Source organism: Sus scrofa, chromosome 1, assembly GCF_054392235.1.
Source record: "Sus scrofa isolate SSC_HxYL_T2T_F1_AM1 chromosome 1, Sscrofa_HxYL_maternal_Yorkshire_Landrace_v2.0, whole genome shotgun sequence".
In the NCBI taxonomy this organism is placed as follows: Eukaryota; Metazoa; Chordata; class Mammalia; order Artiodactyla; family Suidae; genus Sus; species Sus scrofa.
In genome coordinates this window covers 273,643,423-273,752,331 of record NC_139383.1, presented here as the reverse complement: position 1 = coordinate 273,752,331, position 108,909 = coordinate 273,643,423, and the positions used below count along the sequence as shown (strand labels likewise).

Here is a 108,909-nt window from a genome sequence, read left to right as displayed (position 1 = left end):
CCCTTAAGAAAGACACATGAATCGGCATGTTCATTACAGTAGTATTCACAATAGCCAAGAAATGGAAACAACCCAAATGTCCATAGACAGATGCTTTGATTAGGAAGATGTGGTATATATACACAATGGGATACTACACAGCCATAAAAAAGAAGAAGATAATGCCATTTACAACAACATGGGTGGAACTAGAGACTCTTATACTGAGTGAAGTGAGTCAGAAAGAAAAACACAAATACCATATGATATCACATATCTGGAATCTAATATATGGCACAAATGAAGAACTTTTCCACAGAAAAGAAAATCAAGGACTGTCATAGGCCATTGAGGTGAGAAGGAAATATTCTAGATCAGTAAAAATATGAAAAAATATATCTGTGCTATGCACATGGCATAGCAGATGGATTTGTACCCAGTGTCCATGTCCATCAGCATCTTCGAGACACTGACTTATGAAAAGGAGACATCTGTGAAGGCCAGGTGGCTGAGGAAGAAGTACATGGGGGTGTGGAGGTGAGGGTTCAGCATGATGAGCAGGATGATGAACAGGTTCCCCAGAACCGTGGTCAGGTGTATGCCCAGGAACAGGGCAAATAAGATGTCCTGCTGCTCTAGATGGATGGGGAGCCCCAGAAGGAGGAATTCAGACATGCAGCTCTGGTTCTCCCTCCTGATGCTGTTCTTGCCTCAGATGGGAATTGGGCAAAGTGGGAAATGTCAATGAACCTGCCATAAGATTATAGGCATGTCCTTTTCACTATGAACAGTCTTAATTTTGGGTACATTGCCCTTTATTTTTCTTAATTGTTGGTGAATGAATCAGTCTTTCCAATTGTGGCCTCAATAATATATAAAACCCTCACATTAGCCAAGTTTTTTCCCAATGAAACCAATGGGATTTAATTCTTCATTCACTAAAAATTGTTGAACAACAGCTTTCTCCCATATTGAGTACAGAGGAGTCAACAAGAACTGAGAAGTCTCTGTGTTTGAATTTACATCTTTACATCAAGAGAGGTTTAAACTTCTGTAATTTACTAAGATGAAAATGCAAAAATGGTACCAGATAGGAGCTATCAACAATTCATTGTACAACTATAAATGTAATAAATTCATTGAGTAGTTAAAAATAAATTCATTTCTTGTTAAAAAGCATATGAAACCCCTCACATATGAAAAGAATTACTAAGCTGTGTCATAGGCTTTCAGGGTACTTTGCACCATCCTACCTATTTTGAGTCACTTAAAATCCCCTGTTATAAAAATGTCCAATCCAGGCTTCCAAGCCAATGTCAGGAGTTCAAGGCACTGTTCCAATTGTTTCACAAGCACTTTCAAATTAAATCTTTGTGGCAGCCCTAATAAATATTCTTACACACATTTTAACCTGAAGAAAACAAAAGTATACATAATTTAAATGTGCAAGGAAGACACAATTAAGTGCATCAGCTGGTATCACAACACAGGTCTGTCTGACCAAGATCCATGCTCTTAACAAATCAGCAAGGATAATACACCATCCGTAGTTAAAATGTCCAGAGAAGCTGTATTGTGTCAGCTACCTTTCTCCAAAGTCTTCCTAATTCCCTCTAAGAAAAATTTATGACTCCTATTTATATATCATACAAAGGATTTTCATATGCTTTAACCACTCAAAACAATAATCATATTTTAGGACTGCTTGGTACACAAGGCAAATCTTCTTTTTTTTTCTTCTAGGTCCACATTCATAGCATATGGGGGTTCCCAGGTTAGGGGTTTAATCAGAGCTGAAGGCACTGGCCTATGCCAGAACCATAGCACCATGGGATCCAAGCCACATCTGCAACCTCCACCACACTTCATGGCAATGCCAGATCCTTAACCCATTGAGCAAGGCCAGGTATTGAACCTGCAACCTCATGATTCCTAGTCATATTCATTAACCACTGAGCCATGATAGGAACTCCAAACAAGGCAAATCTCATGTCTCATTTTATAAATGTAGAAGGTGTAGCTAAGAGATAAATTATTTACCTCAGGTGACTTGGCTTTTTTTTTTTTGTCTTTTTGTCATTTTTTGTACAGCAGGAACACCTTGCTTACCCATTCTAAATGTAAGAGTTTCCATCTACTAACACTAAACTCCCTGTCCATTCCTCTCCCTTCTTGGCAACCACAAGTCTCTACTCTGTGTCTAAGAGTCAGCTTCTATTTTGTAGATAGGTTCATTTTTGCCTTGTTGTAGATTCCACATATAAGTGAATCATATGATGTTTGTCTTTGTCTTTCTGACTTACTTCACATAGTAAAGAATACGCACTTCCATCATGTTGCTACAAATGGCATATTTTATTCTTCTTTAGGCCAGACTAGTAGTCCCTTACACACACACACACACACACACACACACACCACATCTTCTGTAACCATTCATCTGTGGATGGCCATTTAGGTTATTTCCATGTCTTGCCTATTGTGAAAAGTGCTGCTATGAACATAGTGGTGCATATATCTTTTTCAATTGTTGTTTTATCTGGATATATGCCCAGGAGTGTGATGGCTGGATCATATAGTAGTTCTATATGCAGTTTTCTGAGTGAAATGATATATTTTAGCAGTATGGAGTTTATTGAATATCATTTTTAACTCCAAAACTCTGGGTGTTTTTAAAGAAACAGTAACAAAATCAAGTATGGCCATATTATTCATCTATGAAATCCCTTCTAGTGGGTTCCCAAATTGGAATGAGAACCAATGACTCAACTATAATGGTTCATTTTATATGTCAAATTGGCAAGGCTAGAGCACCCAGATATTTGTTCAAACACAATTCCAGATTTTCCATGAAGTTATCTTTGTGGATGAGATTAACAGTATAATCTGAAAATTCTGAATAAAGCAGAATTTCCGCCATAATGAGGGTGGACCTCATCCAATCAGTTAAGGACCTTAAGAAAAGAATGATCTCCTGTGAAATCAGATTGTTATGATCATTATACAACTACAGATGGGATAAATTCATTTGAGTAATAAAAAAAATTTAAAAAAAGAAAAAAATGATCTCCGACAGAGAAGAAACACTTCTGTCAGCAGCCTGCCTTCAGATTCAAACTGGTTTTCCAGCCTGCTAAACTACACTTCAGACTTTACAATTGCTAGCCTCCAGAATTATATTAGTCATTTCTATGAAATACATCTCTCTCTAATTTTTTTCTTCTCTTTTCGATACCCCATGGCATATGGAGATTCCAAGGCCAGGGATCAGATCTGAGCTGATGTTGCAGCCTATGCCACTGCTGTGGCAACTCTATCCTTTAACCCACTGCAGAGAGATGCAGCCAATCCTTGGGCAACAGCAAGAACTCCATAAATCACTCTTTCTTACACACACACACACACACACACACACACACACACACCATATCTGTTCTACTTCTCTGGAGAATCTTGATGAATATGATTACCATGACCTTAAGTGTTCAAAACTCTGGACCTCTGGTATCACTGAAGTAATCACCCATCATCCCTCCCCCACTTAGTCCCTTCCAGCTACAGAGGCCCCATTAACGTCCCTGGAATTGGCCAGGCACCATCTCACCTAAATTTTTTAAGTACTGATCTCCATGCTTTTGTCCATGTATCACCATGGCTCGTTCACCTGTCCTCACTAACATCTTTGGATATTACCATCCCAATGAGCTCTACCTAGACCACACAGTGTGAAATTATGAACTACAGCCCAGCTCTCTTGTTAATAACTCCCCTTTATCTTTGGGAGTTTTTGGCCACACCTATGGCATATAGAAGTTCCCAGGCTAGGGCTCAAATTGGAGCTGCAGTAGCCAGCCTACACCACAGCCACAGCAACACAGGTTCTGAGCCAGCTCTGCAACCTACACCACAGTTCACAGCAATACTATATCCTTAACTCACTAAGTAAAGCCTAGGATTGAACCTGTGTCCTCATGAATAATAGGTTCATTACTACTGAGCCAAGATTGGAACTCCTTCCTCCCCCCCTTTTTATGGCTCCTTTATTCATAGACTATCTTAGCTTCAAAAATTCAGAATTTATTTCAGGCATAGAAACCCATCTTCCATAGAACTTTCATCTCAGTAAAGAAATAAAGACAATTTTAAAAATAAGTAAAGTTTCCAGTGATTCAGAAGGTTAAAACCTGATATGAAAAAAAGCAGCATGATGAGCTGGATCAGGAGTGCTGGAATGTAAACTATATGAGGTGATACAGCTTTTTTACTGTGCATTTCCTGAAGGTAGAAAACTGCCTGGCATATAGTGGTCATGCAGGAGATATTTTTGGGTGCATAAATTATCAATTGGAGTTCACATTGTGGCACAGCAGAAACAAATCTGACTAGGAACCATGAGTTTTTGCATTTGATCCCTGGCCTTGCTCAGTGGGTTAAGGATCTGGCATTGCCATGAGCTGTGGTGTAGGCCACAGCTCAGAAGTGGCATTGCTGCAGCTCAGGCATAGGCAGGTGGTTAGACCCCTAGCCTGAGAACCTCCATATACCTTGGGTGCAGCCCTAAAAAGGACAAGAGACAAAAAAAAAACAGTAGTAAATTTTTGCATTTAATTGTTTCATATTAAAAGTGAGATCTCTGGAGAAAAGACAACACCCATTTCTAAGATGAAAATTAATCCAAGAGCCATAGACTGTTCTCAACACAAACATCCAATTTAGGGGAAAAATTAGTCTTCCTGGAAAGGGGAAATTTGCTAATTGAATTGACTACTGTGTCCTCCTCTATTGTCAAATCACAACAAAATGAAGGTTTCTTTAGGTTTAGCAAATGATCTAAAGTACTTTATTAACTTGATAATGCATTGAAAACATAAGAGTTTTGGACTTTACTAAAACTGAACATTAGAAACTCAACTGAATATTTATAGCTTTGGAAGGCAAGAAGCTAAGACATGGAAGCAACCTCAATGTCCATCAACAGATGAATGATAAAGAAAATGTGGTACACAATGTAAAAGAATATTACTCAGCCATATAAAGAATAAAATAATGCCCATTTGTGGCAACATGGATGAGCCTAGAGATTATCATACTAAATGTAGTAAGCCAAGCAGAAAAAAATCATATAACATAGGATACTCTTTATATGTGGTATCAGAAAAAAATATTAAAAATAAGTGTATACACAAAATGGAAATAGATCCACAGGTATAGAAAATGGTCACCAAAGGGGAATGGGGGGAGGGACAAATTATAAGTTTGGGTTTAACATATACACACCACAATAGATAAAGTAGATAATAAACAAGGACCAAACGTTTAGCACATAGAACTACACTAAATATTGTGTAATAACAGAGAAGGGAAAAATATGAAAAAATATATACTATGTAATATACTTAAAAGTGAATCACTTTGCTCTACACCTGAAATTCACACAACATTTTAGTCAACTATATATCAAAATAATTAATGAATTAAAAATTTAAAAAACAATGGTCAAGAGATGACCATAATATCACACACACACACACACACAAACACCTTAAAAGACTGTAAAAACCCAAATGTAATAATAATATAACACATGGAAAAAATAAAATTGAAAAACACATACATATACAAACAAAGGAGTTGGATGCATTGAAAAGCAAAATATTAAACGTGTTTTATTGCTAATGATATATTTAGAGTTATGGAGGAATAAACTGACAAGGGATATTTATAAAGGGAAAATGATTGATCCAATAACAATGAGAATTTAAAGGACAGTGATGAAAGTGCTAGAGACATGGGTGATCAACACACAACTTTTTAAGGCATTTCTGACAAGGTCAACGAGTAAATAAGAACATGGTTAGGTGATTCTCATGTGGTGAAAAGGTTCTTGTTTCTGAAAATAATCCCCAGAGCCAATGTCATGTCTCTGTTCCTCAGGCTGTAGATGAAAGGGTTCAGCATGGGAGTGACCACTGTGTACATCACAGAAGCAATGATGCCTTTGTAATGAGACTGGCCAAATGAGGGGGAAAAGTACAGGGCCATAATTGTCCCATAGAATAGAGACACCACAGAGAGGTGGGAGCCACAGGTGGACAAGGCTTTGAAGATCCCTTTAGTAGAGGGGACCCTCAGGATGGAGATCCCAATGCGGCCATAAGAGACCAAGATGCCACTCAGTGGAAAAATGAAAACTGCAGCCCCTGAAGTGTATATGACCAGCTCATTGAGAGAGGTGTCTGAGCAGGACAGCTTAAACAGAGCAGCAAGGTCACAGAAGAAGTGGGGGATGATGTTGTCAGCACAGAAGGAGAGTTGAGCCAGGAGGAGGGTGTGGGTGAGGGCATAGGCACAGGAAAGGAGCCAGCATCCAGCCAGCAGACATAAGCACAGCTCCTCCCTCATGATGATGGTATAGCGTAGAGGGTGACAAATGGCCACATACCTGTCATAGGCCATCACAGCAAGAAGAAGGTTATCAATGCAAGCAAAAAATATGAAAAAATACACCTGTGTTACACACCCTGCATAGGAGATGGATTGATCCTGAGTCTGCATGTTCATCAGCATTTTAGGGACAATGACAGAGGAAAAGGAGACATCCGTGAGGGCCAAGTGGCTGAGGAAGAAGTACATGGGGGTGTGGAGGTGAGGGTCCAGCCTGATGAGCAGGATGATGAGCAGGTTCCCCAGCACTGTGGTCAGGTACATGCCCAGGAACAGGGCAAACAATAAGCCCTGCTGCTCTGGATGGATGGGGAGCCCCAGGAGGATGAACTTGGACACGATGCTCTGGTTCTGACTCCTCATGCTGCTTTTCTCTCTTCTGGGAATGAAAAGAAAGCAGAAAATTCTGGGACCTAGAAGTACTGACCATTGCAGTTACCACATCATCACATGGTTTCATTGTATAGACAGGTCTTACTGCACTGCGCACACACACTGATGCCTCATCCAATCTGGTGGGAGAAATGCAACATGATTTGTCTGAACACTGACACAGTCACATGGAGAAAGTCTATGATTTCAATCAAGCCGTTCAGTGGCAATAAGGAACTGCTTATTCTCTTTTGCAGCAAGTGGAGACATCATGAAAGAAGTAGAGAGGGAGTAATAAATAAGACACAGTACTTTCCATGGCTCTACTGTCAGACTGCTTATGTGCTTATGTTTGTGTAACACACACAAACATGCACACTCACACACACTCACACACGCACACACCACTTAAAGCATTATTTGGAAGATTAATGTACCATGTACAAAATAAAGTGCTTGATAAAAAATATTATTTTTATCATTAGAATGAATGTAAGAGATACAAAAGAAAGAAAGAAAGAAAGAGAAAGAGGAAGAAGTGAAGGAAGGTAGGAAATAATGTAGGAATGGAGGCAGGGATGGAGAGAGGAAGGAAAATACAAACATTTAGAAAGTTCCTCAAAAAATTAAATAGAATTCCCATATGACTAAGGAATTTTACTTCCACTTATGTATCCAGAATAATTGAAAGCAGGGGCCAAAATGTATTTATACACCCATATCAAAAACAGCATTATTCACAGTAGACAAAAGATGAAACAATCCATGTCCTTTTGAAGATGATTGGATAAATATAATCTGGTCTATACATACAATGGAATACCATTCAGCATTACCAAAGTTAAGAAATCATGATACAGCCACGACATGAATGAACCTTGAAGACTTTATGCTAAGTAAAATTATGCAGTCACAAGAGAGTAAATATTGTAAGATTCCATTCGTATGAGATTCCTAAAATAGTCTAATTATTAGAGACAAAAAATGGAATGGGGATTGCCAGGGGCTGGCGTGAGGAGGAAAATGAGGAGTTATTATTCAGGGGTTACAGAGATTCAGTTTGGGAAAATAAAAAATTCTGGAGGTGGCTGGTGGTGATGGTTGTACAAAAACCTGAATTACTTAGTGCCACATAAATGTACACAAAATTATTGAAATGTTACATTTTGTTACATATATTCTATCACAGTAATTTTTTTAATTTAAAAAATATACCATGAGTCAATAAATACTGACTATAAATAGGAATCAAAAGGAGGGTGATCCCAAAATTAAATAAATCAACTAATTTCTTGGGCAGGATGGGTAAGCAGACATCAGGAACTGAAGATGACAAACATTCAGGAGGCCATCAAGCAAGATCAAGTACCTTCCTGAAAATGAGTTGACCTCTGAGGTCTCTCTCTCCCATTCAGGAAATAGTACAGGCCCAGACCATGGATGGCCCTTGAAGATTAGTCTACAGCACTTGACTCATTGCAGTTTTAAAAACTTTTCCAAGAAATAGCTTGATTAATATCTGCCATTGTCTCTATGTCTCTCCCCTTCCATCACCAGGGCTTTAAAATGGCTCATTTCTGAGCATACATGCAAAGCAAAGGACATGTGAATTTGCCCAGTGAGGTGATCACAGAGCCAAGACACTGCAGGTGCTCAACTACCAAGGACCTATATCAGAATTCACAGTCATCTGATTAATTCAACATGCTTCCAAAATTGACCCCATATTGTTCCCCAGAGTGGAAATGTGGAAATCATCAAACATCAATTAGGAACACTGTGAGAAGTTCAAGAGACTTCAAACCATCCGGATAAATTGTGCCACCAACTTAGCATAAAGAGGATTTGGTTGCTGTCTGTTTATGTCTAGAGCTGAGACAAAGGAAGACTCAGGCTGTGAGGCTGCCTGAGCAGGTCAAATGCTTATACATATTTCCAAGGCCCTTGCATGACCCTCTCTGCTCTACAGCCATCCAAAGAGAGGAGAAGGAGAGTGTCAGTGTGTTATACACAAAAACAGACACTCAGCATGAAACATAGTGACTTAAAAACAAAATCCCAGATGCTGCTTTTTGGCCTTCTCCAACCTATGCTCATCCTAGTCAGAAGTGAGGTTTGTATGGATTCACACCAACTTGCTTACATCCTTAAAATGAAATCTTTTCTCAATCACAATTTTAAAAACATGAAAACACAAACCCTTCTACACTCTTGGTGGAGATGTAAAATGGTGTAGCCATTATGGAAAGTGGTATGGAGATTCCCCAAGACATTGAAAATAAAACTAGTACATGATACAGTAATCTCACTTCTGGGTGTAGACCAGAAAGGACTGGAATCAGGATTTCAGACATGAAAATGTGCTGCCATATCCATTGAGGCTCTGTGCACAATAGATGAGCTATGGAAACAAGCCACATGACCATCGACAGATGAATGGATAAATGTGGCACATATACACAATGGATTATAATTTTGGCTTAAAAAATGGAAATCCTACCATTTCTGACAAAATGGATGAAATAGAGAATATTATGCTAAGTGAAATAAGCAAGTACTACAAGGACAAAGATTGCATAATTTTGCTTTGAGAAACTCATAGAAGCAGAGACTAAATGGAAATCAGAAAGGGCTAGAGGGAAGGAGAAATGCAGTGTTGTTATTCAGTTGAAAATAAGTTTTAGTTATGCAAGATGAATTCATTTTAGAGACCTGCGTTACAGTATAATACCTAGAGTCAAATATACTATACTGTGCACCTCAAAATTCCTTAAAAGAGTAGATCTCATGTTGTTTTCTTACCATATAAAAAGGACACAGGGACATTCTGAGAGAAGAGAGATATGTTGATGACCTAGATTGTGGTGGTAGCTTCACAAGTGTGTGCACATGTCCAAACTCCTCAAATTATATACATTAAATATGTGCAGTTTTGTGTATAGCAATTACTCCTCACAAGCTGTTTTTTTTTAAAAAAGCTAAGACCACATCCATTCACACACACAACTCACAAACCATACACGCTCGTACACAGACACTCCACTACCCACACTGAGAATCATGTGTGATCAAACCCAACAAAGAAATAACTTAAAAAGAAGCAACATGCACACAGCAACACAAGCACACACAGGTGTACTGCAGATTCCAGCCTCCATGGTCTCTTGCTAGCACTGTACAATAGGGCTTTCCACAAGGATGGAAATATTCTATAGCTGTGTTGTCCAATACAGCAGCACCAGTCTCCTGTGGCTACTGGAGACTTGAAATATAACTAGTGCAACTAAAGAGCCCAACTTTTAATTTCAGGTCATTTTAGTTAATTTTAATGTTATGGCCACTTGAGGCTGGTGGCACCATGTAGGTCACTTTGTGAATCAGTCACTAAAAACACATGATTATATGAGCAACATGAGCACACATTTTCTCTCCCTCCTCTTCCAGGTCCTCATATCAACACACACATCTAGGCCAAGCAAAGGTTCCCCACCTTGCTCCAATCTGTGCTGGACCAGGCTACTACCTGAGGACTCATCTATTATGCCTCGATTGCCTGATGATATTTAGCACTTCCACCCCTGTTTACAAGAAGGAGGACAATCAGCGGGGAAGATCCACATTTACCAACAGGACAGAGACCCCAGGGAACACACCCCCAAGCTTCTGGTTGGAGAAGATGACAACTGACTTAACTGCCCAATTTCCTGTGTTCCTCTTGAGATGGATCCAATGCAGGGACCAAAGGGACTCAACTACAGGAGTCCCAGAAGATGTCTCTAATGTCAGTGACACATTGGTCTATCCTCTGCCTGCTCATGAGGAGCAGGAGAGGCCAGGAACACCCTTGCACTTTGAAGAACATACAATGGAAATTGTCATCCATCCACTGAAGAAAGAACCAAACAGAGGGCTAACAGGTCTTGAGACCACACACCACTGACACTGAAATATTTTGCAGCTCACACCCCATCACGATCACTTTTTCCATGCATATGAAACCACAAAAGACAAAGTCATCTTGAGAAAAATGGACAGAACTTTAGGCATCACACTTCCTGATTGCAAACTCTACTTCAAACTTTAGAAATCAACACAGTATATTACTGGCACTAAAATACACATATTAAAAAAAATGGAACACGAGTTCCCATCATGGTGCAGTGGTTAACGAATCCGACTAGGAACCATGGGTTGTGGGTTCGATTCTTGGCCTTGCTCAGTGGGTTGAGGATCTGGCATTGCCATGAGCTATGGTGTACGTTGCAAATGCAGCTCAGATCCTGGGTTGCTGTGGCTCTAGCGTAGGCTGGTGGCTACAGCTCCTATTAGACACCTAGCCTGGGAACCTCCATATGCCATGGGAGCAGCTCTAGAAAATGCAAAAAAAAAAAATAGACAAAAAAATGGAACAGAATATAGAGCCCAGAAAGAAACCCACACATATATGATCAACTGATCTGTGACAAGGGAGCCAAAAACACACAATGGGGAGAGGTGAGTCTCTTCAATAAATGGTGCTGGGAAACTTGTTATCCACATACAAAAGAATGAATGTGAATCCCCAACAATGAAAAAAACTGTCTGTACCATCCCATCCTGGAGACAAAGATGTTTGCCACCTTCGTTGGCAACAATATGGCCGTAAGGGAGATATTCAGGGGCATCTCACAGTTCACAGCCATATTCCAACAATATGGATGGATCTAGAAGGTATTATGCTCTGTGATATAAGGAAGAGAGTTAATGATAAATATCATGGTATGTCAGTTATATTTGGAGACTAAATCAAAACAATAAATCAACAGAAAAAAATGAAAACAGACTCATAAATACAGAGAAGAAAGTGGCAGTTGCCAGAGGGAACAGTGTCTGGTGGAGACGGATGAAGTAGGTGATATGGATGAAGAGGAACAAACCTCCAGTTATAAAATAAAGAAACCTTGGGATGCAATATACAGCATAAGGAATATGATTGATAATAATGTAAATGCTTATGGGGACTGAGAGTTACTAGACTAATAATTACGGTGATCATTTCATAATAAGTGAAAATGTCAAATCATCATGTAATACACCTGAAATTAACACAATATTGTTTGAAAACTCTATTTCACACAGTGCCTGGACAGGGAATTGAACCTTGGACCCTCAGATTAAACGCCTGATGTTCTACTGACAGAGATACCCAGGCCCTGCAAATTATATTTCAATACAGAAGTTAGTACAGTGGCTTGGTGATAGAATAGTCCACACACTATCATTCACAATGATGAAAATTTTTATGAACTTTTGGGTCCTAGGATAAGGTTTTTATCCATGTTTCTTAATTAACACTAAACATCAGCCTTACATTCCCAGATTTTTTCAAAAATAGTACAGCTACATTAAAAATTTGTGTTCTTTAGAGTTCGCTTTTTGGTTCAGCAGGTTACAAACCTGATTAGTATCCATGAGGATGCAAGCTTGAACTCTGGCCTTTCTCATTGGGTTAAGGATCCAGTGTTGCCACAGGCTGCATTTTAGGCAGCAAATGTAGCTTGGATCCCATGATCCAGTGGCTGTGCTGTCAGTTGGCAGCTGAAGCTCTGATTCTACCCCTATCCTTGGGACTTCGATATGTCACAGGTGCAGCCATAAAAAGAAAAAAAATTTTTTTCCAATTATTAGTGAGTTTATCATTGATCATTTGTTTAAAATAGTGTTTGCAAGCTTCTCTACAGTAACTTACTATTTTAAACTTTGTAATTATCTAAGTATGTTTTTGTAGATACTTTGAGCCTATATAACCATGACGCATTTCTTAATAAAATTTAGCCACTGTATTAACTGATGATTCATATATGGAAAGAAAACTATTGAAAATATGGTGGTCAAATGGTGATTTTCAAAATTTATCATTTCTTCTATGTTGATTAGCTGTATTCTCCTACAGGAAGGAACTTACCCTTACTCCATATTCATTCTTTTATTCATTGATTTTTTATATCATCATGGACTCATGAATTTGCATTTATTCTGAGTTGTAACCCATTACTGATGTTATTCATTTTCAACCTCTAATTATTCTAGATTTGGCCAATGGGAGCTCCTTCCAGCTGGCTTCTGGGTCCCCTTCATTCAGTGAGCACTTTTTATTTCCAAGCGCAGAAAAATTTCCCTGGTCTTGATGTCTCCTGGCCCCTGCCCTAGAATCAGCCATTTTTCTAAGTCGCTTTGGTTCCTATTAGAAGACACTGATATTCAAAAATCAAATTTGGCATTACGGGTCTTTGCTGCTTACAGGGCTTCAAGTGATCTCAGATAATACAGCCAGGAAACATATATTAAATAAATACAGAACATAGAAACTAGAAACAAGCAAACTCAAGGAATGGTTACCCCTAGGAGATGGGTCAGAAGTGGGACAGAAAGAATGGGAGATGGGAACCTGACAGATATTGATATATAATTTCAATATGATTATACACATTACAACCCATGAGTTCAAGTTGGTATCTTCAATTCTAGTTTGACACCATAGAGTTCTTTCTAACCTCTCTTTTGCAGGTACATCACACAGTTCCCCCATTCAGAAGTCATTCTCTTTTGCAGGGTAAATTTACTTATTTACTAAATCTTTGAATACATGTAATTTCAGAATCTTGAACTGAAACCACTGTTAATAACAAATAACATCAGTGCAAAAAACTTTCTTACCAAAAAATGTGCCTACAGTTTTTTACTTAATGTAGTTTATAGACAAAATTTGATGATTAACAATAATTAGTTATTTATTTTCCCCTTTTTTCTGATTATGGTACTAACTCAAAATATAGTTAGGCTCATTTTTTGTTCTATTCTACTTTATTTCCCATCACCTTCTGTTTATTTTTTAGTGATAAAAGATAACATAGTCAAAACTATACAAAAAAATATACTCATCTCCCCATCTTTTCTGTCCTTTCCCACCCTGTCCCCTTTAGGTTGTCAGTCTCATTAGTTTCAAATTGATTCCTTGGGTGTTTTTTCTTGCTCAATGGGAAGTTACGTGTATATATGTTATTTTCCCTTCTTTTGCACATGGGAAGTAGCATGCTATAGATGCTCTTTTATGCATTGCTTTTTTCCATTTAATAGTATATCTTGGAAAACCTTCCATATTAATTCATAGGTATCTTTACCATCATTTTTTCATAGCTGTGAAGTGCTCAACAGCATTGAAGTTCCATACTTTCCTTTTGAAGCCCTAGAATAAAATAGCAGTTATGAACATATTAAATGCCATTCAGAAGTCATTGTATACCTCAAATTGGTACAATGGTAAATTTCATGTTGGGTAGGACACTATACCACAATAAAAAAATTTTAAGGACAAGCAAGATATCATCTCTACATAAAGCACAGAAAAAAATAACAAAAAGTAATAATGTATAACTTAAGGAGTGCATAAGGAATAACAAAATATATGTTTTATTGATCACAAAGGATAAAGTGAAAAACATGAAATCAGATGTCTCAAGTACAAAATATATAGAAAAATGGAAAACATAAATTCAAATACATTCTGATTATATTGGATGTTAAGAGATCAAATTCTCCAGATATGCAGGGATGGTCAACCTACATAAAAAGACCAAAACACAACTTTACACTGTTAAGAACTGACACTTTCCAGATATAAGGACATAAGAAACTTCAAAATGTTGGGAAAGAAATACATGTAAACAAACTTAAAAGGAAGCTGGCATGTCTAAACTAATATCAGAGGAAGTAAATGAGATGGGAGGATAGGAACCATGGCTAAAGATAAATATCCCCTCAACCATAAAAGCAATGGTGGGCTGCTCAATGAATAAGAGAAGGCTCCCTATCATAGGAGAGCATTACTTTCTATCATTAGCCAATTTTCATAGGGTAATAATGCCCATCATGGCTGACTTCAAACCACCAGCAAGGTGTCATTGACTGTGGAATTGAAAAGAGATCTTCACAATCAGCTTGAAGCCAATGCAAGCCAATTTCAGCACATCTCACAGAGAAAAATCAGTCCATAAGGAGCAGAACATGATGCTAAATCAGTGTGTTCTCAGCAACATAATAAAAAAAATATATAAGCAAAAACTGACATATCTAAAACAAGAAAAAGATGAAACTGCAATCATAATTATGTGACCTATTTTGCATAGGCTTTTTCACATACTATAAGATGAAAAAGCAGAACAAATTAAAGATAAGGAATATTAACAATGCAAGAAAAAACTGGACCTTATTGATATATGAACACTACATCTGATGGTTGAATGCATGCTCACCTGAAGTTACAGATTTGCCAGCTGTATGCTAATTTTAGGAGATATATCTCACTGTGCTCTTGACTGCAATAAGAGGATTTAGTGATTATAACTTCAAGAAGTTAGCCCTATTTACAAATGTATTTAGGGCCTGTTTTATGTCTCTGTTCCTGAGGCTGGACATGAAGGTGTTCAGCAAGGGAGTAACTACTGCATACACGACGGATCTGATTATGACTTTGTCATTGGAGTCCAATGATGAGGATAAGAAGGAAACACCAGCAAGGGTCCCATAGTATAAAGACACCACAAAGAGGTGGGAACCACAGGTGGAACAAACTTTAAAGGTTCTCCTGGTGGAAGAGACCCTCAGAAATGCAATCCTTATATGAATAAATGAACCCAAGATAGTACTCAAAGGCAGAATAAAAAGGCTTCCTCCCACAGGAAAGATGACCAGCTCATTGAGGGAGGGGTCTGAACAGCTCAACCTCAGGAGTGTACTGAGGTTACAGAAGAAGTGGAGGATGGTGTTGTCCATACATAAAGACAATTGGACCAAGAGGAGGGTGAGCAACAGGGTGTGGATACAACAGAGGAACCAGGATCCAGCAAAAGAGACACACAGTTCCTGCCTCATGATGGTGCTGTAATAGAGAGGCTGGCAAATGGCCATGTACTTGTCATAAGCCATCACCATCAGAAGGAAATTGCCCAGGCAAAAAAAGTGGGAACAAAACATATCTGGGAAATGCATCCTGAATAGGGATGGATTGTTGCTGAGTCTTCATGTTCATCAGCATCTTAGGGACAGTGACAGTTGAAAGGGAGGTGTCTGTGAGCACCAGTGGCTGAGGAAGAAGTTCAAAGGGATGTGGAGGTGAGGGTCCAGCCTGATGAGCAGGATGATGAGCAGGTTCCCCACCACCATAGTCAGGTACATGCCCAGGAACAGGACAAAGAACATGCCCTGCTGCTCTGGCCAGATGGGGAACCCCTGAAAGAGAAACTCAGACACATGGCTCTGCTTCTCCCTCCTCATGCTGTTCTTGCCTCAGCTGGGAATTGGGGACAGTGAGAAATGTCAATGACCTTGCTGTAATATTATAGTCATGTTCTCTGTCCTATGAAAAGTCTTACATTTTGCTACTCTCCCTGTATTTCTCTCAATCATTGGTGAATGAATCAGTCTTTAAAATTCTGCTCCAATAATACATCAACCACTCATATTAACCAAGTATTTTCTCAAAGAAACCAATGGACATTCAGTCTTCATTCAATAAATAATTATTGAACAACTGCTTTTTCTCATATTGAATACATAGTCAACAGAACTGAGAAGTCTCTGTGTTCAAGTTTACATCTTTACATCAAGCCAGGTTCAAACCTCTATAATTTGATAGGTTGAAAACTGGAAAAGGGCACCAGGTGAATGTTATCAATCATTCCTTTCCTCTTAAAAAGGGTATGAAACTCCTTACATTTGAAGAGAGTTACTGAAACTATGTCATGGGGTTTCAATAGAGTTTGCTGCACCCTACCTGTTTTGAGTCACTTAAAATCCCGTTATCAAAAATGTCCAATCCAGGCTTCCAAACCAATGTCAATAGTTTCAAGCACTGTTCAAGTGTTTTACATACACTTTCAAATTAAATCTTCACAGTGGCCCAAATTAATATTCTTTTTGTGTGTGTATGTATTTTGGTCTTTTTACAGTGGCACATGTAACTTCCCAGGCTAGAGGTTGAATCAGAGATGTAGCTCCCAGCCTATACCATAGCCACAGTAACATGGGATCCAAGCCGCATCTGCAACCCACACCACAGCTCATGGTAATGCCAGATCCTTAACCTATTGAACGGGACCAGGGGTTCAACCCACATCTTCATGGAAACTATTCAGATTTGTTAACCACTCAGCCATAACAGAACTCCATAGCCACTGAGCTATGACAGGAACTACCCAAATAAATATTCTTTCACACATTTTAACCATAATAAAACAAGAGTACACATTATTAAATGTGCAAAGATACAGACAATTGAGTGCAACCGATAGAATCACAACATAGCAAACTATCAAAAGTACTTTATTAAGTAGATACTGCATTGACAAGGTAAGCATTTAGGATTTACTAAAAGTATACATAAGAATCTTAAGTGGTGGGGTGGAGAAAGACAGCAGAGGAGTAAGAGGTCAAGCACACCTTCTTCCACAAACACATCCAAAAAAACACACCAACATGTAAAACTACTCTCACAGAACATCAACTGAATGCTTGCAGTAGAATTAAACCTTGAAAAAGGGCCTGAAACTTTTGACATAACAGAGTAGAAGAAAAGAAAAAGAGAGAGAGAAAAGGAATCAGAATGGGACTAGCATTTCTTAGAGGGAGCTGTGAAGGAGAAAAAGAACCCACAACATTGGAAGTCACCTAACTGACAAAAGATCAGCCAAGTGGGTGGGACCTCAAAGTTGCCATAAAAGTGCAGCAGCTGGACTGAAAACAGCAAAGCAGAGTGAGAGCCACACAGATCATCTGAACCATCTGCACAGACACCACAGACTGAGATGCTTGGAAGCTCTGGAGTTCAGGGTCTGGAGGTCAGTCCCGGGGAGAGGACTGGGGATGGCATGAGGAGCTAAGGAGCAGTGCACCATGGGATAAGAAGGGGGACACCATGGCAGAGGGAAGCTGGGAGAAGGTCTGGACAAGGTGCCATTGTTGGGGAGGGGAGAGGAGGAAGGGTAGACCCCATAGGAAACTCCCTGATCCATAGCATGCACATGTCTGAGGGCTTGCTCTTTAGGGGACATTAGGCACTTCTTGTTAAGGCCACCAGTGGAGAGGCACCAATTGTGTGGGCTATGAGTATAAGGAAACTAAGTGCTACATGCCTCTTGCATGATCTCCAGGTGGAAGGGACAGACTGCAGCAGTCATCTCAGAGGCCAATGGGAGGCTTGGCTTGCCACCACTGCGGGCCTGTGAGTGGGCTCCACCTGCAACACCAGGGACCTCAGGGGTTGGCAAAAATGAAAAAAAGGGGGCACATCAACCAAGCACCGTACACTGTTGCTCTCACTCCCCTGGGAACACATCCACCCTGCAGATGCCATGCCAAATGCTCTGGTAAGTGCCCAGATACTTGGTCACTATCCCTTCCCAAGATCCTACAACTAGAAGCAGCTGGTGCAGCACTTCCTGCATGGGCTAAGTGGGACAGGGTGCTTCTTGCCTGGTCTGCAGGTGGTAGGGGCAAACTGCCACAGTCATCCCTCATCCCAGAGGTGGGTGTGGCCCACTGCCATTCGAGATACTTGATCAAAAATCACTTGCAGACCCATTCACCTAAAGGGCACCTCAGTGGAGGGCTTTGTGAACAAACACCACCTGTCAGTGCTCTCAAATCCCTGGGAACACACTGCCTGCTGCTGCCACTACCAAACATTCTGGGCAGTACCCACACACCTGATTTCTGTCACGTCCCAGGATCCTGCAACTAGGAGCACCCTGTATGGCACCTCATATGTTGGCTAAGTGACACACGTTGCCTCATGCATGGTCTACAGGTAGAGGGGGCAAACCGTCACAGTTATCACTGATTCTAGATATGGTCATTGCCTGCTCCCAATAGGGGTCCCTGAAGAGGCACCACCTGCAGTTCCAATCACCTCAGAGGAGAGCATTGCAATCAAATACAAGCTGTGGTTGCTCTCACTCCCCTGGGAACTCATGCACCCTGCTGTTGCTACTGCCAAGTGCTCTGGTAACCTTGAAGATCTGCCTAGAGCTTATTAACACTTCCCAAGGCCCTGCAACTAGGAGTAGCCTGTGCCACATTCCTGCATGTCCGTGCTGCTATTGAGAGCCCAATGACCAGGCGCTGACTGCTGGCCCTACCCATTGCCTCCTTCTCCCTGAAAACACACTGAGCATTCTGGGAATGACAGCCTCCTCACACCAAAGAAAGAGATAGCAAATATTCAAACTCCCACACCAAAAATAAATAGTAACCCCCTCAAAAAATACAAAGACATATTCCTGCAAAGAAGTACCCTTACAAGACTACAGTGTGGCTTCTCCAAACTCACAAACAAAAGAAAAACATGAGCAAGATGAATAAGCACAGAAACCATTCCCAGTTAAAGGAACAGAAATCACCTAAAGCAGTCAACAATGAAACAGACCTCTGCAGTCTGACAGATATTGAGATCAAATGAAAGATAGTGAAAATACTGAAGGAAATAAGAGAGGATATGAACAGTAATGCAGATTCCCTCAGAAATAAAGTAGACAATATAAGGAAGAGCCAAGAAAAACTAGAAAATTCATTTGCAGAGATACGAATGGAGCTAAAGGCTATAAAGATCAGAATGAATAAAGCAGAGGAATGAATTAGTGGCATGGAATAGAGAACAGTGGAAATCACCCAAACAGGACAGCAGACAGAAAACCAAATGAAAAAAATGAAAGCAATACAAGAGACCTATGGGATAATATAAAGCAGTCCAATGTGTGCATACTAGAAATTCCAGAAGGAGAAGAAAAAGAAAAATGGATTGAAAATATATTTGAAGAAATTATGGCTGAAAACTTTCCAAATCTAAAGGATACTGATATAAAGATATAGGAAGCACAGAGAGTCCCAAAAAAGTTGAACTTAAAAAGGCCCACACCAAGACATATAATAATAAAAATGGCAAAAGTTAAAGAGAGGATTCTAAAGGCAAAAGTTAAAGATAAAGAGAGGATTCTAAAGGCAGCAAGAGACAATCAAAGCATTAATGATAAGGGACCCCCTATCAGATGTTTTCTCTACAGAAAATCTACAGGCCAGGAGGGAGTGGCAAGATATATTTAAAGCACTGAAAGGAAAAAATATGCAACCTAGAATATCTATCTGGCAAGAATATCATTTAAAATCGAAGGGGAAATAAAGAATTTTCCCAACGAAAAAAAGCTGAAAGAGTACAGCAATATGAAACCCATTCTAAAAGATAATCTGAAAGGGCTTCTCTAAATTTAAAAATAAATGAAGATCTAAAATTGAGGAAACCACAATTGGAAAGCAGTCATTTAAATAAGTCAACATACAGATCTAAAGATGAAGATGTTAAAAAAAATGATGACAAAATCATACAACTTGGGCAAGGATGTAAGAAAAATTAGATTATTTTATTTTTTTAAGATGTGTTTGAATATCAGGCTAAAGCAGATATAGGAAAAGGTTAACATACTTAAAAAACAGGGCAAACACAAATCAAAACAGAGCACTGCATTCACAAAAACTGAAAAGAAAAGTACACTCAAGCAGAAAATAAATGGAAACCATCCAACCAAAAAAAAAGTATAGAAAAAAAGAGCAACATAGAATCACCTGGAAAACAAGGTTTAACATATGTACCTATCAATAACCAACTTAAATGTCAATGGACTGAATGCTCAGATTAAAAGACACAGAGTGGAAGATTGGATAACAAAGCAAAACTTTCAATCTGCTGTCTACAAGACATTCACTTTAGGGCAAAGGACACATATATACTGAAAGTGAGGGGATGGGATAACAAATTTCATGTCAATGGGCAAGACAGGAAAGCAGGAGTTGCAATACTCATATCAGAAAACTAGACTTTAAAATGAAGGCCATAAAGAAATACAAAACAGGACACCATTTAATGGTTAAAGGATCCATAAAAGAAGAGAATATTACTAATGTCAATATATCTGCCCCTAATATAGGAGCACCCAGGTACCTACAACAAATACTAAGAGACATAAAAGGAGAAATCGATGGGAACATAATCATGACAGGAGACTTTAACACCCTACTCATATCAGTGGACAGATCCTCTAGACAGAAAACCAATGAGGCAACAGAGATTCTAAAGGACACAATATAAAAGTTACACTTAATCGATATTTTCAGGACATTACATCAAAAAAAAAATAGAATATACATTCTTCTCAAGTGCACAGGAACATTCTCAAGAATTGACCACATTCTGGGGCACAAAGCAAACCTCGACAATTTTAAGAGTATAGACATTATGTCAAGTATCTTCTCTGACCACTATGGCATGAAACTAGAAATCAACCACAGGAATACAAGTGAGAAACAACCTACTACATGGAGACTAAACAAAATGATACTAAAAAACCAATGGGTCAATGAGGAAATCAATGGAAATTAAAAAATACCTCAAGACAAATGATAATGAAGACACATCTACTCAAAAACTATGGGATAATGCAAAAGCAGTGCTCAGAGGGAAATTCATAGCAATACAGGCCTTCCTCAAAAAAGAAGATCTCAATTTAACAACTTAACCGGACACCTAAATGAATTAGAAAAAGAAGAACAAACAAAACCTAAAGTCGGCAGAAGGAAGGAAATCATAAAGATCAAAGAGGAAATCAATAAAATAGAGACTCAAAAAACAACAAACAAAATCAATCAAACCAAGAACTGGTTCTTTGAAAAGGTAAAAATTGACATACTTCTGGCTAGACTCACCAAGAAGAAGAGAGAAAAAACCCAAATAAAGAAAATCAGAAATGGAAAAAGGAGAAGTCAAAACAGATATTACAGAAATAAAATAAAAATAAGAGAATACTATGAAAATTTATATGCCAATATATTTGTAACCTAGAAGAAATGGACAACTTTCTAGAGACTTACAGCCTGCCAAAATGGAATCAAGAAGAAATAGACAAACTGAACAGACCAATCACTGAAATGAAATTGAATATGTCATAAAAACACTACTTACAAATAAAAGTCCAGGACCTGATGGCCTCAGAGGTGAATTCTACCAAACATAAAAAAAGGAAGTTATACTTATCCTCCTTAAACTTATTCAAAAGGTTGAAGAAGAAGGAACACTCCCGATGACATTCTATGATGCCATCATCACCTTAATTCCAAAAACAGACAAATATACCACCAAAAAAACAAAACCATAGGCCAATATCTTTGATGAATATAAACACGAACATTCTCAACAGAATTTTAGCCAACCAAGTTCAACAACATATCAAAAAGATTGTACACCATGGCCAGGTGGGATTCATCCCAGGCGCACAAGGATGGTTCAACAATGTCATACATCACATTAACAAAGAAAGGCAAAAAAAGACATGATCATCTCAATGGATGCAGAAAAAGCATTAGACAAAGTCCAACATCCATTCATGATCAAAACTCTTGCCAAACTGGGTATAGAGGGAACATTCCTTAACATAATCAAAGCAATTGATGACAAACCCACAGCAAATATAATACTCAATGGAGAAAAGCTGAAAGCCTTCTCAATAAAATCTAGAACAAGAGAGGGATGTCCACTCTCACCACTGTTCTTCAAATAGGACTGGAAGTTCTAGCCACAGCAATCAGACAAACAAAAGAAATAAAAAACATTCAAATAGGAAGAGAAGAGGTAAAACTCTCACTGTATGCATATGCCATGATACCATACATAGAAGACCCTAAGGATTCAACCCAAAAACTACCTGAACTCATCAACAAATTCAGCAAAGTAGCAGCATATAAGATTAACATTCAGAAAACAGTCACAATTATGTATACTAACAATGAAATATTAGACAAGGGATACAAAAATACCTTTTAAAATTGCATCCCCAAAAGTCATATACCTGGGAATACACCTGACCAAGGAGGTAAAATACTTATATGCTATGAACTATAAAACCTTAATCAAGGAAATTAAAGAGGATTCAAAGAAATGGAAAGATATTCCATGCTCCTGGGATGGAAAAATTAATACTGTAAAAATGGCCATACTATACAAAGCAGTCTACAGTTTCAATGCAATCCCTATCCAATTACCCAGGACATTTTTCACAGAATGAGAACAAAAAGTCCAAAAATTTATATGGAACCACAAAAGACCCAGAATTGCCAAAGCAATCCTGAGAAACAAAAACCAAGCAGGAGGCATAACTCTCCCAGACCTCAGACAATATTACAAAGCCATGGTCGTCAAGACAGAGTGGTACTGGTATCAAAACAGACAGACAGACCAATGGAACAGAATAGAGAATGCAGACATAAACCCTGACACCTATGGTAAATTAATCTTTGACAAGGGAGGCAAGAACATAAAATGGGAAAAAGAAAGTCTGTTCAGCACAAATTGCTGGGAAACCTGGACAGCTGCATGTAAACCAATGAAACTAGAACACACCCTCACACCATGCACCAAAATCAACTCTAAATCGCTGAAAGACTTAAATATAAGACAGGACACCATCAAACTCCTGGAAGAGACCATAGGCAAAACACTCTCTGATATCAACATCATGAATATTTTCTCAGGTAAGTCTCTCAAAGCAACAGAAATAAAAGCAAAAATAAACCAATGGGACCTCATCACACTGACAAGCTTGTGCACAGCAAAGGAAACCAAACAGAAAACAAAAAGACAACTGACAGAATGGGAGAAAATAGTTTCAAATGATGCAACTGACAAGGGCTTCATCTCCAAAATATACAAAGCAACTTATACAACTCAACAGATAAAAGCCAACAACCCAATGGAAAAAGGGACAAAAGGCATGAAAAGACATTTCTCCAAGGAAGATGTACAAATGGCCAACAAGCACATGAACAAATGCTCAACATCCCTGATTATTAGAGAAATGCAAATCAAAACTACCATGAGATACCACCTCACACCATTCAGAATGGCCATTATTAATAAATCCACAAATAACAACTGCTGGATAGGGTGTGGAGAAAGGGAACCCTCCTGCACTGTTGGTGGGAATGGAAACTGGTACAGCCACTATGGAGAACATTATGGAGGTTCCCTAGAAATCTATACATAGAACTACCATATGACCCAGGAATCCCACTGTTGGGCATCTATCTGGGCAAAATGTTCCTTTAAAAAGACACATGCACCCGCATGTTCACCGAAGCACTATTCACAATAGCCAAGACATGGGATCAACCCAAATGTCCACTGAAGATGATTGGATTAGGAAGATGTGTTGTATATATACACAATGGAATACTACTCAGCCATAAAAAAGAATGACATAATGCCATTTGCAGCAACATGGATGGAACTAGAGAATCTCATCCTGAGTGAAATGAGCCAGAAAGAAAAAGACAAATACCATATGATATCACTTATAACTGGAATCTAATATCCAGCACAAATGAACATCTCCTCAGAAAAGAAAATCATGGACTTGGAGAAGAGACTTGTGGTTGCCTGATGGGAGGGGGAGGGAGTGGGAGGGATCGGGAGCTTGGGCTTATCAGACACAACCTAGAATAGATTTATAAGGAGATCCTGCTGAATAGCATTGAGAACTATGTCTAGACACTCATGTCGCAACAGAAGAAAGGGTGGGGGAAAAAACTGTAACTGCAATGTATACATCTAAGGATGACCTGACCCCCTTGCTGTACAGTGGGAAAATAAAATAAAAAAAAGTGAAAATAAAATAAAATAAAATACATTCACTAGTAAAAAAAAAAAAAAAAAAAAAAAAAAAAGAAAGAGAAACACAAATACCATATGATATCATTTATATATGGAATCTAATATAGGGCAGAAATGAACCTTTCCACAGAAAAGAAAACCATGGACTTAGAGAATGTATTTACAGTTTCCAAGGGAAAGGAGAAGGGGGTGGGGTGGATTGGGAGCTTGGGGTTAATGGATGTAAACTCTTGCCTTTGGAGTGGATTAGCAATGAGATCCTGCTTTGTAGCACTGGGGACTACATCTAGTCACTTATGATTGAGCATGATAATGTGAGAAAATAGCATGCATACATATATGTGTAACTGGGTCACCATGATTTACACTAGGAAAAAATGTATTGTTGAAATAATTCAAAAAATAAGGTAAAGAAAATTTTAAAAATAACACAGGATATAGAAACTAGAAACAAGCAAACTAAAGAATGGTTACCCATAGAGGTGGGTCAGGAGTGGGACAGAAGGTTGGTAGATGGGCACCAGACAGATATTGATATATAATGTCAATCAGTTTATATATATTACAACCCATGAGTTCAAGTTGGTATCTTCAATTCTAGTTTGACACCATAGAATTGGTTCTAGCCTCTCTTTTTCCATGTACAGCTCTCTTTTACCCCAGTGGGGAGTCAGTCCTTTTTTCAGAACATATTTACTTATTTACTAAATCTTTGAATACATGTAATTTCAGAATCTTGAAATGAAACCACTGTTAATGACAAACTAACTTCACTTCAACAAATCTGCTTACCCAAAAATGTGTTTCTGTTATTCTGAGGGTAGTTTATAAACAAAATTCAGTGTTGATAATAATTTCATTACTGTATGTTCCCCTTAAGTCTGATTATGGTATTAACTCTAAATATAGCTAGGCTAATTTTTTGTTTTATTCTATTGTGCTTTATTTTCTATCACCTTATTTTATTTTTTAGTGGTGCAAAACAACATAGTCAAAAACTATGCAAATAAATATACTCATCTCTCCATTTTCTATCCTATTCCCACTCCAACCCCTGTAGATAATCAGTCTCATTATTTTCAAATTGATTCCTTGTGTGTTTCTGCTTACTCAATGGGAAGATACATGTATTTATTAATTTCCCTTCTTTTTCACATAGGAAGTAGCATGCTATAGATGCTCTTTTATGCATTGCTTTTATCCATTTAATAGTATATCATGGAAAACCGTCCATATTGATTCATAGGTATATTTGTCATTATTTTTTCATATCTGTGAAGTACTCAATTGTATTGATAGTCCATAGTTACCTGTTCAAGGCCTTGAATAAAATAGCAGTGATGAATATACTAAATGTAACCCAATTACATACCTCAAATGATTAAAATGTAGCCCAATTGCATACCTCAAATGATTAAAATGACTAACTTTCATGTTGGGTAGCACATTATACCACAATAAAATTTTTTAAGAAAAAAAAGACATAATAAAATGTTACTGCTTCTGAAAAGAATTCCCAAAGCCAATGTCATATCTCTGTTTCTCATACTATAGATGAAAGGGTTCAGCATGGAGGTGACCACTGAGGTGACCACTGTGTACATCACAGAAGCAATGATGTTTTGGCATGGGATCAGCTTGACAAGGAAAAGTACACTGTCATAATTATCCCATGGAATAGAGACACCACAGACAGGTGGGAGCCACAGGTGGACAAGGCTTTGCAGATCACTTTAATAGAGGGGACCCTCAGGATGGAGACCCCAATGTGGCCATAAGAGACCTGGATGCTACTAAATGAGAAAGTGACAAATGCAGCCCCTGAAGTGAATATGACCAGCTCATTGAGAGAGGTGTCTGAGCAGGCAGCTTGAGTAGGTTGGGGAGGATACAGAACACATGGGGGATGATGTTGTCAGCACAGAAGGACACCCCCCGGGGCCAGCAGGAAGGTGTGAAGAAGGGCACAAGCACAGGAGAGAATCCAAGGGCAAGCCATGAGCAGAGAACACAGTCCTTCTCTCATGATGGCGGTGTAGTAGAGAGGGTGACAGATGGCCATGTATCTGTCATAGGCCATCACCACGAGGAGGAGATTATCAACATAACCAAAAAACATATAAAGATACACCTGTGAGATACACTCTGGATAAGAAATGGATAGTTTCTGGGTCTGCATGTTCATCAGCATCTTAGGGACAGTGATAGATGATAAGGAGACGTCTGTGAAGGCCAAGTGGCTGAGGAAGAAGTACAGGGGGGTGTGAAGGTGAGGGTCCAGCCTGATGAGCAGGATGATGAGCAATCTTCCAGCACTGTGGTCAGGTGCATGCCCAGGAATAGGACAAAGAACATGCCCTGCTGCTCTGGCCAGATGTGGAGCCCCAAGAGGAGGAACTCAGACACACAGCTCTGGTTATCTCTCCTCATGCTGCTTTTCCCTCTTTGGGAAATGAGAAATGGGAAATGCCTGGAACTTAGCAGTACTAAGCATAACAGTTACCACATGGTCACATGGTTTCTCAGAGTGACTGTGTCAGTGTACAGACAGGTTTCACTGCACTGCACTTACACACTAAAGCCTCATCCAGTCTGGGGACAGCAATAAAATGTGATTTGTCTGAACACTGACACAGTCGTGTGGAGAAAGTACATAACTTCATTCAAACCCTTCTGTGGAAATAAGGAACAGCTCATTCTTTCTTTTACATAGTGGAGACACTATGGTAGACAGTAGGGAGAGATTAATAAATAAGACACATTCCCTTCCACAGCTTTACCATCAGGCTGCTTATGTGCTTGTATCTGTCTTACACAACCAGTCATGCATGTGTGCATACACGCACATGCACACACACACACACGCACACCACTTAAAGCATTATTGGGAAAATTTCTGTTCTGTATATATTTCTGTATTTTGTGCAAAATAAAGTGATCAACGCATAACACATTTATCATTATTAGGGTGACTACAATAAAGGAATAAAAAAAAAGAAAGAAAAGAAAGGAAAGAAAGTGAAGAAGGAAGGAAGAAAGGGTCAAACATTGTAACAGTCCCCCCAAAATTAAACATTGAATTACCATATGATTCAGGTTATATAACTAAAAGATTTCGGGGGGGCTAAGAGTTATTTATACAGCCATGTTCAAAACAGCATTATTTACAATAGCCAAAAAATGGAAACACCCTATGTCCTTCAACAAATAAATGGATAACTGTATACTATGCATACAATGGAATATTACCAACCTTAAAAAGGAAATAGGTCCCATTGGTTTATTTTTGGTCTTATTTCTTATTTCTACCTGAGAAAATATTCATGATGTTGATGTCAGAGAGTGTTTTGCCTATGTTGTCTTCTAGGAGTTTGATGGTGTCCTGTCGTATATTTAAGTCTTTCAGCCATTTTGAGTTTATTTGTGTGCATGGTGTGAGGGTGTGTTCTAATTTCATTGCTTTGCATGCAGCTGTCCAAGTTTCCCAGCAATGCTTGCTGAATAGACTTTCTTTTTCCCATTTTATGTTCTTGTCTCCCTTGCCAAAGATTAATTGACCATAGGTGACAGGGTTTATTTCCGGGTTCTCTATGCTGTTCCATTGGTCTCTCTGTTTTGATTCCAGTACCACACTGTTTTGATGACTGTAGCTTTGTACTATTTTTTTAAGACTGGGAGAGTTATGTCGCCTGCTTGGTTTTTGTTTCTCAGGATTGCTTTGGCGATTCTGGGTCTTTTGCTGTTCCATATAAATTTTTGGATTGTTCTCATTCTGTGAAAAATGTCCTGGGTAATTTGACAGGGATTGCATTGAATCTGTAGATTGCTTTGGGTAGTATGGCCATTTTTACAATATTGATTTTTCCAATCCATGAACATGGAATATCTTTCTTAAAAGAGACACATGCACCCGCATGTTCATTGCAGCACTATTCACAATAGCCGGGACATGGAAACAAACTAAATGTCCATCAACAGATGATTGGATTTGGAAGAAGTGCTGTATATATACACAATGGAATACTACTCAGCCATAAAAAAGAATGACATAATGCCATTTGCAGCAATATGGATGGAACTAGAGACTCCCATACTGAGTGAAATGAGCCAGAAAGACAAAAACAAATACCATATGATATCGCTTATAACTGGAATCTAATATCCAGCACAAATGAACATCTCCACAGAAAAGAAAATCATAGACTTGGAAAATAGACTTATGACTGCCTGATGGGAGAAGGAGGGCGTGGGAGGGATCGGGAGCTTGGGCTTATCAGACACAACTTAGAATAGATTTACAAGGAGATTCTGCTGAGTCGCATTGAGAACTATGTCTAGATACTCGTATTGTAACAGAACAAAAGGTTGGGAAAAAAATGTATACATGTAAGGATAACTTGATCCCCTTGCTGTACAGTGGGAATAAAATAAATAAATAAATTATAAAAAGGGAAATAAATCCTGACACAGCCACAACATGAATGAACCTTGAAGACATTATGCTAAGTAAAATCATGAAGCCTTATGGTATTTCTTATGCAAATACTGTAAGAATCCATTTAAGTGAGATGAATTAACAGTCAAATCAATAGAGACAAAAAAATGGAAATGTTGACTGACAGGGGCTCTGGGGGAAGGAAAATGAGTATCTATTGTTCAGCAGGTATAGAGATGCCATTTGGGAAGATTAACAATTCTGGGGAGAGGGGACAAGATGGTGGAAGAGTAGGGGGACATGCTCGCCCTCTCCCGCAAACACAACAAAAAAGCACATCTATGGGATAAATGACACACAGAACAGCAACCAATCGCTGGCAGAAGAACCTAAACTCCAATAACGGCAAGAAGTTTGTGACATTACTAGGTAAAACAAGAGAAAAAGGAAAATGAGAGAAGGTGAATCTGAGCTGGACAGGTGCTCCCGAAAGGGAACCGTGGAGGAGAAAGGGATCCTGCACCCTGGAAAGTCACCTACTCGATGGAAAGATCAAATGAACCAGAGGAATCTCCAGATGCAGAGAAGAGTGTAGCAGTAAGTCAGAGTTCTGAAAAGCAGATCAAGAACCGAACGGATCATCTGAACTATGGGCACAGTCACCAAAAATTGAGATGCCTGGGTGGGGGCTGGGCACCGAGACCTTGGCTCCGGAGGTTAGTCCCCAGGAAAGGGCTGGGGGGCCGGCATGGAATGGAGACTGCTTGGGAGGTCTAGAAACCAGTCTGTCAAGTTTGATGGGGCAGAGACTGCCTGGGAGACTAGAAAACAAAGCTGTTGCAGGGGAAAGGAGCAATATTCTAGGGGTGGGGAAGTGGAAAGCCACATCAGAGGGAACCTGGGAGAAGAGCCTCGTCTGTGCCTGTGTTAGGGAGGGGAGAGAAGGGGTGGGTCCCCATAGAATACTCCCCACACTACAGCAAGCTTACTGGCCCACTAGCTATCAGAAATCTGTGTTTCCCAGTGCATCCCCTCCTCCCACCCCCACCACCCCCTATGCACTCGCTGGACCTGGGGCGGCCTGCCATACCTGATGGCTGGCCTCAACAATCGCCTGAAGCCTACCACCACAGGGGCTGTCCCTGTACAGGCCTGCTTGCCCTTTGGAGGGGATACACCCTCACAGAGCAGCATCAAACACCACCAGCCCCTGAGAAAAAGCCTGCAGCCCAGAAAAGCTAGAACAAGCCTGGCCAGGCTGTGAAAAGATCTGCCTATTTCTCCAACAGTCTTTCCAAGTCAGGCTGCCCTGGGGGGGAGCCTCCTGGGTTTTCAGCAGCCCAGCTAGCCGACCCAGCTCTTGGGGGAGCCACACTCTTGCAGAACAGCTGCATAGGACTGCCAGCTCCAGGCAGGACCCCCTGCAGCCCAGAAAAGCTACAACAAGCCTGGTCAGGCCTTGAAAAGATCTGCCTAATTCTCAGACAGTCTTTCTGAGTCAGGCTGCCCTGGGGAAGAGCCTCTTGGGTTTTCAGTGGCCCAGCTATCTGCTCCAGCCCTCAGGGGGAGCCACACTCTTGCAAAACAGCTGCAAAGAACTGCCAGCTCTCTGCAGGACCCCCTGCAGCCCAGAAAAGCTACAACAAGCTTGGCCAGACTGTGAAAAGATCTGCCTAAATTCTCAGGCTGTCCGTCTGAGTTGGGCTGCCCTAGGGAAGAGCCTCTTGGGTTCTCAGTGACCCAGATAGCTTCTCCAGCCCTCAAGGAGTGCTGCACTCCTGAGGAACAGCTGCCCAACACTGACAACCCCCTGCTAGAACCCCACAGCCTAAAAACACCAGAGCAAGCTCTGCATGACCAAGTGAAATCTGCTACCATCGTGGTGCGGACCTCCCAGTCCTGTCTGCCCTCAGGAAGTCCTCCTTTGCTTCAGAGAGACCCTGTTAGCCCCATCAACACTCCAGAAAAGCCACACTGCCTCAGAAAAGATTGACCAACAACACCAGCCCTCAGGAAATATTCCACGGCAGTGACAAGGCAAACACTGCCCGATCACTGAGAGTACAAATCCCTCAGGAGAAAGAAAATAACAAGCAAGATGAAGAAGCTGAGAAACCACCCCCAGTCAAACCAACAGGAGAACTCACCTAAAACAGTCAACAATGAAACAGATCTCAGCAGTCTGACAGACCTGGAGTTCAAAAGAGAAATAGTGAAAATACTGAAGGAATTAAGAGAAGATATGAACAGCAATGCAGATACCCTCAGAAAGGAGCTAGAAAATATAAGGAGGAGCCGAGAAATACTACAACATTCATTTGCAGAGATACAAACTGAACTAAGGGCAGTAAAAACCAGAATGAATAATGCAGAACAATGAATCAGTGATATGGAAGATGGAATAATGGAAATCACCCAATCAGGTCAGCAGACAGAAAACCGAATCAAAAAACTGGAAAGCAATATAACAGACCTATGGGATAATATAAAGCGGGCCAATCTATGCATAATAGGAATTCCAGAAGGAGTAGAAAAAGATAAGGGGATGGAAAATATATTTGAAGAAATTATTGCTGTAAACTTCCCAAATCTAAAGGATACTGAGTTCAAGATACAGGAAGCACAGAGGGCCACAAACAAACTGAACCCAAACAGACCCACACCAAGACACATCAGAATAAAAATGGCAAAATTAGTGATAAAGAGAGGATCCTAAAGGCAGCAAAAAAAGCAGAATGTTACCTACAAGGGAACCCCCATAAGATTATCAGCTGATTTCTCTACAGAAACACTACAGGCCAGGAGGGAATGGCAAGAGATATTTAAAGTGGTAAAAGGAAAAAATATGCAACCTGGAATACGCTATCCAGAAAGAATCATTTAAAATAGAAGGGGAAATAAAAAATTTTTCCAACAAACCAAAACTGAAAGAATACAGCAACACAAAACCCAGGTTAAAAGAAATACTGATAGGACTTCTCTAAACAAAAAAGAAAGGAAGGAAAGGGAAGGAAAAAGAAAAAAAGAAGAGGAGGAAGAACAAGGACTGGGTACACCACAATCAGAGAGCAGTCACTCAAATAAGCCAACAAACAGATTTAATCATGAACATTCATCAAAAAAAATATAATTAAAAATAGTAAAAGAGTCATCAAAATCATAAAATGTGGGCAAGGGATGTTAGGAAGTAAATAACCCTTTTTGTTTGTTTGTATGTTTCGCTTCTTAATTTTAATGTAATAATGAAGTGTTTGAATCTACAGGGCCATCAGGCTAAAACACACAATTAGGTGAAGGGGCAGCATACTTAAAAAACAGGGCAACCACAAGCCAAAACCAAATATTGCATTTGCAAAAAAATGAAAAAAAAAAATACACTCAAGCAGGTAATAACAGGAGACCATCAAACCAAAAAAAAAAAAAAAGAAAAGAAAAGAAAGGAAGAATGGAGAACCATGGAATCAACTGGAACACGAGGCACAAAATGGCAAAAAATAAGCATCTATCAATTATCACCTTAAATGTCAATGGACTGAATGCCCCAATCAAAAGACACAGAGTGGCTGAGTGGATACAAAGGCAAAAACATTCAACATGCTGCCTACGAGAAACTCACCTTAGGACAAAGGATACATATAGATTGAAAGTGAAAGGGTGGGGAAAAATATTTCACGCCAATAGACATGACAGAAAAGCAGGAGTTGCAACACTCATATCAGACAAAATAGACTTTAAAACAAAAGACATAAAGAAAGACAAAGAAGGACACTACTTAATCATTAAGGGATCCATCCAAGGAGAGGATGTTACTATCATCAACTTATATGCCCCAAATATAGGAGCACCCAGATACATAAAACAAATATTAACAGACATAAAGGGAGATCTGGATGAGAATACAATCAGAGTGGGAGACCTTAATACCCCCCTCACATCAATGGACAGATCCTCTAGACAGAAAACCAATAAAGCAACAGAGATCCTAAAGGAAACAATAGAAAAGTTAGACTTCATTGATATCTTCAGGACACTACATCCAAAAAAATCAGAAGACACATACTTCTCAACTACACATGGAACATTCTCAAGAATCGACCAATATTGGGACAAAAAGCTAACCTCAATAAATTTAGGAGCATAGAAATTATCTCAAGTATCTTCTCTGAACACAATGCCATGAAATTAGAAATCAACCCTGGGAAAAGGAAAGAGAAAAAACCTACTCCATGGAGACTAAACAACATGCTACTAAAAAAACCAATGGGTCAATGAGGAAATCAAGAAGGAAATTAAAAACTACCTTGAAACAAATGATAATGAAGACACAACCCCTCAAAATCTATGGGAGGCTGCGAAAGCAGTGCTCAGAGGGAAATTTATAGCAATACAGGCCTTCCTCAAAAAAGAAGCAAGATCCCAAATTGACAACTTAACCCTCCACCTAAATGAATTAGAAAAAGAAGAACAAAAAAGACCTAAAGTCAGCAGAAGGAAGGAAATTATAAAGATCAAAGAAGAAATCCATAAAATAGAGAATCAAAAAACAATAGAGAAAATTAATAAAACCAAGAGCTGGTTCTTTGAAAAGGTGAACAAAATGGACAAACCCCTGGCCAGACTCACTAAAAAGAGGAGACAAAGAACCCAAATAACCAAAATTATAAATGAAAAAGGAGAAATCACAACGGATACAGCAGAAATACAAAAAACCATAAGAGAATACTATGAACAACTATACGGCAACAAGTTTGACAATCTGGAAGAAATGGACAATTTTCTAGAATCTTAAAGCCTGCCAAAACTGAATCAAGAAGAAACAGACCAACTGAACAGACCCATCACTAGAAATGAAATTGAAGAGGTCATAAAAACACTCCCTACAAATAAACGTCCAGGACCAGATGGCTTCACAGGCGAATTCTATCAAACATATAAAGAGGAATTGGTGCCCATCCTCCTTAAACGCTTTCAAAAGGTTGAAGAAGAAGGAATACTCCCAAAGACATTCTATGATGCCACCATCACCCTCATTCCAAAACCAGACAGAGATACCACCAAAAAAGGAAACTATTGGCCAATATCATTGATGAATACAGATGCAAAAATTCTCAACAAAATCTCAGCCAACTGAATCCAACAACATATCAGAAAAAATTATACACCATGACAAGGTAGGCTTCATCCCAGGTTCACGAGGATGGTTCAACATATGCAAATCAATCAACGTCATACACCACATTAACAAAAAAAAGTCAAAAATCATATGATCATCTCAATAGACGCAGAAAAAGCATTTGACAAAGTTCAATATCCATTCATGATCAAGATCCTCACCAAAGTGGGTATAGAGAGAATATTCCTGAACATAATCAAAGCTATTTATGACAAACCCACAGCAAATATAATCCTCAATGGGGAAAAACTGAAAGCCTTCTCACTCAAATCTGGAACAAGACAGGGATGCCCACTCTCACCACTGCTCTTCAACATAGTTTTGGAAGTCTTAGCCACAGCAATTAGACAAACAAAAGAAATCAAAGGCATCCATATAGGAAGAGAAGAGATCAAACTGTCACTGTATGCACATGACATGATACTATACATAGAAAACCCTAAGGACTCAACGCAAAAACTACTTGAACTGATTCATAAATTCAGCAAAGTGGCAGGATATAAGATTAACATTCAGAAGTCAGTTGTATTTCTGTATACCAGCAATGAAACATTAGAAAGGGAATATAAAAATCCGATACCTTTTAAAATTGTACCTCACAAAATCAAATACCTCGGAATACACCTGACCAAGGAGGTAAAGGATCTATATGCCAAGAACTGTAAAACTTTAATCAAAGAAATCAAAGAAGATGTAAAGAAATGGAAAGATATTCCATGTTCCTGGATTGGGAAAATCAATATTGTAAAAATGGCCATACTACCCAAAGCAATCTACAGATTCAATGCAATCCCTATCAAATTACCCAGGACATTTTTCACAGAACTAGAACAAACAATACAAAAATTTATATGGAACAACAAAAGACCCAGAATCGCCAAAGCAATCCTGAGAAACAAAAACCAAGCAGGAGGCATCACTCTCCCAGACTTCAAGAAATACTACAAAGCCACAGTCATCAAAACAGTGTGGGACTGGTATCAAAACAGACAGACAGACCAATGGAACAGAATAGAGAATCCAGACATAAACCCTGACACCTATGGTCAATTAATCTTTGAGAAGGGAGGCAAGAACATAAAATGGGAAAAAGAAAGTCTATTCAGCAAGCATTGCTGGGAAACCTGGACAGCTGCATGCAAAGCAAAGAGACTAGAACACACCCTCACACCATGCACACAAATACTCAAAATGGCTGAAAGACTTAAATATACAAAAAGACACCATCAAACTCCTAGAAGAAAACATAGGCAAAACACTCTCTGACATCAACATCATGAATATTTTCTCAGGTCAGTCTCCCAAAGCAATAGAAATTAGAGCAAAAATAAACCCATGGGACCTCATCAAACTGAAAAGCTTTTGCGCAGCAAAGGAAACCAAAAAGAAAACAAAAGGACAACTTTCAGAATGGCAGAAAACAGTTTCAAATGATGCAACTGACAAGGGCTTAATCTCTAGAATATATAAGCAACTTATACAACCCAACAGCAAAAAAACCAATCAATCAATGGAAAAATGGGCAAAAGACCTGAATAGACATTTCTCCAAGGAAGATATATAGATGGCCAGCAAACACATGAAAAAATGCTCAACATTGTTGATTATGAGAGAAATGCAAATCAAAACTACCATGAGATACCACCTCACATCAGTCAGAATGGCCATCATTCATAAGTCCACAAATAACAAGTGCTGGAGGAGGTGTGGAGAAAAGGGAACCCTCCTGCACTGTTGCTGGGAATGTAAATTGGTACCACCACTATGGAAAACAGTATGGAGGTACCTTAGAAAACTATACATAGAACTACCATATGACCCAGCAATCCCACTCTTGGGTATATATCCAGACAAAACTCAACTTAAAAGAGACACATGCACCCACATGTTCACTGCAGCACTATTCACAATAGCCAAGACATGGAAACAACCCAAATGTCCATCAACAGAGGATTGGATTCGGAAGAAGTGGTATATATACACAATGGAATACTACTCAGCCATAAAAAAGAATGACATCATGCCATTTGCTGCAACATGGATGGAACTAGAAACTCCCATACTGAGTGAAATGAGCCAGGAAGACAAAGACAAATACCATATGATATCATTTATAACTGGAATCTAATACCAGCACAAATGAACATCTCCTCAGAAAAGAAAATCATGGACTTGGAGAAGAGACTTGTGGCTGCCTGATGGGAGAGGGAGGGAGTGGGAGGGATAGAGAGCTTGGGGTTACCAGACACAACTTAGAATAGATTTACAAGGAGATCTTGCTGAGTAGCATTGAGAACTTTGTCTAGATACTCATGTTGCAACAGAACAAAGGGTGAGGGAAAAAAATGTAATTGTAATGTATACATGCAAGGATAACTTGATCCCCTTGCTCTACAGTGGGAAAATAAAAAAAAATTTTAAATGAAAAAATAAAAAAAGAATTTACAAGGAGAGCCTGCTGAGTAGCATTGAGAACTATGTCTAGATACTCATATTGCAACAGAACAAATGGTGGGGGGAAAAAATGTATAATGTGTAAGTAACTTGATCCCCATGCTGTACAGCTTGAAAAAATAAAATAAAATAAATAAAATAATAAAATACCAAAAAATAAAAAATAAATTAAAAATAAAACACTGTGTGAGCATGAGAATATTCGAATCAATGTTTATGGTTGCAAAGTCTTAGCAGGAACATGATTTTAAGGAATTGGAAAATGAATAAAAAGAAATTTGAAAAATAAAGATTTGTATGGACCGATAGTATAATTTGATGTTCACTGAAAAATACGATCTTTCAAATAAATGCCTCTGAAAATAAAACAAGCCCAGAAAACTTTGTTGACCTAGGTCCATTATTCCTTTGACATCCCTATTGCTTATGCTATTTTATTTCTGTATTAAAATATGGTACATTTACAATGTTGTGCCAATTTCCCCTGTTGATTGCTTTATCAAGCCCCTTTTTGGGCAAGAATGGTCAGATGTAAGTCTCAGCATGCCATCAGTAAAAATTCCTTTTGATATAGAGCGAACAAGAATGCAACCTTAGCTGAAATACTCCCCATCCTATTTCTTTCAATTTCTACCCCTTGTGAGGCTTTACTTCTCTTTATAAAATTGTGAACTACCAGATAGATAGGTAGATACATAGATACATAGATAGATAAATAGATAGATAGCTTGCTCAATTGCAGTTCCATTAGAATGCAAGATTCAAAAAAAAAGGCCTTTGTATGTCATATTCACAATTGTATCACCACTCCCAGAATATTTTTCACAGAGTGGGTGCTTAATAAAAAAAAAAAAACATTTCTAAGATTTAATATTAAACTGAATCAGGAAGGTTCAATTCTGCTCCTAAAACAAAAATGTTTCCCCTATGTTCATACTATCAATACAAGAAGCTTGGGAAATCTTCAAGGTGGGAAGAAAGGGCAGCCTCAGGGGCCGTGAAGCTCACAAGTTGCCCCTGTGTTAGCAAATCATGATCCTATGGGTGGAAAGAAAAGGTAGGAAGAAACACCAACTTGTTGGCTTGTTTGTGGTTGCAGGTATGAATGAAAGATGTGGGATAAATTGTAGGACCTTGTCTATTTTTCCTGGCTCCATGACCATGGAAAGAGTCAACCAAACCAGCAGTGTCTCCAACTTCATCCTCCTGGGACTCTCCTCCCAGTCTGAGGATCAGAAGCCACTCTTTATCCTCTGCCTCACCATGTACCTGGTCACCATCACAGGGAACCTGCTCATCATCCTGGCCATCCGCTCAGACGCCCAGCTCCACACCCCCATGTTTTTCTTCCTGAGTTTTGTGACTTTCATTGACATTTGCTTCTCAAAAACCATTGCCCCAGGAGGCTGGTGAACATCCTATCGGAGAAGAAGACCATCTCCTTTGCTGAGTGTATGACTCAGATGTATTTTTTGCATGCTTTGGGCAACACTGACAGCTGCCTTTTGGCAGTCATGGCCTTTGACTGCTATGTCACCACCATGAGCCACCATGTCTGCGTCCTCTTGGTGGCCTTCTCTTACTCATTTTCTTCCCTCCACTCACTGCTACACACACTTCTGCTGAATTGTCTCACTTTCTGTGACTACAATGTCATCCACCACTTCCTCTGTGACATCAACCCTCTGCTGAAATGGTCCTGCTCCTCCACACACATTTGTCAATGATGTCACAATAAAGACAGAAGGACTGGTGGTTTTGGTGACCCTCTTCCTAGGCATTGCCTTCTCTTATATATGAATCCTCATCACTGTTATCAGGACTCCCTCAGCTGCTGGCAAACACAAAGCCTTCTCCACCTGTGGTTCCCATTTTACTGTGGTGATCCTATTTTATGGAAGCATCTTTTACCTCTATTTAAAGCCCTTGTCCAGCTACACTGTTGGCGAACACATGGCAACAATTGTCAACACAGTTCTGTCCTCCATGCTAAACGCTTTCATCTGCAGTCTGAGAAACAAAGACATGAAGAGAGGCCTGGGGAAGCTGATAAGCAGGAGGAAATCCTAGTCAGAACATCAGAAGGCATGTTCCTAAGCATCACTTTGCTTCCAGACCCCATTTCTACTAGCTCCTGTTACACACAATAAACTCTTGTAAGTCAGCAGGTATATAACTCACATGTGTCATGAAACTTGAGTTGTATTCACATCTTTACATATGCAACTATTGACCAATGAGACTTTTTTGTCTTTTTAGAGCTGCACCCACAGCATTTGGAGGTTCCCAGGCTACGGGGCAAATGGGCCCTGTAACTTCCAGTCTACACCACAGCCACAGCCATAGCAACACTGGATCCGAGCCACATCTGTGACCTACATCACAGCTCTTGGCAATGCTGGATCCTTAACCTACTGAGCAAGGCCAAGGATTGAACCTGCATCCTTGTGGATACTAGTCAGATGTGTTTCCAGAGAGCCACAACAGGAACTCCTGGAAGAGAAAATCTTGATCATAACACTTTCCCCCAGATTGGGCATGGCCTTGGTCTTATGACTATATCCGTTGAGTCGTTCTGCATGAGGTCCAGGAATTTTCATTTCTACTAAATCCTCAGGTGATGCTGACATGCTGATTTAGAAAGAATACTGGAGAGTCACTAGCCTACCAGGTATTAAGACACATTATAGACCTATGGTAATTAAAACTATGTGGTTTTGGTGTTGGGCTAAACAAAAAGGATAACTGCCATAAGACAGAGAACCCAGAAACATACCCACACATTGTTATACTCTTGACTTATGAATGAGGCACTGAAGAGCATCTTTTCAGGAATGGAGCTAAAACAGTTGGAAAATACAATTGGATTCCTGACATACACCATATGCAAATATTAACTCCTGATGTATAACAAACTGACACATGAAAAACCAAAAGCCATTGGTTTTTAGGAAATAATATAGAAGAATATCTTTGTTACCTTTAGATAGGAAAATATTTCTTATAAAAAGAAACAGAAAGCAGTAAACATAAAAGAAAATAGTACATTGGACTACATTAAAATTAAATATTTTGTTTATCAAAAGATATCATAAAAGAAAAAAGACTGGCAGCCATGCTGTGGCAGCCTGGGACAGCCTGGCCACAGATGGAGTGGCCTCAGGACACAGAGCTGAGAGGAGGTTTCAAGATACATAGGAAAGTTCTGTTGCACCCCTACCCTCAAGAGGTGAGGTCTGGCATGTCCAGCAGGCAGAGGGTGCAGACAGGGTGCTGTGGCTTCTAGCAACCCCTCTGAGGATGGGTTTCAAGTCCTCATCACAGCAGCAGGCCAGCACAGTCACACTGCAAGCTGCAGAGACAGTCAGGGAATTTCTCTGCTAGAACAGGGCATTTTCTAGCTGCTGCCCACATGCTGTCCTACAGAGGCACCACGATGCCTGCTCACAGGCCTGTCTGCCTCTGCCAAGGCCAGCTGAGCTGGCAAGAAAGGGGTGGGGTGGGCAAAGAGTGGGGAGGGAGGGCCCAGGAGCCATCACCCAGCCCAGGCAATTCTTCCTAAAGGTCCTGCCTGTGGTCCAGGGATGGACAAAAAGAAAAGCTGCGACAAAGGCCACTGGCTTCACTTTCTGGAGAAGCTGTTTCATTGAGTTAAGGGGAAAATCATTCAAAAGAATAGCAGGGAATTCCTGCTGTGGCTTAGTGGGTTAAGAATCCAACCACATTGGCTCAGGTTCTATCCCCAGCCTGGGCACTTCCATAAGACATGGGTGTGGCCATAGAAAATTTAAAAAAGAAAAAGGAAAAAAAAAGACAAGTAACAGAATGGTGAAAGATATTTGAAATTCACAAAGCCAACAAAACACTCAGATTCAGAGTACATAAATATCCCTTGAAATCAGTAAGAAAAAAAAAGAAACAAATAAAGCCAGTGGGGGAGGTAGGGGAACTAAGAAAAAGAATTGAATCAACATCTCCAAAATAGAAAGAAATCCAAATGATTAATAATCATATAGAAAGATGCTCAGCTTCATTAATAATCAGAGACATTCAAATTAAGTCATAATGGAAAGCCACTGTACATCCAGAAGACAGACAAAAATTAAAATTCAGAGGATAACTATCAAGGGTTAGAGAAAATGTAGAGCCACAGCAAATTATGCTACTCGTGGGAATATAATTAGTGCAGTCGATTTGGAAAACAACTGTTATTAAATAGTACAGGTAAAGATACATGTACTCCATAAACAGCACTCCTAGGTATACACTCCAGACAAACACATGTACCTGTGCAACAAGAGATACGTATAAAAACACGACAACAGGGGTTAAACTTATGGAGCCTCATAACCTGGAAATAACCTAAGATGTCATCTATGGTAGAATGGATAAATTCATCTTATAAAGTATGATATATTCACACCATATAGAGAAGAAGTGTGCAGCTTACAGCCACCAGTGCTCAGATCTTAGAAGCACACATTTTTCCTTGCAGCTGCACCCAAGCAGATATCCCAACCAATGACCCTGCCGTCTGCAGTGCCTAGCTGGTGGACCTGTCTGAACAGGGAGGCCCATGGGTGCTTCTGCCAGATTAAGGTCACCATCCAAGGAGCATTATCAGTACTGGAGCCTGTTCTAGCCAAGCTGTAAAGCAAATATGACGCCCTGCATAAGGCTGAATATGACTTACAGCTATGCTGGACCAGGAAACCTGGCCAAAGAACGGGAGCAGCTGTTTAGCCTATGCAAGAGCTATGCTTGTACAGGAAGCCAAAAGACCAGTCCTGCCCAAGTGTTAAGTACAGGGATCCTGCACAGCCTTGGATCCAAGCCTGCAGCCCTCCCCTGAAGCAGAGCCTAGCCTAAGGCCTTGTACCATTGCTGGACACAGCCTGTGGCCTCATCCAAATGGGGAGTCCAGCCAGTAACCCAGACCAATCACAGAGCAGACCCTGTGGCCACCCAACAAGGGAGCCCACACAACAACCATGCCTGACCCACAGTCATTAGCCCTGCCCAGCTGCAGGATACAGCCAGCAGCCCCTCCCAACAAAAAAGCCCTGTCAGAGCTCTTTTCCAACAGCAGAGTAAGCCAGTGGCCTACCTGCTCATGAAGCCCATTCTGCCACCCTGTCCTGCTTTGAGAATCAGTCCGCTTCCTGGACTAACTGCAAAAAGCAGCCTGAGAACTTATACCATCATGAAATCCTGGCTGTGGCCTTGCCTGAACTTAAGAGTCCAGACAAAGGGAACATCTAATCAGGGATCACAGCCTGATGATACTCGACCTGGCCAGGAGGGACTATGAGGCCAAGCCCATAGCCCTACTGAATCAAAGTGTACAACCAGTGGCACCATCCTGCTTGGGATCACAGCCAGCAATCTGACCCAAAGGTGAATGCAGAGCCCAGCTAGTAGCTCCACCTATCCACAGAGCACAGCCAGCAATCCTACCCAACTTGGGGCCCAGCCAGTGGTACTACTCTGACCTCAGAGCACGGACTGTGGCTTCACCAAATAAGGACCCTGACAGCACAAGCCCAACCTTCCCAAGGACACCATCGCTGGCCTATCCAGGACCCCAAAATGAGCTGACTGATGAAGGGCTATGACCGCAGAAGACAATGTGGAAAGTCTAAAAGGGGAGACTACTTACTCAAATGCATAGATACCAACACAGGGAATCAGGGATCATGAGGAGTCAGGGAAACATGGTATCACCAAAGGAAACTAATAAAGCTCCAATAATTGACCATAAAGAAATGGAGATCTATGAACAGTCTGGAAAAAAATTCAGAATAATCCACTTTTAAAAGTTTAGTGACCAAGAACACACAACAACTAAACAAAATTAGGGAAAACACATGAGCAAACTGAATTCAAAAATACATTAAAAGGATCATACACCATGATTAAGTGAGATTTATCCCTTTGGGCAAAGATAGTTCAACATGTGCATGTATTGTGCCAGTCAATACATATGGTACACCACAGGGATAGAAAAAATAAAAATCATATGATCAATAGATGCAGAAAAACATTTACAAAATAAAATAGACTTTCATGATAAAAACCTCAACATAATAAAATCCATTTATGACAAGCCCACAGCCAACTCAGTGGTGAAAGGTTGAAAGATTCTCTGAGATTAGGAACATAAAAGGATGCCCATTCTTACTCCTGCTTAATATATTACTAGAAGTCCTAGCAAAAGCAATTAGGGGGAAAAAGCAAAACTAAATCAGAGCCTCATCCATGACCCACACCACAGCTCATGGAAACACCAGATCACCAACCCAATGAGCAACACCAGGGATCAAACCCACAACCCCATGGTTCCTAGTCAGATTCGCCTCCACTGCACCATGATGGGAAATCCTAATTCTATTTTAAATTGTCTCTTGAATGAATGGAAAGAAAAAGGCCCAGCGAAGAGGAAGTGAAGGAGGCAGGTCTCAAACACAGGACTTTCTGTCTCCATAGTATTTCATCTTAATATGTAGATTAAATATTAAAAATTAAACAAGCCTAAGGAAACAGGCACACGTGTGTTGTGTGAGACACTGATTTCTTCTGAGGACACTAGCAGAATGTGATTTATTTCCTATAACATTGTTGTGGGTGACATTCACCATAACATACAATAAACTCTATATAAAATTCAAAAATAAACTTTCTCTTTGATTTTAGTGCAAAGAGGAGTTGCTTTCCTCATTTAGCTGATGAAGAAACTGAGGCTCATAGACACTCAGTAACTTGATGAAAACAACCATGAAGGAAGGAGGCCAGCATTCCAATGGGCATCTCATTTCCTCCACATTAAACTTCAAAACAGTTTGAACCTGAACTCAGAAACATATACATTCTTTATGCCAAAGCTCCTTTCCTAAATACAACAATAGCCTTGGCCTGACCCTGTGCTTTAAACATACATAAACTAATATTAACCTCACCTCACATAGAAAAAAACCTTATCCACCAACCTCCCCAGACACTACAAAGTGCATACACATCATTCACCAACTCCCACTGAATCCCCTGAAAATCACAACCCCCCCATATCAACTTAGGGCCTGCATGATTCTGGAATATACCTCAGTCCACAGCCAAATCCCCTAAAATGAAAATATTCACCCACACAAATATTTGTCCACCCTTGATAATCTATAGCCAAGGCAACGGAAGCATGCCTGAGAGACGCTGCCATGGGAATGAGAAGCTCTGAGATTCATCCCATATCTAAACAGGAAACCTCAGGGATCCACCTGTCCCCTTGGAGTCAGCTGTGCTAATGTGATTCCCATTCTGCTTTCTCTGCCTGGAGAGATCCCAGGACAAACTCCCCTGAGAGGTCATCACAACACAACACCCTCAGCCTAACAAGTGCCCCAAGAGGCCAGCAGAGCAGACCTTCGACTCCTGGGAAGCTGGCAGGGCTTCCACAACCAGGAGAGCCCTCCCCCCTGAGTCAGGGCATCTCTGCCTTCTGAGATCTGGAGATGCAAAAAGCAGCAGCCTGCTGGGGACCAGGTGGCAGGAAAGAAATGGGGGTCTGCGGACAGGGGAGGGATAAGTGTTATCTCTTTGGAGGAGGGCTTCAGCTCCTCCATCCTTTCCTGCTTCTCTCCTTCCAATCAGCCCAGGATTTCATGGGAGACACAGGAAGAAGCTGAGCTTTGGCTGAAAAGGAGATGTGAACCTGATGAGCGGATGTGGTGCCCATCAGCTTCTGGGGAGGTTGGCAAGGAAAGAAAAGCATCTGGACAAGGAGGTGAGCTTCAGTGAGCTGGCCACCCAGGGGCTCCCCAACTCAATTTGGCACCTCACTCTTTTGTCCCTGATACTTCAAATAGTTCATACATTGAGAAGTTGTAAGTCCACGTAAAATTTCCATGTGTCATTTGGTTTTAAGAACATCCAGCTGGACTTCTAGGCCACCTGTACTATATGTTTTCAGGGAAGCATAACCCATCAGTAGAAAAAAAGAAAAGAAAAAAATGCATATGGTATTCCTGGACTCTCACCCTGTGCTTTTAGAACTGTTCTTCCTGATTCTCAGCTCCAAAACCTTCCTCCTTTTTGCTACTTGTCCACATGGGTGCTCCTGACATCTTCCACCTGGAGCATCCATTCCAATTAATTTACCAAATCACCACTGAGTTTTGTATTCCACTTTCTCCAGGCAGCCCTTTCACAAATGACTCATCTTTGAATGTTGATCTGTGTGTGATAAACTGCTTTACAGCCATTGTGTCTCCCTAGTTGTTCATAAAACATCAGGAACCAGCTCGGGAGCAGGTGGTGGAGGACAAATCCAACCCCTCCTTTTCATCTTCAGTCCAGGGCAGTGTCCACTGCATAACCACAGCTCCACATACCAGACATGCCCTGGCCATGCACAGCCAATTACCTTTGCTTGATTTGGGCCAGTTAATCATGGACATTCAAATGTTCAAATTCCACCATCTCTACAGCATAGAAAGATAGGTCACATCTCATGCAACTGCGAGGAGAGATCTGAACATGGAAGAAGATATCTTGTCAGTTAAGGGGAATGGAAGAGTAATTCATGTAATAGGAAATTAACAAAATGAGGAAAACAGAAGTTCTTGTGTGGCTCAGCAAAAACGAACCTGACTAGCATCCATGAGGATACAGCTTCAATTCCTGGCTTTGCTCAGTGGGTTAAGGATCTGGGCTTGCTGTGGTGTAGCTCACAGACAAGGCTTGGATCCCACATTGATGTGGCTGTGGGATAGGCTATCAGGTATAGTTCCAATTTGACCCATAGCCTGGGAACCTCCATATGCCACAGGTGTGGACTAAAAAGAAAAAAAGGGGTGAATTCCCATCTAGGTGCAGAGGAAACGAATCCAACTAGGAATCCTGAGGTTGCAGGTTCGATCCCTGGCCTTGTTCAGTGCGTTAAGGATCTGACATTGCCCAGAGCTGTGGTGTAGGATGCAGACATGGCTCAGATCTGACATTGCTGTGGCTGTGGCTTAGCCTTAAAAATCAAAAAAAAAAGAAAGAAAGAAAACTCCTTATAAAATGTGTGAAAGAATATGTTGCCTCCAAACGATTAATTTTAAACACTTTGTTAACATACATATTTTACTGCAGAGATTTTGATGGTACTCAAGAATATACAAATAACCAATGTCTCAAAGTGTTTGAAAATTTCTGTGTAATATGTAATTCATGAGGTACGGATGAATATGCTGGCTCTAAAAATTGATTTAAAACACTTTAGGGGTTCCTGTCATGGCACAGTGGTTAACGAATCTGACTGGTAACCATGAGGTTTCAGGCTCAATCCCTGGCCTTGCTCAGTGGGTTAAGGATCCAGCATTGCCTTGAGCTGTGGTGTAGGTTGTAGATGCGGCTCAGATCCCACATTGCTGTGGCTCTGGTGTAGGCTGGCAGCTACAGCTCCGATTCCACCCCTAGCCTGGGAACCTCCATATGCCATGGGAGTGGCCCTAGAAAAGGCAAAAAAAAAATTAAAATATAAAAAAGCACTTTAACTAGTGCAAGATCTGTTATTACAGAATTTTTTTAAGTGGCAAGAAACAGTAGATAACTGGTGACAGAAAAAATATATGTGCATACACACACACAATATAAACATGATGTGTATATATATACATCTATATAATACATATCATATATATACACATATGAAAGAAGAATTTTTAAAACATGATTTGAATAGTCACCAATGGATGCCCATCCAGTACACATATGATTTAGGACAGGGGATTAAAGGAAAAAAATTGACCAAAGAAGGGAGACATGCCCAGACTGAGGATGAGAGCATCCCATGAGCTAAGGAGGATGAACCTCTCATTTGGTGCCCAGACGAGGAAAGAAACACTATTGAACTAGATTCAACATCCCGGTTAGATTTGCCCTGCTGGTTATGTTGGCCAATGCTGATTCCCATCCAAGACAATGCAGTGATAAACCCTGGTGATATAAAAACAGAATTTGCTCTGATAAGGAATGAGTGTCCTACGACTTTGCTACCTAAAACACTTCCATCTCCACTCCCCAGTCACCTCCATCCTCTTGTACTGCTTTCTTTTGTTAACAAATTCATTTGAGTAATAAATAAAAAATAAACAGTACTTCTAATTACTGTACCATAAATTAGGACTTCATAGTTCCCTTTTACAGGCAAAATAAGTAAAACTTATTTATAGTCAGAAAATTACATATCCTATTTTATGGAAATGAAGCAACCTATTTCTGTATTATTTTCTCTACTGTTTCATTTGAAGTCATATGACCTCATATTTTAAAGAGTTAAGGGCAGTTTCTGAGTTAGAAAATTGATTTGCATGGGAAAAAGAGGACAATGACATTAATTTTGTGAAACAAATTTTTTCTTAAGTTTGAGACAGATTGTGGAAGTAAAAATTAAAATATAGTTTAACATGCTACCTTAAGACTCTTGTAGTCTCAATTGCAAAGTTTGGCTTTTAGAGAAGCAGGAAAATGTGTGTTAGAGCCAAAAATAGGACTTCTTTGGCTGTGACCAGGATTTCCTCTTCCCACCTTGGGGACTAGAAAGTAGAGGGAGGAAAATTTCACTTTGGAGCCAAGTGTGACTTGTTTAGTTCAAGTCATAATTTATTGCACATACCTCAGGGACCTGAAAATAAAGAAACCCACTAGGAAATGTTGATAGTGGGCCACTCTGAAGGGCAAGTATTACGCTAACTTTCCCGGTGAGGATTTTTTTCACTTCCACCTTTCCCAGATGCTTCTGATCATTCTATAAGGACATACTTAATCGTGTAATAGCTAAAACGAAAAATTTCTGTGCACTAAAGCACAGTATTTGAGGGGCAGGAGAGTGAACCAAGGCCTATATGTGATTGGTGGAAAAATAACAAAAAGAAAAGTTGTTTTCTTATGCCGTTAAGTCACAGTATAACACTGCCCTTTTAGTGGATATCTGAGGCAAATCCTTTGGCCAATTAGTATGATATAAAAACTTAAAACAACCTTCAACTTTATATTTCAGGCATCCACATCTCAAATTGGTGGTACGGTCATAATTTGTGAGACATTATAAGGTACAGTATTTAGATCTTAAAATACCATTTTATTTGTATTCCTTAGCATAGTTTAGTAGTATATAAAAATATTCTCTCTTCATGGCTATTGTGCCTTTTCCTCTGAGGAAAAAGTCATAAAACCATGATACATGCTTAAAAATTTTTATACTTTAAAAAGGCTCAAGTAGGTATTGTAGATTTCTATAATTGGTTTAATAAAACTTGAAGGTAATATTTGATATCAGAAGAGCTCTTGCAATGATTAACCTAATTTATTAATAAATTTTATGTTAGCATATTATTTTTCCTTAGTGATATAGTATGTTGAGCGACCAAATTGTATTTCATTTTAAAATTCAGATAGTGATCTGAATACTTATCTTGGAATTGGCATATAATAATCATTATGAATTCCTTTTCTGTTTAGGAAAATTCTTTTAGCTCTGAAGGTACTGGACTGTTTATATTACTTTTAAATCTCTTTTGAAAAATTACATTAAATGATTAAAAATACAGGCCTCTATTTTAATTTTGTTAAATTGGTTGTTGAGTTTATAACAAACACACATAAATTTATAGACTTCCATGCTTCCTTGACATTCTCTAAACCTCAAGAAAATAGCTGTTATCCATCACTTGCCTCAGAGGGTAACAGCATTAATAAAATTGAGTGCACATTAAACCAGTGCTTTCAAGTGTCAAAATAATACTAGATGATGAGTATTCAAATTCCTAAATCTGGTATTTCTTTTTAAGTGGATTGATGTTATTCTTTCACTCTTCTTGTGGCTTTGGAAGCAGTGTGAATATTCATGAGTAGATGAATGAAGGCAGAATGCAAGGGATGTATTATCAACACAAACTTGATTTCAGAAACAAGAACCTTTCCTAATATTTTCAGTAGATTCATATATACCTTTTGAATCACTTTTTTCATTGTGTTAATGATCTTGAGGGTTTTAGCATTCATTCTTCCATTAACAAACTTTCACTAAGAGCCTAATTTATACCAAATGTAGTAAGTGCAGAAATGAAAAATATACTGTCTCTAAGCATGTCTATAGTTTAAGAAAGGACTCAAATGTGAAAAAAAATATATCCCAACCTGATATTCTATTCCATAGTGGTTTGTTGATGATCTAGCACCCAAAGTGCAACATGAACTCCACAAAAGCAAAGATTCCGCTGTGCTATGCTATGTTCTCAGCAGGGACACAGAGCTTTCTCAGAATAGGAACTAAAAATCTTGAATCAGAGAGATCCACCCCTGACAGTCCCTAAAGGAAAATGCCTCTCTGTCTCTCCAGCTCTCATCGCACATGACACCCATGGATTTGGGAAGGAAAGACCACATCAAGCACCAGGAAGCTGACAAGCTTTCCCTGCACAGCTGCGCTTTGTGACTAAATCGAGGAAACAAAGACTTGCTGGGTTCCCATGGTTTGGGGTGTGGAATTGGAGCATGTTTTGTAACAAAACTTCTTGTGCATAACTACACCCACATCAATGGAAAGAGTCAACCAAACCAGCAGTGTCTCTAAGTTCATCCTCCTGGGACTCTCCTCTCAGCCCAAGGACCAGAAGCCACTCTTTACCCTCTTCCTCACCATATACCTGGTCACCATCACAGGAAACCTGCTCATCATCCTGGCCATCCGCTCGGACCCCCAGCTCCAGACTCCCATGTATTTCTTCCTGACTTTCCTGTCTTTCACTGACATTTGCTTCACAACAACCATTGTCCCCAGGATGCTGGTGAACTTCTTGTCCCATAAGACCATCTCCTATGCTGGGTGTCTGACTCAGATGTATTTTCTATATGCCTTGGGAAACACTGACAGTTTCCTTCTAGCAGTCATGGCCTTTGACCGCTATGTGGCCATCTGTGATCCCTTCCACTATGTCACCATCATGAGTCACCACCGCTGTGCCCTGATGGTGGCCCTCTCCTGCTCATTGCCTCACCTCCACTCACTGCTACACACACTTCTGCTGAATCAGCTCACCTTCTGTGACTCAAATATCATCCATCACTTTCTCTGTGACCTCAGTCCTCTGATGAAATTGTCATGCTCCTCCACATTTGTCAATGAAACTGTGATGATGACAGAAGGATCTTTTATTTTAGTGACCCCCTTTCTATTCATTACTTTCTCTTACATACGAATCCTCACCATGGTTCTCAAAATTCCCTCAGCTGCTGGCAAACACAAAGCCTTCTCCACTTGTGGTTCTCATGTCACTGTGGTGACACTCTTTTATGGAAGCAACTTCTATGTCTATTTACAGCCTGTGTCCTCCTACACCATCAGGGACCACATGGCAACAATCGTCTACACAGTTTTAACCTCCACACTAAATCCTTTTATCTATAGCCTGAGAAACAAAGACCTGAAACAGGGCCTGAGGAAGCTGGTGGGCAGGAGCAAATTCCAGGCAACATCCCCTTGATTAACACACGATGGACTGTTCTCTCCTGGAATCTGTTTCCTACTGGTTCTTGGTGAACAATCAAACTCTTGGAGGTTAGCCTCTTTGCCCCATGTGAGACAAGGCTGCTGTGGGCACTTACATCCATGGATGAGAACCCATCATTTTGCTCTGCTTCTGCTTAAAGCATGATACACTCCCTCACTATTCCTCCTCTTTCCTAGGAAAAGTCATCACTCTCTCATCTTCCAAACACTGCTTTAAACTAATCTTTTTCCCAAAGATATCCTGAACACATTTCTTTCATGAGAACTAATGCCCCCACATCCTTCATATTTCAGTATATTACTGGAAATAATTACTGAATGTTTAGCTTTGAATGTCTTTGCAAACATTTGAAAGGGATAAGAGGAGAAGGAATATATTTCAGAGAATTTTCAGTTAAAGGAATTTTTTTTTCTTTTAAGGGCCACATCTGGAGACTATAGAGGTTCTCAGGCTAGGGGTCAAATCAGAGCTGTAACCACCAGCATTCACCCCAGCCACAGCTACATGGGATCAGAGCCACATCTGTGACCTATACCACAGCTCATGGCAATGCTGGATCCCCAACACACCAAGCAAGGCCAGGGATGGAACCCACATCTTCATAGATCCTAGTGGGGTTCATTAATTGCTCAACCACAAAGGGAACTCACCAAAGGGTTTTTATAATTCCTAATTTTTCTCTTTCAAAAAATTTTTCTTGGGAATTCCATGGTGGCTTAGCAGATTAAGTAGCTTAATAGATTACTCCAGTGTTGTCAGTGCTCTGCCTCTGGTTTTGAATCAGATTCAGTCCCTTGTCCTGAAAAATCTGCATGCCACAGGTGTGACCAGAAAAATTTTTTTCTGGTTTAAAAATTAAGTTTTCACTTTTACTCCTAACTTTCTCTTCCTCCCTTATTATTTGCTATGGCTTTATTCCTTTTCATTTTTACTCCTTGCTCATTTATAACCATACAATTAAAAATTGCTGGAGTTCCCGGCATGGAGCAGTCGAAACAAAGCCAACTAGGAACCATGACGTTGCCGATTGGATCCCTGGCCTCGCTCAATGGGTTAAGGACCCAGTGTTGCCGTGAGCTATGGTGCAGGTCTCAGACATTTCTCAGATCTGGCATTACTGTGGCTGTGGCATAGGCCAGCAGCAACAGCTCTGATTAGACTCCTAGCCTGGGAACCTCCATGTGTCACAGGTGTGGCCCTAAAAAGACAAAAGACAAAATAAATAAATTAAAAAATAATAATTGCTTATGACCAGAAAGAATAAGAACTAAGAAATTATCCACCCTATATCGGAGATGTTGAAGTCTTTCTTCCTGCCATCCATCCCTGAAGTCACATGTTTAAAATATATCATTTAATACTTATTCTAGACACTCCAAATCTTTAAAGACTCTAACTTGTAGAAACATTATAAAGGTGTATATTGAGTACTGAGGTTTTATTTTAATCAATCCCAGCATTTTTTTACCTTTTTTTTTTTTTTTTTTTTTTTGCTTTTTAGGGCCACACCTGCAGCAATCCCTCCAGGCTAGGGATTGAATCAGAGCTGCAGCAACTGCAGGCCTACACCACAGCCACAGCAACACAGGATCCAAGCCACCTCTGTGACCTACACCACAGCTCACAGCAAAGCCAGATCCCTGACCCGCTGAACAAGGCTAGGGATCAAACCTGCATCCTCATGGATACTAGTCAGACTCATTTCCGCTGCACCATAATGGGAACTCCCTGGCTTTGTAACAAATAAAAACTAGCAAAAGAAATCTAAAATCTCACCAAGAAGAAATAAAGAAATTAATTATGATTAATTATATAGAATTAACAATTTAAAGCAGGCTGAAAAATCAAACATATCTTTTTTAAAAATTCATTAAACAGAAAAATAAGATGTAGGTCAAGGTATAAAGGTATGAATATTGATTTTTAGACTTTATGAAGATAGAGCTGTATAGTTACTGGAGTAAGAAAGGAAATGCAGAGGGGGAGAGAGAGGGAGAGAATTTTTACTTCTTTACACATATTTGGAATGTCTGAATTTTCTCAAATAAATATTTATAGCTCAAGGAATTTAAATCTACTAGTAAACCAGATGACAAATGCAATGGTGAAAGATTTTGTTTGTAAGATACAAGCTGAAGAGAAATTTTCTAGGTACTTGCAGATCTGAAAACCCATCATTATTTAGTGCTTTCACTTGATTGATAATTTGATAGGATACAGCATTCTAGGTACCAAAGCTTTCAGAACTTTAAAGACATAGCTCACTGTTCTAATGCATCAAGTGTTTTCAGTGAGAAACAAGAGGCTGTTCTAATGTGCTGCTTGTGATCTCCTCCCCCACCACAGTCTACAGAACCCTGCACAAAACATGACCACACTGCCACTGCATAGCCTTTAAGTGGACCATGAGTCCACACACTATGCTCCAAGCCTGGGCACAGGAACTTGGCCATTGTCCTTGAAATGGACAGTCCAATTCTAAAATTTAAATGGATGCAGACTATTGCCTTTGGAATGGATTAGCAATGAGATCCTGCTGTGTAGCACTGAGAACTATGTCTGGTCACTTATGATGGAGCATGATAATGGGAGAAAAAAGAATGTATACATATATGTGTAACTGAGTCACCATTCTGTACAGCAGAAAATTGAAAGACACTGTAAACCAGCTATAATGGAAAAAATAAAAATCATTACATAAAACAATAAAAATAAAATAAAATTTAAATAGAAATGAAAATGACCTTGAAGAACCCAGACAGTCTTGAAGAAAAAATCACAAAGTTTGAGGACACATGTCGCCAAATATAGACTTACTACAAAGCTAAAGTAATGAATATATTTATTTATTTATTTATTCATTTATTTTTAAGGACCATACCTGCAGAAGATGTTAATTCCCAGGCTAGGGGCCAAATCAGAGCTACAGCTGCGAGCTTACACTGCAGCTACAGCCACACCAGATCCAAGCCATGTCTGTGACCTACACCACAGTTCACGGAAATGCCTGATCCTTAGCCCACTGAGTGAGGCCAAGTATCAAACTTGCATCCTCATGGATACTATTTGGGCTCTTAACCCGCTGAGCCACATGGAGAATTCCCAGTAATTAATATGTATAGTATTTCTTTGTGAAGACATAAATAGATCAATGTAACAGAATAGAGAACTCAGAAAGAAATATTTTATATTCATTTAATTTTTGGCAGTGTCAATGCAATTTAATGGGGAGAGATGGAATCATTTAATACATTAATCTGGAGCAACTAGATACACACACAGAAAACAGTTAAATTTTGACTCCACACCACATACAAAAATTAATCTACAGAGGCTCATAGATCTAAATGTGAAGAATAAAACTACTAAAATTTCTGAAAGAAAACAGAAAAATGTATGTAAATGTATTTATGACCTTGAGATGAGGGAAGATTCCTTGATCAGGAAACAAAAAGGACTAACTACAAAAGAAAATTTATTAAATTAAATTTCATCAAAATTTAAACTTCTGCTCTTCAAAAGAAACCTTAAGAAAGTGAAAAGGGAAAATGTATTTACAATAGATACATCTGACAAAAGACATACAGAGAATATATAAAGAACTCATAAAATCAATAAGAAAAAGCACACAATTCAATCTTTTTAAAGTAGACAAAAAAAATTGGCAAACATTTTAAAAATGCAGATAGTTACTATTGTATATGAAATGGATAGTCAACAGGGACGTGCTATATAGCACAGGGAACTCTAATCAATATTCTGTGATAAACCATATGGGGATGGATACATGTATACGTACAACTGATTCACTTTGCTGTGCAGCAGAAATTAATACAACCTTATGAATCAAATATTTCAATAATTTTTTAGAAAAAAAAACAATCCAGCTGTGTAGCACTGGGAACTATGTCTAGTCACTTATGATGGAGCATGATAATGTGAGAAAAAAGAATGTATACATGTATGTGTGACTGATTCACCATGCTGTACAGTAGAAAGAAATATATTGGGGGGAAAAAACTTGAAAAAAAAAAGACATTCAAATGGCTTATACCACAGGTGAAAATATATTCAACATCATTACTTAACAGGGAAATATAAATTAAAGTCACAGTGTGATACACTGAATATTCAATAAAATGGCTACAATTAAAAACACAACACAGGAGTTTCCTTCATGGTTGAGAGGGTTAAGGGCACAACATATTGTCCATGAAGATGGGGGTTCAATCCCTGGCCTCAGTGGATTAAGGATCTGGTGTTGCCTCACAGTCCATAGGTCATAGATGCAACTTGGATCCATTGTTTCTGTGGTTATGGCTGCCTGCAGGTGCAGCTCTAATTCAGTCTCTAGCCCAGGAACAGGTGTGACCCCCACCCAAAAAAAAAAACAAAACACAATACAGGAGATTTGTTGTGGCTCAGCAGATTAGGGATCCAGTGTTGTCACTGAAGTGGCTCAGATTGCTGCTGTGGCACAGGTTCAGTCCCTAGCCCAGCAATTTCCACAAGGCAGGGGTGCAGCCAAAAAAAAAAAAAAAACATAATACAGGCATTCCTGCTGCGGCACAACTGGACCAGTGGCACCTCAGCAGTGCCAGAACAAAGACTGGATCCCAAACCAGGCACAGGGGTTAAAGGACCCAGTGTTGCCACAGATGCAGTATAGGTCACAACTGTGGCCTCACCTGGGAACTCCATATACCATGGGATAGCCAAAAAAAAAAAAGAAAGCAGTACAAAATTTTCATAGGATTTGGAACAGCTGAATCTCACATTTTGATGATGGGATATAAAATTATGCAATCACTGATACGGGAAAGATGATACCGGAATCCAGGTTCTTGTTCATGGCAGTTGAAGAATGAACTCCATGAATACACAAGAAGCAAGCAAGCAAAGTCTTTATTAAATAAGAGCAAGTAGCTCCCAGGACAGCTGGGAGGAGGCAGAAGAGCCCCCTTTCTCTATTGTCTTATATGGATTTTCAGTCCTTAAAGATGGGGGGGGGTATCAACATGGGGTCCAGAAAGATGTGGTCTTCTGCTATTGGCCTTGCTCGATTATTTATATCAGTCCTTGTCTAACAGAGGTTTTATGGTTGGAAATGTCCCATAAGTTTTATGGTTTATTTGTCCTTTCCTTTCCTTAGATTAAGTCACCATTTCTCTCATTTCTTTTTATCAGTTGAGGAGTGGGCTAGAGATTCACATTTCCTACAATAAACAAAGCCTGTGGGGAATGCACATTTCCTACAATAAAACAAGGCCTGTGGAGGAGTTACTCCCTGGAGCCCTTAAGCTACAAAAGTTAGTCAATATCCATATCGAAAGAATATATGGGAGCCCATGATCCTACACTAACTACCTGAGTTAGTATTCTGTCCCATCACTTTGGAAGAAGCTCTGGGGAGCATAATCTTGCTACATGCCTATAGAGGGCAGTAGAGCTGAACCAGAGATGATTATCCAGAGAAGCCCAGTCTGGGTTAGGACACATAATAATTGGAAAAGTGGGAGAACTAAGGCATTTGAAAAGAGATCACGTAATGATAAATAGTGGCAGGAAAGGAATTCATCATTCCTGTGTTAAGAAACTACCTCAAAGCAAGAAGGTAATATTTGTCACTGTTTCTCTCAAATGTACTGCTGACTTATGGCCAATATAAGAAGATATTCCAGGAACCATTTTTCCATACAAAGAATTGGACCAAAGCCACACCATAACAATTTCCTGAAACCTTTTATATATGATGTGGAGAGAAGGCAACAATCAGAGTTCCTTTAAAACCTGCCTAGACAATAATAAGTTGGGATTATCACTTTAGTCACATTTTATTGTTATGTTTATCATGCTGATTCTCTGTAGAGGATGCCTGCCTTTGAATCTCAGTGACATTCTGTGATTGTCAGCTTACAACTGCTACATTATATTTCTCTAACAAAGATGACACCCTGGCTAAAACAAGAACTGAGTATGAAGGAGACACATTGCTGTCCTCTGCCCTACATGTTGGAATTGAATTTTCTTTTTTACCTTTGCCAGATATGAATTTGGGTAGAAAACTATACTGGCAGGAATAGAGGGAATCACAATGGTGTCCAAGGAGGGAAAGGTGGCATGACAGTTTTCACATGTAAATGATTTCATTCTGGAACTTTAAAACACAAATGATTGAGGGAAGGCTTTTGGATATTTGAACTGAATTGCACTTACTAAGTGAATATGCTCACCTGGCAATCTCTTGGAGAACACAACACTACTGTGGTGTACAAAGAGTACTTGAATTAGTTCCATGCCATGAATACTCATGGTAACAACATTTGTGATCACATAACTTTGGCCCAGGAAACTAAGAGGGACTTCGGAATCTGGGATCTTGATTGAGTGTATTGAGTCAAGAAGAAATCACTTTCCTGAAGACTTGTAATTATAGTCTAAACAGTCACCAGGGGGAGTCATCACAAGGAAATTGATGGAACTGGCATTTGGCCCAGAAATATGGTAAAGCAATATTTGAATAGACTATGCATATACAGAGTACTTCTACTAAACATTTCAAGAAGAGGTAACTAACACCTATCCATCTCAAAATGAAGAAGAAATGGTTCCAAACTCATTCTTCAGCTAGCATCACCCTAACAAAACCATGCAAAGATACCATTAAAAAAAAGAAAATTACACTCCAATATCACTAATGAACACAGATGCAAAACTTCTCAACAACATATTAGAAAACCAAATTCAACAATACACTAAAAACACCATGTACTGTTAGCAAATAGCATTTATCTCAGGCATACAAGGATAGTTCAATATCTGCAAACCAAGCAACATTAAACAGCATATTAACGAAGGATACAAATCATATGATTACTTCAACAGATTCATTAAAAGCTTTTCACAAAATTCCGTATCTGCTTATGATAAAAACTATCAACCAAATTAGTACAGAGGGCACATAACTCAATACAGTAAAGGCCATATATGACAAACCCACAGCCAACATCATGCCCAGTGATGAAAACCTGAGAGTATTTCCTTGAAGATCAGAAAAAAGACAAGGATGTTCACATGTGCCACTTGTATTCAACATAGTATTAGAAGTCACAGACACAGAAATCTGAAAAGAAAAGGAAATAAAAGGCATCCAAATTGTAAAAAAAAAAAGAAGTAAAATTGTCACTGTTTACAGAAGACATGATACCTTACATAGAAAATCCTAAAAATGCTACAAAAAAAGACTATTAGAACTAGTACATGAATTATGTAAAGTCTCAAAATACAAAATTAAAATACATTAATCTGTTGTGTTTCTACACATTTATAATAAGCTATCAGAAAGAGAAAGCAAGAAAACAATCCCTTTCACAATTGTATCCGAAAGGATAAAAAACCTAGGAATAAGTCCAACCAAAGAGTTAAAAGACTTGTATTCTGAAAACTCTAAGACACAGATGAAAGAAATCAAAACAGACACAAACAAATGAAAAGATATTCTGTACACATGGGTGGGAGTAATTAATATTTTTAAAATGACTGTATTACCTAAGGCAATCTATATATTCAAAGCAATCTCTATCAAAATGCCAGAAGCATCTTTTACAGAACTAGAGAAAATAATTTTTAAATTTGTATGGTAATTCAAAAGAGTCTGAATAATCAAAGCAATCTTGAAAAAGAAGAAAAAAGCTGGAGTTATCACACTGCTGGAATTTAAATTATTCCTCAAAGCTACAGTAATATAAGCAATATGGTACCAGCACAAAAATTGTTTAATGGAACAGAATAGAACCAAGAAATAAATGCACACATTTATTAATTAATCTGTGGCAAAAGAGGCAAGAAGATACAATAGGGAAAAGACAACCTTTCAATAAATGGTGTTTAGAAAACCGGACAACTACCTACCAAAAAACAAAACTGGACTCCTTTCTCACAAAATAAAAAAATAAACTCAAAATGGATTAAAGACTTAAATGTAAGACCTGAAGCCATAAAACTCCTAGAAGAAAACAGGGTATGCTCTTTAGCAGTGGCAGTACTAGTATTTTTTTGGATCTGTTCCTCAGACAAGGGAAACAAAAGCAGGGAAAAGGGGGAAAATGGGACTACATCAAACAAAAAAGCTTTTGCACAGAATTTATCAACAAAATGAAAGGCAATCCACTGAGTAGGGAATAAATTTGCAAGTGATATATCCAATAATGTGTGCATATCAAAAATACACAAAGGACTCATACAGTTCAACATAAAAAAAAAAACCATGGACTTGGAGAAGAGACTTGTAGTTGCCAAGAGGGAGGGGGAGGGAGTGGGGTGGATTGGAGCTTGGGGTTAATAGAAGCAGACCATTGCCTTTGGAAAGGATTAACAATGAGATTCTGCTGTGTAGCACTGGGAACTATGTCTAGTCACTTATGATGGAGCATGATATTATGAAAAAATAGAATGTGTGCATGTATGTATAACTGGATCACCATGCTATACAGTAGGAAAAAAACCGTATTGGGGAAATATCAATTAGAAGAATCAAAAAATTGCTAATCATCAGGGAAATGGAAATCAAAACCATAATGAGATACCACTTCAAACCTGTCAGTACGGCTCTTTTCAAAGAGAGAGAAAACAAGCAATAGAGATCCTAAAGGAAACAACAGAAAAGTTAGAGTTACTTGACATCTTCAGGACACTACATCCAAAAAAATAAGAATACACATTCTTCTCAAGTGTACGTGGAGCATTCTCAAGAATGGATCACATCCTGGGACACAAAGCTAACCTAAACAAATTTAGAAGCATAGAAAGTATCTCAAGTGTCTTCTCTGACCACAATCGCATGAAACTAGAAATCAACCACAGGAAAAGAATTGAAAAAAAAACCTACTACATGGAGATCAATCAACATACTACTAAAAAAACCAATGGGTCAATGAGGAAATCAAGAAGGAAATTAAAAAATACCTCTGGACAAATGATAATGAAGGCACAACCACTCAAAATCTATGGGACGCTGCAAAAGCAGTGCTCAGAGGAAAATTCATAGCAATACAGGCCATCCTCAAAAAGGAAGAAAGACCTCAAATTGACAGCTTAACCCACCAACTAAATGAACTAGAAAAAGAAGAACAAAAAAGACCTAAAGTCAGTAGAAGGAAGGAAATCATAAAGATCAAACAGGAAATCAATAAAATAGAAGTAAAAAAAATAGAGAAAATAAGTAAGAATGAGAGCTGGTTCTCTGAAAAGGTAAACAAAATCAACAAACCTCTGCAAAGACTTACCAAGAAGAGGAGAGAAAAAACCCAAATAAAGAAAATCAGAAATGAAAAAGGAGAAATCACAATGGATACTGCAGAAATACAAAAAACCATAAGAGAATACCATAAACAAATATATGCCAACAAATTTGACAATCTGAAAGAAATGGACAACTTTCTAGAGACTTACACCCTGCCAAAACTGAATCAAGAAGAAATAGACCAACTGAACAGACCGATCATTAGAAATGAAATTGAAGACATCATAAAAACACTCCCTACAATTAAAAGTCCAGGACCAGAACCCTTCACAGGCGAATTTTACAAAACATACAAAGAGGAACTGGTGCCCATCTTCCTTAAACTTTTTCAAAAGGTTGAAGAAGAAGGAACACTCCCAAAGACAGTCTATGACACCACCATCACCCTAATTCCAAAACCAGACAAAGATACCACCAAAAAAGAAAACTATAGACCAATATCTTTGATGAATAGAGACACAAAAATTCTCAACAAAATTTTAGCCATCTGATTCCAACAACATATAAAAAAGATCATACGCCACAACCAGGTGGGATTCATCCCAGGTGCACAAGGATGGTTCACCATATGCAAATCAATCAACATCATATACCACATTAAGAAAAGAAAAGTCTAAAATCACATGATCATCTCAATGGATGCAGAAAAAGCATTTGACAAAGTCCAACATCCATTCATGATCAAGACTCTCACCAAAGTGTGTAGAGAGAGAACATTACTTAATATAATTAAAGCCATTTATGACAAAACCACAGCAAATGTAACACTCAATGGAGAAAAATTGAAAGCCTTCTCATTCAAATCTGGAACAAGACAGGGATGCCCACTCTCACCACTACTATACAACATAGTACTGGAAGTCCTAGCCAAAGCAATCAGACAAACAAAAAAATAAAAGCATCCAGAGAGGAAGAGAAGAGGTAAAACTGTCACTGTATGCAGACATGATAGTATACATAGAAAACCCTAAAGACTCAACCCAAAAACGTCTTGAACTGATCAACAAATTCAGCAAACGTCTTGAACTGATCAAACAAATTCAGCAAAGCAAATTCAGCAAATCTTCAGGATAGAAGATTAATATTCAGAAATCAGTCAAATGTTTGTATACTAACAATGAAATATTAGAAAAGAAATATAAAAATACAATACCTTTTAAAATTGCACCCCCAAAAATCAAATACATGGGAATACACCTAACCATTGAGGTAAAGGACTTATTTGCTGAGAACTATAAAACTTTAATCAAAGAAATCAAAGAAGATGTAAAGAAATGGAAAGATATTCCATGTTCATGGATTTGAAAAAATAAATATTGTAAAAATGGACATACTACCCAAAGCAATCTACAAATGCAATGCAATCCCTATCAAATTACCCATGACATTGTTCACAGAACTAGAACAAACAATCCAAACATTTATATGGAACCACAAAAGACCCAGAATCACCAAAGCAATCCTGAGAAACAAAAACCAAGCAGGAGGCATAACTCTCCCAGACTTCAAGCAATATTACAAAGCCACAGTTATCAAAACAGTGTGGGACTGGTACCAAAACAGACAGAGAGACCAAATGGAACAGAATAGAGAACCCAGAAATAAACCCTGACACCTATGGTCAATTAATCTTTGACAAAGGAGGCAAGAACATAAAATGGGATAAAGAAAGTCTGTTCAGCAAGTATTGCTGGGAAAACTGGACAGCTACATGCAAATCAATGAAACTAGAACACACCCTCACACCATGCACAAAAATAAACCCAAAATGGCTAAAAGACTTAAATATACAACAAGACACCATCAAACTCTTAGAAGAAAACATAGGCAAAACACTCTCTGACATCAACCTCATGAATATTTTCTCAGGTCAGTCTCCCAAGTCAACAGAAATAAGAGTAGAAATACACAATGGGACCTCATCAAACTGACAAGCTTTTTCACAACAAAAGAAACCAAAAAGAATACAAAAAGAAAACTTAAAGAATGGGAGAAATTAGTTTCAAAGGATGCAACTGACAAGGGCTTCATCTCCAAAATATACAAGCAACTTATACAACTCAACAGCAAAAAAGTCAACCACCCAATGGAAAAAAGGGCAAAAGACATGAAAAGACATTTTTCCAAGGAAGATGTGCAGATGGCCAACAAGAACATGAAAAAATGCACAACATCCCTGATTATTAGAGAAATGTGAATAAAAACTACCATGAGATACCACCTCACACCAGTCAGAATGGCCATCATTAATAAGTCCACAAATTATAAGTGCTGGAGGGGTTGTGGAAGAAAGGGAACCCTCCTGCACTGTTGGTGGGAATGGAAGCTGGTACAACCACTAGGGAGAATAGTATGGAGGTACCTTTGAAAACTAACATCGAACTACCATATGACCCAGCAGTCTCACTCTTGGGCATATATCTGGACAAAAGTTTCCTTAAAAAAGACACATGTACCCACATGTTCATTGCAGCTCTATTCGCAATGGCCAAGACAGAGAAACAATCCAAATGTCCATTGACAGATGATTGGATTAGGAAGATGTGTTATATATACACAACGGAATACTACTCAGCCATTAAAAAGAACGACATAATGCCATTTGCAGCAACATGGATGGAACTAGAGACTCTCATACTGAGTGAAATAAGTCAGAAAGAGAAAGACAAATACCACATTACATCACTTATAACTGGAATCTAACATACAGCATAAATGAACGTTTCCACAGAAAAGAAAATCGTAGACTTGGAGAATAGACTTGTGGCTGCCCAGGGGGGAGAGGGAGGGAATGGGAGAGATTGGGAGCTTGGGGTTAACAGATGCAAACTATTGCTATTGGAATGGATTAACAAGGAGATCCTGCTGAGTAGCATTGAGAACTATGTCTAGATGCTTACATCACAACACAACAGTGGAAGGAAATTTTATGTATACATGTAAGTGTAACTTGGTTCCCATGCTGTACAGTGGAAAAAAATAAATAAATAAAAGACAAAAAAACAGCAAGTGTTGGAGAGGCCATGGAGAAAAAGAACCTTAGTGCACTGTTGGTGGGATTGTAAATTGGTACTGCCAGTAGAGAAAACTGTATGGAGCTTCTTCAAACAATTAAAAATAGAACTGCCATATGATCCAGCAATTTCACTTCTGGGTATTTACCTGAAAGAATCAAATACACTAATTAAAAAAATATATATATGCACCCTAGGAATTCCCATTGTGGCTCAGCAGTGAGGAGCCCAACTAGTAACCATGAGGATATGGGTTCAATCCCTGACTTTGTGCAGTGGGTCAAGGATCTGGCATTCCCATGAGTCATGGTGTAGATGGCATACAGGGCTCAGATCCCAAGCTGGCACTGTGGTATAGACCAGGAGCTGCAGCCCTGATTGGACCCCTAACTGGGGAACTTACATAGGCTGCACATGCAGCCCAAAAAAAAGCAAAAAAATAAAAAAGAAGAAAAAAGAAGAAAATAAATAAATATGAACCCTAATGTTCATTGAAACCTTATTTACAATAGAGAAGGTATGAAAGTTAATTGAGTGTCCATAAATAAATGAATAGATTAAAAACACATATGGTGTACATATGAAATGAAATATTACTCAGCCATAAAAAATGAAATCTTGCCATGTACAAAAAAATGGATAGACTTACAGGATATTATGTCAAGTGAAGTAAGTCACACGGAGAAAGACAAATACCACATGACCTCTCTTCAATATGGACTCTAAAAAACAAATGAACAAAACAAAACAAAATGAAAATAGACTCATAGATACAGAGAACAAAGAGGAGGGCTTTGGAGGTCTGAGGGAAGAGTGGAAGGGGACTAAAAGGTATAAACTTTTAAATAAATTATCCATGGGGATATAATATTCAGCATAAGAAAAATGGCCAAAAATATTGTAATAACTTTGTATGGGGACAGATGGTTACCAGATTGTCACAGTGATCATTTCATAATTTGGGCAGATGTTAAATCACTATACTGCACACCTGAAACTTATCATAATATCACAGGTCAAATATATTTCAATTAAATGTATGAATTAAATGTCTGCAGAATTAAAAAGATCTTTGGGGAAGACAAACTAAATTTCCAGTTGATAAAATAACACCCATAGAGACTCAAAAACCAGAAAAAAATTATTATTAAGTTTACCTTTCAAAAAGTGATACATGCAACTGAATTCTTCTGTTGAAAACTATAGAAAATAGTAGTGAAGTGGGAAAAAAAGAGGGAGAGTCCAGTTGAAAAATGTACATCTGAGATTGTGATAAGGAATATAGTCTTGGTTAAATGTGGTTATTGGGAAGAACACTAACTCCTAATTGCATGACAGAGGTCCTAGTGTTGCAGTGCTGTGATTCCCATTCTGCTTTCTCTGCCTGGAGAGATCCCAGGACAAACTCCCCTGAGAGGTCATCACAACACAACACCCTCAGCCTAACAAGTGCCCCAAGAGGCCAGCAGGACACACCTGAGACTCCTGGGAAGCTGGTGGGGCTTCCACAACCAGGAGGGCCCTCCCCCCCTGAGTCAGGGCATCTCTGCCTCCTGAGATCTGGAGCTGGGAGAAGCAGCAGCCTGCTGGGGACCAGGTGGCAGGAAAGAAATGGGGGTCTGAGGACAGGGGAGGGATAAGTGTTCTCCCTTTGGAGGAGGACATCAGCTCCTCCCTCCTTTCCTGCTTCTCTCCTTCCAATCATCCCCGGATTTCATGGGAGACACAGGAGGAAGCTGAGCTTTGACTGAGAATCATGAGGTTTTGGCTGAGAGCAGAGGTGGTGCCCATCAGCTTCTGGGGAGGCTGGCAAGGAAAGAAAAGCATCTGGATGAGGAGGTGAGCTTCAGTGAGCTGGCCACCCAGGGGCTCCCCAACTCAATTTGGCACCTCACTCTTTTGTCTCTGATATTTCAAATAGTTCATACATTGAGAAGTCATAAGGGCCAAGTAAAATTTCCATGTGGCCCTTGGTTTTAAGTCCACTGAGTTTAACCTCTAGGCTATCTGTACCATATATTTTCATGGAAGCAAAACCCATCAGTAGATAAGAAAAGAAAAAAAAAAACTACAGTATTCCCAGATTCTCACCCTGTGCCTTTAGAACTGTTCTTCCTGATTCTCAACTCCAAAACCTTCCTCCTTTTTGCTACTTGTCCACATGGGTGCTCCTGACATCTTCCACCTGGAGCATCCATTCCCAATAATTCACCAAATCACCACTGAGTTTTATATTCCACCTTCCCTGGCAGCACTTTCACATGTGACTCATCTTTGAATGTTGATCTGTGTGTGATAAACTGCTTTACAGACATGGTGTCTCTCTGTTGTTCCTAAAACATCAGGAGTCAGCTTGGGAGCAGGTGATGGAGGACAAATCCAACCCCTCCTTTTCATCTTCAGTCCAGGGCAGTGTCCACTGCACAACCACAGCTCCGCATACCAGACATGTCCCTGACATACATGGCTAATTTTTTTCCACCTAATTTTAGCCTGTTAAATGTGGATATTCAAATTTTCAAATTCCACCACCTCTACAACATAGAATGTCACCTCTTGCACAACTGCAAGGATATATTCTGAAATGGGAGAAGAAAGTTTGTCAGTTAAGGGGGATGGAAGAGTAATTCATTAGGAAATTATCAAAATGGAGAAAACAGCACCTTGCCTGATTGTGATGGACAGTAAATACAGCAAAACCAGAGGAGGGGGTAGCTAACCCTTAAGAGCATGAGCTTAGAATTGAGTCTTAAATTAGAGTGGGATTCAAATCCTGATTGCAATTCATTTCCTTCAGTTGCATAATTCTAAAGTTTAGCTTTGCATTGTCTTGGACAGTAATAAGCACTGAACTGTCTCCTAATAACAACACATGCCTGATTTTTTATTATGGGATTTATTGAAATGCTTAGCATAAGTGTGATGCATAAAATTTTTTCAATAAATATTGGTTATTGTTATTAATTTTAATTAGTTTTTCACTGAAATCATTCAATGGCAAACATGTATTCCTCCTATAAAATCTTGGAAAATCATAAAATTTGCCTGACAGTTTGGCAGTGGGAGAGGTGATACTTTATGCATGTAAATGAATCGATTTTGAGAACATCTAGAAATAACAGATAAGGAAAAGCGATATGAGGATTTATTAGGATCAACAGATTCTCCTGAGATTTTACAATGTGCTTCTCCCTTTTCTAAGTATTTTAAGAGCATTATCACACTAAGTTTTCCTAAGAATGTGGAATGTGGAATTTTGTGCCCAATATTCCATTTTTATTTTTCCAATATGAAGAAATTGACATTTAAGGATGTTTAGTAACTGGGGAGTTCCTGTCGTGGGTCAGCAGTAATGAACCAGACCAGTATCTACGAAGATGCGGGTACACCCCTGGCCTCACTCAGCAGGTTAAGGATGCAGTGTTGCTGTGAGCTGTGGTGGAGGCTGCAGACAAGGCTCAGATCCCACATTATTGTGGCTGTAATGGAGGCTGGCAGCTACTGCTCTGATTTCACTCCTAGCCTGGGAACTTCCCTATGCTATGGATGTGGCCTTAAAAAGACAAAAAAAAAAGTTTTAGTAACTTACAACTAAAATGTAAACATTTAATTGTTAAATGAATTTATATATTAGTATATAAATTAATACACATTTTAAGATATTTTAAGAATGCACTAAAAATACAGTGTAATAAGCCAATTCAAAATTGTAAAAAAATATATGCTGCCTCTAAAAAATAATTGTTGTCAATATAGTGACACTAATCAATTCATTGTGGAGATTTTTGTGATAACTAAACATTTCTCAAAATGTTTGAAAATCCCTTTGTAATACACCCATTTACAAGGTATGGCTGAATATGCCGGATCTGAAATAACAACTCAAATCATTTGGTTGATACAAGATCTCTCACTAACCTTCTTTATTAATAACAGGAATCAAAGGCCATTTTGATGTCCATCACTAGGTAACAGGAATGATTCAATATATATATAATATAAAATCTTGGATAAATGTAAATAGATACATGAAGGAGAAAATTTTTAAACATGAATTGAATAGTCACCAATGGAGCCCATCCAGTAAAACTGGGATTTAGCACATGGAATCACAAAAAGGAAAAATTATTTCCAAAATAGAGGAGAGGAATGAATGTCCTATGACTTCTCTAACTAAAATACATCCATCCTTGGAGATCCTGTCTTGGTGCAGCAGAAACGAATCAAAATAGGAAACATGAGGCTGCAGGTTCAATCCCTGGCCTTGCTCAGTGGGTTAAGGATCTGGCATTGCCATGAGCTATGGTGTAGGTCACAGATGCAGCTGAGATCTGGCATTGCTGTGGCTCTGGTGTAAGCCGGCAGCTGTAGCTCTGATTAGACCCCTAGCCTGGGAACCTCCATGTGGCACTGGTGCGGCCCTAAAAAGACAAAAGACAAAATAAATAAATAAATAAATTACATCCATTCCCACTCCCGAGTTACCTTTATTTTGTTAACAAAATTTATCCCTATCTGAGGTTACATTACGTATTTTATTCATTGAAGACATATCTCCCAAACCATAACATGAACTACACAAAGGCAAAGATTTCTCTATTTTATTGTTATGTCCACAACACATAAGAATTGCTTTTCCCAGAATAGTTACAAATGAACTTGAATCAGAGAGGTACACCCCTTCTGCTCTCTCTCCAGCTTTCATACCACATGATGCACATGAATTTGGGAAGGAAAGACCACATCAAGCACCAGGAAGCTGACAAGCTTTCCCTGCACAGCTGCTCTTTGTGACTAAATCGAGGAAACAAAGACTTGCTGGGTTCTCATGGTTTGGGGTGTGGAATTGGAGCATGTTTTGTAACAAAACTTCTTGTGCATAACTAGACCCACATCAATGGAAAGAGTCAACCAAACCAGCAGTGTCTCTGAGTTCATCCTCCTGGGACTCTCCTCTCGGCCCGAGGACCAGAAGCCACTCTTTACCCTCTTCCTCACCATATACCTGGTCACCATCACAGGAAACCTGCTCATCATCCTGGCCATCCGCTCGGACCCCCAGCTCCAGACTCCCATGTATTTCTTCCTGACTTTCCTGTCTTTCACTGACATTTGCTTCACAACAACCATTGTCCCCAGGATGCTGGTGAACTTCTTGTCCCATAAGACCATCTCCTATGCTGGGTGTCTGACTCAGATGTATTTTCTATATGCCTTGGGAAACACTGACAGTTTCCTTCTAGCAGTCATGGCCTTTGACCGCTATGTGGCCATCTGTGATCCCTTCCACTATGTCACCATCATGAGTCACCACCGCTGTGCCCTGATGGTGGCCCTCTCCTGCTCATTGCCTCACCTCCACTCACTGCTACACACACTTCTGCTGAATCAGCTCACCTTCTGTGACTCAAATATCATCCATCACTTTCTCTGTGATATCAGTCCTCTGATGAAATTGTCATGCTCCTCCACATTTGTCAATGAAACTGTGATGATGACAGAAGGATCTTTTATTTTAGTGACCCCCTTTCTATTCATTACTTTCTCTTACATACGAATCCTCACCGTGGTTCTCAAAATTCCCTCAGCTGCTGGCAAACACAAAGCCTTCTCCACTTGTGGTTCTCATGTCACTGTGGTGACACTCTTTTATGGAAGCAACTTCTATGTCTATTTACAGCCTGTGTCCTCCTACACCATCAGGGACCACATGGCAACAATCGTCTACACAGTTTTAACCTCCACACTAAATCCTTTTATCTATAGCCTGAGAAACAAAGACCTGAAACAGGGCCTGAGGAAGCTGGTGGGCAGGAGCAAATTCCAGGCAACATCCCCTTGATTAACACACGATGGACTATTCTCTCCTGGAATCTGTTTCCTACTGGTTCTTGGTGAACAATCAAACTCTTGGAAGTTAGCCTCTTTGCCCCATGTGAGACAAGGCTGCTGTGGGCACTTACATCCATGGATGAGGACCCATCATTTTGCTCTGCTTCTGCTTAGAGCATGATACACTCCCTCACTATTCCTCCTCTTTCCTAGGAAAAGTCATCACTCTCTCATCTTCCAAACACTGCTTTAAACTAATCTTTTTCCCAAAGATATTTCCTGAACAAACTTCTTTCTTTTATGATGACTTATTCTCCAAAATCCTTTGATTTCTCTATATTACTAAAAATAATTAATGGGTTTTTTCCTTCTAGGGCTGCACCCACAGCATATGGAAGTTCCTAGGCTTGAGGTCAAATCAGAGCTGCAGGTGCCAGCCTACACCTCAGCCTCGTAACGTGGGATCCAATCAAGCTGCCTCTGCGATCTACACAACAGCTCATGGCAATATTGGATCCTTAACCCACTGAGTGATGTCAGGCATCAACACACTTTCTCCTCATACATACTAGTTGGGGTCATTTCCACTGAGTCACAATGGGAACTCCTGAATGTTTAGCTGTTGAATGTCTTTGCAAACATCTGAAAGGAGAATGAAAAGATAGAGGGCAGAGGAGAAGTACACTGTAATGAATTTTCATTTAGAGGATTTTTAAAATTTCTCATCTTTCTCCTTCAAACAATTTTTCTTGCTTAAAAATTATGCTTTCACTTTACTCTTATCTTTCTATTCTTCTTTTATTATATTGCTAGAGTGTTATTTTTTCAATTTGTTCATTTTAACCATACAATTAAAAATTGCTAATGGCCAAAAAGAACAAGACTCAAGAGTGATAATATAAAATTATCCATTCCACTGTGAGGTGTTGAAACCTTTCTTCCCTCCATCTATCCCTAAATGTATATGTTTATAATGTATGATTTAATACTCTATCCTAGAAACTCCATCTCTTAAGAGTCTAACTTGAAGGAATATTATCGTAAGTGTATATTGAATAGTGAGAGGTTTTGTTAGTCAATCCCAGTGTGTAACATATGAAAATTGGCAGAAACCTAAAACCATATCAATAGGGAATGGAGAAACTACCTGTGATTAACTACATAGAATGTAACAATATGCAGCAGGCTGAAAGAATCTCTATTACTTTCTTGAAACGTCATTAGGTAGGAAAAATAAGTAGAACATAGTATAAAACTATGACTCCATTATGTTTTTTAAAATTATATGATATATATTTGTATAGACACTGGAATAAGAATGGAAGTTGGGAAGTTCCCTTCATGGCTCAGTGGTTAATGCATCTGACTAGGAACAATGAGGTTGTGTGTTTGATCCCTGGCCTTTGCTCAGTGAGTGAAGGATCCAGCATTGCCATGAGCTGTGGTGTAGGTCTCAGATATGACTTGGATCCCTCGTTGCTGTGGCCCTGGCATAGGCTGGCAGCTACAGCTCTGATTGGACCCCTAGCCTGGGAACCACCATATGTTGCAGGTGCATCCCTAAAAAGACAAAGAAAAAAAAACAGAATGGAAGTTGGGGGGGAGGGTAGGACAGAGAGTGTGAGAAATTCTATTTCTTACCCATATTTGTAATGTCTGAATTCAAATAAATATTTATAGTTCATGGAATTTAAATCTGTTAATCAATCAGACGACCAATGCAATGGTAAAAGATTTTCTTCATAATGTACAAACTGAATAGAAACTTTCAAGGTGCCTGCAAATGTGAAAAGCATCATTGTTTATCTGTTTCACTTAAATGATAATGTGATACGATAAGGATTCTATGAACCAAAACTTTTATAATTTTAAAGATCTATGTCACTATTCTATTGCATCAAGTCTTTTCAGTAAGAAACAAGAGGACATCTTAATGTGTCTTTGTGATATCCTCCCCTCACCACAGCTGATAGGTACTCTACACTAAATACATCCATGGTGCCACTGCTTAGGCTTTAGGAAAGCAGATGCTGATTCCACCCTCTTTACCCCAAGTCTGGGCAAAAGAACTTGATCAGTGTCCTTGGAAATAGGAAAGCCAATTCTGAAAATTTAAATGCAAATACAAATGAAGTGGGAAAGCCATACAATCTTTAAAGAAAAAATCACAAAGTTGGAAGACAGAATTACCAAATTTCAAGAGTTATTAGAAAGCTAAAGTAATTAATGTATGTAGCATTTCTATAGGAATACACATATACAATGTAACACAATAGAGAACCTAAAAATAAATCTATTGATATAATCATTTAATTTATGACAATGTATCAACACAATTTAAAGGGGATGTCAAGACCCATTGAATATATTAAGGTGGAGCAACTAAATATACACACATTCTGTCTCACTTTAGAACTAAAAACATGGAGAAAAGACTTGTGGCTGCCTGATGGGAGGGGGAGGGAGTGGGAGTGATTGTGAGCTTGGGATTATCAGACACAATTTAGAACAGATTTACAAGGAGATCCTGCTGAGTAGCATTGAGAACTTTGTCTAGATACTCATGTTGCAACAGAACAAAGGGTGGGGGAAAAAATGTAAATGTAATGTATACATGTAAGGATAACTTGATCCCCTTGCTGTACAGTAGGAAAATAAAATAAAATAAAATAAAAAATAAAACCAAAAAAAAAAAAAAGAAAGTGAGACAAGGGAGGTGCCATTTAAGAATATGTGAGCAAGCTAATCACCACTGTAAAAAAAAAAAAAAAAAAAAAAAAAAAGAACTAAAGACGCACACAGACTGAAAGTGAGGATATGGAAAAAAGTTTTCTTTGCAAGAGTTCCTATTGAGGCTTAGCAGGTTATAAACCTGACTTATACATGAGGATGTGGGTTCAATCCCTGGCCTTGCTCAGTGGGTTAAGGATCGAGCTTTGCCATGAGCTGTGGTGTAAGTTTCAAATGTGGCTTGGCTCCCAAATTGCTGTCTGTGGCACAGGCTGGCAGCTGCAGTTCTGATTCAACCCCTAACCTGGGAACTTCCATATGTTGCAGGTGCAGCCCTAAGAAGAATTTTTAAAAAAATAGTATTCTATGAAAATGGAAACAAAGGGAAAACTGGGGTGGCAATGCGTATATCACATTAAAACAAACAAAAAAAAAGGAGACAAAGGAGGTCATTACATGATGATGAATGGATCAAACAAATCAGAATATATAAAACTGTAAATATATATGGACCCAACACAGGAGCACCTGAATATATAAATCAAGTATTAACAAACATAAAAGGAGAAATTTATAGTAACAAAATAAGATTAGGGAATTTTAAACCCCACTTATATCAATGAAAAGATCGTCAAGACAGAAAAACTATAAAGTAACACTGGCCTTACACAACACAGTACACCAAATGAAATTAGTAGATTTATATAGGACATTTCACCCAAAAGCAGCAGAATACACGTTCCTCAAGTGTACTTGGAACAATCCCCTGAATAGATCATATGCTGGGCCACAAAACAAGTCCCAATAAATTGAAGAAGAATAATATCACATGAGCAGCTTTTCTGACTACAAGTTATGAGAATAAAGTTAATTTTTAAAAAACTTGCCAAAAACACAAGCACAGGAGTCTACACAACATGCTACTGAACAATCAATGCACTAACTAAAAAATCAAAGAAGAAATCAAAAACACATGACAAGTGAAAATGGAAGCACAATAAATTTAAATCTATGAGAGTCAGCAAAAGCAGTTTTAAGTGAAAACTTTATAGCACTAATAGTCTACCTCAGGAACAAGAAAAAATTTCAAATAAACAATCTAACTTTGGGAGTTCCAGGTGTGACTCAGAAATGAATCGGACTAGTATCCATGAGGATGCAGGTTCGATCCCTAGCTTTGCTCAGTGGGTTAAGAATCCAGCGTTGCCATGAGCTGTGGTGTAGATCACAGACGTGGCTCAGATCTGGCATGGCTGTGGCATAGGCCAGCAATTACAACTTAAATTCAACACCTAGCCTAGGAACCTCCATATGCCATGGTCCTTAAAAAAAGACAAAAAAAAAAACACCTAACTTTACAGTCAAAAGAAAAGAAAAAGAAAAATTAAAACCTCAAGTTAATAGAAGAAAAGAAATAAGATCAGAACACAGATAAAAACAATAGAGACCTAAAAATGAAGGGAAAAAGATCAATGTGACTAATACATGTTCTTTTGAAAAGATAGAAAAATAGATAAACCTTTAGCAAGACTCATCAAGGAAAAAAAGAGAGAGGTTAACAAATAAAATCAGAAATAAAAGAAGAGGAGTTAAAAACAATGCCACAGAAATACAAAGAGCCATGAGATTACCACAAACAATAATATACCAATAAAATGGATAGAAGGAATAAATTCTTAGAAATATACAAGCTCCTATATTGAATCAAGAAGAAATAGAAACTGTGAACAGACTGATTACCAGTAATGAAACTGAATCAATACTCAAAAAAAAAAACCCCAACAAACAGAAGTTCAAGAGCAGATAGGGGATTTCTACCAAATATATAAAGAAGAGTTAAATAACCTCTATATTTGTCAAACTATTCCTAAAAATTGAAGAGGAAGAATTCTTCCAAATTCATTCTACAGCCCACATTACCCTAATAGCAAAACCAGGAAAAAAAACACCACAATGAAAAAGAAAATTGTAGTCCAATATTGCTAATGAATATAGATACAAAAAAAAAAACTCAAAAACATATTAACAAACCAAATTCAACAATAAACTAAAAAGACCATACAGGAGGTTAATGATCTGGCATTGTCTCTGTGGCAGTGTGGGTGTGATCTCCAGGCCAGCACAGTGGGTTAAGGATCCGGTGTTGCTGCCACTGTGGCATAGATCACAGCTATAGCTGGAATTCAGTCCCTAGCCTGGGAACTTGCATACACCACAGCTTGAGCCATTTTGTAAAATGCTACTAATAGTGGGAAAAAAAGAGGGAGGAAATAATCTAGATGTAAAATGTATATTAGAAAACTTGTAAAGGAATATATTCAAAATTTAATGATTATTAAGATGGAAGATCAACTCCTAATTGGATGATAGAGATCCTAGTGTTGCATAGGTTAAAGACTTATGTTTTTGTGCATCAAGTATTTCAGTTACTGTATCAAGGGTTAATTTTTAGAGAAATTTTAGTCATAAGTAATAACAATGTTTTTTGACTCTGTCTCCTAAGGCAAGAGAAAATAAAATAAAATAAGCAAATGGGATCTACTTAAATTTAAAAGATTTTGTACCATAAAGGAAACTGTGGAAAAATGAAAAGACCACCTACTGAATGGGAGAAAGTATTTGCAAATGATATGAATGATAAGTGTTTAAAATCCAAATGGGATTAAGATGGAAGAATAGAAGGACTGAAGCTCAACTACTCTCCTAAGAACAATAAAATTCACAACTAAAGCCTGAGCAATCTTCACCCAAATGGACTGGAAACCTTAAAAAAGATATCCTACTCCAGAAGACAAAGAGGAGGACACATCAAGAGGTAGGAGGGGCGATTTCAAGATATAAAAAACCCCATACCTCCCAGGTGGGAAGCCCCACAGACTGGAAACTAACTGGTTCACAGAGACTCACCTAAAGGAGGGAGAGTTCTGAGCCACACTTCAAACTCTCACATGTGGGGATCTGGCCTTGGGAGAAAGAGTCTCTGGAGCATCTGGCACCGAAGGCCAGTGGGGCTTATGTGCAGGAACTCCATGGGACTGGGGGAAATGAAGACCCCATTCTTCAAAGGCACACACAGACTTTCACATGCACTGGGTTCCAGGGCAAGAAAAGTCTCCATAGGAAGCTGGGTCAAACCTGACTGCAGTTCCTAGAGGACATCCTGAGAAAACAGAGGTGAATGTGGCTTCTTGTGAGGGAAGGACATTGAAAGCAAAGCTCTCAGGAATATTCAGCAGCCGTGCCTTTCTCTGGAGGTGGCCATTTTGGGAAAATCCGGACCAAATCATCAGTCAACACTGAGAAGCCCCAGGGCAAACAACAATCCATGTGGGATCACAGCCCCTCCCCTCAGTAAACAGATTGCCTAAAGACCCCCCAGGCACACAGCTGCCTCTAATCCCATCCAGAGACTAAGTCCCACCCACAAGAGGGATAGGAATCAGCCCCACCTACCAGTGGGCAGGCAGCAGCCCCTCCCATCAGGAAGCCTACAGCAAGCCCCCCATACCAACTTCAGCCTCAGGGGGGTAGACACCAGAAATAAGAGAGGCTACAGCTCTATTATCTATAAAACAGTCACCACACCAAAAACTTATAGAAATGAAAAGAGAGAACTATAACTCAGATGAGGGAGAAAGGAAAAACACCAGAAAATCAGCTAAGCAATGAGAAGATTCTCAGACTCTAGGAAAAAGAGTTTAGATTGTTGATGCTGAAGATGAAGCAAGGCATGGGAAATAAACTGGAGGCAAAGAAGGATAGCTCACAGGAAACACTGAGCAAAGAGATACAAGATATAAAACTTAAACAAGAAGAGATGCAAAATGCAAACTGAAATAAAAAATTTGCTAGAAGCAGCTAACAGAAGAATACAGGAGGAAGAAGAACAAAAAAGCAAGGTGGAGGACAGATTAGTGGAAATTATGGATGCAGAACAGAAAAGAGAAAAAAGATGGAAAAGAAATGAAGACAGCCTCAGAGAACTCTGGGACAATGTTAAATGCACCAACATCCATATTATAGGGGTGCCAGAAGGAGAAGAGAAAGAGAAGGGGACAGAAAAAATATTCCAAGAGATAATAGCCAAAACTTCCCTAACATGGATAAGGAAACACTCACTCAAATCCAGGAAGCACAATGAGTACCATATAAAATAAACCCAAGGAGGAATACCCCGAGACACATATTAATCAAACTGACCAAATTAAAGACAAATAGAAAATCTTGAAAGCATCTAGGGAAAAGGAACAAATAACATACAAGGGAACCCCAATAAGGTTATCAGCTGATTTTTCAGCAGAAGCTCTGCAGGCCAGAAGGGAGTGGCATGATATACTTAATGTGATGAAAGGAAAAAACCTCCAACCAAGATTACTCCACCCAGCAAGGCTCTCATTCAGATTTGAAGGAGAAATCAAAAGCTTCACAGGTAAGCAAAAGCTGAGAGAATTCAGCAACACTAAACCAGCCTTACAAAAAATACTAAAGGAACTTCTCTAGGCAGAAAAAGACAAGAGAAGAAGGAAAGAAAAAAGAGCAACAAAAACAAATCCAAAGCAATTAATAAAATGGCAATAAGAATATACATATCAATAATCACCTCAAATGCCCCAACCAAAAGACATAGACTGGCTGAATGGATACAAAACCAAGACCCATACACATGCTGTCTTCAAGAGACCCACTTCACTTCTAGGGACACATACAAATGGAAAGTGAGAGGATGGAAGACAATATTCCATGCAAACGGGGATCAAAAGAAAGCTGCAGTGGCAATACTCATATCAGACAAAAGAGATTTTAAAATGAAGAATATTTTAAGGGACAAAGAAGGTCACTACATAATGATCAAAGGTTCAATCCAAGAAGATATAACTATTTTAAACATATACACACCTAACATAGGTTCACCACAATATATAAGGCAACTGCAAACGACCTTAAAAGGACAAATTGACGATAACACAATAATAGTGGAGGGCTTGAACTCACCACTTACAGTAATGGACAGATCAACCAGACAGAAAATCAAAGGAAACACAGGACCTGAATGATGCATTAAACTAGATGGACTTAATAGATATTTATAGGACATTCCATCCAAAAGCAACAGAATACACATTTTTCTCAAGTGCACATGGAACATTCTCTAAGGTTGATCACATCCTGGACTATAAATCCAACCTCAGTAACTTTAAGAAAATTGAAATCATATCAAGCATCTTTTCCCACCCCAACGCTATATAACTGGAAATCAACAAGAAAAAAACTGCAAAAAAACAAAAACACATGGAGACTAAACATCATGCTACTAAACAACCAATGGATCACTGAAGAAATCAAAGAGGAAATTAAAAAATACCTAGAAGAAAATGAAAACAAAGATACGACACTCCAAAACCTATGGGATGCAGCAAAAGCCATTCTAAGAGGAAAGTTTATAGCAATACAAGCCCACCTCAGGAAACAAGAAGAAGCTTAAATGAACAAGCTAACTTTACATCTAAAGCAGCTCCAGAGAGAACAGACAAGACCTAAAGTCAGAAGAAGGATAGAAATCATAAAGATCAGAGCATAAATCAATGAAATAGAAACAAAACTATAGAAAAGATCGATGAAACAAAAAGCTGGTTCTTTGAAAAGATCAAAAAAAATTGATAAAACCCTATACAGATTTATCAAGCAAAAAAAGAGAGAAGACTCAAATCAATAAAATTAGAAATGAAAAAGTAGAAGTCACAAAACAGAAATACTAAGCATCATAAGAGCTATTATATGCAACTATATGTCAATGAAATGGAAAACGTAGAAGAAATAGACAAATTCTTAGAAAAGTACAATCTTCCAAGAATAAACCAAGATGAAATAGAAAAGATGAATGGACCAATCACAAGAACTGAAATTGAAATTGTGATTAACAAACTTCCAACAAACAAAAGTCCAGGACCAGATGGCTTCACAGGTGAATTCCATCAAACATTCAGAGAAGAGCTAGCACCTCTCCTTCTGAAACTATTTCAAAAAATGGCAGAGAAAGGGACACTCCCAAACTCATTTTATGAGCCCACCATCACCCTGGTACCAAAACCAGATAAAGTTTCCACAAAAAAAGAAAACTACAAGCCAAATTCACTGATGAACATTGATGCAAAAATCCTCAACAAAACACTAGCAAACTGCATCCAACAATACATTTAAAGGATTGTACATCATGATCAAGTGGGATTTATACCAGGGATGCAAGTGTTCTTCAATATTCACAAATCCATCAGTGTTATACATCACATTAACAAACTGAAGAATCAAAACTATATGATCCTCTCCATAGACGCAGAAAAAGCCTTTGACAAAATCCAACACCCATTTCTAATACAAACCCTTCAGAAAGTGGGCATAGTGGGAACCTACCTCAACATGATAAAGGCCATATATGACAAACCCACAGTGAACATCATTCTCAATGGTGAAAAGCTGAAAATTCCCACAGAGATCAGGAACAAGACAAGGATGGTCACTCTCACCACTACTCTTCCACATAGTTTTGGAAGCCACAGCAATCAGAGAAGTAAAAGAGATAAAAGGAATCCAAGTTGGAAAGGAAAAAGTAAAGCTATCACTATTTGCAGATGACATGATATTATACCTAGAGAATCATAAAGACACTACCAGAAAATTATTAGAGCCCATCCACGAATTTGGCAAAGTTGCAAGATACAAAATTAAAACACTGAAATTGATGGCATTTCTATACACTAAAAATGAAAATCAGAAAGAGAAATTAGGGAAGCAATCCCATTTACCATCGCATCCAAAAGAATAAACTACATAGGAGAAAATCTATGTAAAGAGAAAAAAAGACCTGTACTCTGAAAACTATAAGATACTGATGAAAGAAATCAAAGATGACACAAATAGATGGAAAGACATACCATACTCCTGGATTGGAAGAGTTAATATTATCAAAATGACTATACTACCCAAGGCAATCTACAGATTCAATGCAAACCCTAGCAAATTACCAAGGACATTTTCAACAGAACTTGAAGAAAATATTTTAAAGTTGTTTGGAAGCACAAAAGACCCAGAAGAGCCAAGGACATCCTGAAAAAGACAAATGGAGCTGGAGGAATCAGGCTCCTGGACTTCAGACTCTACTACAAAGAAACAGTCATCAAAACTGTATGGTACTGGCATAAAGACAGAAATATAGATCAGTGGAACAGGAGAGAAAGCCCAGAATTCAACCCATGCACATACAGCCAACTCCTATATGACAAAGGAGGCACGAATATACAATGGAGAAAGGACAGCTTTTTCAATAAGTGGTGCTGGCAAAACTGGACAGCCTCATGGAAAAGAATGAAAGTAGAACACTCCCTAACACCATACAAAAAAATAAACTCCAAATGGATTCAGGACCTAGATATAACACCAGACACTATCAAACTCTTAGAGGAAAACTTAGGCCAAACACTCTCTGACATAAACAACAGAAACTTCTTCTCAGATCCACCTATTAGAGTATTGACAAAAACAAAAATAAACAAATGGGACCTAATCAAACTGAAAGGTTTCTGCACAGCAAAGGAAACCCTAAACAAAATGAAAAGACAACCCACAGAATGGGAGAAAATCTTTGCAAATGATCAACTGACAAGGGCTTAATCTCCAAAATTTATAAACACCTTCCTTAGCTCCATACCAAAAAAACAAACAACTCCATTTAAAAATGGGCATTCAATTCTCCAAAAAAGATATATGGATGGCCAAAAAACACATGAAAAGATGTTCAAAATCTATCATTATTAGAGAAATGCAAATCAAAACCACTCTGATGTACCACCTTACACCAGCCAGAATGGCCTTCATCCAAAAGTCTACAAACAAGAAGGGCTGGAGAGGGTGTGGAGAAAAAGGAACCCTAGTACACTGTTGGTGGCATTGTAAATTGGTGCAACCACTGTGGAAAACAGGATGGAGATGCCTCTGAAAACTAAACATAGAACTACCATTTGATCCAGCAATCCCACTCTTGGGCATCTATTCAGAGAAAACTATGACTCACAAAGACACATGTATTCTGATGTTCACTGCAGCACTATTTGCAGTAGCCAAGACATGGAAACAACCTAAATGTCCATCGACAGAGGAGTGGATCAAGAAGAAGTGGTACATATACACAATGGAATATTACTCAGCCATTAAAAGGAATGAAATACCAGCATTTTTTGCAACATGGATGGACCTAGAAATGATCATGCTAAGTGAAGTCAGCCATACAATGAGACACCAACATCAAATGCTTTCACTGACATGTGGAATCTGAAAAAAGGACAGACTGAACTTCTTTGCAGAACAGATGCTGACTCACAGACATTGAAAAAATTATGGTCTCCAGAGGAGACAGTTTGGGGGGTGTGGGGATGTGCTGGGGTTATGGGATAGAAATCCTATAAAATTGGATTGTGATGATCATTGTACAACTACAAATGTAATAAATTCATATAGTAATAAAAAATAAAATAAAATAATAAAATTTTAAAAAAGGTTTTAATAGACAAAATATATAAAGAGGGAGTTCCCTGCTTTAGTAACAGGTTAGGATTCAGCATTGTTACTGCATTGTTCAATCCCTGGCCCGTGAACATTTGCATGCCATGAGTGTAGCAAAAATATCTATAAATAGCTCATACATCTCAAATATCTATAAATAGCTCATACAACTCAATCAAAAATGGGCAGAATCCCAAATGGACATTTTTCCAAAGAAGGCACACAGATGACCAGCTGTCCCATGAAAAGATGTTCAACATTACTGTCATCAGAGAAATAGAAATCAAATTCACAATGAGTTATCAATTCACACCTGTCAGAATGACTATCATCAAAAAGACCACAAATAACACATACTGGTGAGGATGTGGGAAAAAAGGAACTCCAATATACTTTGGGTGGGAATGTAAATTGGTGAAGCCAAATGCACAAAACAGTATGGAGATTTCTCAGAAGCTAAAAATATAACTACCACATGACTAAGAAACTTCACTTTTAGGTACATATCAAAAAAAAAAAAACACTAGTTCAAAAGATAGCATGCACCTCAGAGTTCACAGCAGCATTCTTTACAATAGCCAAAGTATGGAAGCAACCTGTGTCCATCAACAGATGAATGGGTAAAGAATATGTGGTATATATAAACAATGGAATACTACTCAGCCATAAAAAGAATGAAATAATTTGCAGCAACATGGATACACTTAGAGGGCATTATGTTAAATGAAGTAAGTCAGACAGAAATAAGCAAATACTGTAGGATATCACTTATATGTGGAATCTAAAAAATACAACAAACTAGTGAAAACAAAAACAAAAAAGAAGCAGATTCACAGATATAGAGAACAAACTAGTGGTTACCAACAGAGAGAGGGAAAAGGTAAGGGCAATTTGGGGAGAGGGGATTTTAAAAAGGGTTTTTATGGGATTATATGAAATCATGTATGTGAAATTTTGAAAATGATAAAGCACTATAGAATGTAAAGAATCCTCCACTGAATTAAAGAAAGAAAATCAAATCAAACAATTTCTCCTTAAAAATGAAATAGGGCTTGCATTGAGTCTGTAGATTGCTTTGGGTAGAATATCCACTTTTACAATACAAATTTTTCCAGCCCAGGAGCATGGAATATCTTTCCATTTCTTTACATCTGCTTTAATTTCCTTGATTAATGTTTTATAGTTCTCAGCATATAAGTCCTTTACCTCCTTGGTCAGCTGTATTCCCAGGTATTTGATTTTTGGGGGTGCAATTTTAAAAGATATTGTATTTTTGTATTCCTTTTCTAATATTTCTTTGTTAGTATACAGAATGTGACTGATTTCTGAATGTTAATCTTCTATCCTGCTACTTTGCTGAATTTGTTGATCAGTTCAAGTCATTTTTGGGTTGAGTCCTTGGGGTTTTCTATATATAGTATCATATCTGCATACAGTGACAGTTTTACCTCTTCTCTTCCTATTTGGATGCCATTTATTTATTTTGTTTGTCTGATCGCTGTGGCTACGACTTCCAGTACTATGTTTAATAATGGTGGTGAGAATGGGCATCCTTGTCTTGTTACAGAGTTTAGTGGGAAGGCTTTCAGCTTTTCTAAATTGAGTATTATGTTTGCTGTAGGTTTGGCACAAATGGCTTTGATTGTATTAACGTATGTTCCCGCTATACACACTTTGGTAAGTGTTTTTATCATAAATGGATGTTGGACTTTGTCAAATGCTTTTTCTGCATCTATTGAGATGATCATGTGGTTTTTGACTTTTGTTAATGTGGTGTATGACGTTTATTCATTTGTGTATGTTGAACCATCCTTGTGAATCTGGGATGAATCCCACCTGGTTGTGGCATAGGATCTTTTTTATATGTTGTTGGAATCAGATGGCTAAAATTTTCTTGAGAATTTTTTGTCTCTATTCATCAAAGATATTGGCCTATAATATTCTTTTTTGGTGATATCTTTGTCTGGTTTTGGAATTAGGGTGATGGTCGTGTCATAGAATGTCTTTGGGAGTGTTCCTTCTTCTTCAAATTTTCAGAAAAGTTTAAGGAGGATGAGTATAATTTCCTCTTTGTGTGTTTGGTAGAATTCACCTGTGAAGTCATCTGGTCCTAGACTTATATTTATAGGGACTGTTTCTATGACATACTCAATTTCATTTCTAATGATCAGTCTGTTCAGTTGGTCTATCTCTTCTTGATTCAGTTTTGGTAGGCTATGAGTCTCTAGAAAGTTGTCTATTTCTTTCAGATTGTCAAATTTGTTGGCATATAGTTCTTCATAGTATTCTCTTATGGTTTTGGTATTTCTGCAGTATCTGTCGTGATTTCTCCTTTTTTATTTCTGATTTTCTTTATTTGGGCTTTTTCTCTCCTCTTCTTGGTGAGTCTACCCAGAGGCTTGTCAATTTTGTTTACCTTTTCAAAGAACCAGCTCTTGGTTTGATTGATTTCTTCAATTGTTTTTTTAATATATTTTACTGATATCCTCTATTATTTATTATTTCCTTCCTTCTTCTGACTTTAGGTTTTGATTGTTCATCTTTTTCTAATTCATTTAGGTGGTGGGTTAAGTTGTCAATTTGAGAAACCATTTGATGGGGCAGAGACTGCCTGGGAGACTAGAAAACAAAGCTGTCGCAGAGGAAGGGAGCAATACTCTAGGAGCAGGGAAGTGGAAAGCCCCATCAGAGGGAACCTGGGAGAAGAGCCTGGTCTACGCCCTTGCTGGGGAGGGGAGAGAAGAAGGGGTGGGTCCCCATAGAATACCCCCCACGCCACAGCAAGCTTACTGGTCCGCTAGCTAGCTGAAAGCTGTGCTTCCCAGTGCATTCCCCCCCCTCACCCCCACCACGCCCTACGCTCTCACCGGACATGGGGCTGCCTGCCATCCAGGAGGGCTGGCCTCAACAATTGCCTGAAGCCTACCACCACAGGGGCTTTCCCTGCACAGGCCTGCTTGCCCTATGGAGGGGCTAAACTTCCGCAGAGCAGCACCAAACACCACCAGCCCCCGAGAAAAGGCCTGCAGCCCAGAAAAGCTAGAACAAGCTTAGCCAGGCTGTGAATAGATTGGCCTAATTCTCGGACGGTTTTTCTGAGTCGGGTTGCCCCAGGGAGGAGGCTCTTAGGTTTCCAAAGGCCCTGCTACCCGCCAAAGCCCCCAGGGGATGCTCTAGTGGACCAGCTGCATAGGACTGCCAGCACCATGCAGACCCCTGTAGCCCAGAAAAGCTGCAACAAGCCTGGCTGAGTCAGACAGTTTTTCTGAGTTGGGCTGCCCTGGGGAGGAGCCTCTTGGGTCTCCAATGGCCCTGCTATCTGCCCAAGCCCCCAGGGGGTGCCCCACTCCCGTGAAATAACTTCTCAGCACCACCAGCCCCCTGGAAGAGCCCCTGCAGCCCAGAAAATCTACAACAAGCTTGGCCAGACTGTGAAAAGATCCGCCTACATTCTCAGGCTGTCCTTCTGAGTTGGGCTGCCCTAGGGAAGAGCCTCTTAAGTTCTCAGTGACCCAGATAGCTGCTCCAGCCCCCAGGGGGTGCTGCACCAATGAAGAGCAGCAGCCCAACACTGCCAAACCCCTGCAAGAACCCCACAGCCTAAAAACACCAGAGCAAGCTCTGCATGACCAAGTGAAATCTGCTACCATCGTAGGGTGGACCTCCCAGTCCTGTCTGCACTCAGGAAGTCCTCCTTTGCTTCAAAGAAACACTGTTAGCCCCATCAACACCAGAAAAGACACACTGCCTCAAAAAAGACTGACCAACAACACCAGCCCTCAGGAAATATTCCATGGCAGTGACAAGGCAAACACTGCCCACTCACTGAGAGTAAAACTCCCTCAGGAGAAAGAAAACAACAAGCAAGATGAAGAAGCTGAGAAACCACCCCCAGTCAAACCAACAGAAAAGCACCTAAAGCACTCAACAATGAAACAGATCTCTGCAGTCTGACAGACCTGGAGTTCAAAAGAGAAATAGTGAAAATACTGAAGGAATTCAGAGAAGATATGAACAGTAATGCAGATACCCTCAGAAAGGAACTAGGAAATATAAGGAGGAGCCAAGAAAAACTAGAACATTCATTTGCAGAGATGCAAACTGCACTAGGGGCAGTAAAAACCAGAATGAATAATGCAGAAGAACGAATCAGGGATATGGAAGCTAGAATAATGGAAATCACTCAATCTGGTCAACAGACAGAAAACCGAATCAAAAAACTGGAAAGCAATATAAGAGACTATGGGATAATATAAAGCGGGCCAATCTACGCATAATGGGAATTCCAGAAGGAGTAGAAAAAGATAAGGGGATGGAAAATATATTTGAAGAAATTATCGCTGGAAACTTCCCAAGTCTAAAGGATACTGGATTCAAGATACAAGAAGCACAGAGGGCCCCAAACAAGCTGAACCCAAATAGACCCACACCAAGACACATCATAAGAAAAATGGCAAAAGTTAGTGATAAAGAGAGGATCCTAAAGGCAGCAAGAGAAAAACAGAATGTTACCTACAAGGGAACCCCCATAAGAATATCAGCTGATTTCTCTACAGAAACACTACAGGCCAGGAGGGAATGGCAAGAGATATTTGAAGTGCTAAAAGGAAAAAATATGCAACCTAGAATACTCTATCCAGCAAGAATATCATTTAAAATAGAAGGGGAAATAAAAATTTTTCCCAACAAACAAAAACTTAAAGAATACAGCAACACAAAACCCAGGTTAAAGGAAATATTGAAAGGGCTTCTCTAAACCAAAAAGAAAGGAAGGAAAGGGAAGAAAAAAGAAAAGAAAAAAAAAGAAGAAGAGGAAGAACTAGGACTGAGGAAACCGCAATCAGAGAGCAGTCACTCAAATAAGCCAGCATACAGATTTAATCATGAACATGCTTCAAACAAAATAAAATTAAAAAGAAAAAAATAAAAAAGAGTCATCAAAACCATAAAATGTGGGCAAGGGATGTTAGGAAGTAAATAACCCTTTTTGTTTGTTTGTATGATTCTCTTCTTAATTTTAATATAGTAATGAAGTGTTTGAACTTACAGGACCATCAGGCTAAAACACACAATTATGGGAAGGGGTTAGCATACTTCAAAAACAGGGCAACCACAAGCCAAAACCAAATATTGCATTTGCAAAAAATGAAAATAAAAATACCCTCAAGCAAATAATAACAGGAGAACATCCAACCAAAAAAAAAAAAAAGAAAGGAAGAATGGAGAACCATAGAATCAACTGGAACCCGAGGTTCAAATGGCAATAAATAATCATCTATCAATGATCACCTTAAATGTCAATGGACTGAATGCCCCAATCAAAAGACACAGAGTGGCTGAGTGGATAAAAGGGCAAAAACCTTCAATATGCTGCCTACGAGAAACTCACCTTAGGACAAAGGATACATATAGATTGAAAGTGAAAGGGTGGGGAAAAATATTTCACGCCAATACACACGACAGAAAAGCAGGAGTCGCAACACTCATATCAGACAAAATAGACTTTAAAACAAAAGACATAAAGAAAGACAAAGAAGGACACTACTTAATCATTAAGGGATCCATCCAAGGAGAGGATGTTACTATCGTCAACATATATGCCCCAAATACAGGAGCACCCAGATACATACAACAAATATTAACAGACATAAAGGGAGATATTGATGGGAATACAATCAGAGTAGGAGACCTTAATACCCCCCTCACATCAATGAACAGATCCTCCAGACAGAAAACCAATAAAGCAACAGAGATCCTAAAGGAAACAATAGAAAAGGTAGACTTCATTGATATCTTCAGGACAGTACATCCAAAAAAAATCAGAAGACACATTCTTCTCAAATGCTCATGGAACATTCTCAAGAATCGACCACATATTGGGACACAAAGTGAATCTCAATAAATTTAGGAGCATAGAAATTATCTCAAGTATCTTCTCTGAACACAATGCCATGAAATTAGAAATCAACCATGGGAAAAGCAAAGAGAAAAAACCTACTACTTGGAGACTAAACAACATGCTACTAAAAAAACCAATGGGTCAATGAGGAAATCAAGAAGGAAATTAAAAACTACCTTGAAACAAATGATAATGAAGACACAACCCCTCAAAATCTATGGGAGGCTGCGAAAGCAGTGCTCAGAGGGAAATTTATAGCAATACAGGCCTTCCTCAAAAAAGAAGCAAGATCCCAAATTGACAACTTAACCCTCCACCTAAATGAATTAGAAAAAGAAGAACAAAAAAGACCTAAAGTCAGCAGAAGGAAGGAAATTATGAAGATCAAAGAAGAAATCCATAAAATAGAGAATCAAAAAACAATAGAGAAAATTAATAAAACCAAGAGCTGGTTCTTTGAAAAGGTGAACAAAATGGACAAACCCCTGGCCAGACTCACTAAAAAGAGGAGAGAAAGAACCCAAATCACCAAAATTATAAATGGAAAAGGAGAAATCACAACGGATACAGCAGAAATACAAAAAAACCATAAGAGAATACTATGAACAACTATACGGCAACAAGTTTGACAATCTGGAAGAAATGGACAATTTTCTAGAATCTTAAAGCCTGCCAAAACTGAATCAAGTAGAAACAGACCAATTGAACAGACTGATCACTAGAAATGAAATTGAAGAGGTCATAAAAACACTCCCTACAAATAAAAGCCCAGGACCAGATGGCTTCACAGGTGAATTTTATCAAACATATAAAGAGGAATTGGTGCCCATCCTCCTTAAACGCTTTCAAAAGGTTGAAGAAGAAGGAATACTCCCAAAGACATTCTATGATGCCACCATCACCCTCATTCCAAAACCAGCCAGAGATACCACCTAAAAAGAAAACTATCGCCCAATATCATTGATGAATATGGATGCAAACATTCTCAACAAAATCTTAGCCAACAGAATCCAACAACATACCAAAAAAATTATACACCATGACCAGGTTGGGTTCATCCCAGGTTCACAAGGATGGTTCAACATATGCAAATCAATCAGCATCATACACCACATTAACAAAGAAAAAGTCAAAAATCATATGATCATCTCAATAGACGCAGAAAAAGCATTTGACAAAGTCCAACATCCATTCTTGATCAAGACCCAGGCCAAAGTGGGTATAGAGAGAACATTCCTGAACATAATCAAAGCCATTTATGATAAACCCACAGCAAATATAATCCTCAATGGGGAAAAACTGACAGCCTTCTCACTCAAATCTGGAACAAGACAGGGATGCCCACTCTCACCACTGCTCTTCAACATAGTTTTGGAAGTCCTGGCCACAGCAATTAGACAAACCAAAGAAATAAAAGGCATCCATATAGGAAGAGAAGAGATCAAACTGTCACTGTATGCAGATGACATGATACTATACATAGAAAACCCTAAGGACTCAACGCAAAAACTCCTTGAACTGATTAATAAATTCAGCAAAGTAGCAGGACATAAGATTAACATTCAGAAGTCAGTTGCATTTCTGTATACCAGTAATGAAACATTAGAAAGGGAATACAAAAATATGATACCTTTTAAAATTGTACCTCACAAAATCAAATACCTCGGAATACACCTGACCAAGGAGGTAAAAGACCTATATGCCGAGAACTATAAAACTTTAATCAAAGAAATCAAAGAAGATGTAAAGAAATGGAAAGATATTCCATGTTCCTGGATTGGGAAAATCAATATTGTAAAGATGGCCATACTACCCAAAGCAATCGACAGATTCAATGCAATCCCTATCCAATTACCCAGGACATTTTTCACAGAACTAGAACAAACAATCCAAACATTTAGATGGAACCACAAAAGACCCAGAATCGCCAAAGCAATCCTGAGAAACAAAAACCAAGCAGGAGGCACAACTCTCCCAGACTTCAAGAAATACTACAAAGCCACAGTCATCAAGACAGTGTGGGACTGCTATCAAAACAGACAGACAGACCAATGGAACAGAATAGAGAATCCGGAAATAAACCCTGACACCTATGGTCAACTAATCTTTGACAAGGGAGGCAAGAATATAAAATGGGAAAAAGAAAATCTATTCAGCAAGCATTGCTGGGAAACCAGGACAGCTGCATGCAAAGCAAAGAGACTAGAACACACCCTCACACCATGCACAAAAATAAACTCAAAATGGCTGTGAGACTTAAATATACAACAGGACACCATCAAACTCCTAGAAGAAAACATAGGCAAAACACTCTCTGACATCAACATCATGAATATTTTCTCAGGGCAGTCTCCCAAAGCAATAGAAATTAGAGCAAAAATAAACCCATGGGACCTCATCCAACTGAAAAGCTTTTGCACAGCAAAGGAAACCCAAAAGAAAACAAAAAGACAACTTTCAGAATGGGAGAAAATAGTTTCAAATGATGCAACCGACAAGGGCTTAATCTCTAGAATATATAAGCAACTTATACAACCCAACAGCAAAAAAGCCAATCAAGCAATGGAAAAATGGGCAAAAGCCCTGAATAGACATTTCTCCAAGGAAGATATATAGATGGCCAGCAAACACATGAAAAAATGCTCAACATTGTTGATTATGAGAAAAATGCAAATCAAAACTACCACGAGATACCACCCCACAACAGTCAGAATGGCCATCATTAAGATGTCCACAAATAACAAGGGCTGGAATGGGTGTGGAGAAAAGGGAACCCTCCTGCACTGTTGGTGGGAATGTAAACTGGTACAGCCACTATGGAGAACAGTTTGGAGATACCTTAGAAATCTATACATAGAACTTCCATATGACACCACAATCCCACTCTTGGGCATCTATCCGGACAAAACTCTACTTAAAGAAGACACATGCACCCACATGTTCACTGCAGCACTATTCACAATAGCCAAGACATGGAAACAACCCAAATGTCCATCAACAGATGATTGGATTCGGAAGAAGTGGTATATATACACAATGGAATACTACTCAGCCATCAAAAAGAATGATGACATAATGCCATTTGCAGCAACATGGATGGAACTAGAGAATCTCATACTGAGTGAAATGAGCCAGAAAGACAAAGACAAATACCATATGATATCACTTATAACTGGAATCTAATACCAGCACAAATGAACATCTCCTCAGAAAAGAAAATCATGGACTTGGAGAGAAGACTTGTGGCTGCCTGATGGGAGGAGGAGGGAGTGGAAGGGATGGGTAGCTTGGGGATTTCAGACACAACTTAGAATAGATTTACAAGGAGATCTTGCTGAGTAGCATTGAGAACTTTGTCTAGATACTCATGTTGCAACAGAACAAAGGGTGAGGGAAAAAAATGTAATTGTAATGTATACATGCAAGGATAACTTGATCCCCTTGCTCTACAGTGGGAAAATAAAAAAAAATTTTAAATGAAAAAATAAAAAAAGAATTTACAAGGAGAGCCTGCTGAGTAGCATTGAGAACTATGTCTAGATACTCATATTGCAACAGAACAAATGGTGGGGGGGAAAAATGTATAATGTGTAAGTAACTTGATCCCCATGCTGTACAGCATGAAAAAATAAAATAAAATAAATAAAATAATAAAATACCAAAAAATAAAAAATAAATTAAAAATAAAACACTGTGTGAGCATGAGAATATTCGAATCAATGTTTATGGTTGCAAAGTCTTAGCAGGAACATGATTTTAAGGAATTGGAAAATGAATAAAAAGAAACTTGAAAAATAAAGATTTGTATGGACCGATAGTATAATTTGATGTTCACTGAAAAATACGATCTTTCAAATAAATGCCTCTGAAAATAAAACAAGCCCAGAAAACTTTGTTGACCTAGGTCCATTATTCCTTTGACATCCCTATTGCTTATGCTATTTTATTTCTGTATTAAAATATGGTACATTTACAATGTTGTGCCAATTTCCCCTGTTGATTGCTTTATCAAGCCCCTTTTTGGGCAAGAATGGTCAGATGTAAGTCTCAGCATGCCATCAGTAAAAATTCCTTTTGATATAGAGCGAACAAGAATGCAACCTTAGCTGAAATACTCCCCATCCTATTTCTTTCAATTTCTACCCCTTGTGAGGCTTTACTTCTCTTTATAAAATTGTGAACTACCAGATAGATAGGTAGATACATAGATACATAGATAGATAAATAGATAGATAGCTTGCTCAATTGCAGTTCCATTAGAATGCAAGATTCAAAAAAAAAGGCCTTTGTATGTCATATTCACAATTGTATCACCACTCCCAGAATATTTTTCACAGAGTGGGTGCTTAATAAAAAAAAAAAACATTTCTAAGATTTAATATTAAACTGAATCAGGAAGGTTCAATTCTGCTCCTAAAACAAAAATGTTTCCCCTATGTTCATACTATCAATACAAGAAGCTTGGGAAATCTTCAAGGTGGGAAGAAAGGGCAGCCTCAGGGGCCGTGAAGCTCACAAGTTGCCCCTGTGTTAGCAAATCATGATCCTATGGGTGGAAAGAAAAGGTAGGAAGAAACACCAACTTGTTGGCTTGTTTGTGGTTGCAGGTATGAATGAAAGATGTGGGATAAATTGTAGGACCTTGTCTATTTTTCCTGGCTCCATGACCATGGAAAGAGTCAACCAAACCAGCAGTGTCTCCAACTTCATCCTCCTGGGACTCTCCTCCCGGTCTGAGGATCAGAAGCCACTCTTTATCCTCTGCCTCACCATGTACCTGGTCACCATCACAGGGAACCTGCTCATCATCCTGGCCATCCGCTCAGACGCCCAGCTCCACACCCCCATGTTTTTCTTCCTGAGTTTTGTGACTTTCATTGACATTTGCTTCTCAAAAACCATTGTCCCCAGGATGCTGGTGAACATCCTATCGGAGAAGAAGACCATCTCCTTTGCTGAGTGTCTGACTCAGATGGAAAAAAGAAAACAAAAAGACAACTTACAGAATGGGAGAAAACAGTTTCAAATGATGCAACTGACAAGGGCTTAATCTCTAGAATATATAAACAACTTATACAACCCAACAGCAAGAAAACCAATCAATCAATGGAAAAATGGGCAAAAGACCTGAATAGACATTTCTCCAAAGAAGATATACAGATGGCCAACAAACACATGAAAAAATGCTCAACATCGCTGGTTATAAGAGAAATGCAAATCAAAACTACCATGAGATATCACCTCACACCCGTCAGAATGGCCATCATTAATAAATCCACAAATACCAAGTGCTGGAGGGGCTGTGGAGAAAAGGGAACCCTCCTGCACTGTTGGTGGGAATGTAAACTGGTACAGCCACTATGGAGAACAGTTTGGAGATACCTTAGAAATCTATACATAGAACTTCCATATGACACCACAATCCCACTCTTGGGCATCTATCCGGACAAAACTCTACTTAAAAGAGACACGTGCACCCGCATGTTCATTGCAGCACTATTCACAAGAGCCAGGACATGGAAACAACCCAAATGTCCATCGACAGATGATTGTATTCAGAAGAAGTGGTATATATATAATGGAATACTACTCAGCCATAAAAAAGAATGATGACATAATGCCATTTGCAGCAACATGGATGGAACTAGAGAATCTCATACTGAGTGAAATGAGCCAGAAAGACAAAGACAAATACCATATGATATCACTTATAACTGGAATCTAATATCCAGCACAAATGAACATCTCCTCAGAAAAGAAAATCATGGACTTGGAGAAGAGACTTGTGGCTGCCTGATGGGAGGGGGAGGGAGTGGGAGGGATCGGGAGCTTGGGCTTATCAGACACAACCTAGAATAGATTTACAAGGAGATCCTGATGAATAGCATTGAGAACTATGTCTAGATACTCATGTTGCAACAGAAGAAAGGGTTGGGGAAAAACTGTAATTGCAATGTATACATCTAAGGATAACCTGACCCCCTTGCTGTGCAGTGGGAAAATTAAAAAAAAAAAAAGACACATGCACTCGCACGTTCATTGCAGCTCTATTCACAATAACCAAGACATGGAAACAACCAATGTGTTCATCGACAGATGATTGGATTAGGAAGATGTGGTATATATGCACAATGGAATACTACTCAGCCATAAAAGAAGAACACAATAATGCCATTTGCAGCAACATGGATAAAACTAGAGATTCTTATCCTGAGTGAAGTAAGTCAGAAAGAGAAAGACAAATACCATATGGTATCACTTATATCTGGAATCTAATATAAGGCACAAATGAATCTTTCCACAGAAAAGAAAATCATAGACTTGCAGAATAGACTTGTGGTTTCCCAGGGGGAGGGGGGGAAGGAGTAGGGTGGTTGGGGAGCTTGGGGTTAACAGAAACTAACGATTGCCTTCAGAATAAATCAGCAATGAGATCCTGCTGTGTAGCACTGGGAGCTATGTCTAGTCACTTATGATGGAGCATGATAATGTGAGAAAAAAGAATGTATACATGTATGTGTACCTGGGTCACCATGCTGTACAGTTGAAAAAAAATGTATTGGGGTAATAACTATTAAAACATGAAATAGAGGAAAACAAATTCTATACATGTAGGGTATAAGAATTAAATTACTGAAAATAACAAAGTGAAGTAGACTCACTGATATAAAAAACAATAGATTAGTAGTGGGGAGAGAAGGAAAAGTAAAGATGGGGCAGAGGATTAAGAAGTACTAACCACTTTGTAGAAAATAAAAAACCTACAGGGATATTTGATTTGATATTGGAATAGACCCAATATTCTATAATAACTCTTAATGGAGTATAACATTTAAAAATTATGAATCCCACTATGTTGTATGCCCAAAACTTATGGTATTGTACATCAACCATATATCAATTTAAAAAAAAAAAGAAAGGCAGTTGCTAAGATAAGCGAAGTAAAAAATCTCACCAGTAATCTGTTTTGGTGCAGCAAGTTAAGGATCCTGTGTTGTCATTGAAGTGGCATGGATTGCTGTTGTGGCACAGGTTTAGTCCCTGCCCCAGAACTTCCACCTGCCATGGCAGCAGCAAAAAATGAAAAAAAAAAGTCCTCACCAAAATAACTAAATTGTAAGTATGTGAGGTTATAGATGTGTTGATTAACCTTAATGTGGTAATCATTCTGCAATAAATACATCTATTAAATCATTGTATTGTACACCTTAATCTTACACAATGTTATATGGCAATCATCTCAATAAAGCTGGAAATTAATAAGTAAATAAATATTTGTTGGATGAATGAGGATAAACAGGGGAAAGATAAATATCATATGAAGAGTAAGTACAGGAGGCAGGACTCAAACCCAGGACTTGCAGTCTCTGTACTGCTGACACTTATACACAGATTAAAATGCTTAAACTCCACTCAGCTAAGAAAGAAGACACAGGTGTTCTGTGTGAGACAGCGGTTTATCCTAAAAACATTAGCAGAATGAGATTTATTTCCTATAACATTGTTGTGGATGGTGTTCACGATAACATACGAGAGTCTCTCTATGATATTCACGCTTTCTCTCGGATTTCAGTGCCACAAAGTTCTTATGTGCATTTTTCAGATGAGGAAACTGAAGCTTTAAAGGCTGAGTAACTTGATAAAACAGTTAAAAGAAAGCCAGGCAAGCATTCTATTAAAAATCTCCATCGCTACATACTAAACCTTCATGGAGCCTAAATTCAGAAAACATACACTATTATTTCCAAAGCCCCTTTCCTAAATATGACAATAACCTTTGCCTGATCTTGTGCTTTAATCATACACAAACTAACATTAACCTAACACCACACAGAAAATAATCTCGGCCACACACCTCCTTGGACACTGAAAAGCACATACACACCATTGATCTAACACCACTGAATCCGCTGAAAACAATAACCTTCCTGTATTGACTTAGGACCTGCCTGGTTCTAGAATACACCTCAGTCCACAGCCAAATCCCCTAAAATGAACATATTCACCCACACAAATATTTGTCCACCCTTGATAACCTATAGTCAAGGCAACTGAAGCATGCCTGAGAGACGCTGCCATGGGAATGAGAAGCTCTGAGATTCATCCCATATCTAAACAGGAAGCCTCGGGGATCCACTTGTCCCCTTGGAGTCAGCTGTGCTAACCGTGATTCCCATTCTGCTTTCTCTGCCTGGAGAGATCCCAGGACAAACTCCCTTGAGAGGTCATCACAACACAACACCCTCAGCCTAACAAGTGCCCCAAGAGGCCAGCAGGACACACCTGAGACTCCTGGGAAGCTGGTGGGGCTTCCACAACCAGGAGGGCCCTCCCCCCTGAGTCAGGGCATCTCTGCCTTCTGAGATCTGGAGCTGGGAGAAGCAGCAGCCTGCTGGGGACCAGGTGGCAAGAAAGAAATGTGGGGTCTGTGGACAGGGGAGGGATAAGTATTACCCCTTTGGAGGAGGACATCAGCTCCTCCCTCCTTTCCTGCTTCTCTCCTTCCAATCAGCCCCAGATTTCATGAGAGACACAGGAGGAAGCTGAGCTTTGGCTGAGAAGCATGAGGTTTTGGCTGAGAGCAGAGGTGGTGCCCATCAGCTTCTGGGGAGGCTGGCAAGGAAAGAAAAGCATCTGGATGTGGAGGTGAGCTTTGGTGAGCTAGCCACCCAGGGGCTACCCCAATCCAATTCAGAACCTTACTCTTTATTTCTTCATACTTTCAAATATTTTATGGATTGAGAAGTCATAAGGTCCAAGTAAAACTTCCATGTGGCACTTGGTTTTAAGGGCATCCAGTTTAACCTCTAGGCCACCTATACCATGTTTTCATGGAAGCAAAACCCATCAAACTAAGGTATTCCCAGCCTCCTTCCCTGTGCTTTTAGAACTGTTCTTCCTGATTCTCAGCTCCAAAATCTTCCTCCTTTTTGCCCCTTGTCAGCACATTCAACCAGGATCCAATCCCATTAATTCACCAAATCACCACTTAGTTTTGTATTCCACCTTCCTCAGGCAGCCCTTTCACAAATGACTCATCTTTGAATGTTGATCTGTTTGTGATAAACTGCTTTACATACATAATGTCTCCCTTGTTGTTCATAAAACATCAGGAACCAGCTTGGGAGCAGGTGATGGAGGACAAATCCAACCCCTCCTTTTCAGTCCAGGGAAGTGTCCACTGCACAACCACAGCTTAGACAACAGACATGCCCCAGTCATGCACCACCAGTTATCTCTGCCTGATTTTGGCCAATTAATCATGGATGTTCAGCTTTTCAAATTCCACCATCTCTATAACATAGTAAGATAGGTCACCTCTCTTGCAACTGCAAGGATATATTCTGAACATGGGAGAAGAAAGTTTGTCAGTTAAGGGGGATGGAAGGCTAATTCATGTAGGAAATTATCAAAATGAGGAAAACAGTGCCTTGCCTGATGGTGACAATAAATACACAAAAACCAAGAAGGGGGAGCATAACACTTAAGAGCATGAGCTTAGAGTGAGTCTGAAAACAGAGTGGGCTTCAAATCCTGACTGCTCTTCACTTCCTTAGTGACCTTAAGCAAACACCTTTACCTCCGTAAAACTAAGTCTCCTGATAACAACACATGCCTCACAATTCCTGTTATGATAGTGAGATGCTTGGCATAAGCATGGCATGTAATAAATTTTCAATAATATTCAGTATTATGATTATCTTTACTGATACATTCAAAGCTCAATGCATCAACAAATATTTCTTCCATAAAGTCTTGTAAAATCCTGAAATTAGCCTAACAATTTGGCAGTGAGGGATGTGATGTTTTATGCCTATGTATTAATTGCTTAGGAGAACATCTAGAAAAAGCAGATAAGGGAAGGTGACACAGGGAGTGATAAGGATCAACAGCTTCTCCAGAGTGTTTACAATATGCTGTGTCCTTTAAATGCTTGCAATGTGTTCTCTCACTAAATCCTCATGTGAATGTAAATATTTGTGTCCATTGTTAAGCATGAAGTAACTGAGGCTTAAAAATGTTTAGTAACTTACAACTAAAATGTAAGCATTTTCTATTCAAGTAATTAATGTGTTAATATATCTATGTACTACACCAGTGTATTTTCAAAAGTATGTGAAAGAGCATGCTGCCTCTAAAGAAATTATTTTAAACACTTTGATAACAGAAGTATGTTCATCATAGAGATTTTTTTTCCTTTTTTGGCCATGCCTGCAGCATATGAAATCTCCTGAGCCAGGGATCGAAGCAGAGCCTCACCTGGGAACCTATACCACAGCTGCGGCAAGGCTGGATCTTTAAGCCACTGCACTGGGCTGGGTATCAAACCAGCACCACCACAGAAACAAAAGGGATCATTAACTAAAGGGATCATTAACTCACTGCACCACAGGGGGAGCTCTATTATCGAGAGTTTTTTGGAAACCAGAATATATAATTAACCAGTGTCTCAAAAATATTTGAAAATCCCTATTCAAAATATATGGAGGAATATGGTGACTCTAAAAAAAAAGTTGATTCAAAGCACTTTTTTACAGTGCTTTAATGATGCAAGATCGCTCATTATAGAGTGTTTTGCAGTAGCAAGAAACAGAGGCTTTTTGGATGTCCATTGCTGGGTAACTGGATATGACTGAAAAAAGCCATGTGTATAAACATGCTTCTCATAAGTATTTTTGGATAAATATGTGAGAGATAACTGTTTTTCATTTTTAAAAATTTGTTTGTAGTATAGTTGATTTACAATGTTGTGTTAATTTCTTCTGTAGAGCAAAGTGATTCAATTATGTATATATACACATATCCACTGAAAGGAATCTTTACAACATGAATAATCAACAGGGGTTGCCCATCATAAACAAAAGGTCCCACTGTGGCTCAGCAGAAACCAATCTGACAAGCATCCATGAGGATGCAGGTTCAATTTCTGGCCTCGCTCAGTGGGTTAAGGATCTGGTCTTGCTGTGGTGTAGGCCAGCAGCTACAGCTCAGATTCGACTGCTAGCCAACCTCCATAAGCCGCGAGTGTGGCCCTAAAAAGACAAAAAGAAAAAGAAAAAGAAGGTCCTACTGTATAGCATAGGGAAGCATATTCAATATTCTGTGAGAAAACATAATAGAAAGGCATAGGAAAAAGAATATGTGTGTGTGTATACACGTGTATATATATATATACTTTGCTATACAGCAGAAATTAACAAAACATTGTAAATCAACTACACTTCAACAATTTTTTTTTAATTTTTTAAAATTTTCTTGGATGCCTATTATGTACAAATGTAATTTAGGACAGGGGACTAAAGAAAAGAAAAATAATTTACCAAAGAGGGGAGACATGCACAGACTGAGGATGAGAGCATCTCAAGAACTAAGGAGAAGGGCCTTCTCATTCTGCCACCAAATGAGGGAGAAAACACTGTTGAATTAATTCAACATTCTTCTTAGATTTCACCTGTTGGTTATTTTGGCCAAGGCTTATTTCTACCCAAGACAATGCAAAGGTAAACTCCAGTATTATAACAACTGAATTAGCTTTGATAAGGAGTGAGTATCCTGTGACTTCCCAACCTAAAATCTCCACTGCGCAGTCACCTCCACTCTTATACTGCTTTATTTCGTTAACAAATGTACCCAACCTGATATTATATTATGTATTTGTTTGCTAATGATCTACCTCCAAAACCACAACATGAACTGCATAAAAGCAAAGATTAATCTCTTTATGCTATGTTCTCAGCAGGGACCCAGAGCATTTTCAGAATAGGAACTAAAAAATGTGGATCAGGAATGTCCACTTCTTATGGTTTCTAAAGGAAAACTCTTCTTCTGTCTCTCCAGCTTTCAAAGAAGGCCCTATGACACCCATGGATTAGGGAAGGAAGGACCACATCAAGCACCAGGAGGCTGACAAGCTTTCCCTGAACAGCTGCGCTTTGTGACTAAATCGAGGAAATAAAGACTTGCTGGGTTCTCATGGTTTGGGGTGTGGAATTGGAGCATGTTTTGTAACAAAACTTCTTGTGCATAACTAGACCCACATCAATGGAAAGAGTCAACCAAACCAGCAGTGTCTCTGAGTTCATCCTCCTGGGACTCTCCTCTCGGCCCGAGGACCAGAAGCCACTCTTTACCCTCTTCCTCACCATATACCTGGTCACCATCACAGGAAACCTGCTCATCATCCTGGCCATCCGCTCAGACCCCCAGCTCCAGACTCCCATGTATTTCTTCCTGACTTTCCTGTCTTTCACTGACATTTGCTTCACAACAACCATTGTCCCCAGGATGCTGGTGAACTTCTTGTCCCATAAGACCATCTCCTATGCTGGGTGTCTGACTCAGATGTATTTTCTATATGCCTTGGGAAACACTGACAGTTTCCTTCTAGCAGTCATGGCCTTTGACCGCTATGTGGCCATCTGTGATCCCTTCCACTATGTCACCATCATGAGTCACCACCGCTGTGTCCTGATGGTGGCCCTCTCCTGCTCATTGCCTCACCTCCACTCACTGCTACACACACTTCTGCTGAATCAGCTCACTTTCTGTGACTCAAATATCATCCATCACTTTCTCTGTGATATCAGTCCTCTGATGAAATTGTCATGCTCCTCCACATTTGTCAATGAAACTGTGATGATGATAGAAGGACCTATTCTGTTAGTGACCCCCTTTCTATGCATTACTTTCTCTTACATACGAATCCTCACCGTGGTTCTCAAAATTCCCTCAGCTGCTGGCAAATGCAAAGCCTTCTCCACTTGTGGTTCTCATGTCACTGTGGTGACACTCTTTTATGGAAGCATCTTCTATGTCTATTTACAGCCTGTGTCCTCCTACACCGTCAGGGACCACATGGCAACAATTGTCTACACAGTTCTGTCCTCCATGCTCAATCCCTTTATCTATAGCCTGAGAAACAAAGACTTGAAACAGGGCCTGAGGAAGCTGGTGGGCAGCAGGAAACTCCAGGCAGCATGCTCTTGATTAACACACAGGGGAAAGTTCTCCACTGGAAGCTGGTTTCTGCTGATTCTTGGTGAAGAATCAAGCTCTTGGAGGTTAGGATTTTTTTTTTTTTTTGTCTTTTTAGGACCACACCCACTGCACATGGAAGATCCAGGGCTAGGGGTCAAATTGGAGCTGCTGCCACTGACCTACACCATAGCCACAGCAACACAGGGTCTGAGCCACATCTGTGACCTATGTCACAGCTCATGGCAATGCTGGATCCCTAACCCACTGTGCAAGACCAGGGATTGAACCCATACCCTCGTGGATACTAATTGGGTTTGTTACCACACAGCCATGGTGGGAATTCCAGGATTTTTTATTTTTATTGAAATAGAGTTGATTTACACTGTTGTGTTGGTTTCAATTATACAATAAAGAGATTCAGTTATACATACATATGCATGTATGTGTGTGTATATATATATATATTCTTTTTTATGTTCTCTTTCATTATACCCAAGATAATGAGTATAGTTCCCTATGCTGTACAGTAGGCCCTTGTTGGTTATATATTTTATCTGTACTAGTATGTGTATTTTAATCCCAACCTCCTAATTTATCCCACTCTTTCCCTTTCTCTTTGTAACTGTAAGTTTTTTTCAATGTCTGTGAGTTCCTTTCTGTCTTATAAAGAAGTTCATTCATAGCCTTTTTTGAGATTCCACTTATAAGCAATAGCATATGATATTTGCCTTTATCTGTCTGGCTTACTTCACTTAGTGTGATAGTGTCTAGGTCCATCCATGTTGCTGAAAAAGGCATTATTCCATTCTTTTTTAATGGTTGAGAAATACTGCATTTTATATATGTGTACATGTGTGTATATATATATATTTGTGTGTGTGTGTGTATATATATATATATATAGTATATATACTATATCTTCTACAAATGTCGTACAGCTCAATACCAAAAAAACAAAGAACCCATCAAAAAATTGGCAGAAGATCTAAAAAGATATCTCTTTCAAGAAGACATACAGCTGAGAGCCCCAGACTCTGCAGGCCTTTTTGGCCCAGCACTGGGAGGCAGGCTGCCCACCACAAAGTCTATAGGCCCTGCAGACAAGGGTTTTGGGAGATTTGGACCGCCTGTTTGAGACCACAAGAATCTGGGATCCTCTGCTGCTGAACATGCCTGATCAGGGGTGTTGAACGTGGCCATGTCAGCAAAAGAGAGCATCCTCAAAGCCTGAGATGGTGCTTGTTGGCTTTATGTCTACAGTGAACACAGGATTGTTGGGATGCCCAAATCTAAGAATTGGTCTTTCAGAGATGGGATTAAGATGACAGAATATAAGGACTGAGGCTCAACTACTCTTCTAAAAACAACAAAATTCACAACTAAAGCCTGAGCAATCTTCACCCAAATGGACCAGAAACCTTAAAAAAGATATCCTACTCCAGAAGACAAAGAGGAGGCCACATTAAGAGGTAGGAGGGGCGATTTCAAGATATAAACAACCCCATACCACCCAGGTGGGAAGCCCCACAGACTGGAAACTAACTGGTTCACAGAGACTCACCTACAGGAGGGAGAGTTCTGAGCCCCACAACAAACTCGCACCTGTGCACATCTGGCACTGGGAGAAAGAGCCCCTGGAGCATCTGGCATTGAAGGCCAGTGGGGCTTGTGCACAGGAGCTCCACGGGACTGGGAGAAATGGAGACCCCATTCTTCAAAGGCACACACAGACTTTCATGTGCACTGGGTCCCAGGGCAAAGCAAAGTCTCCATAGGAATCTGGGTCAAACCTGACTCCAGTTATTAGAGGACCTGCTGGGAAAACAGGGGTGAGTGTGGCTTATTGTGAGGGAATGCACTGGAAGCAAAGCTCTCGGGAATATTCAGCAGCCTGCCCTGCTCTGCCATTTTGGGAAAATCTGGCACCACCCATCAGTCAGCACTGAGAAGCCCCAGGGCAAACAACAATCCAGGTGGGATCACAGCCCCAACTCTCAGTAAACAGGCTACCTAAAGAACCCTCAGGCACACAGCTGCCTCTAATCCCATCCAGAGACTAAGCCCCCCCCCACCAGAGGGATTAGAATCAGCTCCACCTACTAGTGGGCAGGCATCAGCCCCTCCCATCAGGAAGCCAACAGCAAGCACCCCCATACCACCTTCATCCACAAGGGGGGCAGACACCAGAAGTAAGAGAGGCTACAACTCTATTATCTGTAAAAACATCACCACACCAAAAACCTATACAAATGAAAAGACAGAGAGCTATAACTCAGATGAGGGAGAAAGAAAAAAAACAACAGAAAATCAGATAAGTGATCAGGAGATTCTCAGCCTCCAAGAAAAAGACTTTAGACTGTTGATGCTGAAGATGATGAAGACATTGGACATAAACTGGAGGCAAAGATGGATAACTTACAGGAAACACTGACCAAAGAGATACAAGATATAAAACTTAAACAAGAAGAGATGCAAAATACAATAACTGAAATAAAAAATTCACTAGAAGCAGCTAACAGCAGAATACAGGAGGCAGAAGAACGAATAAGAGAGGTGGAGGACAGACTGGCCGAAATTACCGATGCAGAACGGAAAAGAGAAAAAAGATTGAAAAGAAATGAAGACAGCCTCAAAGAACTCTGGGACAAGGTTAAATGCACCAATACCTGTATTATAGGGGTGCCAGAAGGAGAAGAGCCAGAGAAAGGGACAGAAAAAATATTCCAAGAGATAATAGCTGAAAACTTCCCTAACATGGGAAAGGAACCACTCACTCAATTCCAGGAAGCATAACGAGTACCATATAAAATAAACCCAAGGAGGAACACCACGAGACACATATTAATCAAACTGACCAAATTAAAGACAAAGAGAAAATCTTGAAAGCAGCTAGGGAAAAGAAACAAACAAAATAAAGGGAACCCCAATAAAGTTATCAGCAGATTTTTCAGTAGAAACTGCAGGCCAGAAGGGAGTGGCATGATATTCTTAATGTGATGAAAGGAAAAACCTCCAATCAAGATTACTCCACCCAGCAAGGCTCTCATTCAGATTTGAAGGAGAAATCAAAAGCTTCACAGATAAGCAAAAGCTGAGAGAGTTCAGCAACATGAAACCAGCCTCATAACATATACTAATGGAACTTCTCCAGGCAGAAAAGAAAAGACAGCAACAGGAAACAAAAATGCCACACATGACAAGGCTCACCAGTAAAGGTATATATACCGTAAAGATATGAAATCATCCATGCACAATTACGCCACCAATATCAGAAATCATGAGAAGAGGTGGGTACAAATGCAGGACACTGGAGATGAACTTGCAATTAAGAGAACAACAACTTAAAACAATCTCATATACACATAGACTCTTATATCAAAACTTCAGAATAACTGCAAACCAAAAATCTACAATTGATACACAAACAAAGAAAAATCAACTCAAATACAATACTAAAGATAGTCATCAAACCACAAGAGGAGAGAACAAGAGAAGGGAAGAAAAAAGAGCAACAAAAACAAATACAAAGCAATTAATAAAATGGCAATAAGAATATACATATCAATAATTACCTCAAATGATAAAGGACTAAATGCCCCAACCAAAAGACACAGACTGGCTGAATGGATACAAAACCAAGACCCATACACATGCTGTCTTCAAGAGACCCACTTCACTTCTAGGGACACATACAAATGGAAAGTGAGAGGATGGAAGACAATATCCCATGCAAACGGGGATCAAAAGAAAGCTGGAGTGGCAATACTCATAACAGAAAAAATAGACTTTAAAATGAAGAATATTTTAAGGGACAAAAAGGTCACTACATAATGATCAAAGGTTCAATCCAAGAAGATATAACAATTTTAAACATATACACACCTAACATAGGTTCACCACAATATATAAGGCAACTGCAAACGACCTTAAAAGGACAAATTGACAATAACACAATAATAGTGGAGGGCTTGAACTCACCACTTACAGCAATGGACAGATCAACCAAACAGAAAATCAAAGGAAACACAGGACCTGAATGATGCATTAAACTAGATGGACTTAATAGATATTTATAGGACGTTCCATCCAAAAGCAACAGAATACACATTTTTCTCAAGTGCACATGGAACATTCTCTAAGATTCATCACATCCTGGGCTATAAATCCAACCTCAGTAACTTTAAGAAAATTGAAATCATATCAAGCATCTTTTCCCACCCCAACGCTATATAACTGGAAATCAACAACAAGAAAAAAACTGCAAAAAACACAAACACATGGAGACTAAACATCATGCTACTAAACAACCAATGGATCATTGAAGAAATCAAAGAGGAAGTTAAATAATACCTAGAAGCCAATGACAATGAAGATACGACACTCTAAAACCTATGGGATGCAGCAAAAGCCATTCTAAGAGGAAAGTTTATAGCAATACAAGCCCACCTCAGGAAACAAGAAAAAGCTCAAATAAACAACCTAACTTTACATCTAAAGCAGCTCCAGAGAGAAGAACAGACAAGACCTAAAGTCAGAAGAAGGATAGAAATCATAAAGATCAGAGCAGAAATTAGTGAAATAGAAACAAAGAAAACCATAGAAAAGATCAATGAAACGAAAAGCTGGTTCTTTGAAAAGATCAAGAAAATTGATTAACCCTTAGCCAGACTTATCAAGAAAAAAAGAGGACTCAAATCAATATAATTAGAAATGAAAAAGGAGAAGTCACAACAGACATCACAGAAATACAAAGGCTCACAAGAGACTACTACATGCAACTATACGTCAATAAAACAGAAAACCTAGAAGAAATTCTTAGAAAAGTACAATCTTCCAAGGCTCAACCAAGATGAACTAGAAAAGATGAATGGACCAATCACAAGAACTGATATTGAAACGGTGATTAAAAAACTCCCAACATACAAAAGTCCAGGACCAGATGGCTTCACAGGTGAATTCCACCAAACATTCAGAGAAGAGCTAGCACCTCTCCTTCTGAAACTATTTCAAAAAATGGCAGAGAAAGGGATACTCCCAAACTCATTCTATAAGGCCATCATTGCCCTGAAGACAAAGCCAGACAAAGATACCACAAAAAAAGAAAACTACAAGCTAATTTCACTGATGAAAATCGATGCAAAAATCCTCAACAAAACACTAGCAAACCACATCCAACAATACATTAAAAGGATTGTACATCATGATCAAGTGGGATTTATACCAGGGATGCAAGGGTTCTTCAATATCCACAAATCCAACAGTGTGATACACCACATTAACAAACTGAAGAATAAAAACCATATGATCCTCTCCATAGACGCAGAAAAAGCCTTTGAAAAATCCAACACCTATTTCTGATTAAAAACCCTTCAGAAAATGGGCATTTCGGGAACCTACCTCAACATGATAAAGGCCATATATGACAAACCCACAGTAAACATCATTCTCAATGGTGAAAAGCTAAAAGAATTCCCGCTGAGATCAGGAACAAGACAAGGATGGCCACTCTCAATATTACTCTTCCACATAGTTTTGGAACTCCTAGCCACAGCAATCAGAGAAGTAAAAGAGGTAAAAGAATCCAAATTGAAAAGGAAGAAGTAAAACTATCACTATTTGCAGATGACATGATACTATACCTAGAGAATCCTAAAGACACTACCAGAAAACTGTTAGAGCTCATCCATGAATGGGAAAAGTCGCAGGATACAAAATTAACACACAAAAATTGATGGCATTTCTATACACTAACAATGAAAGATCAGAAAGAGAAATTAGGGAAGCAATCCCATTTACCATCACATCCAAAAGAATAAAATGCCTAGGAGTAAACCTACCTAAAGAGACAAAAAGACCTGTACTCTGAAAACTATAAGACACTAATGAAAGAAATCAAACATGACACAATAGATGGAAAGACATAACATGCTCGTGGATTGGAAAAGTCAATATTATCAAAATGACTATACTGCCCAAGGCAATCTATAGATTCAATGCAATCCCTATCAAATTACCAAGGACATTCTTCACAGAACTCGAACAAAATATTTTAAAGTTTGTTTGGAAGCACAAAAGACCCAAAAGAGCCAGAGACATCCTGAAGAAGAAAAATGGAACTGGAGGAATCAGGCTCCCGGACTTCAGACTCTACTACAAAGCAGCAGTCATCAAAACTGTATGGTACTAGCACAAAGACAGAAACATAGACCAGTGGAACAGGAGAGAAAGCCCAGAATTCAACCCACACACCTACAGCCAACTACTCTATGACAAAGGAGGCACAAATATACAATGGAGATAGGACAGCTTGTTCAATAAGTGGTGCTGGGAAAAATGGACAGCCACATGGAAAAGAATGAAATTAGAACACCCCCTAACACCATACACAAAAGTAAACTCCAAATGGATGAAAGACCTAGACAGAAGACCAGACACTATCAAACTCTTAGAGGAAAACATAGGCCAGACACTCTCTGAAATAAACCACAGCAACCTCTTCTCAGATCCAACTCTTAGAGTAATGACAGTAAAAACAAAAATAAACAAATGGGACCTAATCAAACTGAAAAGCTTCTGCACAGCAAAGGAAACCCTAAACAAAATGAAAAGACAACCCACAGAATGGGAGAAAATCTTTGCAAGTGAATCAACTGACAAAGCCTTGATCTCCAAAATTTATAAACACCTTCTCAGCTCCATACCAAAAAAAAAAAAAAAACAAACAACCCCATCCAAAAATGGGCAGAATATCTAAAGAGACACTTCTCCAAAGAAGACATACAGATGGCTGAAAAACACATGAAAAGATGTTCAACATCACTCATTATGATAGAAATGCAAATCAAAACCACTCTGATGTACCACCTTACACCAGCCAGAATGGCCATCATCCAAAAGTCTACAAACAAGAAGGGCTGGAGAGGGTGTGGAGAAAAAGGAACCCTAGTACACTGTTGGTGGGATTGTAAATTGGTGCAACCACTGTGGAAAACAGGATGGAGATGCCTCTGAAAACTAAACATAGAACTACCATTTGACCCAGCAATCCCACTTCTGGGCATCTATCCAGAGAAAAACACAATTCACAAAGACACATGTACTCTAATGTTCATTGCAGCACTATTTGCAGTAGCCAAGACATGGAAACAACCTAAATGTCCATTGACAGAGGAGTGGATCAAGAAGAAGTGGTACATATACACAATGGAATATTACTCAGCCATTAAAAGGAATGAAATACCAGCATTTTTAGCAACATGGATGGACCTAGAAATGATCATGCTAAGTGAAGTCAGCCATACAATGAGACACCAACATCCAATGCTTTCACTGACATGTGGAACCTGAAAAAAGGACAGAATGAACTTCTTTGCAGAACAGACGCTGACTCACAGACATTGAAAAAATTATGGTCTCCAGAGGAGACAGTTTGGGGGGTGTGGGGATGTGCTTGGGTTATGGGATGGAAATCCTGTGAAATTAGATTGTTGTGATCATTATACAACTACAGATGTGATAAATTCATTTGAGTAATAAAAAAATTAAAAATAAGACATACAGCTAGCCAAAATGTACATGAAAAGATGCTCAACATCACTAATTATTAGAGAAATGCAAGTCAAAACTATGATGAGGTATCACATCCCACCAGTCAAAATGGTCACCATCAAAACATCTACAAATAATAAATGCTGGAAAGAGTGTGGAGAAAAAAAAAAGGAATCATCCTATACTGTTGGTTGGAATGTAAATTGGTAGAGTTGCTAGGGAAAACAGTGTGCAAGTTCCTTAAAAAACTGAAAATAGAGCTACCAGATGATCCCACATTCCCATGCGTGGGCATAATCCAGAGAAAACATAATTTGAAAAGATCCATGCACCCTAATGTTCATAGCAGTACTATTTACAATAGCCAAGACATGGAAGCAAAGTAAGTGTCCATCAACAGATGAATGGATAAAGAAATTAGTGATTTTAACTCATGTGAGATTGCTGTGGGCACTTACATCCATTGTTGAAGGACCATCAACTGGCTTTGCTTCTGCTTAAATCATAATACACTCCCTCACTATTTCTTCTTTTTCCTATAAAAACTCACCACTCTCTCATCTTCCAGGAGTTTGATGGTGTCTTGTCTTATATTTAAGTCTTTAAGCCATTTTGAGTTTATTTGTGTGCATGGTGCGAGAGTGTGTTCTAGTTTCATTTCTTCGCATGTAGCTGTCCAGGTTTCCCAGCAATACTTTCTGAAGAGACATTTTCCCATTTTATATTCTTGCCTCCTTTGTCAAAAATTGACTATAGGTGTCTGTGTTTATTTCTGGGTTCTCTATCCTGTTCCATTGGTCCGTATGTCTGTTTGGGTACCAATACCACATTTTCTTGGTTACTTTGGTTTGCAGTATTGCCTGAAGTCTGGGAGAGAGATGCCTCCTGCTTGGTTTTTGTTCTTCAGAATTTCTTTGGCAGTTCTGGGTCTTTTGTGGTTCCATATGAATTTGTGAAAAATGTCATGGGTAATTTGCTAGGGATTGTGTGGAATATGTAGATTGCTTTGGGTAGTATGGCCATTTTTACAATATTAATTTTTCCAACCCATGAGCATGGAATATCTTTCCATTTCTTTACATCTTCTTTAATTTCCTTGATTAATGTTTTATAGTTATTAGCATATAATTTTTTTACCTACTTGGTTAGGTGTATTCCCAGGTATTTGATTTTTTGGGGTACAATTTTAAAAGGTATTGTATTTTTGTATTCCTTTTCTAATATTTCATTGTTGGTATACAGAAATTCGACTGATTTCTGAATGTTAATCTTCTATCCTGCTACTTCGCTGAATTTGTTGATCAGTTCAAGTAATTTTTGGGTTGAGTCCTTAGGGTTTTCTATATATAGTATCATGTCATCTGGATACAATAACAGTTTTAATTCTCTTCCCATTTGGATGCCTTTCATTTCTTTCGTTTGTCTGATTGCTGTGGCTAGGACGTCCAGTACTATGTTTAATAATGGTGGTGAGAATAGGCATCCTTGTCTTGTTGCAGAGTTTAGTGGGAAGGCTTTCAGCTTTTCTCCATTGAGTATTATATTTGCTCTGCGTTTGTTATAAATAGCTATTCAAAGCTGTAAAATAACCTGGGAAATTTAATTTTTACCTGAATTAAATTAGAGTTCTATACAAAGAAAAAAGAGAGAATGGATGTTGTACAGGCACTCAGACTACAGGCCATGGCTCTTAGCAGAGTATCTGTTTACATAAATCTGTGATAAATGTTAACTCTTATATGTTTCTTTTTCAGGTGACTAAATGTTTGGTCCTGAAAAAAAAGTATTAGTCTATTATTTGTTTAATTATATGAATATGTTGTGTGTATGTCAGTCAGCGGAGTAAAAAGGAAGTGAGATAGAAAGGGAGAGAATTTCCACTTTTTTTTTTTTTTGTCTTTTTGCCATTTTCTTGGGCAACTCCCATGGCATACAGAGGTTCCCAGGCTAGGGGTCGAATCGGAGCTGTTGCTGCCAGCCTACACCAGAGCCATAGCAACTCGGGATCCAAGCCATGTCTGTGACCTACACCGCAGCTCACAGCAATGCAGGATCCTTAATCCACTGATCAAAGCAAGGGATCGAACCCACAACCTCATGGTTCCTAGTTGGATTCGTTAACCACTGAGCCACAACAGGAACTCCAATTTCCACTTCTTTATACATATTTGTAATGTCTGAATTTGCTCAAATAAATGGAATTTAAAACTATTAATCAATCACATGACAAATGCAATGGTGAAAGACTCTTTGTAAGATACCTGCTGAAGGAAACTTCCTAGGTATTTGCAAGTCTGAGAAACATCATTATTTGGTGCTTTCATTTGAATGATAATTTGATAGGATACAGCATTCTAGGTACCAAAGCTTTTGAACTTTAAGGACATAGCTCACTATTCTACTGCATCAAGTGTTTTCAATGAGAAACAAGAGGCCATTCTAACGTACTGTTTGTGATCTCTTCCCCTCACCACAGTCTACAGAACCCTGCACAAAACGTGGCCACACTGCCTTTGCATAGGCTTTAAGAAGTAAACCCTGATTTCAGCCAGTATACTCCAAGCCTAGGCACAGGAGCTTGGTCATTATCCTTGAAATGGACAATCCAATTCTAAAATTTAAATGGAAATGAAAATGACTTTGAAGTGCCCAGAGTCTTGAAAATTCACAAAGTGTGAGGATACACAATCAGATTTCGAAACTTACTACAAAGCCAAAGTAATTAATATGTATGACATTTATATAGGAATACATAAATAAATCACTGCAACAGAATAGAAAACCCAAAAATAAATCTTTATTAATATAATCATTTCAATTAGGCAAAGTGCCAATGCAACTTAAAGGGGAGAGTAGGACCCACTGAATACGTTAAGCTAGAGCAACAGGATATTCATACAGAAA

The 108,909-nt window shown here is 39.0% G+C and overlaps 5 protein-coding genes and 1 pseudogene across 5 annotated transcripts; 4 read left to right on the top strand and 2 right to left on the bottom strand.

Annotated features, from left to right (window-relative positions):
* Window positions 1-4,562: 4,562 nt before the first annotated feature.
* On the bottom strand, window positions 4,563-63,187 carry LOC100154042 (olfactory receptor 1J4-like). Its single transcript, XM_084994982.1, has 2 exons — window positions 63,115-63,187; window positions 4,563-6,802 (listed from the first exon to the last, which is right to left on the bottom strand). Exon 2 carries the CDS (start codon window positions 6,784-6,786, stop codon window positions 5,845-5,847), a length of 942 nt encoding a protein of 313 aa, XP_084851108.1. The 5' UTR covers window positions 6,787-6,802; window positions 63,115-63,187; the 3' UTR covers window positions 4,563-5,844.
* Window positions 15,172-15,759, bottom strand: LOC100517631 (olfactory receptor 1J4-like). The gene has a single exon (XM_021082357.2). The coding sequence runs from the start codon at window positions 15,757-15,759 to the stop codon at window positions 15,172-15,174; it is 588 nt and encodes a 195-aa protein (XP_020938016.1).
* LOC110259067 (olfactory receptor 1L8-like) lies at window positions 37,759-38,673 on the top strand (annotated as a pseudogene).
* LOC100621729 (olfactory receptor 1L8-like) lies at window positions 49,179-50,123 on the top strand. The gene has a single exon (XM_003353646.3). The coding sequence runs from the start codon at window positions 49,179-49,181 to the stop codon at window positions 50,121-50,123; it is 945 nt and encodes a 314-aa protein (XP_003353694.3).
* Window positions 63,188-67,362: 4,175 nt separating the features above from the next.
* Window positions 67,363-68,307, top strand: LOC146407195 (olfactory receptor 1L8-like). Its single transcript, XM_085014227.1, has one exon. It carries the CDS (start codon window positions 67,363-67,365, stop codon window positions 68,305-68,307), a length of 945 nt encoding a protein of 314 aa, XP_084870353.1.
* A 29,214-nt stretch (window positions 68,308-97,521) lies between these two features.
* LOC100523835 (olfactory receptor 1L8-like) lies at window positions 97,522-98,466 on the top strand. The gene has a single exon (XM_003122146.3). The coding sequence runs from the start codon at window positions 97,522-97,524 to the stop codon at window positions 98,464-98,466; it is 945 nt and encodes a 314-aa protein (XP_003122194.3).
* Window positions 98,467-108,909: the final 10,443 nt, after the last annotated feature.

What these genes read in the sequence shown, in the direction of transcription:
- LOC146407195 (XM_085014227.1), top strand. Translation starts at nt 67,363, where the DNA reads ATGGAAAGAGTCAACCAAACCAGCAGTGTCTCTGAGTTCATCCTCCTG.
- LOC100154042 (XM_084994982.1), bottom strand. Translation starts at nt 6,786, where the DNA reads ATGAGGAGTCAGAACCAGAGCATCGTGTCCAAGTTCATCCTCCTGGGG.
- LOC100517631 (XM_021082357.2), bottom strand. Translation starts at nt 15,759, where the DNA reads ATGGCTTATGACAAGTACATGGCCATTTGCCAGCCTCTCTATTACAGC.
- LOC100523835 (XM_003122146.3), top strand. Translation starts at nt 97,522, where the DNA reads ATGGAAAGAGTCAACCAAACCAGCAGTGTCTCTGAGTTCATCCTCCTG.
- LOC100621729 (XM_003353646.3), top strand. Translation starts at nt 49,179, where the DNA reads ATGGAAAGAGTCAACCAAACCAGCAGTGTCTCTAAGTTCATCCTCCTG.